General features: G+C 42.5%; 5 protein-coding genes across 12 annotated transcripts; 1 reads left to right on the top strand and 4 right to left on the bottom strand.

Moving 5' to 3' along the window:
* Positions 1-23,701: 23,701 nt before the first annotated feature.
* On the bottom strand, positions 23,702-24,646 carry LOC308357619 (olfactory receptor-like protein DTMT; the record flags this gene model as incomplete). Its single annotated transcript, XM_080827291.1, has 1 exon — positions 23,702-24,646. The coding sequence occupies one exon, from the start codon at positions 24,644-24,646 to the stop codon at positions 23,702-23,704; it is 945 nt and encodes a 314-aa protein (XP_080683417.1).
* Positions 24,647-30,063: 5,417 nt separating this feature from the next.
* SPATA22 (spermatogenesis associated 22) lies at positions 30,064-43,516 on the bottom strand (the record flags this gene model as incomplete). 3 transcript variants are annotated; one of them, XM_080827221.1, is made up of 8 exons in its annotated part: positions 30,064-30,255; positions 33,389-33,486; positions 33,942-34,071; positions 36,260-36,593; positions 39,468-39,563; positions 39,695-39,755; positions 41,603-41,731; positions 43,474-43,516. In XM_080827221.1, the coding sequence occupies 8 exons, from the start codon at positions 43,514-43,516 to the stop codon at positions 30,064-30,066; spliced, it is 1,083 nt and encodes a 360-aa protein (XP_080683347.1). The 3 variants fall into 3 exon arrangements, with proteins under 3 accessions (XP_080683347.1, XP_080683348.1, XP_080683349.1); XM_080827222.1 differs by having other exon boundaries at positions 41,645-41,731; XM_080827223.1 differs by lacking the exon at positions 41,603-41,731.
* Positions 43,517-49,600: 6,084 nt separating this feature from the next.
* Positions 49,601-76,114, top strand: ASPA (aspartoacylase). 3 transcript variants are annotated; one of them, XM_080827055.1, is made up of 6 exons: positions 49,601-50,006; positions 53,454-53,649; positions 55,471-55,564; positions 59,613-59,720; positions 64,485-64,594; positions 74,353-76,114. In XM_080827055.1, exons 1-6 carry the CDS (start codon positions 49,771-49,773, stop codon positions 74,548-74,550), a joined length of 942 nt encoding a protein of 313 aa, XP_080683181.1. In that variant the 5' UTR covers positions 49,601-49,770; the 3' UTR covers positions 74,551-76,114. The 3 variants fall into 3 exon arrangements, with proteins under 3 accessions (XP_080683181.1, XP_080683182.1, XP_080683183.1); XM_080827056.1 differs by having other exon boundaries at positions 49,612-50,006; positions 59,619-59,720; positions 74,353-75,847; XM_080827057.1 differs by having other exon boundaries at positions 49,612-50,006; positions 75,124-75,841.
* Positions 76,115-78,367: 2,253 nt separating this feature from the next.
* TRPV3 (transient receptor potential cation channel subfamily V member 3) lies at positions 78,368-110,162 on the bottom strand (the record flags this gene model as incomplete). 2 transcript variants are annotated; one of them, XM_080826956.1, is made up of 17 exons in its annotated part: positions 78,368-81,755; positions 82,036-82,115; positions 83,254-83,366; positions 84,421-84,695; positions 85,974-86,040; positions 87,390-87,555; positions 89,429-89,502; positions 91,500-91,601; positions 92,217-92,375; positions 93,326-93,502; positions 95,607-95,887; positions 97,534-97,674; positions 101,893-102,069; positions 102,855-103,009; positions 103,734-103,820; positions 103,969-104,073; positions 110,044-110,162. In XM_080826956.1, the coding sequence occupies 17 exons, from the start codon at positions 110,160-110,162 to the stop codon at positions 81,661-81,663; spliced, it is 2,373 nt and encodes a 790-aa protein (XP_080683082.1). The 2 variants fall into 2 exon arrangements, with proteins under 2 accessions (XP_080683082.1, XP_080683083.1); XM_080826957.1 differs by having other exon boundaries at positions 81,661-81,758.
* Positions 110,163-112,616: 2,454 nt separating this feature from the next.
* Positions 112,617-143,813, bottom strand: TRPV1 (transient receptor potential cation channel subfamily V member 1). 3 transcript variants are annotated; one of them, XM_080826562.1, is made up of 15 exons: positions 143,379-143,765; positions 142,440-142,606; positions 142,211-142,363; positions 141,590-141,730; positions 141,158-141,456; positions 140,434-140,613; positions 138,105-138,263; positions 136,653-136,748; positions 135,020-135,090; positions 130,032-130,197; positions 129,536-129,602; positions 126,503-126,825; positions 124,702-124,829; positions 124,018-124,133; positions 112,617-112,642 (listed from the first exon to the last, which is right to left on the bottom strand). In XM_080826562.1, the coding sequence occupies exons 1-15, from the start codon at positions 143,663-143,665 to the stop codon at positions 112,638-112,640; spliced, it is 2,358 nt and encodes a 785-aa protein (XP_080682688.1). In that variant the 5' UTR covers positions 143,666-143,765; the 3' UTR covers positions 112,617-112,637. The 3 variants fall into 3 exon arrangements, with proteins under 3 accessions (XP_080682688.1, XP_080682687.1, XP_080682689.1); XM_080826561.1 differs by lacking the exon at positions 112,617-112,642 and adding an exon at positions 116,756-117,652 and having other exon boundaries at positions 143,379-143,813; XM_080826563.1 differs by lacking the exon at positions 112,617-112,642 and adding an exon at positions 116,756-117,652 and having other exon boundaries at positions 142,440-142,602; positions 143,379-143,489.
* Positions 143,814-144,179: the final 366 nt, after the last annotated feature.

Raw genomic sequence — 144,179 nt, 5'->3', positions numbered from 1 at the left:
CAACATCCTTTCTCACATCTCCTGTTCTATACATGCCTGGGCCTAAGAGGCCCTGGATCCCAAAGGAGTCTAGATCTTAAAGGAACTCATTAAAGACAGAGAAACCCAGGACTCTTAGCACAAATGCTCTGAGTCCTGGAGCAGTGACTGATTACATCACTGATCATAACTGACTATGCTTTGGGGGAATGTGGGGAAGGAGAGAAGTTCATAATATGGATGCTTAATCACTCCCTGTTTAGGAAATGAACAGTAGTCCTGTGGGGCTCGAGCTGACATTTTGGAAGGTGAAGGAGGATGCTTAGAGAAGCCATAGAAAGGGACAGGGTCCAGGCTATGAATATTCTAAAATATTTTACAGTGTAAAAGGCTTTATCTTGTGGGCAAGAAGAAGTCATCAGTGGTCTTTGAACAAAGTACCATGAAAGACACATATTTTGGAAAGATTCCCAGGGTGGCATAATCTCTCACTACAACCCAGTTTCTCATAAACATACTCAAGGGGAGAGATAAACCTGCAGCTAATAAAGATTAGATCTCTATGACCCAATCATATGCAGATGCATAGAAAGTACTGGAATAAAAGACAGCTCTCCCAGATTATTTTCAATTCTTCTTCACGCAGAGATAGAAAATGAAACTCAGATTTGAAACTCACTGAGGTACTTCTACACCATTACCTCTCTTGGAAAACCTTTATAGAACTCGGTGACCACCATCGTTTCTACTTCTTCCCAAGTGTCAGATTACCCATTTTTTCGGTTGTTCCTTGTACTGTAATTGATCACAAGGCTATAGTTGACATTTATAACTCCTTCTTTCACTACACATTCTATGTTCTCATTGGCCATCATCTCAGCTGTATGGGGCTCTTTCCATAGTATAATGGGAACATTCATTCCTAGGGAGTATGCAACCTTTTTGGTCCTGTCTTTATTAGGTTATTAGACTTTCCATTAAGATTTATTATTAAGTAGATAAAATACTAAGTGACACCCAAGTGTTCTCCAGGATTTCAGACATGGTCCTATCTGTCCCAATTGTATAGAGCAACCTAGACTCCCCTTGGTAATCAATATCACCACCTCAGGAAGAATGGCAGCCCTACTCTTTATATATCAGTTCACATAAGAACAGCAAAATGTCCAGATGGAAGTTCATTGAATTGAACTTTCAATTCAGTGAAAACATTGCTATATGAAACCATCCCCTGATAGTAATAAGAATTATGTGGGACAGTTCTCATGCTCTATATTCATTCTTCAGTTTCATCTCTTGTTTTAGCCACAGCTACAGTAACTGCACTGACTTCAACTAGCACCTGAATTCTGCTGCGCATGCTCCTTGTTTCCCGCTCTGGGACTTCTCTAACACTACAAAACAGGATGTCAGCGGGGGGTGGAGGGACTTTCTTAATACCCATACAAATATTTAGGTGTATGATCCATTTTGTGTGAATTGTAGAGAGTGTGAGGTATTGATGATGATGATGATGATGATTATTATTATTATTATTATTTTGCATATGGAAATAAAGTTTTTCCAGCAGCTGATTGAAAACATTATTTTCCACAAATTGTCTTTGCATCTTTATCAATAATCAGGTGGGCAGTACTTTAGTGGATCTATTTCTGGACTCTATATACTATTCTATACTCTTGTACTGATCCATATTTCTATATTTTCTCCAATACCACACTTTTCTGACTGTTTTAATTAACAGTAAGTCTGGAAACGAGGTAGTATGAGCCCTTTAACTTTGTTTTCTTTTCCAAAATCAGTTTCTTTTTGTTGTTGTTGTTTCTTTGCTTTACATCTAAATTTTATAATCAGATGGTCACTTTGTACCAAAGAAGTCCTGAAGGAATTTTGATTGAAATGGTGTTTAATTTCTAGATCAGTTTTGGTAGAGTTGACATCTTAACAATGGTGAGTCTTTCATCCATGCATGATTTATATCTACCCATTTTGTTCTTTGATTTCTGTAATCAGTGTTTACAGTTTTCAAGATGTGGATCATGCATATATTGTGTAAGATTTATACATAAGCATTAAGTGGTTTGGTGCTAGTGTAAATAGTTATTTATTTATCTATCAATTTATTTAAGAGATAGTATGAACAGGGCGAGGGGCAGGAGGACAGGGAGAGAGAGGGAATCTCCAGCAGACCACCCGCAGAGCTTGGAGCTGACACGGGGCTCCATCTCATGATCCTGATATTAAGACCTGAACCAAAATCAAGAATTGGATGTTTAACTGACTGAGCCACCTGGGAGCCCCTAAAATAGTACTCTAAAGAGTTTTTCCACTTTACATATGTTTATTGTCAGTTGATATAAATTTCATTTTAACATATTAGCATTATTTTATATTTACACACAGAAATAAACTTCTTAATACATTGACTTTATATCCTATGGTAATACTAAATTCATTACTTCTGGAATGACTTTTTATGTTCTTTGGGATTTTCTAAATAGACAATCCAGTTGTCTATGAACAGAGATGGTTTAATACTTCCCACTCTATATAACTTTTATTTATTTTCCTTGTCATTTCTCACTGCTTAGGATTTCAAATATAATGTTGAATAACAGTGGTAGGATCAAACATTTTTACTTTGTCTCTGAACTTAGGGAGAAAGCATTCAATCTTTCACCATTTAGTATGATATTACCTAAAACTTACTTTCACCACCTTTTTATTTAAATTCCAATTGGTTAACATACAGTGTAATATTAGTTTCAGGTGTATAATTTAGTGATTCATCATTTACATACAACACCCAGTGTTCATGGCAACGAATGCTCTCCTTAATACCCAATTTAACCCATTCTCCCCGCTTCTCCCATTCATCCACCACCCGTTCAGTAACCATCAGCTTGTTCTCTATAGTTAAGAGTGTTTTTCCTGGCTTGCCTCTTTTTTCTCCCTCCATGTTCATTGGTTTTGTTTCTTAAATTACGCGTATGAGTGAAATGATATGGTATTTGTCTTTGACTGACTTATTTTGTTTAGCACAATACTCTCTAGCTCATCCATGTCATTACAAATGGCAAGATTTCACTCTTTTTTTAATGGTTGAACAATATTCCTTTGTAGATATATGTCACATCTTCTTTATCCACTCCATGGACATTTGGGTTCTTTCCATGATATGGCTATTGTTGATAATACTGCTGTAAACATCAGGGTGTACTGGGGTGCCTGGGTGGTTCAGTGGGTTAAGCCTCTGCCTTCGGCTTAGGTCATAATCCCAGGGTCCTGGGATGGAGCCCCTCATCAGGCTCTCTGCTCAGTGGGGAGCCTGCTTCCCCCCATCCCCCGCCCATCTCTCTCTGCCTGCCTCTCTGCCTACTTGTGATCTCTGTCAAATAAATAAATAAAATCTTTAAAAAAAAAAAACCATCAAGGTGCATGTATCCTTTGAATCAGTATTTTTTGTATCCTTTTCATAAATATCTAGTAGTGAAATTATTAGAATCATTTAAAATTAGGGTAGTTTTTTTTTTTTTTTGAGAAAACTCTGTACTGTTTTCCAGAGTGGCTACACCAGTTTGCATTCCCACCAACACTGCACCAGTTTGCATTCCCATTTCTCCTCATCTTCATCAACAATTGTTGTTTCCTGGGTTGTTAATTTTAGCTATTCTGACTGGCATGAGGTCATATCTCTGTAGTTTTGATTTGTATTTCCTTGATGATGAGTGATGTGGAGCATTTTTCATGCGTCTATTGGCCATCTGTATATCTTCTTTGGAAAAATGTCTATTCATGTCTTCTGCCCGTATTTTTGGTGTTGAGTTTTACAAGTTCTTTATAGACTTTGGATACTAACCCTTTATTGGATGTGTCATTTGAAAATGTCTTTTCCCATTCTTTAGGTTGCCTTTCAGTTTTGTTCACTGTTTTCTTTGCTGTGCAGAAGCTTTTTATTTTGATGAAGTCCTGGAAGTTCATTTTGCCTCAGGAGACATATCTAGTAAGAAGTTGTTACAGCTAATGTGAAAGAGGTTACTGCCTGTGTTCTCCTCTAGGATTTTGATGGTTTCCTGTCTCACATTTAGGTCTTTCATCCATTTTGAATTTATATTTGTGTATGGTTTAAGAAAATGGTTAAGTTTCATTCTTCTTCATCTTGCTGTCCAGTTTTCTGAACATCATTTCAGGAAAAGACTGTCTTTTTCACATTGGATATGCCTTCCTGCTTTGTCAAAGACCAGTTGACCATGTCGTATGGGTACCTTTTGGGGTTTTCTATTCTGTTCCATTCATCTGTGTGACTATTTCTGTGCCAGTGCCATACTGTCTTTATCACTACAGTTCTGTAAGAGAACTTGAAGTCCAGAATTGTGATGCCTCCAGCTTTGCATTTCTTTTTCAAGATTGCTTTGTCTAGTTTAAGGTGGCATTTCAATGTGGTTTTAATTTGAATCTCCCTGATGGCTAGTGATGATGAACATCTTTTCATGTGTCTGATAGCCATTTGTATGTCTTCATTGGAGAAGTGTCTGTTCATATCTTCTGCCCATTTTTTTATTTTTTTTTATTTTTTTTTTAAATATTTTGTTTATTTATTTGACAGACAGATCACAAGTAGGCAGAGAGGCAGGCAGAGAGAGAGAGAGGAGGAAGCAGGCTCCCTGCCCAGCAGAGAGCCCGACGCGGGGCTCGATCCCAGGTCCCTGGGATCATGACCTGAGCCGAAGGCAGAGGCTTTTAACCCACTGAGCCACCCAGGCGCCCCTCTTCTGCCCATTTTTTAATATGATTGTCTGTTTTGTGTGTGTTGAGTTTGAGGAGTTCTTTGTAGATCCTGGATATCAACCTTTTGTCTGTACTGCCATTTGCAAATATCTTCTCCCATTCCATGGGTTGCCTCTTTGTTTTGTTGACTGTTTCCTTCGCTGTGCAGAAGCTTTTGATCTTGATGAAGTCCCAAAAGTTCATTTTCACTTTTGTTTCCATTGCCTTTGGAGACATATCTTGAAAGAAGTTGCTGTGGCTGATGTCAAAGAGGTTACTGCCTATGTTCTCCTCTAGGATTCTGATGGATTCCTGTCTCACGTTGAGGTCTTTTATCCATTTTGAGTTTATCTTTGTGTATGGTGTAAGAGAATGGTCGAGTTTCATTCTTCACCAGTTAGAATGGCCAAAATTAGCAAGACAGGAAACAACGTGTGTTGGAGAGGATGTGGAGAAAGGGGAACCCTCTTACACTGTTGGTGGGAATGCAAGTTGGTGCAGCCACTTTGGAGAACAGTGTGGAGATTCCTCAAGAAATTAAAAATAGAGCTTCCCTATGACCCTGCAATTGCACTACTGGGTATTTACCCCAAAGATACAGATGTAGTGAAAAGAAGGGCCATCTGTACCCCAATGTTTATAGCAGCAATGGCCACAGTCACCAAACTGTGGAAAGAACCAAGATGCCCTTCAACGGATGAATGGATAAGGAAGATGTGGTCCATATATACTATGGAGTATTATGCCTCCATCAGAAAGGACGAATACCCAACTTTTGTAGCAACATGGATGGGACTGGAAGAGATTATGCTGAGTGAAATAAGTCAAGCAGAGAGAGTCAAGTATCATATGGTTTCACTTATTTGTGGAGCATAACAAATAATATGGGGGACAAGGGTAGATGGAGAGGAGAAGGGAGTTGAGGGAAATTGGAAGGGGAGGTGAACCATGAGAGACTATGGACTCTGAAGAACAACCTGAGGGTTTTGAAGTGGCGGGGGATGGGAGGTTGGGGGAACCAGGTGGTGGGTATTAGGGAGGGCATGGATTGCATGGAGCACTGGGTGTGGTGAAAAAACAATGAATACTGTTACGCTGAAAAGAAATTAAAAAAATAAATAAATAAAAATTTAAAAAATTAAAAATAAAAAATAAAGATTGCTTGGTCTATTTGGGGTCTTTTGTAGTTCCATACAAATTTTGGGATGGTTTCTTCTAGCTCTGTAAAAAATGTTGGTATTTTTTAAATTCAAAATCAATTAATTAACATACAGCTTACTATTAGTTTCAGAGGTAGAGTTTAATGAGTGATTCAACAGTTGTTCATTACATTAAGTGCCCTCCTTAAGGCCCATCATGACCCAGTTACCCCATCCCCCCACACACCTCCACTCCAGCAACGCTCAACTTGTTACTTGTAATTAAGAGTCTCTTATGGTTTGTCTCCCTTTCTGATTCTGTCTTGTTTTAATTTTCCCTCCCTTCCCCTATATTCATCTGTTTTGTTTCTTAAATTCTACATATAAGTGAGATCATATGATACATATGTTATATATTTCTCTTCCTCTGATGATCAAGTTCCATCCACATCATGGCAAATGGTAAGATTTCATTTTTTAAAAGATTTTATTTATTCACTTGACAGAGAGAGAGGAGTGAAAGAGAGAGAGAGAGAGTACAAGCCAGGGGGGGCAGTAGATGGAGAGGGAGAGGCAGGCTCCCCACTGAGTAGGGAGCCCCATTCAGGACTTGATCCCAGGACCCTGAGATTATGACCTGAGCTGAACCAGATGTTCAACCAACTGAACCAACCAGGAGCCCCAAGATTTCATTTTTGATGGCTGAATAATATTCCACTGCGCGCACGTGTGTGTGTGTGTGTGAGTGTGTGTGTGTGTGTTCATTCAGCTGTCAATGGACCTCTGGGCTCTTTCTATATTTTGGATACTTTGAATATTGCTGCTATAAACATTGGGGTACCGTGCCCCTTTGAATCACTATGCTTGCATCCTTTGGATAAATACCTAGTAGTGCAATTACTGGGTTATAGGGCAGGTGCATTTTTAACATTTTGAGGAACCTCTGTAGTGTTATCTGGAGTTGCTGTACCAGTTTGCATTCCCACCAAATGTGTAGGTGGGTTCCCCTTTCTCCTCATCCTCTCCAACATCTGCCATTTCCTGACTTGTTAATTTTAGTCACTCTGACTGGTGTTAGGTGGTAGCTCATTGCGGTTTTGATTTGTATTTCCATGATGTCCAGTGATGTTTGGCATTATTCATGTGTCTGTTGGCCATTTGGATGTCTTCTTTGGGGAAATATCTGTTCATGTCTTCTGCCCATTTCCTGATTGGATTGTTTCTTTTTGGGTGTTGAGTTTGATAAGTTCTATATAGATTTTGGATTCTAGCCCTTTATCTGATAAGGCATTTAGAAACATCATCTCCCATTCTGCTGGTTGTCTTTTGGTTTTGTCAACTGTTTCCTTTGCTATGCAAAAGCTTTTATCTTGATGAAATCCCAATATTTTATTTTTACCTTTGTTTCCCTTGCCTTTGGAGATGTGTTTAGAAAGAAGTTGGTCACAGAGGTTGCTGCCTGTGTTTTTCTTTAGGACTTTGATAGATTCCTGTCTCAACAATTAGGCCTGTCATCCATTTTGAGTTTATTTTTGTGCATGGTGTAAGAAAGTGGTCTAGTCTGTCTGCATGTGGCTGTGCAATTTTCCCAACACCATTTGTTGAAGAAACTGTCTTTTTCCCACTGGATAATCTTTTCTGGTTTGTCAGAGATTAGTTGTCCATAGAGTTGAGGGTCCATTTCAGGGTTCTTTATTCTGTTACATTTATCTATGTGCCAATACCATACTATCCTGATGATTACATTTGGTAATACAGCTTGAAGTCCAGAACTGTGATACCAACAGCTTTGGTTTTCTTCTTCAACATCCCTTTGACTTTTGGGGGTCTTTTTTGGTTCTATTCATGTTTTAATTTGTTCCAGCTCTGTGAAAAATGTTAATAGTATTTTGATAGGTATTGCCTTGAGTGTATAGATTGCTTTGGGTAGCATAGACTGTTTAACAATGCTGTTCTTCCAATCTATGAGCATGGAATATTTTTCCAATTCTTTGTGTATTCCTCAATTCCTTTCATAAGTGTTCTATAGTTTTCAGTGTACAGATCCTTAACCTCTTTGATTAGGTTTATTCCTAGGTATCTTGTGTTTTTTGGTGAAATTGTAAATGGAATCTTGATTTCTCTTTCTTCTGTCTCATTGTTAGTGTATAGAAATGCAACTGACTTCTGTGCATTGATTTTCTATCCTGCCACATTGCTGAATTCCTGTATGAATTCCAGCAATTTGGGGGCAGGGTCTTTTGGGTTTTCCACATAAAGTATCATGTCGTCTGCAAAGAGTAAGAGTTCGGCTTCTTCTTTGCCAATTTGGATGCCTTTTATGTCTTTTTGTTGTCTGACTGTTGATGCTAGGACTTCTAGTACTATGTTGAACAACGATGGTGAGAGTGGATATCTGTCATGTTCCTGATCTGAAGGGAAAAGCTCTCAGTTTTTCTCCATTGAGAATGATATTCACTGTGGGTTTTTTTGTATATGGCTTTTATGATATTGAGGTATATTCCCTCTATCCCTATACTGCAGAGAGTTTTAATCAAGAAAGGATACTGTATTTTGTCAGCTGCTTTTTCTACCTCTATTGAGAGGATCATATGATTCTTGTCCTTTCTTCTATTAATTTGGTGTGTCATATTGATTGACTTGTGGATTTGAACCACTCTTGCAGCCCAGGCATAAATCCCACTTTGTTGTCGTGAATAATCCCTTTAACGTACTGAGGATCCTATTGGCTAGTAACTTGGGAAGAATTTTGGCATACATGTTCATCAGGGATATTGGTGTGTAATTCAATTTTTTGGTGGAGTATTTGTCTGGTTTGGGTGATTAAAGTAATGCTGGCCTCATAGAATGAGTTTGGAAGTTTTCCTTCCATTTCTATTCTATTTCTAGAGTAGGCATTATTTCCCTTTTAAATGTCTGGTTGAATTCTGCTGGGAGGCCCTATGGCCCTGGACTCTAGTTTGTTGGGAGATTTTTGCTTACTGCTTCAATTTTGTTGCTCACTATGTGTCTGTTCAGGTTTTCTATTTCTTCTTGTTCAGTTTTGGCAGTATATATGTTTCCAGGAATGCATCCATTTCTTCCAGATTGCCTAATCTGTTGGCATATTGTTTTTCATAAGATTCTCTTATAATTGTTAGTATTTCATCAGTGTGGTTATGATCTCTCCTCTTTCATTTATGATTTTATTAATTTGGGTCCTTTCTCTTTTCTTTTTGATATGTCTGGCTAGAGGTTTATTGACCTCATTCTTTCAACAAACCAGCTACTAGTTTCATTGATCTCTTCTACTGTTCTTTTGGTGTCTATGTCATTGATTTCTGCTCTGATCTTTATTATTTCTCTTCTGCTCGATTTGGGTTTTATTTACTATTCTTTTTCCAGCTCCTTTAGGTGTAAGTTTAGGTTGCATATTTGAGACTTTTCTTGTTTCTTGAGAAAGGCTTATATTGTTATACACTTCTCTCTACAACTGCCTTTGCTGCATCCCAAAGGTTCTGAACTGTTGTGCTTTCATTTTCATTTGTTTCCACTAATTTTTAAAATTCTTCTTTAATTTCCTGGTTGACCCATTCATTCTTTAGTAGGATGCTCTTTAACCTCCAAGCATTTGTGTTCCAAATTTTCTCTCATGATTGAGTTTAAGTTTTAAAGCACTGTGGTCTATGGCATTTTTCAAAGAGCTGGAACAAACAATCCTAAAATTTGTATGGAACCAGAAGAGACCCCAAATTGCTAAGGAAATGTTGAAAAAGAAAAACAAAACTGGGGGCTTCATGTCACCATTTCAATCTTTACTACAAAACTGTGATCACCAAGACAGCATGGTACTGGCACAAAAACAGACACATAGACCAGTGGAAGAGAGTAGAGAGCCTAGATATGGACCCTCAACTCAATGGTCAAATAATTTTTGACAAAGCAGAAAAAAATATACATTGGAAAAAAGACAGTCTCTTCAATAAATGGTGCTGGGAAAATTGGACAGCTATGTGTAAAAGAATGAAAGTCACCCATTCTCTTATACCATACACAAAGATAAACTTGAAATGGATAAAAGATTTCAATGTGAGGTAGGAATCTATCAAAATCCTAGAGGAGAACATAGGCAGTAACCTCTTCAATATCAGCCACAGCAACTTCTTTCAAGATATGTCTCCAAAGGCAAAGGAAACAAAAGCAAAAATGAACTTTTGGAACTTCATCAAGATCAAAAGCTTCTGCACAGCAAAGGAAATAGTCGACAAAACAAAGAGGCAACCCATGGAATGGGAGAAGATATTCGCAAATGACACTACTGAAAAAGGGCTGATATCCAAGATCTATAAAGAACTCCTCAAACTCAACACACATTAAACAGATAATCATGTCAAAAAATGAGCAGTAGACATGAACAGACACTTCTCCAAAGAAGACATACAAATGGCTGACAGGCACATGAAAAAATGTTCATCATCATTAGCAATCAGGGAGATTCAAATCAAAACCACATTGAGATACCAACTTAAAACAGTTAGGATGGCCAAAGTTAACAAGACAGTAAACACCAAGTGTTGGAGAGACACTGTTGGTGGGAATGCAAGTTGGTGCAGCCACTTTGGAAAACAGTGTGGAGCTTCCTTAAGAAATTAAAAATTAAAAAAAAAAAGAAATTAAAAATAGAGCTTCCCTATTACCCTGCAATTGCACTACTGGGTATTTACCCCAAAGATACAGATGTAGTGAAAAGAAGGGCCACCTGTACCCCAATGTTCACAGCAGCAATGGCCACGGTTGCCAAACTGTGGAAAGAACCTAGATGCCCTTCAATGGACGAATGGATAAAGAAGATATGGTCTGTATGTACGATGAAGTATTATGCCTCCATCAGAAAGGATGAATATTCAACTTTTATATCAACATGGGTGGGACTGGAAGAGATTATGCTGAGTGAAATAAGTCAAGCAGAGAGAGTCAAGTATCATATGGTTTCACTTGTGGAGCATAAGGAATAACATGGAGGACATTGGGAGATGGAGAGGAGAAGTGAGATGGGGGAAATCGGAGGGGGGGGATGAACCATGAGAGGTTGTGGACTCTGAGAAACAAATTGAGGGTTTTGGTGGGGGGGGGTGGCGTGAACCTGGTGGTGGGTATTAAGGAGGGCACATATTGCATGGAGCACTGAGTGTGGTGCATAAACAATGCAAAACATAAACAAATAAATGTAAACAATTTTGGAACACTGAAAAAAAATAAAATGGAAAAAAATAAAGCACTGTGGTCTGAAAATATGTGGGGAATAATCCCAATATTTTGGTACCAGTTAAGACTTGATTTGTGACCCAGTATGTGATCTATTCTGGAAAATGTTCCATGTGCACTTGAGAAGAATGTGTATTCTGTTGCTTTAGGGTGAAACGCTCTGAATATATCTGTGAAGTCCATCTGGTCCAGTGTGTCATTCAAAGCCCTTGTTTCCTTGTTAATCTTCTGCTTAGATAACTTGTCCAATGCTGTAAGTGGGGTGTTAAATTCCCCTACTACTATTGTATTATTGTCAATGAGTTTCTTAACTTTGTTATTAATTGGTTTATATAATTGGCTGCTCCCAAGTTACGGACTTAATATTTACAGTTGTTAGGTCTTCTTGTTGGATAGACCTGTTTATTATCATATAGTGTCCTTCTACACCTCTTATTACAGTCTTTGGTTTAAAATCTAGTTTTTCTGATATAAGGATTGCTACCCCATCTTTCTCCTGACATCCATTAACATGATAAATGGTTCCCACACCCTCACTTGCAATCTTGAGGTCTCTTTGGATCTAAAATGAGTCTCCTGGGGCCACTTGGGTGGCTCAGTCAGTTGAAATGAGTCTCCTGTAGACAGTATATGGATAGGTCTTGCTTTTTCATTCAGTCTGTGTCTCTTGATTGTCTGATATAAGAATTGCTACCCCACCTTAATTTTGATGTCCATTAGCATGATAAATGATTCCCACTCCCTCCCTTGCAATCTGGAGGTCTCCTTGGGTCTAAAATGAGACTCTCATAGACAGCATACAAATGAGTCTCTCTATTTTATCCAGTCTGCCTTTTGATTGAGCATTTAGTCCATTTACATTCAGAGTAATTATAGAAAGATATGAACTTAGTGCAATTGGATTACTTGTAATGTTGCTGTTTCTGTAGATTGTCCCTGTTCCTTTGTGGTCTTTGTTACTTTTGGGCTCTCTCTCTGCTCAAAGGATCCCTTTTAATATTTCTTGCAGGGTTGTTTTAGTGATCACAAATCCCCTTAGCTTTTGTTTGTCCTGGAAACTCTTAATCTCTTCTATTCTGAATGATAGGCTTGCTGGATAAAGCATTCCTGGCTGCATATTTTTCTCATTTAGCACCTTAAATATATCATGACAGTCCTTTCTGGCCTGCCAGATCTTGTGGACAGGACTGTTGCCAGTCTTAAGTTTCTACCCTTGTAGGTTAAGAACCTCTTGTTCTGAGCTGCTTTCAGGATTTTCTCTTTATCTCTGAAATGAGCAAGTTTCACTACTATATGCAGAGGTGTTGACCTATTTTTATTGATTTTGAGGGGGGATTCTCTGTGCCTCCTGGACTTGAATGCCTGTTTCCTTCACCAGATTAGGGAAGTTCTCAGCTATAATTTGTCCAAATAAACCTTTCCTTCTCTCTCTTTATCCTCTTCTGGGACCCCTATTTTCTAATTTTATTTCACTTTATTGTATTGCCAATCTCTTGAATCCACCTTTGGTGATCCAGTAGTTGTTTTTATCTTTTTTTCTCAGCTTCCTTAATCTCCGTTTTTTGTTTTTGTTTGTTTGTTTGTTTTTTGTCTTCTGTATCACTGACTCTCTCTTCTGCCTCATTTATCCCAACAGTGAGAGCTGCATCTGAGTAATAGCCTTTTTAATTTTGGCCTGATTAGGTTTTAGTTCTTTTATAGATCCAGAAAGGGATTCTCTATGTCTTCTATGCTTTTTTAAAGCCCAACTTGTCTCTTTATAATCATTGTTTTGAATTCTAGTTCTGACATCTTACTTATACCCATATTGATTAAATCCCTGGCTGTCAGTACTGCCTCTTGTTCTTCCGTTTGTGGTGAGTTTCTCTGTCTCATTGTTATGTCCAGAAAAGAGGAGATGAAAGAGAGAGAAAAGACAAAAATATAAACAACAACACCAGAAAAATACACACCAATCAGAAGAAAAAGATGAACAAAAAAATGAGAAATAATCAAACAAAAGTAAAAGAGAACAAAACAATAAACTAGATCCTGGGTGTATTTTGGTCTGTTTGTCAGAAGAAACTAGATCCTGGAGTAGAAAAGAGAGAAAAATTTATATATATACAAAAATAAAATTGAATACAATGAAAGGAAACCAAAGATAAAAAATATATATCATGTAAATATAAAAATAAAAACTGAAGAGACAAAGAAAGAATTGATTAAAAAAAGAAAGAAAATAGCTGAGAATGAAAAAAAGTAAAAATGAAAGTCTCAAGAATAATAATTAAAAAAAAAAAACTACAAATGGTATATATTGTTTTCCCCAACAGCTGAAATTTTCAGTTCTCTATCATCAGTAAACTTGTTGTTAGAGGGATGTTCCTGCTGGTCTTCTGGAAGAGGGGCCTGTTGAGCCGATTCTCAGATGTCTTTGCCAAAACGGAATCCACCCCCCTTGCAGGGGGCCAGGGTCAGTGTAAGTGGCTCCGGATTGCACCATGTGGTGCTGTTTTGCTCCCAAAAGGCTTTCAGCACCAATGGGGGGTGATGAAAATGGCAGTGCCTCCATATCTAGCTCCAGAGCTGAAAGCTCCTGCCCCCAACTCTTCAGTGAGCCCTCACAGAAAAGCAGTCAATCACTTTTGCCTCCCTGATTTCTGTCCAAACTCAGTGTTCACCCAGCCTGTGACCAAGTGTTTTTATCTCAGGCACACAACCCCCTTTTGAGTCTCCAAACTTTATGAACTCCTGTGGTGCACACCCATGCTCCTCCCAGAGGAGGGAGTGGGGATCTTACCATGCTGCCTATTGCTGGGACGCTGCTTGGAGAGCATTCACCCAATGGTGCAGTCGTTCATGGTTTACAGAAACACCAAGCAGAAATCTAGAGCCTAGACTTGGCTGTTTGCAGCTGGCTTCCCCTCTACAACACTTGCAAACTCTGCCACACTTTGGCACCCTCATTCTTTTTGTGACCCTGGGGATCCTGAGGCCATACTATCCCACCTGGGATTCTGCTCTACTTTGCCACTTGAGCCCCTTTTAGGCAGGAATGTCCCCCTCTGGAGCAGACTTCTGAAAGTTCCAATTTTGCACTCTGCTGCTTATAATACTTTCCAATAGTCAGCTTAAGGAAGTTCTCTCCCACCACAGTTTATCTTCCAATATATTGCCTTGGACTCACATCTCCATACCTCCTACCTTGCAAAAAGTGGTCACTTTTCTATTTGTAGAATCGTAGCAATCCAACAGAACATTAAAAGAATCATTCATCATGATCAAATGGGATTTATTCTTGGGTTACAAGGGTGGTTCAATATTCACAAATCAATGTGATACACCATATTAATGAAAGAAAGGATAAGAACCATACGATTCTTTTAATAGATGGAGAAAAAACATTTGACAAAGTACAATATCCACTCATGATTAAAAAAAAAAAACCCTCAACAAGTGGGGATAGAGGGGACATACTTCAACATAATAAAGGCCATATATGAAAAACCCACAGCTAATATCATCCTCAATGGGGAAATACTGAAAAGATTTTCCTCTATGTTCAGGGATAAGACAGGGATGTCCCCTCTCACCATTGTTATTTAACAAATACTGGAAATCCTAGCCTTGGCAATCAGACAACAACAACAAAAATAAAAGACATCCAAATGAGCAAGGAAGAAGTCAAACTTTCACTATTTACAGATGACATGATACTCTATATAGAGAACATGAAAGACTTCACCAAAAAATTGTGAGAGCAGTTACCCAAATTCAGTAAAGTCACAGGATACAAAAATCAACATCCAGCAATCTGTTGCATTTCTAGACACTGGTAATGAAACCTCAAAAAGAGAAATCAAGGTGTCAACCCCATTTACAATAGTACCAAAACCCATAAGACACGTAGGAATAAACCTAACCAAAGAAGTGAAAGACCTGTATTCTCAAATGTATAAAACACTGATGAAGGAAATGGAAGAGGAAAGACATTGGAATGGAAAAACTTACCATGCCCATGGATCAGAATAACAAGCATTGTTAAATTGTCTATACTACCCAAAGCCATCTACACATTATATGCAATCCCAATCAAAATACTACTAGCATTTTTCACAGAGCTAGAACAAACAATCCTAAAATTTGTGTGGAACCACAAAAGACCCCAAACAAGGTAGGCTGGAGGCATCACATATCCAGACCTCAAGTTATATTACAATGTTGTAGTGATCGGGGCAGTATGGTACTGGGACAAATACAGACACATAGATCAATGGGACAGAATAGAAAACCCAGAAATAAACCCACAATTACATGGTCACTAACTCTTCAACAAAGCAGGAAATAATATCCAATGGAAAAGACAGTATTTTCAACAAATAGTGTTGGGAAAACTGGACAGCAACATGAAGAATGAAACTGGACCATTTTCTTACACTGTACACAAAAATGAGTTCAAAATGGATTAAAGAGTAAAATCTGAGATTGTGGAATCATTAAAATGAGCTGTGTGATGCTGTATGGGGCTCTTTCCATAGTATAATGGGACAGTTAGGACCATGTCTGAAATCCTGGGGAACATTTGGGTGCCACTTAGTATTTTATCTACTTAATAATAAATCTTAATGGAAAGTCTAATAACCTAATAAAGACAGGACCAAAAAGGGTGCATATTCCCTAGGAATGAAGGTTCCCATTATACTACAAAGAGGTCACAGGCAGTAAACTCTTTCACACTGGCCTTTACAAATTCTTACTAGATATGTCTCCTGAGTCAAGGGAAACATAATAAAAAATAAACTACTGGGACTTCATCAAAATAAAAAGCTTCTGCACAGTGAAGGAAACAATCAAGAAAACTAAAAGGCAACCTACAGAATGGAAGAAGATATCTGCAAATGACACAGCCGATAAACGGTATCCAAATATATAAAGAACCTGTCAAATTCAACACCCCAAAAACGAATAATCCAATTAAAAAATGGACAGAAGACATAAACAGACATTTCTCCAAAGAAGATATACAAGTAATCAACAGACACATGAAAATATCCTCAACATCACTTGTCATCAGGGAAATACAAGTCAAACTACATTGAGCTATCACCTCACATCTGTCAGAATGGCTAAAATCAACAATATAAGACACAACAGTTCTTGGCAAGGATGTGGTGAAAGGGGAACCCTCTTTAACTGTTGGTGGGAATGCAAGCTGGTGCTGTTTCTGTTCTGTTACCTCCATTCTGTTACCATGGGAAACAGTATGGCGGTTCCTCAAAAAGTTAAAAATATAACTACTCCTATGATCCAGCATTTTTTAAAACAGATTTACCAGAAAAATAGAAAAATGTTAATACAAAGTAATACATACACCTGATGTTTATAGCAGCATTATTTACAACACCTAAATTATGAAAACAGTCCAAATGTCCACAGACTGGTGAATGGATAAAGAAGATGTAGTGTGTGTGTGTATGTGTGTGTGTGTGTGTGTGTGTATACAAACATACAAACAATGGAATATCACTCAGCCATAAAAAGAATGAGATCTTGTCATTTGCAACAACATGGATGGAGCTAGAGAGTATTATGCTAAACAAAATAAGTTAATAGGAAAAAGACAAATACTGTATGACTTCACTCCTATGTGGAATTTAAGAAACAAAACAAAGAAACAAATGGAGAGAAGGAGGGAAAGAAAGAGAGAGAGAGAAAAGATAGAGAGAGAGAGACCTCTATAGTAAACAAACTGATGGTAACCAGATGGGATGTGGGTGTGGGGATGGGCGAAATAGTTGGTGCAGAATAAGGAGTACACTTGTCAGGCAATGGGTGTTGTATGGAATTGTTGAAACACTATATTGTACAATTCAAACTAACACAACACTGTATGTTAACTATATTGAAATTTTAAAAAGAGAATATCCCCTAGAAAGGGGCCTCATTACATAGTGACATATTGTCTACCAGTAGGTCAAAGGCAGCCACTTTTTTCCCCCATTCTTTAAACAGCTAGTAACTTTAAATACTTTAACTTTAAAGTAATTTTAAATACTATTTTAAAACTTTAAATAGTTTTTTAGTACAGTACCAATGAAATACATGCCTGTATCTGGAATCCTGTTGTACAAAGGGGGAAAAAATGTATCTCTATACACTAAACTCTTACATGGCATGTGAGGTACTCATAATTCATTCATTCATGCATGCATGCATACATGCATGCATGAATTTTTGTCTCTTTCTGCTCCCTGTTGCTTTCTGAACATCTATGATCACATTTATATGAGCTAAAATTAAGGTGAATATATATACCAGTTTGTCCTGTACAGTCCCATTATTAGACTCCTTTTACTCACAAGGTATATTCCAGTTTGATCTATGAAGATATAATACAATAGATATCCTCATGATGAGGAGACTGTTCTAGAGTTCTTTTGTTGGTGTTATATATATCCATGTGGGTAACAGAGTATCATAAATTATACACAAAGAAATGGTAGTAATAATAATAATAATTATTATTAATGGTAATAATAATAATTCCAGTTCATTGTGATGTGTTAGTCAATTTCCTGGTTTTGTTAATGTATTCTAGTTATATAAAGTGGTACCAATGGAGGAAACTGGATGAGGTATAAATTATCTTTCTGTACTATTTTTTAAATTTCTTATGAGTATATAATTATTTCAAAATAAAAATTTTATATATATATCTAAATTCCAGTTTGGACAACAAATTATATGACCTCTCAGCTAAATGTACATAGTTTTGTCACACTTAACCCCCTTTCTTGACTTTACAGTTACTTCATGCAACTTCCCTGATAGTGCAGCCACTCTGGAAAACAGCATGTAGTTTCCTCAAAAAGTTGAAAATAGAGCTACCTTATGAACCAGCAATTGCACTACTGGGTATTTACCACAAAGATACAAATGTAGTGACCCAAAGGGGCACCTGCACCCCAAATGTTCATAGCAACAATGTCCATAATAACCAAACTATGAAAATAGCCCAGATTTCTACTGACAGATGGATGGATAAAGAAGATGTGATACACACACACACACACACACACCACTGACAGATGGATGGATAAAGAAGATGTGATACACACACACACACACACACACACACACACATACACATATCCATACACTGGAATATTATGCAGCCATTAAAAATGAAATCTTGCCATTTGCAATGACGTGGTTGGAACTAGAGGGTATTATGCTAAGCAAAATAAGTCAATCTGAGAAAAACAATTATCATATGATCCCACTCATATGTGGAATTTAAGAAACAAGGCAGAGGATCATAGGGGAAGAGAGGAAAAAAAAAAAAAAAAGATGAAACCAGAGAGGGAAACAAACCATAAGAGACTCCTAATCATAGGAAAAAAGCTGAGGATTGCCAAAGGGGAGGGGGTGGAGGGATGAGGAAACTGGCTGATGGACATTAGGGAGGGCAGGTGTTATAATGCGCACTGGTTATTATAAAAGGCAGATGAATCACAGACCTATACCCCTGAAACAAATAATATAGTATATGTTAAATAATTGACTTTAAATTTAGAGTAAAAAGAAAAAAAAGAAATGGTTTTTAAGTTTTTGGAGTCAGGATTTAACGCAGATTGGATGGCAAAGCCAGTGTTCTTTGCCTTATGAGTGAGACTTCCCGACTACCAGCTTGGGAAACAATGGAAAGGATCCAAGAAACTATATTTAAGTTTTGAAAATTAAAGTAACTCTATTAAAAAAGGTGCACCACTTTGGAAGACATTTTGGCAATTTTTAAATAAAGGCAAATACAGGCTTGCTATACAGCACAACAATCTTGCTCCTAGCTAGTTACCCAACTGATGTGAAAATAGATCCATTTGATTCTTTTTGATGCTACATCAATCTTAAAACTTCTGCATAGCAAAGGAAACAACAGATTGAAAAGGCATCCTATTGAATGGGAGGAAATATTTGTAAATACCTAACGAAGTTACATATCCAAAGAAATAATATCAGGATCTCAAAAAGATATCTTCACTTCTGTGTTCATTGCAGCACATTATTTACAATAGTCGAGATATGGAAACAATCCAAAAGCCCATCGACAGATAAATGAATAAAGAAAATGTAATACATACATACAATGGAATATCATTCAGCCTTTAAAAAGAAAGAAACCGTGATATTCAAGACAACAGGGATGAACTAAAGGCCATTAGGCTAAGTGAAAAAACCCACTCACAGAAGGACAAATACTGCATGATTCCGTTTTAGATAGGAGGTATTTAAATAGCCATGCTAGCAGACAAGAAAAATTGAATAGTGCTTGTCAGGAGCTAGGGGGAGAAGGAAATGGAGAATTGGTTTTTTTCAATGGGTATAAGATGTTTTTGTTATATAAGATGAGTAAGTTCTAAAGATCTGATGTACAATATAGTGCCTAAAGTCAATAATATAGTATTGTACACTCTAAAATATGTAAAGAGGATAGATTTCATGTTGTGTTCTTATCAAAAAAGAAAAGAAAAGCCACAAAGGAACAGAAGGAAATCCTTGGAGATTAAGGATATATGCAATATCTTGGTTATGGTGATAGTATCATGGATATAGGGGTAAGTCTATACTCATCAAGATGTATACATTAAAAGTGTGCAATTTTTATCACTTATACTTCTGTAAAGCTAAAAAACAAATGGAGTATAAGGGCAGTGAAAGCTTGGAGAAATAGAAAGAGTTCATTTTTTTGCAGGTTGATTGAAGTTCTCATAGAGCACCAAGAGGAGATGTCTACTGTGAAGATGAAAATAAAAATTGGGAACTGGTGAAAGATCTGCAGATAGAGATGTGGAGATAAGCAGAATATATGAAAGGATTAAAATAATGGATTTAGATGCCATCAGCTAGGGGAGACAATAAGAAACAAACCATCCAAAGTTGGGATTCTAGACAATGCCATACATGGGGTTAAGACTGAAAAATCAATGGCTTTGCCCCTTATTGCTGAGGTGGGGGGAAATGAAGAAATCCTAAAATTAGACAGTCTGAGAAATTAAGCTCAATATTGACCAATTCTGGGACTTTGGCAAGTCATCAAATTCTGCATTTTCAATCTTTAAGATGGTGATAAGATTCCTTTGTGGAATCATCATAAGAGTAAAATAAGAGCATGGATGTAAAACTTGCTTAAAAATTCCAAAATACTGGGGCACCTGGGTGGCTCAGTGGTTAAAGCCTCTGCCTTCGGCTCAGGTCATGATCTCAGGGTCCTGGGATCGAGCCCCACATCGGGCTCTCTGCTCAGAGGGGAGCCTGCTTCCTCCCCCCTCTCTCTCTGCCTGCCTCTCTGCCTACTTGTGATCTCTGTCTGTCAAATAAATAAAATCTAAAAAAAAAAAAAAAAAAAAAATTCCAAAATACTAAGCAGAAGGGAGACACCCTTAAACAGTAAGGCTGTTAACCAGGCTCTGGCTTTCCCATACCTGTGGGAGTAACCTGTAAGGTCCTAGGTATACATTAGCTCCCAGGTAAAAACAAACTAAACTATTGTAGCAGATAGAAGGTCCACTTTAGGTTCAGGTCAGGTCAGAATGTAGACATGAAGATAAATCAGAGGAGAAAATGTTGAAAGACAGAATGATGTGAACCTGTGTTTGGCAAGAGGTAAGTAAAAATCTGCATTCAATGATGAAAGTCCAGTTTTTATCAGAGGTAAGCAGAGGGGCAAGATGCTTGAGTTTTAGTCAATAATAATAATAATAATACCCTGGGAGAGCAGGGTATTATTTAAAGCAGGGTATTATTTAAAGCAGAGTTGTAGTTTAAAAAAAAAAAGCACATGACATATTAGTTGTTTAACAACTGGAGACAGAAAGATCAATTAAAAGCTTAAAAATAATGCTTCTTCAGTCACCTGGGAATAACAAAGAGAAAGACCTTGTTGGCAGGTCACTGAGACCCCCTTTTGCAGTGCAACTACACAACTCCACTTCTTTTATGTATTGAACCATTATTATGTCATTCTATTTTATTTGTGTATTTTTATTATGTTTAATTAGCCAACATATAGTACATCATTCGTTTTTGATGCAGTGTTCAATGATTCATTAGTTGTGCATAACACCCAGTGCACATCACAACACATGCCCTCCTTAATATCCATCACCTGGTTACCCTTCTCCCCAACCCTCTCCCTTCTGTAACCCTCATTTGGTTCCCAGAGTCCAGAGTCTCTCATGGTTTGTTTCCCTCTATGATTTCTTCCCATTCAGAGCTCCCTCACTGCCCATATGATTCTCCATGCTATTCCTTATGTTCCACATATGAGTGAAACCATATGATAATTGTCTTTCTTTGCTTGGCTGATTTTACCCATCATAATCCTCTCCAGTTCCATCCATGTTGATGCAAATGGTAGGCATTCATCCTTTCTGGTGGCTGAGTAATATTCCATTGTATATATGAACCACATCTTCTTTATCCATTCATCTGTTGAAGGACATCTCAGTTCCTTCCACAGTTTGGATATTGTGGACATCACTGCTATGAAAAATGGGGTGCATATACCCCTTCTTTTTCACTACATCTATATCTTTGGGGTAAATACCTAGTAGGAGAATTGTTGGGTTGTAAGGTAGCTCTATTTTTAACATCTTGAGGAACCTCCATACTGCTTTGCAGAGTGGGTGTACCAGCTTGCATTACCACTGTAAGCGGGTTCCCCTTTCTTCTCCACATCCTTGCCAACATTTATTGTTTACTGTCTTGTTAATTTTTGCCATTTTAACTGGTGTAAGGTGGTATCTCATTGTGGTTTTGATTTGTATTTCTCTGATGGTGAGTGATGTTGAACATTTTTTCATGCGTCTGTTAGCCATTTGTATGTTTTCTTTGGAGAAGTGTCTGTTCATGTCTTCTGCCCCATTTCGTGACTGAATTTTTTTTCAGGTGTTGAGTTTGACAAATGACATTACAGATAAAGGGCTGGTATCCAAGATCTATAAAGAACTTATCAAACTCAACACCTGAAAAAAAAAACAACCACCACCACCACCAAATAATCCAGTTAAGAAATGGGGCAGAAGACATGAACAGACAGTTCTCTAAAGAAAACATACAAATGGCTAACAGACACACGAAAAAATGCTCAACATCACTAACCATCAGGGAAATACAAATCAAAACCACAATGATACACCACCTTACACCAGTTAAAATGGTAAAAATTAACAAGATACCAGCCCTTTATTTGTAATGTCATTTGCAAATATCTTCTCCCATTCCATAGATTGCCTTAGTTTTGTTGACTGTTTCCTTTGCTGTGCAGAAGCTTTTTATCTTGACGAAATCCCAAAAGTTCAATTTTGCTTTTGTTTCCCTTGCCTTTAAAAAGGTGTCTTGAAAGAAATTGCTGTGGCCAATGTCAAAGAGGTTACTGGCTATGTTCTCCTCTAGGATTTTGATGGATTCCATCTCACGTCAAAGTCTTTCATCCATTCTGAGTTTATCATTATGTATAGTGTAACAGAATGGTCCAGTTTCATTCTTCTGTGGCTATACAATTTTCCCAGCACCATTTATTGAAGAGACTGTCTTTTTTGCATTGGATATTCATTCCTCATATGTCAAATATTAGTTGACCATAGAGTTCAGAGTCCATTTCTGGTATCATAAAAACCATCTATGAAAAGCCCACAGTGAATATCATTCTCAATGAGGAAAATCTGAGAGATTTTCCTTCAGGTCAGGAACACCACAGGGATGCCCACTCTCACCACGTTTGTTCAACATATTACTAGAAGTCTTAGCAATCAGACAACAAAAAGAAATAAAAGGCATTAAAATTGGGAAAGAAGAAGTCAAACTCTCTCTCTTCACAGATGACATGATACTTTATGTGGAAAATCCAAAAGACTCCACCTCAAAATTACTAGAACTCATACAGCAATTCAGCAATGTGGCAGGATACAAAATCAATGCACAGAAATCAGCTGCATTTCTATATACTAACAATGTAACTGAAGAAAGAGAAATTAAAGAATCAATTCCATTTAAAATAGCACCAAAAGTGTAAGATACCTAGGAATAAACCTAGCCAAAGAGGTAAAGGATCTATACTGTAGAAACTACAGATCACTTATGAAAGAAATTGAGAAAGACACAAAGAGATGGAAAAACATTCCATGTTCATGGATTAGAAGAATAAACATTATTAAAATATCTACGCTGCCCAAAGCAATCTACACTTTCAGCGGAATCCCTATCAAAATATAATCAACATTTTTCACAGAGCTGGAACAAACAATCCTAAAATTTATATGGAAACATAAAAGACCCCAAATTGCCAGGGGAATGTTGAAAAACAAAACCAAAGCTGGGGGCATCACAGTCCCTGACTTCAAGCTATATTACAAAGCTGTGATCAAGACAGCATGGTATTGGCACAAAAACAGACACATAGATCAATGGAACAGAATAGTATGTCATTTAAACAGAAAATGTCATAGTGAAAAAAGACCTGGGTCAATATTCTGATATTAATATCAATGTATCTACTTGATAAAATAATGTAAAAGTTCCCAGCTTTACCATTATACAGGCAAGGTAATTTTCTTCTTGAAAAGAACTCTTCCCAGGGCCCCCTTCATGTCTCTGTTCCTTAGGCTGTAGATGAAGGGGTTCAGCATGGGGGTGACCACAGTGTACATCATGGCCATGACAGTCTCCTTAACAGTAGAATTATTAGTTGATGGGCACAAGTAGAGACCAATAACTGTCCCATAGAAGAGAGACACCACAGAGAGGTGGGAGCCACAGGTGGAGAAGGCTTTGTGAATACCCCTAGCAGAAGGGACCTTGAGTATGGAGGACACAATCCGTGCATAAGACATGATGATGAGCAGGAATGGGATGACAAGAATGAGCCCTCCCATGATAAATATCACCAACTCATTAACTCGAGTGTCAGAGCAGGCCAGCTTCAACAGAGCAGACATATCACAGAAAAAGTGGGGGACTTTGTTGTCTGCACAAAACCACAATCTGGCCATGAGCAGAGTGTGTAACATAGCGTGGAACATGGTCAGCACCCAGGACAGCACCACCAGGGAGAGACAGAGCTTGGGGCTCATAAGGCTGGTGTAGTGCAGAGGGAAGCAGATGGCCACATAGCGGTCATAGGCCATGGCCACCAGGAGGAAGCTCTCTAGATCTGCAAAAAACAGGAAGAAGTACATCTGGGTCAGGCAGCCAGCATAGGGAATGGAGGAGACTTGGCTCTGCATGGTTTGCAACAACTTGGGAATGGTCACAGAAGAGAAGCAGATATCAGAGAAAGACAAATTGCTGAGAAACAAATACATGGGCGTGTGGAGGTGGGAGTCCAAGCGAATGAGGATGATGATGATAAGATTCCCTAGGACAGTGGTAACATACATGGCCAGGAACAGGGCATAGAACAGGTCTCGCTGATCTGGATCAATGGGCAGGCCCAGGAGGACAAATTCTGAGATGACAGTTTGATTCTTTCTTGTCATGCTCTGTGTCCAGTATTTTTTGTCCATTATAAACCTGAATAAAAATGAACAATTTCTATGATACACGGTAAGTTGTTCTGCAATAATTTATTTCACTCTCATTATCCAGAACAACATTCTGTAACCACAATATAACAAATCATTAAATCCAATCACTTTCAGACTTGTTTTTTTCATTTCTCACTCATTCCTATTTAACAATGGTTGTTAAAATGTTAAATGGTTGACTCTTCCCTCTCTTCTGAAACACTCTTATCTCTTATCTTCTGTGTGATAATCCTGGTTCTCAGCCCTTCATTCTCAGTAACTGTGATTGGTGTCTTCTATAACGGTATCTTATGTATTGGTGTTTTCTTGGGCTTTTCCCTAAATACTGTTCTCTTATAACACCACATACGCAGCCCTAAAAGAATGGCTTATTCCCATGGCATAAATTACCATCTAAATCTCATTGATAAACCTCTATCACCTCAGAAACTATATCATCAATTGCGTAGTGATTATCTCTTCATATACAATTACAAGCATCTTTGGTGCAACAGATCACAAATAAAACTCATGATCTCACCCTGCCCCCCTCCCAACCTGTGCCTCTACATCTCTCACATCTCAGTAAAAGAAATCCAGGCACAAGGCATACACCTAAGAGTTTTCTTTCCTTCCATCCTCTCTCATCCTCAATATCCAATCTGTCAACACATCCTAAAGATTCAGCCACATTAAACCTCTTTCTCATTCATCCATTCCTTATCTCAACCTTCACTATCCTGACTGGGCTGACATCATGTCTTGTCTGTACTATTGGAACAGCCTCTTTTCTCTTCACTTTTCTCCCTGCTTCCACACTTGAACATTTTCTCCTTCTGGCTCTGTCCATTAAGCATCTGCCTTTAGCTCAAGTCATAATCCCGGAGTCCCAGGATTGAGTCCCACATCAGGCTCCCCACTCAGTGGGGTATCTGCTTCTCCTTCTGACCTCCCCCACTCATGCCCTCTCTCTTTCACTCTCACAAATAAATCTTTAAAAAAACAAACAACAACAAAAAAAACTTCTCTCCTTCAATATCCTTCATTCATACTGTGGCATTCTAAGATGGAAATCTGAATCATCATTCTCCCTAACGTCTTCATGGAATTCTCATTGCTCTTAAGATAAAAGTCAAGGGATGCTGATCTCTGTCAAATAAATAAATAAAATCTTTAAAAAAAAAAAAAAGTCAAGGGATGCCTGGATGGCTCAGTCAGTTAAGCATCTACCTTTGGCCTGGGTCATTATCCCAGAGCCCTGGGATTGAGTACTGCATCAGGCTCCTTGCTCTGCAGAGAGCTCTGCCTCTCCCACCTACTCATTCTCTTTCTCATACTCTCTCTCAAATAAATAGATAAAATCTCATTTTAAAAAGATAAAAAGCAAAATTCCTCTCAAAGGAATTGCACAAAAGGGGCTTCAAGACCTGACCATGGCTGACTTCCACAGCTTCACCTGGCCCCATAGTGACACTCACATTCACCTCTCCAGAAATGCTGGGCTTGAAAGGCACAATTTCTTGCCACTAATCTTTTCTACTTGCTGTTCCCTCTGCCTAGCATCTTCCTCTCTCTGCTCCCTCTTCACCTGGTTTGTTCCTACTTAGCCTTCAGCCATATTACATGTCATTTACTCAGCTGTATCTCTCCTGGCCCCCTTCCCCAGACCAAGTAAGAACCTGCTACTATGTTTTCCAGGCATCCCATACTTGTCCCTCAAGCACTGAATACCCAGGAGATTGGTTACAGCTGTTCTCTCTATTGGATTGTAAACATGCAGGAAAGGCCACGTCTGCCTTCATGACTGCAGAAGTGTCAGCACCTGGCACAGTGCCTCGTTATAGCCATGTTTCGTAAATATTCATTGGCTGAGACATGCATTCCTTCAACTTTAGAGACAGCAAACTTCTATTAGAATATTTACTTCTACTAAATCATCTTAGAACAAAAATTAATAACTTTCAGCACTTTATTATAGAATTGCCTGACATAACCTTGTTACTCATGGAAAATTTGAACTTCAACTATGCTGCTCTTTAACCTAAATAGCCGACCCAGTATACATCCACACCATCACTATTTCCTTTTCCTGTATCCACAAGATTCAGTGATATTGCTGTAAAAAAAAAAAAATGAAACTGATGGATCTTGAGATTTAGTAATTTGGGGATAAAAGGAAGAAATAAAGGTAATTTCTGGATTTGAGATCTTATATAGCAATATTTATGAATATTATTTTTAAAAAAGACATAATGGGGGCGCCTGGGTGGCTCAGTGGGTTAAAGCCTCTGCCTTCAGCTCGGGTCATGATCTCAGGGTCCTGGGATCGAGCCCCGCATCGGGCTCTCTGCTCAGCGGGGAGCCTGCTTCCCTTCCTCTCTCTCTCTGCCTCCCTCTCTGCCTACTTGTGATCTCTGTCAAATAAATAAAATCTTAAAAAAAAAAAAGACAAAATGTAACTGGTGAACTGATGTAACTGGTGTAACTGATGGTGAACATCAGTCAAAATATTTCTAGAATGTAGGGAAGTCTCAGGAGGCAGGGAGATGAAGAAGAGGAGGATTATCATACCTGAAGAACCTATCCTGCAGAATGTCACACAACCTGGGAAAACAAGACTCTTGGGTTAGAAGGATCCTAATGGACCAGCTCATTCACCCTTTGCCCAACCTACCCAGTATGCCTGAGGGTGGTACCAGCACACTAACTTAAGGTCCTGTTTCCCTTTATTTACTAAGACATGTGAAGTGCCAGCTTTTGTAGTCATCACCTGTGTCTGCAACATCCCTTCTCAAATCTCCCATTCTATACATCCCTGGGCCTAAGGGGCCCTGGATCCCAGAGGAGTCTAGATCCTAAAGGAACTCATTAAAGACACAGAAATTACCCAGGACCTTGGGACAAATGCTCTGAGTCCTGGATCAGTGACTGATTACATCACTGATCATACTTTGGGGGAAGGTGGGGAAGGAGAGAAGTTCATAATATGGATGCTTAATCACTCCCTGTTTAGGGAATGGACAGTAGTCCCATGGGGCTGGAGCCTTCCTTTTGGGAGGTCAAAGAGGATGCTTGGAGAAGCCATAGAAAGGAATAGGGACAAGGCTATGAATTCCTAATATATCTTACAGGGTAAAAGGCTTTATCTTGCGGGCAAGAAGTCATCATCAGTGGTCTTAGAACAAAGTGCCATGAAAGACGTATTTTGGAAAAATTCCCAGGGTGGCATCACCTCTCACTACAACCCAGTTTCTCATAAACATACTCAAGGGGAGAGATAAACCTGCAGCTAATAAAGATTAGATCCCTATGACCCAATCATATGCAGATGCATAGGAAGTACGGGAATAAAAGGTAACTCTCCCAGATAATTTCAATTTTTCCTCATGCAGTGATGGAAAAGAAACCCAGATTTTCATTCCACTAAGGTATGTTTAGCTTCTTACATCTATAGGAAACCTTAATAGCATCTTGCCACCACTATCCACATGTGTCAGATTACCTCCTAGTTTCCAGTTGTTTCTTACTCTGTATTGGTCATAAGGCCATAGCTAATATGTATAACTCCTTCTTCCATATTTCCTCTATGTGTATCACTGTAGCTACATGGTTTCTTTACACTCAACTTTCATTCCTTGCGAGTCCAAATCCTCAGTGTTGATGTCTTTATTGGGTCACTATGGTTTTCCATTATCTTTTACTAAGTAGTACTCCAAAGAACCTCCTGGATACCAGGCATGGTCTTTCCTCATTGTGTAGAGAAATCCAATTTTCTATTGTTAATTTAGATTTAATTACTCCAGACAGTATCATAGCTCCTTTCTTTGCCTGTTGGTTCAGTAACACAAAAAACCTAAAATGGCCAAGTGGCAGTCTCAGCTTCCCATAGAATAGAACCATTAAAGCAATCCTGGTAGAAACATTCCTTAGGAGCTGTACCAGAAACTTCTTGTGCAGCACTTCAGATTCTCTCAGACATCTTTTATTCCAGCTACAGCTGCAGTTACCAGTTCTGCAGACTTTAACCAGCTTCACAGAGATATAATCTAACTATATTACCTTAGGCCTGCTCCACCTGCTTATTGCATCCTGTCATAGGGTTTTTCTGCTTCCACGGAGTAGAATATCACAGGTAGCCAGTTTAATACCGATGCGTACACACCTGAAAATGTAAGGGAGTTCAGGACCCATGTGCCAACCCTTAAAAAAAACAAGTGGTGAGAGCTAAGGAATATATGCTTCCCATTTTCACTAAGGTGGACAGTTCAATGATGCATTTCAACAAGCCTTATTCACCAGTAGTGGTCAACTTAATAAGCCACCCCAGTTATTGGTTGTCCTTTCTTCATTATTTATACCCTTCTGTCTCTTCCTGTGAGATAACAGTACCAAAAAAATACCAGCAAATATTAAGATTTTTGTTTGCATTTTGAACAACCCAGACTATAACAGAAAGTAAAATCGCTAAACCAGAAGCCTAAAATTGTCGGAGTGGGAAGCAAAAATTTTGTGAGGTCATCATTTGGTGCAATAATGACAAAAGTCAGTCCTGCTACCACCTCTTGATTCCCAGACCCATATATCATGGCTATGGGAGAAGTAGCACCATGTATGGGTTCCTCGTTCATAATCTATAGAAGTATACATCAATCTTTTGGGATGTGATCTCCCAACTGGCATCACAACTTTGGTATAAGGCAGTAACTGCGAAGCCAGAAAAGAACTTGCTCTCATCCTCTGCATCCTCCTTCCATGTACCTTCCAAGGGATTTCTCCATCTTAATTGATTGCTTTTGAAGCTGGAGATTATTACTCCCCTCTACTTATTTGTTTTATAGAGCGGTGAGCAATTGAGATCTTAAAAATGAGGGCAGGGAGAGGTAGGAAGGAAAGACCAGAGTGCAGATGCATTTTAGAAGGACAGATATAGGAAAATAGAGAATTAAGTGTAAATTATATATAAATATATATTACATATGCACACTAAATATTTGAAATAATTAAATAAACTGCATAGACTAGCAGTTCTTGTGTAATTCTTAGTAACAGTACCGATAGTGGGCACCCTTGTCTTATTCCCGATTTTAGTGGGAATGTCCCTATATTTTCCCATTAAGCATGATGTTGTCTTTTGGGCTGACTCAAATATATTATTACATCACGTTAAATAAGCATCTATTCCTACTATTTTGAGGATTTTTATCTAGGAATGGTTGTTTAATTTTAGCAAATGTACCATTTTCATTAAAAAAACTCCACATTTAAAAGGATTGAAATATTTTAATTCAACAAATGAACTACAAAAAACAGCAGCTATAAGCACAGAGATGATCATTTAAACAATAGGAAAATGCTTTAAATTATAATATTTAAACTTCCCTTGTTACTATTTAAATTTCATTCATTGTATCAGTATAATACTTCATCTCAGCATCTACAATTTTAACAAATGCTTGGAAAGTTTTTTGTTCAGAAACAGATGCTGGTCTAACAGAAACACATTTGAAAATATTCTTTTTCTGGTCATAGTTTCCAACACACCTATGAACTCGGCCTCTAATCAGTCTTGGAAGTTCACGATCCTGTTTTTAAAAAAATAAATATCAAAGAAGTTATTATTTACTTCATCTGAATTTCAGTTTTTTTAAAACTAATCATATGACCAACTAAATATGAATCATCCCAAAAAGCTGTAATTCCCTCAACCTGATTTAGGGCCCCACTGCCTGTAAGACCAAGATAGCCAGGCATATATGGGTGTCCTGCCACAGAAGAAAGACATTCACTTGGGTAGGGATTCTTACAAGCTGGTAAGCTATTGGTCTTAAAAGACTGAATAACTCCCAGTGTAATGGCACATGAATTATTCACTTTATTAGACTGCTAGAGTTCCACTTCCAGTAGACAGCAGACCAGGTAGTTCAGACCAACTCTCTAGCTAAGAACAACTCAATAGGTGGATGAAATATTTTTAAATCTCCTCATAGACATTAGAGAGATACCAATGCAGTGAGGGAGTAGAGAGACTCCCATCTGGGAAAAGACAGAAGTCCAAAGTGGGTCTTGACATTTAGGAATGTTTCCCCTTGAGATTATCTGTCAAGAACAGTCAAGGCAGTTGAGAGTCTAAGAAACTGAGCAGAGGTTTTGACAGGCTCCTAGGACTGGGAGATAAAAAACAGAATCAGAGGCTCCCAAGGAAAAGAGATTCTGGTCACCACTCTCACTCTCGGCTTAGGGTTGGTACCCAAAAGGGCTACACCTTTCATGGGATTAGTAAGATGGAAAAAGACCAGCCAACATCAAATCTTCTGAATCATTAATTAAAGGTGAATATTCTGGAATTCCCTTCACCAAATGGTCATAAAAAACACTAGGTATAAAAGGTAGCATTGATAATTGCTAAAAAGGCTATATTAAAAAGCAGAATTTCTGTTCCTCAACAGCCATCACTAAGACTAAAAAAGCAGGGCCCCATGTGGCTCAGTTATTAAGCGTCTGCCTTCAGCTTGGGTCATGATCAAGCCTGGCATCGAGCCCCGCATTGGGCTCCCTACTTGGTGGGAAGCCTACTTCTCCCTCTCTCACTGTGTCTCTGTCAAATAAATAAATACATCTTTAAAAAAAATAAAAGACTAAAAAAGCACACTATGATGTATGAGAAAAAATTTGCAATACAAATAATGGACAAATAACTTGTACCCAAAATAGTCACACACAAAAAACCTCCGATAAATCAGTAACGATAAAACAATAACTCAATAGAAAAGAGCAAGAGGCCTGAAAAGACTTTACAGAAGAAGGTGTCTAAGTGGCCGGTAAACATACAAGGTGTTCAACCTCATTAGGTACCAGGGAACTGCAGAAAAGTAAGGTAGCACTAAAAACCTACATAGCTGAAATAAAAAAGACTGACAGTACTAAGTGTTGATAAGAATACAGAAAAACTGTTAATTCGTCTACACTGATTGTGAGAGTGTAAATAAGTACAAACCTTTGGAAAATTCTTTGGTAAATTACTACTATATTGGAACATACACATGAACTATGATGCAGTGATTTTACTTCTAGGTATATGCTCAACAGAAATGTGTGTATATGCACAAGAGATATATACAAGACTATTCATAGAATATTATTCATAACAGCAAAAAATCTGGAAACTTGGATATCACCAACAGTAGAATAGAAAGCTAAATTGTTTTACAACAGAATATTTTACATGGAAATATAAATAAATAGACTACAGCACACGAAATAACAGAAGAATCTTACAAACATTGTGTTGAGGGAAAGATTTTAAAGACATACCATATAATACTATTTATATAGGGTTCAAAACTAAACAGATTTATTTTGTGATATTAAAAATCAGCATAGTAGTTGCTTTTAGGTAGGAGAGAGGAGGTAGAGAATGGGAGGAGACACAGGATGCATGGAGTGACAGCAATGTTCTTTTTCTTAGCCTTGGTAATGTCCACTTTGTGATATGTCATAGGTACATCACAGAACTGTACAATTATGATTTGTATACTTTTAGGTATATGTTATACTTCAATAAAAGATTTTTTTAAAGATTCTATTCATCTATTCATGAGAAACAGAGTGAGCAGAGGAGGCAAAGGGAGAAGCAGGCTCCCCGCTTGAGCAGGAAGCCTGATGCAGAACTCAATCCCAGGACTCTGGGACCATGACCTAGGCCGAAGGCATACGCCCAACCAACTGCGCCACCCAGGTGCCCTCAATAAAAGATTTTTAAACTTAACAGACTAGAGAAAAATAAGCATTAAAGATATTACAGAAATTAGTAATATAATTACTTTTTTTCATCTACTATGTGTCAGAAGATGTACATTCATACATTTTATTATCTAATCTCCAAAACAATCTTTCGGTAGGAATTAGTCTTCCCATTTTACAGATTAAAAAAACTCAGGGAATTTAAGCAGCTTACTCAAGGTCATAAAGCTAGTAAATAGTGGGGTAAAAATTGGAATCCAAGTCTGATTTCAGAATTAATACCAAACTCTTCTACAAAGTATGTAAGTTTTACAAAGTCTCCAGCCTCCTTTGTCACCTGCAGCCTTATTCGTCACCAAGAATCTTTCCTAAATCCCAGCCCACTCCCTGCCTTCCTCCAACTTCAGAACCACTGTCCTTCCACACACTGTTGATTATAAACTATGTGCAGTTTCCTCTACAATCCACGCTCTCAGCTTCATGTCCTTGCATATGCTGCCCTCTCACCTAAGAATTCATTCCTCCCATCTCTCCCCTCCCCCAACACACTTTGGCTTCATTTATTACTCTTTAAACATGTTAAGATAAGTTACTACATTCTTGAAAAGTCTTTCTCTGATCTGCCCCATCCTGTCTACTTTTATAGCACACTGTACGTACCTCTACCTACCACTTATCATACCACAATGTAACATTTCTGTACCTCTTTCTGAGACTACAATAAACTCTGAGAGAAAGAGCTGTTTAGCACTTGTATTCTACTTTGTATCCCTTGCATCTAGCATAGCACCTGGCACACAGTAGGTTATCTCTATTAGCTGAACAAATAAACTTTAAAGTCAGAATTAAAACCAAACAAAATGTTGAAAGTAATACCAAACTGTTAACAGAATTTCTACTATGATGGAATTATAGCCAGCCTTTGTATGTTTGGTTGGCACAAGCTTTGCAAAGAATATTTAAACAAATACTCACTATTTCATAAAATACACAAGGCAGAGTGTTTTTCCCATCTCTCATAAGGAAGGTCTTTGAATAATATGGACCAGGTGTAACAGCTGAATCGAGAACAGCTAAGCAACATTAAAATAGGGGAGAAAATCAGTGCTGGTAAAATGCAAATAAAATTTATCAGTGGGGACTAATATTTAAATAACTATTCCGACACAAAGCTCTTCTAGTTTTATTTATACAATAATAAAGACTACATCTTAAGCGGGAACAATATCTCTGAAACTGTTATATACTAAGGAAAACAAAATTTCTGGCCCTATTCAACTCAGGAGTTAAGACAGAGCCCCTGTAACAATCTTTCCCATTTTAACATTATGAATCAAAATACTACCAAAAATAACTAAATACGTCTTAAGTCACACAAATCAATAACAAATCTAAAAAAATGAAGAAAATCCTAATAAACCATAATCTTTTGCAAATTTTATTTTTAAGATCCCCTAGGTATTCCTATAGACATTCAAAACTATTGTCCAAATAGTATTACTGAGGTTTTCCAAAGTACTATACCTACCCAATATTTCAAAAAGAAGTACAGTTTTCTGTGCATGTTCACGCCAGTACTTCATGCTTTCAATAACTGCAGATATAATTCTTAAAGAATTATCTTTTTCCTTAAGCTTTAACTGATAAAATGAGCTTTCCTTTTGAAAAATAAAAACATAGCATTAGAAAAACCTTTCTTTTTTTTTTTTTTTACACTTGATCTTAGCCAAAAGGCCGAGAAGCGATTCATTTTTTTTTCCTTGTCATACTCTTTCACTTTCCATGTAAAGATTCTAGGTCCTTAGGTATAGAATATATAAGAAAATATTGAAAATTTTAGTAGTTATTCCCTTAAAGACATCATTAGCAGTGTATAAGAGGAGAAACTAGATATACTTGAAGACAATAAACCAAGAAGAAAATTATTTGTATGGACATTCACGCACTCATTTGTTTATTCACTGAATATTTTTAGAGCATTGTGTGCCAATCCTCTGATAAACACAGGTGCATAAAACACAGTTCCTTTCCCTAATGTGTTCACACTCTAACAGGGGAGCCAAACACACTCACTCGTTCATTCCAAAAGTACTTACTGGCATTTACTATGTGCGAAACACAGCTAATGAGGAACCACCACTGAACAAAACAGACAAGATACCTCACCGATATTGCCCTCTAATGGAGTATTCAGAAAATAAACAAATAAATACATAATAGAATGTTAGGAATTAATATATCTTATGAATTAAAGAAAAACAGAGTAAAAGGATAAAGAGAAATAGGAATTATTATTTTAAATAGGTTGTTAAGTGAGGGTTGAGGGAACAGCAAAATATAAAGGCCCTAAGATGAGAATGTGTTTGGCATTTTTAAAGATCAACTAAGAATACAGTACGTCAAGTACTAATTTCAGGAGGGAAGAGGGTACTTTCCCTTGTGAGGGTGGCAGCACATCAAAGAACACTTGATGGGACTTTTTTTTCTAACTATAGTTACCTTCCCTCCTCCTCCCCTTCCTAACCAAGATATGAAAACCTCCCATTGAGAACTACTGCCATAATGAACAATTGTTACTAAGGTAACTATCATTCTTTTGTACAAGGAAACATAAGGTTGAAAGCCACTATGATATATGCTACATTAGTCAAATTTCTAGCAAAAAAAAAAAAAAAATTAGCCCAAATGGCTTGTTGAAAAGACTTCTTAACAGGTATATGGGCAAAACAAACAGGGTACTTAAGCCCTGGAGACTAACAGCAGTAAGAGACTTCTATTATTCCTAGGCTGAAAGGACAAGGGAAAGAAATAAAATTACCACACCTGTGAAAGCTGGACTCATGGAAGAGCTGTATCATTTGGGGACAGCTACCGCCCACAATACAACATTTAAACAGGGAGAAAATAGGAAAACCCAACCTCACTCCCTCCCCTCTGATTTTCTGCCAGTAACTCCCATTGGCTGACCCCTAACAAGAACTAGCCTGGGGACCTCAGGAGGCTGCACTACGTAGGACAACTCAGCCTTCCAGAGCACAGAGAATGGAGAGTAAAGAGTCTCTTGGGCCAGGGTACAAGGGAAGGAAGGTAGTGAACAACGAGCACACAAAATATATAAAAGATATTTACAAAGAACAATTAGAGCAAAGAGTGGTGAGAGGAGGAAGTAAGGCTGATGTATAGATATAGGGAAAAAAATAAACCAAAGCAGAGTCATATTAGAGTGCATATCATGTTCAGAGAATTGTGAAAGGTCTGAAATGGCTAGTATATAAGAGAATTTGTAGATTATGGAATATGAAGCTGGAAAAGTAAAATAAACTCTGGCTTGCAGTCCAAATCTGACCTGTTGTCTGTTTTTGTAAACTTTTATTGGAACACAGCCAAGTCTATTATTTATGTATTGTCTACGGTTGCTTTCAAACTACAATGGTAGAGCTGAGTGATATACTTAAGAGAGACAATATGACTCATAAAGTAAAAAAATATTTACTATCTGGCCCTTTAAAAAAAGAGTTTGCTGACCCCCGTTACAAAAAATTAGACTGACACATAAAGAACTGGGAGAAATTTCTGTAAGTAATGGATAAACTCTCATCATCTCAATAATCAGTCAACAGTGAGATTCAGAACCCAGTAGGACACTCTAAGGCAAGTATGAAAAGGAGCAGTCATTCATAATCACAAAGAAAATATTTTGAAACATTCATCTACACCAGGGACCAGGCATTTGTGTTAATCATGTAATGCATGCCATGAGATTGATTTTTAAATGCTCTTATCTCTGTAATTTAAGTATTTATCTCATATTTTTAAATGTAAATGATCCATATTTATAAAGTTTACCTTAAGACTACTTTTTTCTGGAATATCATCCAAAATTTTCTTCTTAAATAGACTTTGTTGAAAACTAGGCTTAAATGCCTGTAAAGCACTGCTTTTGTCTAGACCTCTCATTGTGGAGCCAGGTATTTCTGACAAATGTGTTTGTCTGAGTACTTTGTCTTCTCTTTGGTGAGATAAGGTAGGAGGTTCTGATATTCTTAATTGTTTCCCTTGCTGAGTTCCCCAACAGGAATTTATTCCATCATTTGCCACCAGGTTTGTTCTTTTGCACTGAGGCCTAATGTCATTTCTGTCCGATGTTTTCCAGCTGGTATTTTTGCTGCCATCCCCGTAGCTGTAATAGATTTTGTTTAAATTAATATTAGTTTTTTTGTTTCTTTATACTTCTTCTTTTAAAAAATTAATAGTGAAAAATTATGATTTATAAAGTACTTTGTAACTACTGACTAGTTGGAACTTCCAAATACATTATCACAACAACTCTACAATAGATCATACCTCTCTTTTTAGGTGATGAAACCGAGAAAGTAACTTGCCTGAAGTTATACAGCAAGTTATTGTCAATCTGGAACACAGAGAATCCTAGTCTCCCAACTCAGAGTCTAGTGTTATAAAGTATATTTTTTAAACTATAGGCTTTCATATGACAGTGGTTGTCTCTGAGTAGTAAGATTCTGAGGATATTTGCCTGCTACTTTATGCATTTATTTTTTATATTTTCTACAATAAAATTTTAACAAGTTAAGTTATGGCTTATACGTGATTTTAAATCACAAGGAGAATAAATACAGGCAGTAGATACCTTTGATTAGAAATTTTATGCTTTTACTACATAGCTTAAAAGTCCAATTAATGAATCTGTTGCAACATTTTAGTAACTACATTAATCTAAGTGAATTATATTAGCTGATGAGAAGATGATGTTAATGAGGCCAAAATCCAAAGTATAATTTCTAAGCAGACCAGTTAAGAGTTCAACAGAGAGAAACTAATCCAGGTCACAAATTCTTATTTCTGAGTAATTTTCCTGAAAATATCACTGGTATTACAAGGGGGCAAATAATACCACTCATCCCTTGTTAGAGAAAATAATATAGGTTCCCTAGTGACCAGGCACAAGTCCAGACTGTATGGGGCCTGAAGCTTGTTAATGTGGGCAGCCTTCTTAAGTAAATTAGGTACAAAATTAGGTATGAAAATAAGGACAGAAGAAATCATGAATAATTTCAAACCTTTAAAAGTTGATAAATCTCACAAACTGCAAAATATCCAGGAAAAAAATTACTTATATTTTTATTAATTAACTGTCTGATACACCTCTTTAAAATTTTTCCTACATTCACCACCTCTTCATATGACAGCAATTTTATTTTCAGTAGAGAAAACAGAAACCAAACTTCGCCTTTCTCCTCTCATGGCTATAAAAATTATGTTTATTATTCAATTTAGAAAAGTCTCTTTGTTTCACAACTCCTTATTTTTTTTTAAGATTTTATTTATTTATTTGACAGACAAGTAGGCAGAGAGGCAGGCAGAGAGAGAGGAGGAAGCAGGCTCCCTGCTGAGCAGAGAGCCCGATATGGAGCTTGATCCCAGGATCCGAGCCAAGGGCAGAGGCTTTAACCCACTGAGCCACCCAAGCACCCCTCACAGTTCCTTACTGATAATGCATTTTAACTTCTTCCCACATTTTTGTCTAGGAGGCGCTCCTAGCCTGGGGACAAGCCCTGGAAGAACCACAGTCCTTTGACCTTCCTGAGTGAGCCCACACAAGGAGGCTGCTTCAGCAGCGAATCTAGCTCAGCCACATCCTCAAATCCCAACCCCACCATGCAAGGCACTAAAGCTATAGTGGCTTCTGAGAAGGGAAGGGTAGTGTCTGCTTTGCATCCTTCTCTTTGGATCTAGGTGTCCAATGAGATCCCAAGAACAAGCTCTTAACGGGAGCTACATGGATGTGAAGATAAAGCAGAGATTCTAAACCTAAGCAGAGAACCAGTTAAAAGAGCTTCAGCAGATTACCAGCCACCTACCTGGGTTTTCAAATGGTTTTTGCTCCTGGATTTTCTGTTGTTATAGTCCAACTGTCTGATAGATTATCTATGATTTCAAATTGGAATATCTAATACTGACTGCCTGTCCATATTACAATGTTACCTAATTCTCAAATTCTCAAATGCCAGTCAGAAGGCATTTTCTTACAGCATCTGCAGCTGAAACTGTGCCTCTGAGGACGATCTCAAACCACTGAATGGCCTAGGTAATAAGCCCTGGTTCTAAAGAAAGTAACTAACTGGTTCTGAGGAAACCAGCATGATCAAAACTAATTTTAAAATATATATATTGTTTTGATGTACTTATTAAGTATTTTATTAATGTTTCTCCCCTTTAAAAATATGGTATCTCTAATAAAAGTGAAGGTAATGTTAACTTTACAGGATTGCTATAAGGATTATTAAAATAATGTATCACAGCACTAAACAAGACTGATACAAGATATATGTTTGATGTTGTTTCTCTAATATTTTGTTCCCAAAATTATTTCCTTCGGTAGTTACTAGTTACTCAAGAATACTAAAATCCAACCTAACAAATAATCCATGTCCTTTCCCTAACTATTTATTTTTTCATCATATTTAGGGATTAAACTTATAGCAATAATCCAGGAGCATTCTCGCCATCTTCCTTGACGGTCATCTTCATTTCCTGAGAACCTACCACTGTTTATGTAAACGCATTTTGGTCATCATCTTTCTTCTTACTCTGTTCTGTTTATGGAGCTCTCTTACTAGGGTGAGATTCACCATTCTATTTGGTTGGCAATTCCTAAATATATCCAACACTAAAATACAGTTATTCCTGACTCTTTACCTACTGTCAATTAGATTATTAATGATCTGTAGCATGATGACAAATATAGGCAGAAATTTTGATATAACGTGAAGAATGCTTTGGAAACATATTCACTGACAAATTTGCCCATTTTTTAAAAAATTTGCCTATTTTTAAAGTCTTATATAGCATTTTTAAACTTCTTTTATAAAACGTAGCTAATACTTCTATGGGGTTAGTTACTATTTAGCATAAAAATTTCCTAAATGTAATTTTGCCTGAGAAAAGAAGAAGAGATGAAGGAAGAGGGAATGGAGGAGAGACAAAGAGGGGAAAGAGAAGGGATAGAAAAAAGAAAAATCTTAAGGAAACTCACCTCCAGTGACTCTTGCTTCTTTCAGTATTTAATTGAATAGACTTAGACATGGAATCTTGACTTCTCAGAGGATGAGAAACTGAATGTGGTATTTGCCTTTCAAAGAAATAGGTCTTATTAAATATTAATAGTTTGTTTCCAAACTAAGAAATGTAAAATATACAATGAAGAATAACATCAGTCAGTAACAGACACATATAGTCAGTGGTATATATTTTTCCACCTACCCTGTGTTCATTGTTTTCATTAAAGGAGGAAACTCTGGATTCACAGCTTCCCAAGCCCAATCTCAAAAGATACAAATAGCATAGACAAAAGTAAGATACATATCATTTTTTAAAAATAATCACTTCATATTTATTTAATAGGTGGAAAACTAAAAGCCTGGAGAAGAAAAGGACTTGGAAGGTACAGGTATGTTCTTCAAACAGCACTTTATTGTGGAATTTGTCACAGCCTGCCTTATTAATTTTCATAGATGTCTTCCTTTCTCATTATATTTTAAACAAAGGTAGTAGTTTAATCTGTATCTTTTCCATGATCAGTTCTAGTGTAGTACCTTGTACTTTGTAGCATGAATTTAGTGTAATCAATGTTTCTTCCATTTTTTTGAACCCAACCCACAGCAAAAAGTACATCATAGCCCAGAATATATGTGCGCGCGCACACACATATACACAAGCATGGTGTACATGAGAGAGAGAGAGACAGACAAAGGAGAGAGAACATAACAAAACTGCAATATCAGTTTGTATCCTTACCATGTGTGATGCACCCTGACATTTTCTATTCTACTCTATTCTCTTCTATTTCCTTCTTTAAAGATTGTTTCCCATCCAAACTAATGGATCAAGACGAAAATTTGAAAAACACTGATCTAGCCCTATCTCTTACCCAATATAAGAATCATATTACATCTCTGACAGATTTTAATCCTGCTCAGAGCTTGGACAGTTCAGTATTTCAGGAGGATGAACATTTCCCTATGGAGGACAACATTCACGCTATTTATAAAAATACTTTAAATGTCAAAGAATTTTTTTAGATGGCAGAGGATGATCAGATAAATGCCAATTTATGCACATCCATATGGATTTTTTCTTTTGTCAATAAAAATGAAAATAACATAAAATTCCTACTTTGAATTCCTCAAATGTGGAAGAAAAGAAAATAATTATAGATTTACAAGCAGACTAAGGCCTGGAGGGGTGCGGGAGAGAGAGGAAGGGAGAGAAATTTTAAAATTCTAGTTGCAAAAGATCTTATTAAAGATTTTTAAGGTATCCTCAAAAATATATAAATGTATACAATCAGCATATACCAAGTATATTTCAGAATGCCTGTCTGTCCGTGCCTTTTCTGAAGAGAAATAAAAAGTCAGTAAACATTAAGACCTCTCAGCACCCACCACCACAGCTAACTGTTGCAGAGATGAGAGGCCTAATCATAAAGCTAAACCAGAATTTTATTGACCTTACTTAAAAAGATGTGCTGAACCAAAGGCTGTCTTTAGAATTTAATTAAAAGATACAGAAGGCAGTCAACAGTGGACTCTGAGAACTAGAAGTAAAAGGCTATGTTAACTTCCAGCAAGGACAATTTAGTTCACAGGCTAGTTGAAGTTATAAGGAAGCCAACTGGATGAGAGAAATAAAGTAACAAATGAAGAAAAGCAAAAATGCTCAGAAAAGAAAAAAGCCAAGCAGTAGAAATTTTAGGCTTCTATCCTTTCTAAGGTCTAAATTTTCTCCCATTTTTCCTGTGTTCATGTGTACACATATCCCAATTCCTGAGGCAACTTGAGTTTCTCCACTCTTTATCACCACATGCCTAAGTCACAATATCCATATATCTTGAAAAAGAAAAAAACAAATCTTTACAATGTGGGTTACAACTTCATTAGAACAAAGGTTTCAGATCTAAGATACTCCATTTAAATGCTAAGCCACCCTTGTAGACAAGGAAACTCAAACTACTGTACTGGAATGTTCAGAAAGAGCCAAGTAATCCCTATATTTGGATAGGGGAAAGAAGAAAAAAAATAAACTTTCTATTTCCATTGTAATAAAATTAAAATGTTAATTTTCTATAATCTTAATTCCTATTTTTTGAAAATTTTCACCATATTTCCTTACCTGGTGGTAAAGGAGGAAAATCATAACTGTCAGAAGCAGTACTGCTCCTTGGATCATTTGTAAGTGGATTGGATGTTAATGGCTGTCTATTCCTCTTCTTCTGATTGAACAATGGTACAGGCAAACAGCCTAAATTGAATGTACCAATAAATTAGTACATAATAGACAAATAGATCTAGTTATAGAATAATTGTGTATAATAACAACTTTGATTTGTCTACTTCAATATGTTAATTTTATATTTATTACAGATATATTTCTGTATCTTTGGATTGATTTTTACATTCTTTTTAGGGTCCCAAATAACCTCATTTGTCTCTATTAAAAACTCCTTTCCTGTTCTACATTAACACTGACTTAATTTCACTTGTTTGGAAGTAATTCCCATCTCCTTCCTCACCCTCCAACCCTTTCCAAATCCACTTTTTGTTTTCCTTATTTCCTTTCTGTGCTTCTTATTACCATGTCAACTGGAGGGGGGCACTTCAAATACAATAGAGGTGAGGGAGAACCAAACTCTGACCCATGCTTTCCAAAACCCTAACCACTCTTTGGACTGTGACAGCACACCCTTTAGGGCCATGGTTCTCCAACTTTAGTCTGACTAAGATTTACATGGAATTTTCATTAACACGCCAGTTCCTAGACCCCACTCTCATGGATTTTATTTCAACAGATTTAGTTTGGAATCCAAAACTACAATTTTAACATGCACTCCAGGTGTCTATAATGCATATTTTCTGGGGATCATTTTCTGAATGCTTAAAGTGATAATATTCAATCCACATGAGGATAAATAAATATTACGTCCAAGCCCTCCAGATGGGAGGCCTGGGATCTCAAGTCAAGCCAAAAGTCAGAATTTATAAACACTAAAACTAGAAGGGATCTCAAACAAAAAGGGGTCTGAAAAGCTTGCACAGTACCTAGATAGGACCCAAGCTTCCTAAATCTCAGTTCAGATTATCTTGCCACTAGATCATACCCTAGCTGATCTATCAACACGTATACTATGGGGAAAATGTAGACTCTGTGATAACTGTATGATAAAAGGCTGGGAAAATTATGTGAGCTCTAAAATCAGACTGCCTGAGTTTGAATCACAACTTCAAAGTACAAATTTGGGCAATTTCCTTAACTCATTCTGCTATTATGACATACACAGAGAAGGAGGGAAATATAGTAATTAAGAGCATGAACACTAGAGCCAGATTCCTAGGTCCAAATGCTGGCTCTGCCACTTCATAAATTACTTATTTAACCTCTCTGTGCCTAAGTTTCTCATCTGGAAAACAGGAATGATAATTATAATGCCTATCCCAGAGGGCTGGTGTAAGGATTAAATAAATTAATACATATAATTAAATGGCTAGAATACAGTACAGCTATCATAAATAGCTACTACTGTCTTCACTGTGCATTATCACTAGACTCCTGGTTCTCTTCATCCTTATCCTCTATCCTTTTACTAACTAATAAATTGGGAAAGCAGAAATGGTAGGGGAAGTTGTTAGGGAGATAGAAATATTTTAAATAAGAAGGTCACAAATACAAATAGAAATAAATCTATTTCTATGTTTTCAGCTTAAAAGTGAACAACTCAAGCACATAAAGTTTGTAGAAAGAATGCTAGGGTAAATCCAGGAATGTTTCATTTTACTCCTACCTCTGCCACTAAATGTTTTGACTAAGTTATTTTATTTCCTTGGACCTAAAAAGTAAAGAGGCTAGACTATATGTTCAATCTTTTTTAAAAAGTTCATTCCAAAATGTTCCATCTATAAACTTCACAAGGTTTACATGATATATAAAAATATACAAAATTTAAAATAAAAATTTAATAAATAAAATTGAATATAATTGTTCAATACCTGCTGTACTTCGAGTTGAATTTTCACTTAGGTTTCTCTTCATTTTTTTCAATATCAAAGTCTGTAACTTTTCTTTAGCATTCCAAATTTACAAATGAAGTTGTTTGACTAAATCTTCAAAGAAAGAAATTTGCAACTCAAATTGTATCAACAAAAAAATCAAATTCTCAGCCTAGTAATTACTGAAATTATGATTTAACACTATGGTTTCAAACCTGATAAGGGAATCACTTTACAGCATCTTTTCTTCCTGCATAAGAATTTGTAACAATCTACTTTTCCAGCTCTGTTCGAAATTGGTTAGGACTAAGGTGGCTATACCTCTCTTCCTAAACATGCACGGATTTTCACACAATCTACCTAATGTATTCTAGGGCCAAGGACCCACAATAGCAACAGTTCTGAAACAAATTTATAAAGAGGGAAATGGACTACAACACTGGCAAACTGGTATGCTTACAAGGCAGCCAACGAAACAAAAACAACTGAACTAACCGCATGAGAACAAGCTCTATCTCACTTTAAAACACTGTGCAGATCACTTGCTTTGGCCATTAATTTGAGACCCCTGTATTATATAATATCAAAGACTAAAGCCACAAAATCCAGAATAATTGTAACAATAAGTTTCTATTCAGTGTCTACATAACTCCAACAAGTGAAAGAAGTTTTTTTGTTTTTTCTTCTACAACAAAGTATGTTGTAATTTTTTCCATGTTCAGCGTCCTAATATATTTCAATCCCAATTTAATTCAACAAACACTTACCTATTACATGAAAAGGCAAAACACAAATGTAAACAAGGTAATTTCTGTTCCTAAACTCACTATCCAATGAGGAAAACAGACATGAATACAACAACATAAATCGTACTGAGATAAACATTAATGTCCAAATACCACTTATAGAAATAAAACTTGGGAAACATAAGTGCAGAGACTATTTCTGCTTTGTTTCCACATCCTGGGCTTGAAGCCGGATATAGCAGGCCCTTTAGAAAATATTCTTGATGTCATTCTAGGAAGAAAAAGAGAGGTTGTGCGACTTTTTCTCATCACAGAATTACCTATGTAACTCACCCATTGAACCTAGAGAGGGGCTTACAAGGGTTACTACATTTCCGAATACCACGCAAACAAAATAAGCATCCTCCCCCAGACCATGGAGTCAGGGACCCTGAGTTGCCCGACCCCAACTTCTAACTGGACCCCGATGACAGTAATGCGGTTGACAGCGTCGATGAGCAAAAAGTATGTCCAATGTACACACGCGCGCACACACACACCCCCTCCCCCAGTTCCCCCCGCCAAAGCCCACTGTCTCAAATGGCGACCAGGAGGGCCTATTATGGCTCCTCCTGGGCGGCCCAGTCAGGGGTAAGTTCTCTTCCAACGACCTCTACTGATCTCGGGACGGGGGAAGTTTGGTAACTAGGGATAATACAGTCTTTCCCTTCTTGACCCTCCAGCCAACACGACACGCAACTTCAACCTTCAGGTTCCTACGCCTCCAAAAACCGTCGTCTTCGGCCTGCTGCCTCCCGCGGACACACTCCAGTCAGCTGCGGCCCACTTCCCGGCCTCCGAAAAAGCGCGAGAAGTCGAGCTTTACGCAGACGCGCCGCCACCCGCGCCTCCAATTGCGCAGGCGCAGAGGTCAGTTGCGTTTGGGTCATTGGTGCAAATGGTGTCGTCTGGCCCGTGGGCGATGAGAAGGACACATGCTCGCTATCTTAGGAAGGAGAACGTTAACACACCTCCTACTCACAACTGTGAGGTACGTAGCACAGGAATGGCTGTAAGGACAAACCTGTTTCTGTTCACTGCTGAGGTGTACCCAGGACTGGTGGCCCAACACACCCTCACCACGCACACGTATATTTTAGGTTCTAGACATCAATTTGTAAGATGCTGGGAGTTCACTTAGAAGAGAGTAACTCAAAGGCCACAGGCCTCAAAACCAGGTCATAGGGTTTGTTTCAACTCCCTTGGTCATAGCTGGGAACTAAAGTCGCTTGGCAGCCAGTGTGAGAGCTGAGGCTGGGTTAAGAAGAGGGTCCTTCAAATCCAAGTAGAGTCAGTAAGGCTGGGCCTGTGCTGTGCAAGCTCGGTGGAGAACAAGCACTTGAGACCGGGGAGAGGAAACGGAATGGTGCAGTGACTGGGGCTCTGACCCTCACGCGATAGACGGTCACTGCCTGGCCCCCTGGTCTTGGGCAAGTTATTGACCTCCCCTAAACCTACATTTCGCTTCCCAATATAACTATTTAATTAACCATCCTCAAAGTATTAAAATAGAGAATGAACAGTCCTGGCACACAGTAAATGCTCAATAAATGTTAGCCTTTATTTAGTAGCAGTAGCTATTTACTGAATGTTTACTAGAGGCCAGAAATAGTAATCTTAGCTCCTCCTGGAGTCCAAGACGTGTTTTGTTGTTACTATAACTTCTGACCATTTGAAGACGGATGGGTGAACAGAAATGTGCAGAGGTCTAGAGATGGAGAGAAGGTTATTGGTACAGGCCTAGGACTATGAAACCATGGGACATGTATAGTTGACCCTTGAACAGCACAGGTTTGAACCGTGCAGGTCTAGTTACACATGGATTTTTTTAAAAAAGATTTTACTTATTTATTTGACAGAGAGACAGCAAGAGAGGGAACACAAGCAGAGGGAGTGGGAGAGAGAGAAGCAGGCTTCCCACGAGCCTGGGATCATGACCTGAGCTGAAGGGAGACACCCAAGGACTGAGCTACACAGGAGCCCCTATATATGGATTTTTTTAGAGTATGACACTGTACATGTATTTTTCTGCCATGATTTTCTTAATAACATTTTCTTTTCTCGAGCTTGCTTTATTGTAAGGATACAGTATATAATACATACACAAAATACGTGTTAATTGTCTCTTGGTAAGGCTTCTAGTCAGCAGTAGTCTATTAGTAATTTAAATTGTTGGGGAATCAGAAGTTATACAAGGATTTTCAACTGCTTGGAGGTCAACACACCTAACCCCTGTGTTGTTGGAGGGTCAACTCATAAGATTAAGTCAGGAGAAGAATGAGGGGCGCCTGGATGGCTCAGTCGATTAAGGCACGGACTCTTGATTTCGGATCTTGTCGTGATCTCAGGGTTGTGAGATAGAGCCCTACATCAGGCTCCCCACTAGGTGTGGAGCCTGCATATGAGTCTCTCTCTCCTTCTCTCTGTCCCCTCCCTCCTTAAAAAGAGTACGTATGAATGCCAAACTAAGGAATAACTTTGAAGGAATATTGTCTTCATTTAATCTGAAAAAGAGATTTCACACAATAAAATGTCTGAAAAGATTTGTGAGTTGTCGTGGTTCCAAAAAAGAGACCTTTAAAAATGACTAAAAGCTTTGGGGAAACCGATTTTTACCTTACACACACACACACACACACACACACCCCACACACAACCCAAAAATGAATTTCTCATTAAAAACAAATACTTTAAACCCACTATGAGCAACATGTGTGTTACGCCTGTCAGGACTACAGACATGATCAATGTGGAATCTTTACTAGCAGTGTATAAACTTACCTATTTTATACTGATCTTATTTTGGCTACATTGATTTGTTTTCATCTGGAAAGTTCGTCAGAATGGGTGACAGCAAGAGGGCCACAAAGGAAGGAAAAAATTTAAATAGTGAGAGTAGTTTGATTACATGACTGCTGGACAACTGCATTATGAATAAGATACCTTCCTTATATGTAATATTGGAGAGAAGACCCTCCTTATCCTCCAGTCATATTATTTTGTAAACAACAACTTAAATGTATCTCCTACAAAAATTTTTGCATGCATTTATTGGATGACCAAGACTATGAAAAATTTATTCTCCCTTTGTTTTATACTACATTATTTTACTAATAAATCAGGCACCATCACCCCTACAAAACATTTGTAGTGCTGGAAATTACTAGGCTTACCCTTTTAAATACTTCCGAACATTAAATATTCAACCTAATAGTGAGATGGTGATAACTAGAAAGGGTTCCACTTTGTATATCATCAGTTCTTTGAATTTTCAAAAAAGAATTAGACTAATAAAAATTTTTAGATATTGTAGAGCTCAAAAATTTGGTGTGCTTTGGGAAACAAGGAGTTAAAAATCTTTCGGAAGTTAACTTGGTATAAGAGTATGAAAAGCCTCTGTTGCTCTAGTTCTAAGGAAATGCTCTCCTTTTTTTCTAATAAAGCTTTCCGCAGAAGACGAACTGTACACAATAAACAAGGTAAGTATAGGACAGAATTGCTGTAATTTTTTAACTCTCAAAAAAGTTATTCATTTTGACATGTAAAGGAAACTTTATTTGTGAATGTTAAATGTGCTTCAAAGTGTTGATCTGTTAAAATTCCATAAAACAAGCCTCGAAATGCCAGTCATTTGTGCCAGCTACGAGTAAATAACCAAGGCAGCATTTCCAGAGAGACTAGGGCAAAGGACAGAACTAACCACAGTCAGCAGAAAAGAAATAAAACATAATCAAGTGTTAATAATTCACCACAGTTACAACTCTTAAAACAAAAGTAAACAATACAACTATCATTTGTTTACATTTAGGCTTGTTTTCAGAATCTCTACACTGAAGTGTTCTGTGTAAGTTGATGTAGATAGAAAATTAAAGGCTACAGAGGCATTTTCTTAGGTTAGAATGGTAATTTTAATGTATAAATTTGGATTTCATTATTTTGCTTTCTCTAGCTCTGTATTACAATTTTTAAAGGAAGAACATAGGTATTAGTTTATTAAATTTTATGAAACAGTCACATTTTATATTCTCCAACATGTGTTTTGTTTATATGCTTGTTGTTTCCTGAGCACACTGTAGTAACTGCTCATGTGAATTCCAAAAGAACAAAATTAGAACTTTGGGAAAGTCCAAAAATAACAGGAAGCACCCTGTTCTGTAAAAAACACTGGGCTTACAATCAGAAAACTTGGGTTCCAGCTCGATTTTCTCCTGGTAGCTGATGGACTTTTCCTTTAACACTGCAATGGGAATGTCAATACCTAACCCACCCTATCTTAAAAAGTGAATATATGAATAAACTGAGATAACATGTGGAAAATTTAATTATAAATCAAACTTTTCTTTGGTTGTCATGAATTTCTCTTGTTGTACCCCTATCAAACAATGTGGCATTACTAGTACATAATATTTCCAGTACTTGAATGTATTTGCCTTTCTGGATGATTGAACATGAAATCAAATCTGATTTGGTTCAGAGTCATTTTTCCAAAGGAATGTAATCATCTTAGTATTCTGGATAGTTTCCCCTAATAAGACGGCCTATTGAGTAACACATTCCAATGAAAAGTCTGTGCTGCCAGTAAGTTAGACTGTGTATTACAATAAACTCTTAATTTAGTTAGTATATATAGCATGCCCCAAGACATTTTCAAGCATTACAAAGACTTGAAAATTACCCCCAGTTGCTTTTCCTTTAGAATTAAGGCAAAAAATGAGGATGATTCCTAAAGAAATTGATGGAATTATCAAAAGCTCAATCAGAAAGAAATTAAAGTATACTTCAAAGTAGCTTTTTAAGTCCTAGGGATCATTTATTTGGTTTTTGTGTCTCTGACCATGAAAAAGCTATTGAAAGAAACAATGCTGTTTCTTTCTGTAGAGAAGTAGAGAAGAAGGTCTCTTGGGATCTATCTGTCTTTGGCTGTTTTTGGAAGTGAGATTCAAATGTCCTCTGATGATGAAACGGATTTGAACTCATTTCAGAGTAGAAATGTTTTCAAATGTGAGTATATAAATATCAAATAATAGCATGCATATTATGAGCCACTTCTTTTTTATATATATTTTTAAATTCTTTATATTTTTAAGGATTAGAAAAATATAAACTATATTTACTATCACAAGTAGTTGTAGAAGCACCAATAGGTGACCTTCTAGCTGAAAGAAAAACAGAATTTTTGTATTAGTATGAGATGCTAATTTATTATTGCATTTAGATCGACTGACCATGTGAGGGAGTAAGAAGTTAAACAGTTGTCTCTAGTTCATCTCTGCATATTTTAATCCAAATATGGTAAAGGGCAGGGCTAAAGAAGGGAGTGTCCCTATAATAAACAGGGCTCTGAACTTGTAACAGAATATTAAATTATACTCCACTCACGAGAACTCTGCACTTTGCACTTTGGTTAAAGTTTCGTTTAAATTTAAATTTCTAAACTTTTCTTAAGAAATTTAGCTTTATTTGATCTCCTCTTTTCTGAATTGCAGAAATCAGATAAAACTACTTGATAAAAATGACTTCTTGTCATGTTACTAAAGATCCTATAAAAAAGGTTGCTATCTTTGGAGGAACTCATGGGAATGAGTTAACAGGAGTATTTCTAGCTAAGCACTGGCTGGAGAATGGCACTGAGATTCAGAGAACAGGGCTGGAAGTAAAACCATTTATTACCAACCCAAGAGCAGTGAAGAAGTGTACCAGATATATTGACTGTGACCTGAATCGAGTTTTTGACCCTGAAAATCTTGGGTAAGACTATATTTTGTGTTGTATGTATGGGTGTGTGTGAAAAGTGGTACGTGTGAAAGAATATATATATGTAGCACATGATATATAAATCCATACATATAATTGCTGTTATGAATAAGATCACTTTCACTTTTAATCATACTATACTATGAATTTCTCAGTGACCTAAACTGGGCATTCACATGCTCTCATAAACTTTTGAAAGCATCAGACTGTTCTAAATTGATTTTCTTTTTAAATGCATTTGGTAAAGACTGAGACAAAAAATAACAATGGTTTTTATTTTTAAGCCATATCTTTAAAGAAACAGATTTAATGGTCTTATAATTTATTAGTGTTTGGCCACTACACTTGCATTCATATTTGTTAGTTTTCTAGGTGGTTCGCCACTATGTGTTTATACAACTATGTTTATGATAGTACATAAAGTTCTAGTCAGGAATATTGTAATATTTCAATTAATATTTAATGAAAAATGTGAATAAATGCCCACCATGTTCTGAATTTAAATTGCAACTGGCTTATAATACATTGCACACAATATGCAATAATAATACTCTAGGTGTTAATTATGATACATAATATAAATAATAAGTATTTTGCCTTTGTTTACATCTTTGTACTCCTAGTGTAGATATGTAAGCCTCTTAGTACTATTTGCTTCTTATCACTTTCTTTTATTTACCTAAAAATATTGTTAAACACCTACTCTTTATGGGGCACTGTGCCAGGTACCGTGGGAGTACAAAGCTGTGTGCAAAATGGTTTTTGCTGGCAACAAGTGGGAAGACTACTAAGATAGAAGACATGCAAAGGAACGACAAATACAGCACTGATTTATGTACTCATTTTCTAATAAAGACTAAATTCAGTTTAGAGTTTCTTAAATTTAATCTCACAGCCAATCAAAAGATGGTTATGACTTTTAGTACAAGTATGCCTCACTTTATGAAATAGATATTTTCTTTTTTTTTTAAAGGTTTTTTTAAAATTTATTTGACAAAGAGATAGCACAAGTAGGCAGAGCAGCAGGTAGAGGGAGAGGGAGAAGCAGGCTCTCTGCTGAGCAGGGAGCCCAATGTGGGGCTTGAGCCCAGAACCCCGGGATCATGACCTGAGCCAAAGGCAGCTGCTTAACCAACTGAGCCACCCAGGAGCCCCAAGAAATAGATATTTTCTAGGGAAAATTATAATTAGTTATGTTCTGTGAATCAAATAATATTTTTTACTGGCATATATTTTAATTTCAGGAATACTTTATCTTCATGACTGAGCTTATGTTGATACAATTAAGGTTTATCTAGTCACCTGAAATAGCTTTTAACTAACTCTTATAGGAATTTGTTGAAGAATAACTCTTTTAGGCAACTTCTCAAATGTTAACTTCTCAAATAACTCTGAAATGAACAGGGGTGAGTCTTCTTATTATGACCACTCGATAGTGTACATTTTCAATGAGAGCAGTCTTTTAAATTAAATTTTCTAGTTCTTATACTTGAATACTCTTCAGAGGCTAGACAGTTCTCTGTCAGGGTGGTTATAAAACATACAGATAAGCTAATTACATTCTCCAGTCTTCCCTCTCCCAAATCTGTTCCTTTTCCTGTATTTACCCTCTCAGTGATGTCACCAATACCCACCAAATCCCCTATGGAAACCAACTTGGAACCTTCCCTGTTCCTCAAGCCCCATGTCTAGTAAGTCACTAAATCTTCCCATTTATTCAAGTATTGAATATTTTGCAAATCCAATCTTCCTCTGCATTCTCACTTCCTTAGTTTATTTCTTCTGTGGACAGTTAAAGTAGCCTCCTATAGAATCTCAGCATCTAGCCCTACTCCAGTCCTTCCTGCTATTCACTCATAAGGATCATCCTGACCGGCAAATCTTATCATGTCTGTCCTCAGCTGAAAATTCTTCAAAAATCTCCTATCCAGCATAGATTTAAGTAACTTAGTATTGCTGCTGTGCCTTTTCAGAGCTTGCCCCTGCCTGTTGTTTGAGCTTCATCCCTTGGGACTCCTCCTATGAGACCTGGACCCCAGGCGTGAAAACTCAGTGTCCATTATCTTTTAAGACTCCAGTCCTTAGCTCTGAGCAACTGGACGTCTAGCGATGCCAATTATTCACCTGAGGGAGAATTAGAAGCAAATCAGTTGGGGGTAGAGGAAACTCGCAGTGTTGTTCTCTGTATTAACTTTTAAAATGCATATCTGGGTGGCTTAATTGATGGGTGACTGACTCTTGATTGAAGCTTAGGTCATGATCTCAGGGTTCTGGGATAAATCCCCACATCGGGCTCCATGCTCAGAGGAAAGTCTGCTTGAGATTCTTTTTCCCTCTTCCTCTGCTCCTCCACCCTAAAATAAATAAATAAATCTTAAAAAAAATAAAATAAAATGCTTATCTATCCATTAGGAACTGTGTTTGGTTGCATATAAAAACCTGAAAACAGTGGCTTAAATAAATGTTTTCTTTTTCACAAATAAGTGAAGAGGTTGGCAGTCCAGCAATGGTTGCAGTGGTTCAATAATATCATTAGTGTCACAGGTCTCTTCTGTCTTCCCACTGCACCATCCTTACTATGAAGCTTTTGTCCTCATAGTTTTGGTTTATGGTCAAAAATGGCTGCTTCATTTTTGACTGCTTGATTACATTTCAGGCAGAAATTACCCAGGTTCAAACTGTAGGTCCCTTGATGATACCAACAAAAATAGTCAGGGAACAGAAATAGATGAAATTATGAGAAGTGGTTGAATTAAACCATTGTTTAATGAGGAATAATAAACTTACATCATCATCCTGTACAGTAAGAAAAAAAAAGTATCCTACAGAGTAAGAGGAGATAGAGACTCATTTGAGAATTTAATAAAAACTCATCCCAGAAAAAAAAATATATATATGCATATACCTGCAAAATTTTGCATTTTCTTAGAGCTTAACAGACATTGTAAAGCTTGCCATAGACCACTAGTGGTTCCCTGATCTCCATTAGAATCCCTAATTAGATAACATTATCACCTAAGTTTGACTATTTTCATGCGCTAGAAAATCAGCGAGAGGAAGAAATTTAATGTGTGTTTGATGGTCTAGCCCCATAAGATAGCCCAGTGCACATAACTTTTTAAAAACTGTTGATTAAATTAATGAATAAATTTTGTTCAACATTGAAGTCAGATGATAAATTCTATTTGAAATGTCTTTTCTGGGATCAGCCACATAAATGAACTATTATTTGTGAGCAGGCCAATGCATCATTACATAAAATCAAATGGAGAAAAAAAGGAATTTTTTTATTCATGAAGTTTTCAAATAAGTTCCACTTCCCTTACAGATTTTTCATATTAAAGGTTTGGCAACTGTTTCCTTATACACTATGTTCTTATTAGATATTTATGTTATCTTAGCCACAGATGTTGTTAATCTTTTTCTTTCTGCTAATAACAGCAAAAAAATGTCAAAGGATTTGCCATATGAAGTGAGAAGGGCTCAAGAAATAAATCATTTGTTTGGCCCAAAAGACAATGAAGATTCCTATGACATTATTTTTGACCTTCACAACACTACTTCTAACATGGGATGCACTCTTATTCTTGAAGATTCCAGAAATGACTTTTTAATTCAGATGTTTCATTATATTAAGGTAATGTCAATGTTATTAATTTGTATGTTAGTATAATTCCTATACTTTTAAGCCAGTTATAGGTATAAGACTACCAGAAAAGGATCAGGAGAAGAGGGAGTGTCCAAGAGAGATGAGGGAATGAGAAGGACACTAGAATAGAGGCAGTGTTGACAAGCAGGACAAAAGGTGAGGAAATAAGTAAAATAATAAATACAGTGAACAAAATAATGAGACTGTTGTAGATACTTGTGTCTATAAAATTATAAATCTTTTATCCAGACAGCCACCAAGTCATAGGCTATTTGGTAAAATTAATACCAATGTTTAAATTGGTGTGGTTGAAGTAGCTCAATTCTAGTTTTAGGAAGCTCAAGAAATAGTCATTTAATGTTGACTAAAGGTCAGTGTTAAAGGGAGTGGCTCTTTTTATTTCTGCCTTTGTCTGCATTTGATTCAGATACCCCAGCATACATCTGTTCTTCTAGTACTTGATAAAGGTAATCATTTTAAGGCTCAGAAATTTACAGGATGAAAAATTCAGCAATCCAGTGCCTATAGCTAGAGAATTGCTAAACCACAGCAAAACCACAAATAATAAACTCTATGTTTATTTCTGTGTAATGGGTACTCTTCCTTCCAGAGTGCTAGTATGATCTACTGAAAGTTTGACCCACGGAGCCAGGAGAACCTAGGTTTATAAGTGTCTTTTTCTTTTTTTGACAGATAGAGATCACAAGCAGGCAGGGAGGCAGGCAGAGAGAGAAAGAGAGAAGAAAGCAGGCTCCCTGCTCAGCAGAGAGCCCGATGCGGGGCTCGATCTCAGGACCCTAGGATCATGACCGGAGCCAAAGGCAGAGGCTTTAACCCACTGAGCCACCCAGGCACCCCAGAACCTAGGTTTATAATCCTTGCTTTCTTACTCACTAACCTTGGGCAAGATAGCCCACTCCCCAAACTGTGCTTTCCTTGTTGTATAAAATTGGCATAACAGCAACACTTACCCATATGGCTGTTAAAGCCTTAAATGAGAAATATTTAAGTATTTAAAGCATTTACCCTCAAACCTAGCATACAGTAAAGAATAATTGTTATTTTCGTTTCCCTTGAGTTTTTTTTTAATTAAATTTTTTATTTATTTTCAGCGTAACGGTATTCATTGTTTTTTCGCCACACCCAGTGCTCCATGCAATCTGTGCCCTCCCCAATACCCACCACCTGGTTCCCCCACCCTTCCACCCGCCCCCCGTCCCTTGAGTTTTTGATAATAAGTAGATAGTAGTTCTGGTTGGAGATCATAATGAAGCAATTCTTTGTTGCTTATTGAAGGGAGAGTCGAATGCTCTGGTTGCCAGGTGTAGAAGCAGCATGGCTGACATTGTCATCAAAACCTGGAGGAATTTCTTGAGTTCTCACTCAGATAAGTGGAGGTGGGGGAAGTCACCCAACATCTACACAGACCTGGACTGTAGGGGTGGAAACGGAATTCATTATGTGATCAATACAAAGCTAAATAGTAACTGTAACCAGCAGTGAAAACAAAAATAACCAAATCCATCCAGAAGGAAAAATTATTTCCTGTGCTTCGATCATGGTCCTTGAGAATTGTTTAATGTACCTTCTACCCAGAAAGCTATGCAGGATTCAATTTTATATGTAATTCATTGGTGTGTTTTCAAGTTATAATAATAACACTGAATCTTAGAGTATTTCATAAAGCTGTCTTGCTAATCTTGGCTGATGTGGTAAAACATATTGAAGGCATTATTGACTCTCCAGTGGAAAAGAGAACAAAGCAAATGGTCTTTACGTAATAAGAAAGATGTTTTAAATTCTTTTCAGACGTCTTTGGCTCCATTACCCTGCTATGTTTATCTTATTGAACATCCTTCCCTCAAATATGCAACCACTCGTTCTATAGCCAAGTATCCTGTTGGTAAGTCATATTTTCCATTGTCACAACTGCACAAAATATATCCTAGGTGAAACTCTGAGAAAATTATTTTTTAAGAATATTTATAGCTATCTTGCTAATTATTATGGCGTATAACTATCAGTTAATAAGCAAACTAACTCCAGGCAGGCTCTAATTATATCAAATTTCTTCAATTTCATTGAGCAGCTTTCTGCATTCCAGGAGAGAAACAGTGAGCTGAAGGAACTTCAGTCTTTTATAATGAGCAATAAACATGCCTACCTTTTGTCCCTAGAAAGAGATCATCCCCATTTTCCAGGACTGTTCACTATACAAACATTCTTAAAAAATAATCTGGAACCAGGACAGTCAGTGTCTTGCTGGGAAGACATGCAGAAACACAAAAGACCCATGAAAAATCTTGTGTCAACATTCTTCTTAGCACCTGCTTTGCATTCATGTCTCCCATAAACTGTTTGCTATCCATTCATTTGTTGCCCTGAATGTTACTTGGCTGTGAATTCATCTTTGCCTTCTAGCAACTTCCAACATGGAGGTTTGCATACTCAGTCTCTTTTTTCTGTATTCCACTCTCTTCCTGAGTGACCTAACATAGTTGTTTGCAGATATACTACAATCATTAAAATTGCTATCACAACTTAAAATCCTTCTTTGTTAGATCTCAGATGGTTTTAACCAAGAGTAATTTAATTTAAAAACAAGTTGTCAAACAATCTAAGCAAATTTAAAGTCATCCTCGTTATTCAGTTGTTGATAATTTGGTGTAAAATCAGGGATCTCCTGGGACAGGCTAAATATCCAAGTATAGGTAATTATTTGGAACAAACCAAATGCTTAACAATAAAGGATAGAGAGCCTATTTCTCTGGGACACCAAATAAATCAAAAGATTTCCACACTTTAAAAAAGCAGTCTTAGTTTGTGATATTTGTGGGGCAGTGCTGCTCTTAGCTAGAACAAATATCTACCAGTATGTTTGGTCCTAAAAAATAAAGCCAAATCTTTCAAACATTTTAATATGACAGAGTATTAAGATCATCATAAATAGTTGGAAATACTGTATGTTCTCCCTGCAATTTTGCTATTTGGAATATTTTGATACCATCCACTCATTGTGGAAAAAAACACTTAAGGTCAGAGGAAAAACTATCTGCAACTCAACATTTTATTTTATTTTATTTTTTTAAGATTTTATTTATTTATTTATTTATTTGGGGAAGATCGCAAGCAAGGGGAGAGAGAGAAGGAGAGGAGAAGCAGACTCCCCGCTGAGCTGGGAGCCAGATATGGGGGCTTGATCCCAGGACCCTGGGTTCATGACTTGAGCTGAAGGCAGCCCCTTAACTTACTGAGCCACCCAGGTACCCCTCAACATTTTATAATACACCTATAACTTTTGCTCATAGAAACTTGCTCTAGCTTCTATTGACCTTCTACAAGGACTCCTTTTGCATTCTTTTGCCAAGGCACCTAAAATGTGGCAGGATCATTCCAGATAAACTTTATTCCAGAAAGAAGCTGTTTGCTTCAGCCAGCCTTAAGATCATTCCTAGAATCTTCCTTCATTTTCTGTCTGTATCTCTGTCTGTCATGTGTACGTGGGCATGCGCGCACGCGTGCACATACACGGAAGAGAGACTAAACAGAATTTTCTCCTAACTGTCCCAGGTGGACCATGGCCTCATTAGAGACTCAGAAGATTTAATTTTATGACCATTACTTCTTCAGCTCCACTCAGGACTATGCCATGGCCGTTTTCTACAAATCTAAACATTCTTCTCTGACACAGGATCTTGTGTCAAGGTTAATTGCTGGTTTAGAAAATAAGGCCGCCCTATTATCTTCCACTCACAATCAGAAAGGGAAAAAACTGTCAATAACTGACTTCTGGGTCAAATACCCACTCCTAACCATCATAACTTCTCTCCACATAGGACTGCCCCACACCACACCTTCCATCTCCCCCCATCTCCCCCCAGAACAAGGAAGTGTAGAATATTTTTTGGCTGCAAGAAGCTCAAATGGCTTAAGCAATAAGATAAATTTATTATTTTATGTAACAGCTCAACAGCATCATGAGGGGCTAGGTTCTTCTAGACTAGAAAGTCTACCATTGTTAGCATTTTTTTAGCAGCCCCATGGCCACAAGATGTCCACTGTAATTTTAAGCATCATATGCCAACAAGATGATATCTAGTGAGTGAAAGAAAATTCTTAGGAACTCCCCTGCAGACCTATTATAACCACTTGGTTAGAACTGGGTCACATATCCATTCTTAAATCAATTACTAGGGTAATGGGAGTACTCTAATGACTTATATTATTCCACATTTACACCTGTGCTGGAGAAAAGTTCCCTTACCTGGAAGATTGGACACCCAACCAAAATCAGGACTCTGTTAACGGAAGAAGGTAGAATGGCTTTTGGATGGGCAGCCAACAATGTCTTCAACAGCACAGATGTAGACATGTCCTTGAACATGTTTTCACACATCTGTACAAATCATTTATACTCAAGATGCTTACCTCTGCCACACTTATACCACATACTTAAATATATGTCCAAATGTGTGTACAAGGAAGCTAAGCACAGGGGCACCTGGGTGGCTCAGTGGGTTAAGCCTCTGCCTTCGACTCAGGTCATGATCTCAGAGTCCTGGGATAGAGCTCCACATCTGGGTCTCTGCTCAGTGGGGAGCTTGCTTCCCCCTCTCTCTCTGCCTGCCTCTCTGCCTAATTGTGATCTCTCTTTCTCTGTCAAATAAATAAATAAAATCTTAAAAAAAAAAAAAGAAAGAAAGAAAGCTAAGCACAACAAATAAAAAATGTTGATCGGGGCACCTGCATGGCTCAGTGGGTTAAGCCTCGGCCTTCAGCTCTGGTCATGATCCCAGGGTCCTGGGATCAAGTCCCACATGGGGGTGATGGAGGGGGGCGTCCTTGCTCGGCAGGGAGCCTTCTTCTCCCTCTCAAACAAATAAAATTCTTTAAAAAATGCAGATCAAATACAGAAAGATTGTGTGAATCAAGAAATGAGAGAAGTGAGTGAAAATAGAATGGGTGAAAAAGAATGTATATAAATACATATGAATTGTCTGGAAGAGAATGGATGATATTATACTTGGTAAATGGTTTAAAAGTGGAGGAGGTAAGAATTGGAGGAATAACTGTGTTGGAGGGATAACTGTAGGGATTGGAGGGAACAGGAGGGAAGTGACTAGGTATTTGGTATAAGATTGGTTTGGCACTCGGGGCACCTGGGTGGCTCAGTGGGTTAAGCCTCTGCCTTTGACTCAGGTCATGATCTCAGGGTCCTGGGGTCAAGCCCCGCATCGGGCTCTCTGCTCAGCACGGAGCCTGTTTCCCCTTCTCTCTCTGCCTGCTGCTCTGCCTATTTCTGATCTCTCTCTGTCAAATAAATAAGATCTTTAAAAAAAAAAAAAGATTGGATTGGCTAGGAGTGAAAAATAAATACAAATTTATTCTAAGGAAAACTAAAACTGTCACACTATCATGTCAGGATGGGTTGTTATGGTAAGGGTAAGTAAGAATGTTGCTCTAGGATCACATAGTCTGTCATGTTGACTTAAATCCATGGCTCTAGATTTCTGTGACTTAAATGGATGACTTTCCTCAAGTCAAAACTAAATATTAGGTCTATGACAGTTTCTCTTTGTGGCCACTTACTATTTTGTCAATATAAATTTGTCTACTCTGTTTATTAGGTTATGATATTTAAGCATTTTGACAATATTGAAGGAAATTTGAAGAAAAATGACCCCAGGATTTTACTATTCTAATATAACTCTGATATTTTTCCATGTTTTTTCCCAGTCTTGATTCATTATGCTTATAGTATGTACATGCAGATGTTCTGCTTTTATTTTTTGCCTAACATTGTCTCAAATATTTTCCATGATGCTACATGGTCTACCTTTTTAATAATTGTAATGATGGGATTATAGATCTTTATACATTAAAATGATCAATTTTATAATGTGTTGTAATACTCGTTGTATAAATACGACTATTTCCCCTTTTGTACCGAGGTATAGAAGTTGGTCCCCAGCCTCAAGGGGTTCTGAGAGCTGATATTTTGGATCAAATGAGAAAAATGATTAAACATGCTCTTGATTTTATACATAATTTCAATGAAGGTAAGCAAGAGGTAGGAACTGTTTCCTTGTTAGTGTATGTGTGTGTGTGTAAAGAAATCAGAAAAGGGAGCTGAAATGAGCACACAGTGACTTAACCACTGAACACTGAAATAGCAATTGTCAAATTTACCATGCCCATGGTAGATGGCAGATGATTTTTAAAAATGTTATTCACTTCAGCCATTCTTCAGTGACCAGAGTAGACAGTTAAGAAAAGCAGCTACTAAATAAAGCTCTCCAAATAAAATCCTCATTTTCTAATTTCCAGTTTAAAATGCAAATACTAAGAAATTAAAATGTCCAGTAAACGTATAAAAAGATGTCCGATATTACTAGTTATCAGAAAAATGCAAATTAAAATGAAAAACCATTTTCTCCCATTAGAGTGAAAAAAATATTAAAATCTGATAATATTAACTGTTGGTAAGTGTATATGAAAAGAGGATGCTGTCATCCCTGCTGGTTTAAATTGGTAAGGGCAGGGGTGCCTGGGTGGCTCAGTGGGTTAAAGCTTCTGCCTTCGGCTCAGGTCATGATCCCAGAGTCCTGGGATTGAGCCCCGCATCAGGCTCTCTGCTCAGCAGGGAGCCTGCTTCCCCCTCTCTCTCTGCCTACTTGTGATCTCTATCTGATAAAAAAAAAAAAAAATGGTAAGGGCACTTTAATTTTTTTTTTTTAATTTGACAGAAAGAGAGATCACAAGTAGGCAGAGAGAGAGGGGGAAGCAGGCTCCCTGCTGAGCAGAGAGCCTGATGCGGGGCTTGATCCCAGGATCCTGAGATCATGACCTGAGCCGAAGGCAGAGGCTTTAACCCACCGAGCCACCCAGGAGCCCCGGTAAGGGCACTTTAGAGATAATTTTTACAGTATCCACTTTTTAAAATACACAAATCCTGTGATCCAGCCTTTCCATATCTTAAAGAAACACAAACACATGCACACCCAAAACGACATACACAAGGGTGGGTATCAGTGTCATAGTAACAGCAAAACATAGAAATGACCTGAATGTCGATCTATTGGTGAACAATTAAATAAACTAATGTGGTAAGATCTTCAAAATATATTGTTAATTATAGAAAAGAAACTACAGACCAAAACATGCAGTATACCAATTTGCTTAGAATAATAATAATAATAATAGTAATAAATGCTTGCTAGAATACATCTACACATATATCTTAATACACAGGAAAAGTTCTAGAGGAAAATACACCAAACTGATAACCATGATTATTGGGGAGGGGAGTAAAAAAACAGATTAATTTTGTTTCTATTGTTTTCAAGGTGAATGATACATTCATTTATTATTTGTGTTATTAAAAAATAATTAAATGGGGCTGGTAGGGTGATATATGGAACTCTACTATCTGCTTACTTATTTGGTAAATCTAAAACTGCAGCAAAAAAAGTCTTATTAGTTACTAAAAAATGAATTTTTTTCTTTCAAAAGAATATTTTTTTAATTTAAGTTCAATTAGCAAACATATAGTACATCATTAGTTTTTGATGTAGTGTTCAGTGATTCATTAGTTGTGTACAACACCCAGGGTTCATCACATCAATGCCCATCACCCAGTTATCCCATCCCTTCACCCTCTTCCCTTCTGCAACCCTAGGTTTGTTTCCTGGAGGGAGTCAGGAATCTCTCATGGTTTGTCTCCCTCTCTGATTGTCCTTAAAATTTAAAAATAAAGTATAATTAAAATCAAAGAGACCTGAAACTAATATAACACTGTATATTAATTATCCTGGAATTAAATTTTTAAAAACTTAATAAAATTTTAAAAACTTTTGGGGCACCTGGGTGGCTCAGTGGGTTAAAGCCTCTGCCTTCGGCTCAGGTCATGATCCCAGGGTCCTGGGATCAAGCCCCGCATCAGGCTCTCTGCTTGGCAGGGAGCCTGCTTCCCCCTCCCTCTCTCTCTCTGCTGCCTCTCTGCCTACTTGTGATCTCTGTCAAAAAAATAAATAAAATCTTTTAAAATTTTTTTTAAACTTTTAAATATTCCTAAAAGAAAGAGAGAGAGAGAAAATCCTATGGAAATAATTATTCCAGAAGGCTGAATCGAAATTGTTGTGGAGTTGGTCATTATAGTGACAAGGCTGGAGAACAGTTCAGCGTCGTGGGGGATATAATTCCTTAATGTCAGATTGTGCACCCTACTTCAATCACAGGAATTTCTTTTCTGCTTAGGAATCCTTTGACTCCAAAGTCATAAAGACTGAAAATCAAATTTTTACCACCTTTGTCTGAGGACAGGGTCGATAGCATTGAATGGACCAGGTATTGGGAAGGTCACCACTAATTTACAAGAAACCCTTCCAATAATAAGTGTGGGACTACAGTACATTAAGAAATGATGTACCAGGTAGAAGGCCACAAACCTGAGTGGAGAAACATGGTTTCCAAATCGGAGTCCACAGAATCCTACTCCAGGGGTGGGGGTCTCCTAGCTGCCCAGTCGCTCTGGGACAGTTCAAGGACAGTTGCTCCAGAGCAGTTCTACTGTTTTATTGCTCTTCCATGTAATATTTCACTTAAGCAAAAGATTCTACAGTTCAGAAATGTTAAACCACTATAACTTTTTAGTTTGGTGGCTTTTTAACTAACATGGAAAGAGCACAATTACCCAAAGAATGCTGACAAAGAGATAACCACCTAGAGAAAAATCTCTAGAAATGTGCAGAAGAGCTCTGTCCTTGACTCCGTGCTACTCAAAATTGTCAGTAAGTTGTATAAAGATATATGTGACATGCTTATATATAAATGAAAGGTGGCTGGAAGCTTGCAGGAAAATATTCGGGGTCAGGAGGTGGATCCAAAAAGTCCTGACAGTCTTTAACAATTGTCTGAAGCAAATGCTTTAAGTTAAATACATTACAGGTACAAAGTTTGCTTTTATGTTTAAAAAAAAAAATCCAGGAGGTGATGGTCTCTCTCCTGCATTGAATAAACACTACTTGGGGAACTGTGAATAAAGTCTGAGTCCATATTAGTGGTTAGCCAAGGAGTAAATTAAGAATGCTAAAAGGTTTGAAAACCAAAATAAGAGTAATCCCTAAGACACACACAGAACTTGAGTTTACAAAGTACCTTCACATAGAACCTCATGAATGTGACCACGTAGGAGTAGTGAATAAGAATATTTAGCTCAGCAAAAGAAGACTTTATATTGGAGTTTTAGAAGTGTTATATTGGAAAGCAGTTAGACTTGTTTTCTGTGACTGAGGGCAGAGTAGAATCAGTGGGGTAGAGTTACCTACAGACATAAATTTCTAATTAACAACACTGACCACACTTTGTGAAGCTGTCCGAGCTAGAGTAAGATGACCACCAGTGGGCCAGAAAGAGATGGAGAATACTCAAGCACTGATGAAGTTAAGCATTTGAGGCTCCTTCAGACTCTGAGATTCAAAGTAGCAAAAACATGCTACTTTATTTTCTACCACTTTTTCCTTTACTCCCAATGGACCTTCTGCTTTAAAGAGAGGACACCTGATAAGTTTCCATCTTCCCCTGAAAGGTGGGGTAGATTGTAAAAATGGCCACAAATTCTTTCTTTCTCTGCGTCCATGTTCTTACAATGTGCTGTTTTAGATCCTTCTACCAAGAAATGGAGTCTATTTCCCTACCTCCTGAATCTTACATGTTTTGTGCCACAGAAGAAATTTGAAAAGGACTTGCCTTCTGGGGGTTGCTCTCTTGCTCCCCTTGCCAGTATGTGGATCAGCCTGGCCTAGCCTCTTAAATAATGGGGGGTTATGAATCAGAGGACTCAGACACCCTAGCTCTAGACAATAGGCCTGTCAGATGCCAGACATGAGAGTAAGACCATCTTAGATCATCCAGCCCCCAGCTGACCTGCCAGTTTACCACAAACACATGAGCAAGCCAGACTAAACCAGAAAAACTTCTCAAACAACCCACAGAGTCATGACTAAATTGAAGGTCCTTGTATGACACCATTGTGTTTGGGGGAGTGTGTTAAGCAGCAAAAACTAACTGATACAGAAGCGATCACAGGTTACCACATTCCAACCCTGGCTGCACTTTCTGCTCTAAAGACAAAAGAAGATTTTTCTTTGAGTTGCAACCATAGTGCACTACGAGCCCTATGTTGGATGAAACTTCATCCTGTTTACTCAAGGTTGCCTGGTATACATGTACACTACTTCTTTTCCAAGTTTCTGGGCTGTTTGATGTTGCTGCATCTTTGGAAGGAGGACCCCACTGTTGGCAGGTTGCCTGTTTCCCTGTGTCTCACAATACTATGTTAAAAGAAGGGGCACAATGCTGAAGCCATCTAACCTGCTGGAAGTCCTCCTGAGGTTGTGTGATCATAGAATGTCAAAGCTGGAAGGAACCTCCAATATAAGATAAGATAAGATAATTCAAAATCTTCATTTGACAGGTGAAGAAAGTGAGCCTCAAGAAGTTAAGCATCTTGCTCAAGATTACACAGCTGGATTAAAGCCTGGGTATCTTGACTTCCATCCTAGCCTCTTTTTCTCCCACACTGGCTTCTCAAGTCCTGTTATCTACTTCTATCCATTAGTGTATTTGTGGACAATGTACCAATAGGAGTAGTTTGAGAACTTCTTTTGGCCCGATGTTGTTTATGAATATCCTTAACTAAAATGGTATGTTCTTGTAACTGTCTTCATTTTTTGGTTGTTGTTGTTTTTACCTTAAAGTGTCAACTTCCTTTTTTTTCAAGAGGCATTTTTAGTCACCAAATATACATATTGTTTTCACCATAGGGAAAGAATTTCCTCCATGTGCTATTGAAGTCTATAAAATAATGGAGAAAGTTGATTATCCCAGGAATGAAAATGGAGATATTGCTGCTATTATCCACCCTAATCTGCAGGTAACATTTGCTGTTTCTTTAAAGTATTCAAAATAATGATGCTCCACCTTCCAATAGAACTTTATAGTTTATAAACCATTTTACATACATTAGCTCATTTGTGTTCTCAAAAACCCTACAGTATAGGTAGGGTATTTAAACATTCATTCAGTAAATATTTACTGAGTAGATCCGTGCTGGCTCTGGGGGTACACAAATACTTTTGTGGTATTTACAAAGCAGATATACTAAATGCTAAACCGTGGTTTAGAAATCAAGATAACCAGATGCTATAACAGAATAATGATGTAGGGAGGAAGGGGTCAGGCAAGGCCTCTCAGGGAAGGTGAAATTCCTGCCCAAGTGCAATGGGCAGGAATCAGTGTATCTATTTTAACTTAAGGAAACTGAGGTTCACACAGGCTTCCACTTATGGAATGGATAAGTCACAGTGTAAAAGGCAGAACACAGGGAATATGGTCAATGCTATTGTAATAGTGTTGTACTCTGACAGTAGCTACGCTTGGGGTGAGCATAGTATAAAGTATAAACTGTGCTGTACACCTAAAACTAGTGTAACACTGTGTGTCAACTACATTCAAAAAAAAAATTTTTTTAAAGAAAACAGAGGCTCAGAAGTTAGATCTTCCCCATAGTCCTGTAGCTATCCATGGCAGATCTAGAACTAATGTTCTTTGCAGTTTGATCACATTGCTGCCACCTCCCTGCTCTCCATACTGAATAAGTTAGAGCAAAGCATTCAAATTTCTTCCTTTGCAATGTTTTCAGCCACATTCTTCACTCTCCTCAGAACCCTAGTATCTGTTCCTTGTCTGGCTTGATCAATTATGGCATAGTTAAGGGAGAAGAAAAGGCTCTTGGAAGAGTTTAAAGCTGGGAAAGGCAACGGTAGAAAAAAGGAGGAACAAAGATTCCAAAAAGCTAAAACATCCATTCCCATTGTGAGTACCCTACTCACCCTTAGACATCAGAGATGGAGGAGACCTGGTGGATTATCTAATCTGGGGCTTTAAGCTCTGGCTACACATTGCCTAAGAGAGCCTTTGAAAGATAATGATGCCAGGATCCCACTCAGATAATCCGATCTTATTGGCCTGAGTAATCAAGGTGGAGAACCACTGATCCAGTTCAGATTCCTATTTAATGACCCTAATACTAGTCATCCAGACTTACAACTTAAAAAAGTAGCCTGCCCGGGGGGAGGAGTCAAGATGGTGGAGAAGTGGCAGGCTGAGACGACATCGGGTAGCAGGAGATCAGCTAGATACCTTATCTAACCATTGTGAACACCTACAAATCCAATGGGAAATCGAAGAGAAGAAGAGCAACAATTCTAGAAACAGAAAATCGATCACTTTCTGAAAGGTAGGACCTGCGGAGAAGTGAATCCAAAGCGATGGGAAGATAGACCCCGGGGGGAGGGGCCGGCTCCCGGCAAGCGGCGGAGCAACGGAGCACAAAATCGGGACTTTTAAAAGTCGGCTCCACTGGGAGACATTGCTCCAGAGGCTAAACTGGGGGGAAACCCAGGCGGGGTCAGCATAACCCCAGGTCCCGTGGGGTCACAGAAGGACCGGGGGTGTCTGAGTGCCACAGAGCTCGCAGGTATTAGAGCGGGGAAGCTGGCTACAGCGACAAAGCCGAGGAGTGAGCTCTCAGCCCGGGGTTACCTTGTGCCGGTCGCAGGCTGGGTGGGCTCAGAGCGCAGCGGGAGGCCACGGAGACGGAAGCGACTGGACGCTTTTCTCCAGGTTCCAGCAATTGATTGCTTTCCTCAAGGCACGACCGCAGGCCAGGGAGGCGGGGCGGTTGGGTGCTTTTCTCTGAGGGCGCACTGAGGAGCGGAACCCCAAGCTCTCGGCTCCTCTGGGCGGAGAGATTGGGAGGCCGCCATCTTCATTCCCGTCCTCCGGAACTCTACGGAAAGCGCTCAGGGAACAAAAGCTCCCGAAAGCAAACCCGAGCGGATTACTTAGCCCGGCCCCTGGCAAGGGCGGTGCAATTCCGCCTGCGGCAAAGACACTTGAGAATCACCAGAACAGGCCCCTCCCCCAGAAGATCAACAAGAAACCCATCCAAAACCAACTTCACTCACCAAGAACAGCGGAATTTCACAGCAGGAGAAAGCAAATCTTATCTGGACAAAATGACAAGGCAGAAAAACTCACCTCAAAAAAAAACAAGAGGCTGTACCGAAGGCTGGAGACCTAATCAATACGGACATTGGTAACATGACAGATCTAGAGTTCAGAATGACAATTCTCAAGGTTCTAGTCAGGCTCGAAAAAGGCATAGAAGATATTAGAGAAACCCTCTCCAGAGAGATAAAAGCCCTTTCTGGAGAAATAAAAGAACTAAAATCTAACCAAGTTGAAATCAAAAAAGCTATTAATGAGGTGCAATCAAAAATGGAAGCTCTCACTGCTAGGATAAATGAGGCAGAAGAAAGAATTAGTGACATAGAAGACCAAATGACAGAGAATAAAGAAGCTGAGCAAAAGAGAGACAAACAAATACTGGACCACGAGGAGAGAATTCGAGAGATAAGCAACACCATAAGACGACACAACATTAGAATAATTGGGATTCCAGAAGAAGAAGAAAGAGGAGCAGAAAGTATATTGGAGACAATTATTGGAGAGAATTTCCCTAATATGGCAAAGGGAACAAACATCAAAATCCAGGAGATGCTAAGAACGCCCCTCAAAATCAATAAAAATAGGTCCACACCTCGTCACCTGATAGTAAAATTTACAAGTCTTAGCAACAAAGAGAAAATCCTGAAAGCAGCCCAGGAAAAGAAGTCTGTAACATACAAGGGTAAAAACATTAGATTGGCAGCGGACCTATCCACAGAGACCTGGCAGGCCAGAAAGAACTGGCATGATATATTCAGAGCACTAAATGAGAAAAACATGCAGCCAAGAATACTATATCCGGCTAGGCTATCATTGAAAATAGAAGGAGAGATAAAGAGCTTCCAGGACAAACAAAAGCTGAAAGAATTTGCAAACACCAAACCAGCTCTACAGGAAACATTGAAAGGAGTCCTCTAAGCAAAGAGAGACCCTAAAAGTAGTAGATCAGAAAGAAACAGAGACAATATACAGTAACAGTCACTTTACAGGCAATACAATGGCACTAAATTCATATCTCTCAATAGTTACCCTGAATGTTAATGGGCTCAATGCCCCAATCAAAAGACACAGGGTATCAGAATGGATAAAGAAACAAAACCCATGAATATGCTGCCTACAAGAAACTCATTTTAGACCCGAAGACATCTCCAGATTTAAAGTGAGGGGGTGGAAAACAATGTACCATGCTAATGGACATCAGAGGAAAGCTGGGGTGGCAATCCTTATATCAGATCAATTAGATTTTAAGCCAAAGACTATAATAAGAGATGAGGAAGGACACTATATCATACTCAAAGGGTCTGTCCAACAAGAAGACCTAACAATCTTAAATATCTATGCCCCTAACATGGGAGCAGCCAACTATATAAACCAATTAATAACAAAATCAAAGAAATACATCAACAGTAATACAATAATAGTACGGGACTTTAACACTCCCCTCACTGAAATGGACAGATCATCTAAGCAAAAGATCAACAAGGAAATAAAGGCCTTAAATGACACACTGGACCAGATGGACATCACAGATATATTCAGAACATTCCATCCCAAAGCAAGAGAATATACATTCTTCTCTAGTGCACATGGAACATTCTCCAGAATAGACCACATCCTGGGTCATAAATCAGGTCTCAATCGGTACCAAAAGATTGAGATCATTCCCTGCATATTTTCAGACCACAATGCTCTGAAGCTAGAACTCAATCACAAGAGGAAATTTGGAAAGAACGCAAATACATGGAGACTAAACAGCATCCTTCTAAAAAATGAATGGGTCAACCAGGAAATTAAAGAAGAATTGAAAAAATTCATGGAAATAAATGATAATGAAAACACAACAGTTCAAAATCTGTGGGACACAACAAAGGCAGTCCTGAGAGGAAAATATATAGCGGTGCAAGCCTTTCTCAGGAAACAAGAAAGGTCTCAAATACACAACCTAACCCTACACCTAAAGGAGCTGGAGAGAGAACAACAAAGAAAGCCTAAACTCAGCAGGAGAAGAGAAATCATAAAGATCAGAGCAGAAAGCAATGAAATAGAAACTAAAAAAACAATAGAACAAATCAACAAAACTAGGAGCTGGTTCTTTGTAAGAATCAATAAGATTGACAAACCCCTGGCCAGACTTATCAAAAAGAAAAGAGAAAGGACCCAAATAAATAAAATCATGAATGAAAGAGGAGAGATCACAACCAACACCAAAGAAATACAAACAATTATAAGAACATACTACGAGCAACTCTACGCCAACAAATTTGGCAATCTGGAAGAAATGGATACATTTCTAGAGACATGTAAACTACCACAACTGAACCAGGAAGAAATAGATAACCTGAACAGACCCATAACCAGTAAGGAGATTGAAACAGTCATCAAAAATCTCCAAACAAACAAAAGTCCAGGACCAGATGGCTTCCCAGGGGAATTCTACCAAACATTTAAAGAAGAATTAATTCCTATTCTCCTGAAACTGTTCCAAAAAATAGAAATGGAAGGAAAACTTCCAAACTCATTCTATGAGGCCAGCATCACCTTGATCCCAAAACCAGACAAGGATCCCACCAAAAAAGAGAATTACAGACCCATATCCTTGATGAACACAGATGTGAAAATTCTCACCAAAATACTGGCCAATAGGATCCAACAGTACATTAAAAGGATTATTCACCACGACCAAGTGGGATTTATTCCAGTGCTGCAAGGTTGGTTCAACATCCGCAAATCCATCAATGTGATACAATACATTAATAAAAGAAAGAGTAAGAACCATATGATACTCTCAATAGATGCTGAAAAAGCATTTGACAAAGTGCAGCATCCCTTCCTGATTAAAACTCTTCAAAGTGTAGGGATAGAAGGCACATACCTCAATATTATCAAAGCCATCTATGAAAAACCCACTGCAAATATCATTCTCAATGGAGAAAAACTGAAAGCTTTTCCGCTAAGGTCAGGAACACGGCAGGGATGTCTGTTATCACCACTGCTGTTCAACATAGTACTAGAAGTCCTAGCCTCAGCAATCAGACAACAAAAAGAAATTAAAGGCATCTGAATCAGCAAAGAGGAAATCAAACTCTCACTCTTTGCAGGTGATATGATACTTTATGTGGAAAACCCAAAAGAATCCACTCCAAATCTGCTAGAACTCACACAGGAATTCAGTAAAGTGTCAGGATATAAAGTCAATGCACAGAAATCAGTCGCATTTCTTTACACTAACAACAAGACAGAAGGAAGAGAAATTGAGGAGTCAGTCCCATTTACAATCGCACCCAAAACCATAAGATACCTAGGAATAAATCTAACCAAAGAGGCAAAGAATCTATACTCAGAAAACTATAAAGTACTCATGAAAGAAATTGAGGAAGACACAAAGAAATGGAAAAATATTCCATGCTCATGGATTGGAAGAACAAATATTGTGAAAATGTCTATCCTATCTAAAGCAATCTACACATTTAATGCAATCCCTATCAAAATCCCATCCATTTTTTTAAAAGAAATAGAACAAATAATCCTAAAATTTATATGGAACCAGAAAAGACCTCGAATAGCCAAAGGAATATTGAAAAAGAAAGCCAAAGTCGGTGGCATCACAATTCCAGACTTCAAGCTCTATTACAAAGCTGTCATCATCAAGACAGTATGGTACTGGCACAAAAACAGACATATAGACCAATGGAACAGAATAGAGAGCCCAGAAATAGACCCTCAACTCTATGGTCAACTAATCTTCGACAAAGCAGGAAAGAATATCCAATGGAAAAAAGACAGCCTCTTCAACAAATGGTGCTGGGAAAATTGGACAGCCACGTGCAGAAAAATGAAATTGGACTATTTCCTTACACCACACACGAAAATAGACTCAAAATGGATGAAGGACCTCAATGTGAGAAAGGAATCTATCAAAATCCTTGAGGAGAATGCAGGCAGCAACCTCTTTGACCTCAACCGCAGCAACTTCTTCCTAGGAACATCGCCAAAGGCAACAGAAGCAAGCGCAAAAATGAACTATTGGGATTTCATCAAGATCAAAAGCTTTTGCACAGCAAAGGAAACAGTTAACAAAACCAAAAGACAACTGACAGAATGGGAGAAGATATTTGCAAATGACATATCAGATAAAGGGCTAGAATAAATAATCCAGTCAAGAAATGGGCAGAGGACATGAACAGACATTTCTGCAAAGAAGGCATCCAGATGGCCAACAGACACATGAAAATATGCTCCACATCACTCGGCATCAGGGAAATACAAATCAAAACCACATGAGATACCACCTCACACCAGCCAGAATGGCTAAAATTAACAATCAAGAAATGACAGATGCTGGCAAGGATGCGGAGAGAGGGGAACCCTCCTACACTGCTGGTGGGAATGCAAGTTTGTGCAACCACTCTGGAAAACACTGTGGAGGTTCCTCAAAAAGTTGAAAATAGAGCTACCCTATGACCAGCAATTGCACTACTGGGTATATATCCTAAAGATACAAACATGGTGCTCCGAAGGGACACGTGCACCCGAATGTTTATAGCAGCAGTGTCCACAATAGCCAAACTGTGGAAAGAGCCTAGATGTCCATCAACAGATGAATGGATAAAGAAGATGTGGTATATATACATAATGGAATACTATGCAGCCATCAAAAGACATGAAATCTTGCCATTTGCAACGACGTGGATGGAACTAGAGGGTATCATGCTTAGCGAAATAAGTCAATCGGAGAAAGACAACTATCATATGATCTCTTTGATATGAGGAAGTGGAGATGCAATGCGGGGGGGTTGGGGGGAGGTAGGAAAAGAAAAAATGAAAAGATGGGATTGGAAGGGAGACAAACCATAAAAGACTCAATCTCAAAAAACAGACTGAGTGTTGCTGGGGGGAGGGGGGACGGGAGAGGGTGGTGGGGAAATGGACATTGGGGAGGGTATGTGCTATGATGAGTGCTGTGAAATGTGTAAACCTGGCGATTCACAGACCTGTACCCCCGGGGATAAAAATAAATTATATGTTTATTAAAATAAAAAAAAATGTAGCCTGCCCAAAAATACAGATAATTGGAACAAATTGTGCTTGGTGCCTTTGTGGGATCCAGGTAGACACCAGAAGGAACCTTGGGCAGTGATTTAAAGGAAAGAAAGATAAAGATTGAGGGAGAAAGAGGAAGTCCTACAGATAACAAAAATAGCAAGTCCAGAAACAGAGGCCAAGATGTTGATGTCCTAATTGACTACAACACAGGATTTTTAAAAGAATTTGTATTCCTCGGGGATCCTTGAATAGTACAAAAATCATCTTGGGGAGGCTGAGAAGTGAGGCAGAGAACAGTTAACAAACAGGGTTAGTGGTAGGTGTTGAAAGGAAGGTTAGTGTTGTTCTGATGGCTCTGTATTCTACAAGGAAAAGTGATTCATTAGTTATTGCAAAAATATATTTGAATGACTAAGCCTATTCTAGGCCCTGAGATTCAAGATAGACAAAGTCCCTCATGGAGCTTCCATACCAATCAGGGGAGAACACACCATGAGTGAGTAAACAATACATAAACCAGTTCATTTCAAATTGTAATGAGTACTATAAAAGAAATAAACAGAATAATGGAGGCTAGCAGATGGTTGCTATTAGATGAAATGGTCTGAAAGAGCCATCTCTGAGATGATGGCATTGAAGCTGGATCCTGGCCCACGAGAAGTCAACCATGTGGAAAACAAGTCCAGAGACCCTGGGGCTGGGAAAAACTTGGAGTGTTTGAGGACCAGCAAGACCAGTGTCAGTGTAGAGTAGGGGGTGAACAGAGAGGATAGTAGGCCCTGGAGCTAGAGACACAGTCCAGGTTTTATGCTAAGAGTGATGGTTCTTAATCAGGATGGTCACTGGAGTGACCTCAAGGATGTCCCCCCAAATGCTGGGAGCCCATTACAAAAGCACCAACACAGTACTTCTCAAACTTAGACCACAGGAGGGGTGCCTGAGTGGCCTAGTCAGTCGAGCATCTCTGCCTTCGGCTCAGGTCATGATCTCAGACTTCTGGAATCGAGTCCCATGTTAGGCTCCCTGCTCAGCTGGGAGTCTGCTTCTCCCTCTGCCTGCTGCTCCCCCAGTGCTTTCTCTCTCTGTCAAATAAATAAATAAAATCTTAAACAAAACAAAACTTAGGCCACAGTAGAATCACCTGAGGAGCTTTGAAAAATCTTGATTCCCAGGTCCCATCCCCGGAGATTCTGATTAAATTCATCAAGGTGGGCACCGGATATCAGTTAGGCTCACCAGGTGATTTTCCCATGGCTCCAGTCTGGGTAGCCCGCCTGACCTTGGCATCACTGCAGGTGTGGTAAAGCAGCTGTGTCACTTGTTCCAGAGGCACATCTCTGGCTGCAAATCACTGGTCCAGAGCAGCTTTTCACACACTGTCCTACAGAGTCACCTGGGGCTTTGAAAAACAAAACCAGCCAACAGGGAACTATAAATAGTGAAGCGAGGGAGGTGTGTGATGGAATCATGCACCTTTGTTCCATATTCTGTGCTTACCCGACTCTCTACTGTGCATATCCCAACTCATAGAACAGTGCATAAAAATGAATAAAGTTTACTCTATGTAAATTTTGAAATAAATGTTTTAAAATTAATGGTGCCTTAGCCCCACCCTTGAGATTCTAGTTTCATGTATCTGTGGTGCAGGCAGCCCTTCTACTCATCTATATTTTTTAAACACCCCAGGTGATTATAATGTGCAATCGTGGTTGAGAAAATTGCCATAATGCAGTCCTCCCCAAACTTTAATGTTGTGCATGTAAATATCTGGAGATTTGTTAACACGAAGATTTTGATTTAGCAAGTTTGCAGTGGGGAATGAAATTGTGCTTTTCTAATAAACTCCCATGTGCTCCTGGGAAATGTTAGAAATGCAGACTCATGGGCTCTGCCCCAAACCCATAGAATCCAAATCTGCATTTTAACAAAATCCATACACCACATGCAAACATGTCAAAGTTTGGGAAGAACTGGTTTAGGGTTCCTGTGGTGTGACAGCATTTGGGTTTGAGGGCTCAGAGGTCCAGATCCCTGGTGTGGGACATTTCAGATAACTCCGTTTTTACCACGGAATACACTCACCTTATCCTAGATTTGCCCCAGCCCACCCCCACTGTCTATGCTTGAAGCCCATCCAAGTAGAATCCCTTTGCAGGCAGGCACAGTGGTACCATTTTCACATCCCCAGCAGGATAATGCCCAGCACACTGAAGGGTCTTAATGGTATTTCCTAAATTTTGCTGAGCAGGTAGAATATACACTTACAGAGACACGTGTTATTTTTGTCCTTTCATACTCTAAATCTCCTTGGCAACATTCAAGACAAACTTGGTATTGAGGCAAACTCTAATTACATGTATCAGTTATAAAAATTAAATGCGAACTCTTAAAACTGCAGCCCAAAGTAATGGTTCGGCCTCAGTTTAGTGAGATCATGGTGTGCTTCCTAACACTGTCCGGTATCTCCTTATTTATACAGTGCTACAATCTGTTAGTTGTCTAGAACCCGGCTTAAAACTTTAAAAACAAGGAAAAAAAACAAATGTAACTTACGTTATTTTAATTGTTTCCTGAGAGGATCAAGACTGGAAACCGCTGCACCCTGGGGATCCTGTGTTTTTAACTCTTGACGGACAGATAATTCCATTGGGCGGAGACGATACTGTGTACCCAGTGTTTGTAAATGAGGCTGCGTATTATGAAAAGAGAGAAGCTTTTGCAAAGACAACCAAACTAACACTCAGTGCAAAGAGTATTCGCTGCTCTTTACATTAGGAATCACTTCTAACCCCCTGTGTACAGTATTTCTACTAGTTTGTAAGCTCTTGAAGGGCAGGATTGTGCCTTCTTCAGCTTCATACCCGTAGCACCTAGTCCAGTGCCTTGCACACAGTGGGCATTGAGGCAAATTTTCTGAATGAATGAATAAATGAATTAATGAGTATCTTTAAAAGTATCATATTGGATTGGTAGCTTATTCAAAGAGGTACATTTCTTATTTCTGTATAGCTCCTTATATATTATACTTTGATAGTTTAAGATTCTGAATAAAACCACCTTTAAATTCACATTTCAAAATTGAAATGGATATTATCTAAAGAAGTTATTAATTTGAGCATAGAATTAAATGCGTTTTCAAGTAATGTATAAATGCTACTAGAAACTAATGATGCAGACTTGGCAATTTTTAAATTTTTCACATTTGAATTAATGATAATATATTAAGTATCCCATCTGTAAACTTTACCAATAGTTGTGATATCCATAGGAGGTTTTTAATTGCTCTTTTGAAGATGAAATGTGAACAAGAAATGGCTGATTAGAAACTGAATAGACCTCTGTCCACAGAAAGACAGTAACCCACACACAGCATCGCTGCTCTCACATGGTTGCTTGTTCCGCGCTGACCTCCGGGAGCAGGGAGCCTCCTCCAGACATCTCACAAGCGCCTTGGGAAGCTAACATCCCTTCCCAACTTGGGAAAATCTGGAAGAGGCATAGTCCTCCAACTGTCGCTTCTCAGTTTGAAGGAATGCACTTGACTTTGTCCCCAGCCAACACGTGAGGAAGTCTTTGGACTCCTACAGCATATGTGGTGAAGACAGAAATAAATAGCAGACGGCAGTGGACACTAGTGGAAATGTGACCCAAACTCATGCCTCTGATCAAATGCATTCTTTCAAGAAAGTGCCCATGATTGAAGTGCCCAAATCCCTCTCCTCTCTTGTTTTTTCTCCTCAAAGTTCTCCCTCTCCCTCCAGCGCCTACAGGAACCGTGCCTGTCTCCTCTCTTAGGCCCCCACGGCCAAGTTAAAGAGAGTTTTTATCCTATGATTTGGACCCAAATGAACCCATGTTTATGGTTTCAAATATATGTACCAAAATCATACTAATATTTATTGGAAACAAAGATATCTCATTCTTCCAGAGCAAATCCAATTTCATTAAGCCAATTTCATTTTCATATTTAGTGTTTTATAAAGTCCAAGTAAACTGTTTCTAAATTTATCAGCACCAATATTTTTGTACTTTGCCAAAATGATTTTTATTGGAATAAACTCTCTTCCTTCTGAATTCTGAAGTAAAAATTCAATTTATCAATGAGCTTTCATACATAACAAGTTTTACCAATCTTCCTTCCCCCACTGTGAAAATGCCTTCTGTTTTATGTCCAAGTCCAATTTTTCTGGGTCAGTTTTTTCCAGATGTAAATATTGACCAGAGTCCTTTTACTCTTCCATCAAATTTTAGTTACCTATAAAATTTTACCAATGCAGTCTTATTTATTCTGACTCAGTATTTACTGAATTCAGAGTTTCTAAATTAAATGTGATTTTTTAAAAATCTAGAGCATAGTGCTGTTTGGTTTTAGCCACTTTCAGTTTTATTCTATTTTGATTATTTCTAACAGTCTGCACACTCAGTTTTTGCATTTATAAAATGGGGGTGATCATAATAGTGTCCCTCTCTTGGAATTATTATAGAGAATAAGTGGGCTGTTACAGACAAGTACTTAGCACAGTGCCCGACACAGAATAACAAGTTATTCAAGTTCAAATTCCTAATACAAGAGGCCTTTTATGATTTACGATTCTCTCCCCCACAACCTCTCTAGATGCTTTGCCTTTCAGGTCCTCTCTGTTCTAGCCCGTTTCACATTGTTTCATTCCTATACGCCTTCACACAGACTGGTCCTTCCACTCAGAATTCTCTCCCTCCTTCCTCTACCCCTCACCCCCATTCGGCCCTCGCTCTAGCTAATTCCTCCTCTTCCTTCAAAATGCTCCTTAACTCTCCTTTCATCTTAAAGACTTTTTGGCCTGCCTCTTTGCCCCTCTCTGCTTTCATCCCATCTTGAAGACATTACCGATATCTTTTCCAGTGTCTGCAATCTATAAGTGCCCAGTAAAGTTTAATCGACTGAGTGTGCGTAAAAATCCCTTCTCTACTGAAGTGTCTTCATATTCCACCAATGTCCTTGCCTTCTTTCCTTCTCTCCCAGCCACTCCCTGAGTATGCCCATCACTCTCAATTGAAATTCACTTCATTGTACACTCTTCAAACATTACTGTGTCCCAAAGGATGGCAGGGGGGAACATATACCCTTTTAAGCCTGCAACCCCATTGCAAAAACAGGGGAATGTTCAGATTTAATCATTCCTCTCTGTAAAGCCTTTTAGTAGCTTCCTCTAAACTTGATATGAAAGCTGAACATGTCCTATGTGCTCTGGCCTCTGCCTACCTCTCCAGCCCTATTTCATGTGACTTGTCCCTTTGTTCCCAGCAGTTTGGCCACACAGATTCCTCCATCCTCAGCTGCATCAAGCTCCCTAGTACCTTAAGGTCTTTGCCCACATTGTTCCCTCTTCTTGAAGCCCTATCCCACCCCCACACTCCCTTTACCTGGATGAGACGTATTCTCAAATGTTATTCAGGCTAGGCTAGCACGACTGACTAGCACTAACTAGTAAACCTCAGAGAACCTGGACCCATGGCCCAGAAAAAAACATTGTGACCTTTACGTATCATTCCATGTCTCTCCAAGTCTCAGTTTCTCCACTTGTTAAATGGGGATATAATACTCATCAAACCTATAACACTGTGTTATTAAGATAACCAGTGTGACAGGAAAAGCTTTATAAATAGGAAACATATCATCTTAAAGGCTTAAGTTGCAAAATACCTTTTGGAAGGTAACTTTTTACAATATTGAGAGCCATAAAACTGTTCATATCCATTGACCTAGACATCCCACTCCCAGAATATATCCTATTAAGAGGGGTTTCCACCCTTTTTCTATCAGTCCACCCAGAATGTTCCCATGGATAGCACATTCCTAGATTAGAAGCTGAAGCTTATTTGAGTTAGGATGTAGATTATGTACAATTCCCATTTCTTTGCCATTCAAGAAGACACATCCCAGTGAAGGATGCTGCTCTAGGTGTTGTTTGGATTAAGTAAATAATTCACCAAATGCAGCAGATCACTGATTAATAAATTGTTTGCAAGTTTTGCAACCCATCAAGACACAGCAGTGTCTTGGCATTCAAGTTAAAAACTGCCATCCTTATGAAATAACAAGAGAATTTTACAAATGACTAAACATATGAGTTGGCCAGTAATGATAGTAATATCACTGCCTCTTCACAAAGGTCCTGTGAAGTGGACAGAAGGGATTTATACTTTCTGATCTCTACGTGGAGCCATGGTTTTATAGCCACACTAAATTGATGGGCAGCAGGACATGGTAGACAGAGCACTGCTTGGGGATCATGTAAGACTGAGCCACTGACATTTTCTGGCTGTGACACTTTGGGCATGTCATTTCAACTCCCTTAGTCCCTCTTTACTCAGACTCGTTCTAGAGTTGTTGCATGGTTCAGCTAGGGTATTGGATATCGATACATTGTGAGATGTAAACACTGTTCAAAGGTGACCTGTCTCACAGTGTGCTGACTCTGTCCCTGAGTTGGGACCAATATTTCAGGTCCAAAAAGTGGGCTTTCCTTTAGCCTTAGATTAAGCAACACTCTAGGATTCCTAGTTGGTCTTCATAGTAGCATACATAAGATAAAGGATAAACCACAATCATAGCAAGGCAAAATAAATATTTATTAGAAATCATGAAAGCATTTCTTCAATGGCACTAAAATGTTCTTACTCTATTTATGACTTCTTAATTAAACACAGAGTTTCACACGCACACACACTAAGAACAAGTATGTGAATTAAAATTGACAAGGATCAGGCACATTCAATGAGAACAAGCTGATAATTCTATGTTTGGAACCAAGATCACAGTATAAACATGTAAATCAATGTAAAACTCAAGTATGGCTTACAGGCCAGGAGACGGCCCATCCACCTGGGCCCCGCCCAGAGCAAAAGGACACAGTTAAACCAGGCCTTGAGGAAGGAAAGGAACTTCAATAATACCGGGCTCTCTCAGGCAGGAGCCTTCTGAGAGCTTAATTACTTCACAGTACAATCTCGTACACCTTCTGCTACATCCCAGAGAGGAAGGTAAGCAGCATTTTTATTCCAGGTGCAGACATCACATAATGTCTAGAATAATAGATTCCTCCTGAGGCAGTTTAGCCAAAGGAAAGCTCCCAGCCAAAACCATTATCCGAGCATGGGGGATTCCATCCCTGGAAAAATGCCTATCCCTTAAATTACTGAAATGTAAATCCTGAAGTTTTAAGAAGTCCTGATATGCCGGTGGATTCGGTGTGATGTGGTGTGTGTATGTGTGCGTGTGTGTGTGGTTTGTGCACACCTATGTGCACACTTGAGTTTTAAACCTGTCCTAGGGAACACTGGGACAATGTAGACTGTCAACATGAATCATCTGAGCAAAATCCCTTTGCCCCATGATGTAATATATGTGGCAACCACAAAGGCAGGCTCAAATTTACTGAATAACTATGTTGAAACTGCTGGGAGAAACTTGTGGCCCAGGAGTCAGAGCACTCTGGCTCCAGCGGTCCTGATGTGACTTCCCGCATGGCTGTATGGCTTTAAGCAAGTCCACTTTCTTTTCTGGTCTTTAGTTTCCAGGTATAAAATAAGGGAACTGATTCTTTCAAACCAATGATCTTTGACTCATTGCTTCCTTTCGCCTTGGTAAACCTACCCAGGCTCAGATGACCTTGGCTGAAAGTCTTTCAGGGGTGAATATGGTACAGAAAATGCCCCTGCCAACAAATTCCATCCAGATTCACAGATAACAGCTCTTTCAGATGAGTGAGAGGACCAAGATCCCATTATTGATTTCCATTCACCTCACCCCGCAGCCTTTGTTCAAGTGGGAAATGGAGAGCTGTGCAACTTCATCCATTCCTATCCAAATCAAAACAATCCTGGAATTCCCAGATCATGGCACCATGGATCCCAGTGGCTGCCCTTCAGACCAGGACATCTGCTGTGGATATACACAAGTAGGGAACTCCAGACACAGGATGCTGACCTCCAGGCTAAAAGGACCTCACAGTCCATCTGACTGTGATCCTTAACAACATGCCTAATGAGTTCTGCTTAAACATCTTCAATATCTGGAGCATTTGCTAGACTGGAGGGAAATCTTTGTCCTTGAAATTTCCTTTGGCACTGTTTCTGCCCATCTGGAACACAGGTGCTCCTCCTGCCTCCAGGACAACCCTTCTCCCTCAATCATCTGTTGCCAGAGAACATACCTCATCCCTGCTACCCCTGCTCACACCAGAGCTTGATCTGAGCACCACAGCTTAGAGCCCTGGTCAGCTTCAGCTGGGAGTACAGGGGCTGCAGCGAAGTGTGCAGGTCTCGGGCTCGTCCTAGACCCACCCCACCTCTCCCAGTCCCAGCTCGTCAGGGACACAAAGGCCAAGTGTCCACTCACCCAGGGAAGCTGGCACACAGAGCAGCCCAGAGTGGAGAAAAGGGCCCAGAGTGGCCCAGAGTGCTTGGCTCACACTCCTCAGTTTGCCTCAAGTCAGTTTCACTAGCCAATTGCCAAGTTGTCTAAAAGGCCAAATTTATTTTTATGCCCTTTAAAATTCAAACTCGTGGTTAATACCTTGATAATCCCACCTCCAGAAACTCTCACATGAATCCTTTGACCGGATTCCTAAGGCAGAGCAGATTTTATGGTTGTTTAAGTTCCAGTAATCCGGAAGAAGTCTCCCATCCCCACTTCACCTCTGCCTCAGACTGACTCTGCGTAATTTCAGGGGGAGAAAAATTAGAGGATGAGGCTCTAAAAAGAAGCCCTATGTTTTGGCAAACACTCCTTTCTCACACTCCCTCTCTTCAGCCTCAAAATTCACAGTTAACAAAAACATTTAATACCAGAGCATTCTGGGTATTTTGTTAAATTCCTCCAATGAGAAGTACTGATATAGAATAGTAACCTCTGAGATTTAAGACCATGGAAACAGAGCAGCTGCTATTTCTATATCGGAAGAAGCCCCGCTCCCAACTGGGAGGCATGCATGATGGCAGGGCCAGAATGAGGACAAGAGCCAAGCTCTTCCACCCAGGTCACAGCAGCCCACACAGGCCCTGCTTGGCACGTCTCATGTGGACTTTTGTGTGTGTAAAGAAAAGCCTTTTGTCCCTGCTCTGGCCACGTGGAGGCCAAGTATATAATACTTATATCCAGCCCCAAATCCCCAAATCTGTTTCTCAGCTTTTAAAATCACATACTTCATCTGAAGTAACTTTCATTCAAAACTGAAATGTTTTTTCTCTATTGAAAATAAAAACCCTGTGTTAATTACTCTACTAAAAATGCCTCTTAGTTTGAGACAGTTCGAGCGTTGGGGTACCAAGGCACTCATTCCAAGGGTAGTTTCCTGTTCCCTGAAGGGTCCAGAAGGGCATTTCCATAGCTCAGTCCCTTCGACCCTCAGGACGTCCGACTTAGTTCAGTCCTGTTTGTTCTGGGATGGGATGGGATCAAGAATCGCTTAAATTCAGGAGACCCAGTCACAGTAAGGGAGACAGTGGAAAGTGAGGGCTGGGGCTGGGGGCTGTCAAGGAGATGTTGGCAGGAAGGAAGTTCTGCTCCTCAGGCCTCTGCCCCTTCCCCGCCACCCCTTTCTCCCAGCCAAGCTGTCCTGCAGTTGGTGAGCCCAGACCTTCGCCCTGGACTTCAAGGACTCCTAGCCATGGGTTTACACAAACCCTTTGCTGAGTAAAAAAAAATAAATAATCCAGGGTGTTTCCCATTCAAGCAGACTGACAGCTGCCTCTTAGCTCAGCAACCACTTGGCATGAGGTTGCTTTCCACTTCTGGGCATGCAGTGCAAGGCCACATTCTGCTGTAGGCCCTTAGCACCGGAGTCCAGGACCCAGACTGCAGCGTCAGACAGCCCAGGCTCACACCAGCTCTGGATTTTGCTTCTACACCGAAGTTTCCGGAAACTCATCTATTTCATCAAACGCGTTGAGGGTGGTTTTGCTGTTGCTTCTGGAAGAATCTTGGATTTTGCTGAAATCTGCTTTCAAAACAAAACAAAACACCAAAACCACTATTTTAGAAAGGTGGTGCTCTGTAATGTGGGATTCCATGTCTAGCACACCACCTCATTCTTTTATCCCCACCTGATTATTAAAAGTTATTCCTACCAGGGATATAAAATGTCACAGCTGAAAGGGACCTGAGAACCCATTTAATTCAACCTCCTATTTTGCAGATGGGGAAAATCAGGGCCCTCAGACACAGTTTGCCCATGGTCAGACAGGCATGGTCAGCACACTTTGAGACAGCAACAGTACCTGTCCGCCTCACAGGCCCCGGGTCTTCATTGAGAAAGGAGACATGTGTTTTCCATTCAGTCCACTTCACCTCATTGATCCTGCAAGTGTGATAATCATTCTCACTACTTCTCAACTGCACCTCATTTAAATGCAAACAACTAGCATGACATTTGGAGTGTTCTAAACAGCTCCCCTTCTTTCCATCCCAGGGATCTAGGACTCCCACCTCACATGGTCATTCAGCAGTTTTGGGGTTTAAAACTCCCCATCTTCCCAGACCTCAGGGATCAGTCCCCTCCCAGTGTGTGGGGCCCAGAAACTCAGAGAGGTGTCAAGGGGACATTTTCAGACAGCAACGGCTGTGCCTTACTGCTGAGAGGCAGTCCATGGGGAAGGAGGGGAAGAGGGCCGAGGCTGAGATGTGACAGTGTGAGGATTAAACTTGTAGAAGTTTAGAAGCTTAAGGTTAAACTAGAGTTAAGGTTGTACTAGGAGAATGCAGTTAGGGTTCAGACCCCAATAAGAGTGGGCAGAGTCTAAGGTGCTAGATTGCAACTGAGGCAATGGTTTGGCTGAAGTTCACATTCAGGGAGCAGCTCTAGAATGAGGGTGTGAACATTAGAGATATTCGTCAGGGTAAGCGTTATAGAGCTGGAAACGGTGGTTTTCACAGCGTGGGACTTTCAGTCAGAGAAGCTGGGCACGGTGAGGTATACATGGAAGGCATCCATAAGGTCAGGCAGTCAGCCAGAGGATAAAGTAGACTCATCATCAGAAAAGTTGGTCATGGCACGTGCAGGTACTTTTTAAAAACCAAAAAGCTTGATATCTGTCCCAAGTAGCTGTCTCACTCTCCAGTCACCCATGACAAACATGGCTCAGGTCCCCTGGTGTTCCATGAACCCACACAGGCTAGAGAAAAGGACAAGAGACTGCTGGGTTGGCAAATCTTTCCTAAATAAGAGAGTGGACCGGGAGAGGCCACAGAGGCAGCTGCACGGGCAGAGAAGGGAACGGCCACCAGCAGTCTCCTTCCCTCTCCCTGCAGAAACTGGAGAAGCTTTGTCCCAGCGCTAGCAACCACATAGGAGCAAATTCCATGTTCTAAGGAGGCCAGAACCGACTGCAGGTGTGGTTTGGGAAACAAAGGACAGCACCATTTCTCTAACATTCACTGACTCCTCTCTCTTCAGCCCCCCAAAGACACCCACCAAGGGGCCCCTTTCCCTTTGTTACCGCAAACACAGCCGGAAATCTTCCTCTGCTACTTTACATAGCTCTCCCATCCGGAATCTGCTCCTCAGCCATTCTGGTAACATCTTCTCAAACTCCAAAATCGTCCTGGCTCTCTGGGGACATACATGAGCCTAAGCACATCAATGAGAAGCCGGCCCAGGAACACAGCTCTGTATGAGTGTGCAGACACCCCCCCACACACACATGCACACACACACATACACACACACACCACCAAACAGACAGCTTCATCTCCAAGTGGAAGCTTAATGCACAGATCCGAAGGGTCCAGCTAATCTACAGAATTCAAAAATGAAAAACCAGTAAGTTAGGAAAAAGTATTCAAATTACTTTAAACACAACATAAACACTGTTTCTGGAAGTCCAGGAGCTTCCTAACTGAAAATGTTAGGATCCTGGGATCCCACGGGGAAGAGAGGTGCTGACATCATGTAATCTTACCTGCATGCCAGGCTTGGAATCCCCTCACCGTTTAACTATCAATAATTTGTCAGATCTCTCCCGAATGGAATCAACAATCCAATTAAGAAGGCCCTAATAATTAGAAACTTCCTCATGACAAAGCAAAGCTTTTCTCCCTGTCATTGCCCATATACCTCAGTTCTGCCATCTGGGGCCACAAAAGGAAGCTGTCCCTTCACAAGTAGCTCCTCAGATACCTGAAGAAACTCTTACCTTTTTCAGCCCTAGTCCCAATACCATTTCTTGTGAGGCACAGTTTCCAAGTCCTCTCCTAAGCCTGGTAACCCGCTCTGGACCATCCTGTGGGTCACTGTCCTCAGTGTGTAAGACCACCAGCATGTAAGGAATGTTGCAGCCAGGATGGAGGAGTGCAGAATTGTCACCTCCATTGTCCTATGCCGTATACTCCTCTTAATGCAATCAAAGGTCATATTTCAACATCCACACATCACACCAGACTCTGAGCAGATCATGCCTGTAAGCCTGAGTTTTTCTCAGCTGTGCTGCTGTCCAGTCATACTGCCCGGACCCTAGACTAAGATCTCCCCAAACCTGGCCAACCACAGGGAGCTGATGCAGATTCCCAGGCCCCACTCCAGGTCTCTGGTACAGACAGCTATCCATACAACGTGCTGAATGGAGTCCCCAGGAAGACCCTCATAGCAGGGGCCCCGCCAGGCTCACCTGTAGACGCCAGATGCGCTCACTCTCCTTGGAGACATTCTCCACGGTTTCTCCCATCAGGGCGATGAGCATGTTGAGGAGGAGGACGAAGGTGAGGATGACATAAGTGATAAGCAGGAACAGAAAGAGGATGGGGTACTTGGAGTTCTGCTGTATGTTCAGGTCACCCAGACCAATGGTGAGCTTGAAGAGTTCCAGAACGGCATCACTGAAGCTGCCGTAGGAGCTGCAGTCCTTATTGTCACTGGGACACTTCTCAATCAGCGAGGCCAGGGCTGGGAGGACAGAAGAGGGTGTTCTCCTCTGGTGCTCTGGCTGCTTAATTACCCAACAAGCTCCTGCACACTTGCATGTACACACACGCCCCTCCCCCACACACCCTGCAGGCCTACAGCCTCAGCCTCTCTGCTTATTTAAATTTCACCTCCCGCCTCACTCAGCTCCTAGAAGCTTCCTCAGGCTGCTTCTCTTGCCATGACCTCCTGTTAAAAACTCTTCCTGCCTAACAAAGCCCACACTCTTCTCTCCTTCCTCTACTCTGCCATTCAGCCCTTGATCACTCCCAGCCTTGCAGAGTTGCAATCTATAATTTCTGTGTGTCCCGCTTTGGGCTCCCAGCTTCCTGTAGCCTGGGTCATCTCCTCCAAGACTGTAAGGTCCTGAGTCTCTTCCTCACGCTCTGTAGGGAGATCCCCTGGCCAAGAAGACTGGGGTCTCTTTCCTCTCTTCTTTCCAACACACCATAGCAGTGGCTTATTGCTAAATGGATAGACAGGTGGATGGATGGATGGATGGTCAAATTAATGAGTGAGTAAATGCATGGATGAATAAACAGGCAAGTGAAGGAGCAAATAAATAAACACACTGTGGCCCAGCAAAGGTACCAGAAGATGTGAATGTCTGCCTAATTTCAAATGCCAATGATCATGGCTGGGGATGAGGGGTGGGGTAGAGGGATGGGGAGATGAGAAAATTCAATGATACCTCTCTATGCAGAAGCTAGAAATAAAATCAGGTTGTACAAATGAAGAGACTTGAAGAGGGGGCTCCCCATCCCCAGTCCCCAGGAGAGCAGAGGCCCTCACAGATATACCTGAACCAAACCGCAAGTAACATGATGTGGGGAGCCAAAGGAGCTTACCTCAATGCATTAATTTACTCCTATTTTTCAAAGACCATCAGTCACATTGCTGCAGACTCTACCTTCCCTGTCTGTAAAATGGGGCCAACACCACCTACCAATCCTCTCTCAGGTTGCGGGGGCCACGTACGATGCTGGATGTGAATGCGGGAGGCACACCCCACAGTGTGGATGGACAAGAGTGACAGGTCTGATTCTAAGCCTCAGTTACCTTACGACCAGGGAAGATGACTCCCCCTTGGTCAAGATATTGAGAGAAATAAAAAGACTATGCCTGGAAAATGCTAAGCACGGCATGTGCTCCGCTGGTAGGTGACATGACTTGCTGAGGCTGCTGGGGACGCTGTCATTTTGACATCTGTATAAAGTGCCTTACGAATGTGGCAGTTCCTATTATCTATAAATAAATTACCTACTCCAAATCCAAGTAAGAACACGATATATACAAACAAGAACTTCAGAACATCATGCAAAATGACCTATAAAGGGAGAAACATGATTTAAGGGTAAGATTTGAGTACATATTCACTAGACCCTGATCTCCTTACTGCTTCCCACCCTCCTCCAACCCCCGCCCTGACCACGCCTTCCCCCAGACCATCCTCCCTTCCCCTAGCAAACCCTTCTGATGCCCCAAGGCTCCGCTCTGGGTCCCATCTCCTCCAAGAAGCCTTCCCTTCCGTTCCTGCTCTCCTCCCTCCCCCTTCCGGCACACAGTCTGTGCCTGTCCCTGGTGATTCACTCTGTACGTGAGCACCTCTTTTCATAGTGTCTCGTGTCAGAAACCCTCACGCTTCCTGGGGGCAGTGGTGTGCTGGGGCCTGACGTCAGCTCATTAGAGCTGACGGTTACATTCTTATCAATTTTGGCTGTTAAACAGAACCATTATGAAAAATTAAATCAAGTAAACTTATAATTAAAGTAAATTATAGTAAAAACAAAGATAATACATATTCAAAACTCATCACTCACTTTACAATTATCTACATGACTAAGATTATTTACGTCACTGGCAGCCATACTGTGTAACTACTATATCTTGCATTACTGAGCATCTCTTCCTGACTCTGTGTTTAACTCCATCATCCTGGCAGCTGGAAATCAGCCGTGCTAGGATTTACACTATGGGAATCGGTGAATGGGACAAATCACAGACTCATGATTTTGCTAGACCTAGATTTGTCTAGATCTAGATTTAAGATGGCAATAGAGATGATGGTAAGGCAGATTAAAATTTAAAATGTGTCCTATCTGTAGCTGTTGTATCATGAATAAAACAGTAACATTCATGAAGTAGTCTTCCAATATTTGAGAACTATTATTCAAGTCAGCGAGTAAGTAGTTCACACCATTGACAAGCAAGGGAAGTTCTCATAAGGCTGCGCTGTTTCACTTTCATCTTACTCCTTGAAGAAAACATCAACCGATATTGACATATCTGTCACTTGCAACCATAAATGGGCAGCAGATACAGGAGTCCAAGAAAAATCAACAAATGCTTCTGGCTATGTGGAATTTAAATAAAGGCCGTTATATAGTTTATTATTTGTAAGTATCCTTTGGGCGATAAACTTGTTAAAGACTTACCAGCACACCACAGCCTGGGGGTGAGATTCCTTCCCAGGGCCCAACAAGCCCGGGTGTTTCAAGGTCTAGACTCTTAAAGCCTGGCCACAAGCAAAGGGAGACAGTGGCGTTTGGGAGGGAGAGAAGCAGGCTTCTCTCCCAACCTGCTTCCCCATTGGAAAAATGGACATTCTCTAAGGACTCCCCATCTCCCCAACACAGATGCCTGTGTATCTGTGATGCTCACGATCCCCCAACGCACCTTCTGGATCATGACGCTGTACATGCCCATGGACTGGAATCCCCGCGTGTAGTAGAGCATGTTTGCCCAGCCCAAGGCCATGGCCAGCACGAGGCAGGCGAGGTACTCTTTGTAGGCAAACAAGTACAAGAAGACAGACAGTATCACAAGCACAGCTTGGACAAAACTGTTCAGGAGACACAGGAGACAAGGGCCTTACTTACTTCTCAGCATCCAGGGAGACATTCCAACCCCAATCTCCCTTCCACCCCCGAACTGGCACCCTGAAGGGTAATGCGGAAGAGACAGGTAAGGTTGCCCCAGACCCTCTCGACTCGAACATCCAGCCTTGCAGATGGCATCAGCAGACATGTGTCAGAGCCAACAGCAGGTGGACTGCAGCCGGCAGGGACTTTTTAAAAATACAGATCCTGAGGACTCAAGGAGATTCTGGTTCAGAAGCCCATATATCTTAACTGACACATGTGATTTCTGATGCCCACATAGATCAGGGAACCGCTGGAGTAGACTAAGGGAGGTAAGTGAGTGATTGCATTTTTAACAAAAATGATGAAAGCTAGCAACGTCTATACTTAAAAGCCAATCATTACAAAAGTCTTTTAACAACTATAATATGTGCTAAATGATAGCTCTGTTGAACATATTGGTTGCAGAACAATATGAATGTACTTAACACCATTGAACTGTACGCTTAAAATGGTTAAGATGGCAACTTTTAGGTTATATATATTTTACCACCATTATAATTTTTAAAGTACAACATATAAAAAACACACAGGACCAGCATCAACTCCTAAACATCACTACATCATCAGTGATGCAGACATCTAGATAAAAAGCTCCATTGCTTAGAACATCAGACAGTCTCCATGATTATAAAATATCCAATGAGTTAAAGTTAGGACACAGGCAACCTTGCTTTTCATGTGCAGTGAAAAGCAAATGATTGGGTGATCGATGCATTCTAGACTGAAGTGAGGAAGCACGATGTATCCCTCGTTAACAAAACACCTAAGAAGCTGAAAAGCAGGGCAATGCATTGGTGCCTTTTGTCTGCACTAAAGCCAGTGGCTGGATAAACAAATGCTTCGCTGGAATTCTCATATTTTCTCAAAGGTGGAAGACTCCCATGAGGGAGATATCATGGGGTCCATCTACTCACTGCAGTATCTGGGCACCCCACTTGCCCACAGGAATGAAGAATTCCATTTATGCCTCTAGAAGGCAGGTGCATACATAATAAACACCTAGGTATTTGGAAACATTGGGCCAACATTTAAGGTCCTATAGACCCAGCTTCCCAAATACTCTGAGGTAGGACTTTGGTGGGATCTGCAGAGCTGAAGACCCCAACGTACTTCGTTCCACACTGCAAGTCCTATTTCCTTTGAATGGCAGCAATGTTGAATCAGCCTCTGTTCCTTGAGAGACAGGTGTCCCATAAGCCTCTGATGTCAACTCGTGACCTCATTCAGAGAGGCTGCTGAGCTGGGCTTCCTGGCCCCATGGTAGCCACCCCTGCTCTAGCATAAGGTGAAGATGATGGGGTGGCTGGGGCTGGCTTTGCCACCACCGAGGCTTGGTGTGACCTTGAGTAACTCATTTCCCTGCTCTGGGCTTTGGTTTTTGTGCCTATGGATGAGACTTGATGATTTCTCTAGTGCTTTCCAGCCCCGATCTGCCAGAGTCCAAGATGGCAACCTCTAGACCCCACAAAACTAGGAGGAACTGGCCCATCTCTTCCTAAAGAAGTAAACCACTACGAAGCCTCCTCCTGCCTTCTCTGCCACACCTGCCAGGGTGGAGACAGTCATCACTGCAACCTGATGGTGGGCACTGTGTAGGCTCTTCTGGTCCTCTCCATGGGTGTCCATGGGATTCTCTCACTAGAAGGGAGAGGAGGTGCCTGGCCACGAGAGTATGGCCAAATGACTGGGACATGGTGACATGGGAGGGTGGTTCCAGAGGACACAGCAGCCACCATACAGGACTTCGGCCCTGCCTGTGCAGTGGTGACCAAATGGGACAGACCTACTTACAAGACAAAGTGAAACCAGGCATCAGAGAGAATGGACTGCAGATCTGAGGGTCTCAGCAGGAAGATCGCGATGCCCTGAGGCCAAAAAGGAAAGAAAAGCTGCACCCTCTGCATGCCTCTCACTGGAGGATCTGAGGAAGGCAGTGTTTCCTCAGGACTGAGACTCGGTGAAGGGGAGGGCATGAAGGCCAAGCCAGAGCCCAGGTGAGAAATACAGAAGGGGACATATGCCCAGGAGCAGAGGCATCCCAGGGTAGGAGTGGCTGCACCCCCAAATCCTCTCACATCTCTCACTCCCCCCGCCTTATCCTCACCCAGACCCTGCAAAGCAGCACAGTCACACAATTCCCTGCCATTCCCCAGACACAGCCTAGCTTCTAAAGCCAAAAACAAGAAACAACAGGTGTTGGTGAGGATGTGGGGAAAAAGGAACCCTCTTGCACTGTTGGTGGGAGTGCAAACTGGCGCAGCCACTGTGGAAAACAGTGTGGAGTTTCCTCAAAAAGTTAAAAACAGAAATATCATATGATCCAGTAATCGCACTACTGGGTATCTACCCAAACAATACAAAAACACAAAATCAAAAAAAGATACATGCACCCTTATATTTATTGCAGCATTATTTATAATAGCCAAACTACGGAAGCAGCCCAAGTGTCCCCTGATAGATGAACGAATAAGGAAGATGGGACATATATACGATGTAATATTACTCAGCCATAAAAAAGAATGAAATTTTGCCATTTTCAGTGACATGGGTGGGGCTAAAGAGCATTATGCTAAGTGATATAAGTTAGAGAAAAACAAATGCCATATGATTTCACTTACATGTGAAATTTAAGAAACGAAACAAATGAGCAAAGTGAAAAAATAGAGTCAAAGCAAGAAACAGACTCTTAACTATGGAGAACAAACTGATGGTGGCCAGAGGGGAGGAGGGTAGGGTCTGGGGGAAACTAGGTAAAGGGGATTATGAGTACACTTGTGATGAGTACTGAGTCTTGTACAGAACTGCTGAATCACTATATTGTACAAAGGAAACTAATATAACACTGTAAGTTAACTACACTAGAATTAAAATTAAAATTTTAATTAAAAGAAAAGACAAAAAAAGTTATGGATTAGCTCTCCTGCCTCTGAGCCTTTTAATGCTGTTCCCCCTGCCCACTCTGTAATGACCTGCTCTCCAATGCCCTCATGCCAAATCCCGCCCTTGCAGACTAAATACCACCTCTGCTTCCATGCCTTCCCTCCCTGTCCTGTCCCCAGATAAAAGACATCTCTCAGGGCGCCTGGGTGGCTCAGTGGGTTAAGCCTCTGCCTTCGGCTCGGGTCATGATCTCAGGATCCTGGGATCGAGCCCCACATCGGGCTCTCTGCTCTTCGGGGAGCCTGCTTCCTCCTTTCTCTCTACCTGCCTCTCTGCCTACTTGTGATCTCTGTCTGTCAAATAAATAAATAAAATCTTAAAAAAAAAAAGTTAAAAAAAAAAAGTCATCTCTCTTCCTCTGAGTGCTGGTCTGAACCCCACATAGGGCCCTTTACATCATCCATTTTAGGATCCAGATGTTTGTGCCTATCTGAAATCCCCCACAAGACTGTGAGTTTAAAGAGGACAAACTCCCTCTCTCCTTCTCACCTCCCCCAGGGCTCCACATATAGAAGGTGTTCAAAATATACCTGTTGATTCATCGGTTGGATGGTTGACAAAGGACTGATTGATAAATCCAGATGAAGGGCTGGGTCAGTGAGAGAAGTGACTGAATTTGTGGATGGACGGACAGGAGGATGGGTCACTGAGTGGCTGGGAGGGTAGATGGCTGATAGAGGGATAGAGGGGTGGATAGATAAAGTAGGTGGGACAGGCCTGCCTAAGAAACTAATTTTGGATCTACAAAATCTAGTGCTCGCTTCAGCAGCACATATACTAAAATTGGATCTACAAAATCTAAAGCTTAGAAAGGAAGTACTCCCCAGAACCCCCCTCCCCATAGTCAGGCAGAGCAGGGTGGATCAAAGCCAGGCCTGTGGTCACTCTGCCTGCCTTGCAAAGGGCTTAGTGGGCCACTCACCTCTTTCACAGAAATGCACATGGCCCAGATGAGCACGAACATCCTTCCTAACAGCTGCAGCCACCCCATCTTGTGCGTCAGGGCCAAGGGGTGTGGGAGGGCCTGGGAAGAAGGGAAGGAATGGATGGGTGCAAGGCGGGGAGTGAGGAAGGCCCCTCTGGGTGTAGGGTTCACACACACATGCCAAGACCACTAGTTGAGCTGGAGGCCAACACGAAGCCCAAGCTCGGTACAATGAGAGAGAAAGAATGGCAGCTCTGTGCCCCTGTCCCCACCCACAGTGGGACCCAGAACTCTATAGTCCAATCCATGCTAATGACCCCTCACACCTCATGGCATTTGTTCTTTCCAGAACCCATTCATATCCAGACACTTAGAGGACACTCAAAGCTAAAACTCTGCCCCGTGTAATGAATGGGAAATTGAGGCCCAGAGTGGGGGAATTCCCCCCCCATTTCTGTGACCCTCATGTCAGAAACACCCAATTAGCTCTAGATTTAGGTGGAGCCTGGGTCTTCCAACCCTCCAGATTTCCCCACAATCGCTGAGGACCAGAGACATATTCAATTCCCTAGAAGCTGTGAAGGATGACAACTGGGGAACGCCATGCAAATGTCTTGGTCATTCTGGGCCTCAGTTTCCTCATCTGCACATGGGACTCTCCAAGCTCTTGGAGCTCTGACCACCCCACCCGCCTCCCTCCAGGGGCCCACGTACCTCCTCTTCCCGGGGGCGGTAATAGGAGACTAGAGTCAGGGTGATGTTGTAGAAGAAATAAAAGCAGAATGACAAGAAGAACATGTACTTGGCAAACTTCTTCCACTTCATATGCAGCAGTGTGTGCAAGGGCTCCAGGGTCAGCATCTCATGCCGGTTCTGGGGGTAGAACACCACCCCCACTTTCAAAGGGCCCTCGTTCCAAAGGGAGCTCTGAGTCAGCACCACCCCTGGCAGAAGGGGCCAATCATTCTGTCCCATGGGCCGGTTTGGCTGGAAATGTGGGGAGAGTCATTTCTGGCTCCTCCAGCTCCTTCCCAGTGCCCCCAGGCAGCAGCCAAACCCCACAGGAGCTGGGCTTCCAGTGGGAGGACCCACTGCTCAGTGGGGAGCAAGAGGCACAAGGGGGAAGGGCCGTGACTGGAACCAACTTGGCCCCTTCACTGTGTAACCTTAGGAAAACCCCCAACACTCCCAGGGCCTCGATTTCCTCATCCATAAAACTGAAATCAACTAAACTGCCCTACCAACCAGCAGGCTGTGAGGGTTCAGGGAGACCCCAGACAAGGCAGGTTCCAGTAAGCATGGCTCTTGGTAACATGGGGATGATGAAGGTCTAATCTGCTGCCTCAATCCCGCTCCCCACCCCCAAAGCTGAAAACCACTCACTGCTGATCCTCTCACTTCCCCTCCAGCTTCAGTGATCTCCGCCCCAGCCCTTGCCTCCTCCAGGAAGGCCTCCCTGACTGCTGCAGCTGTGCCTTCTCTGTGGGTAGGGGGGATTATAGAACCATTAGGGAAGAGAAGGAGAAACAAGATGGAGAAGATCAACACCAATCATCCCACCCGCCATCTCACACTGCCCAGGATTCTGTGGCCAGGAGACACCCACCACAGAAGTTTATAAAGCAAGGTTAGCTAGGAACAAGTAAACACAGCACCAGCCCTAGCCCTGCCCTTTCTGTGTTGACTCTCCCCACTGAGGTAAAGAACTGGAGGACTACAGACACGTCCAGCTAGTGCCCTAGGTCTTCCCATTGTGGCCTGAGGCCCAGCCCCTCGTCCCCAGCCCTCCCCCAGCCCTCCCCCAGCCCTCCTGAGAGACCCACATCAAGGTTGGTGTTGTAGACAATGATTTCCAGCACTGAGTTGTCTGTCGTAGTGTCCACGTTGGTGAGGTCGTAGAGTGAGGATGACACAGGCCCGTATGCCCAGTCCGTGAACTTCCTGGACAGACTCCGGAGTGGCTTTTCCTTGATCTCACGACTGAGGATATACTTCAAGATCTGGGGACAGAAAGAGGAACAGCCATTGAACAGGGCTGGGAAGATGTTCCCACCTGGATGGATTGAGTCCCCCCTCTGCACCTGCCACCATAAGCCCTGAGCTCGGCTTCCACTGCAGAATCCGTGTGAACCTCACTGCTCTGCCTAGCTCACCAGGTACTGAGAATACAAGGGACAAAAGATGCGGAGGCCCTTTGCAGGGTGCAGAAAGCTGCACAGTAAGATCGTAAAACCTTGTACCAGTTGGGGACTCCATTCAGTGAAGCATCTGAGAACTGACAATTTGAGAAATAATTTCTATTTGACCTGGATGGGAGAAGAAACTAGAAGTTTTTCCAGCTTCCCTAGCCTACCCTCAGTCAAGACCATTCCAGCTGAGGTTCACTGTGGGCCATACAAGATGCCAGCCTGGCAGATAGGCCTGAGAAATCCACTCTCCAGGTGACCCTCAAACTCTGGTGCACAGTAGAGTCACTTAGGGACACTCGACAATCCCACACCACTGACAAATTCAGTCCAAAGCTCTGCAGGTGGGACCCAGATATCTATGTTTTGTAAAGCTCCATAGGCAGTTCCAAAGTGCAGGCAAAGTGGAGAACCACTGCTCTCCAGCTCACTCCTTTCCAAAACTGGGGCTGGAGCTTCCTGGGGCACCAAATGAAGACCAAGGAAGAGGGTTCTGTTGGGGAGAAGAGTGTCAGAGCCCTGGTTTCACACCACCCAGTGGGTTTCTCATCTCATCTCCTATGGGAGCCTTGTCCTCACAATCCAGGCAGAGAGCCTCCAGACACATGGCCAGTCTCCCTATCCTGGGCCCCAGCCTCAAAGAGCCCCAAGGAACAGGGTCTGTGTCTAAGCATCTCTGCACCCTCCACTTCCAGCATAGTGGCCAACTTGGGCAGCATCCAGAAAGGTTTTCCAAAGAACACTGAATGAAGAAGAGAGAGGGCCAGGAACGGGGGAGTCACCTCCTCAGGACTGGCCACGGGGGAGCACATTATCCTCTAGAGAGTCAAAAGGTCATGGGGCCACGCTCCAAGCACCACAGCACATGCCACGGCAGCTATCAGGAAGCTCCACTTGCAACCCTAATCTGACTGTCTTCAAAGTCCCCCACAAACTGTGTTCCTGGGGGAGGGTAGGAGACGGTAGGGAGGGTGGGAAGGCACACAATTTCTCCTTTGTCAAAGCCAATCTCCAACCCTTCCTGCCCCCACAAGAGAATGAAAAGGTCCCTTGTGGGCCCCAGCCCTGACCACTGACACTGGGCCCAAGGCCCTCAAGGCCCCCGCCTCCCCTGTCAGCTGCCCTGAGGCGGGCACAGCTGTGATTATTCAATAGCCCCCTGTACCCACCCAGTCCTCTCACAGCCTCCCAGGAGCCTCAGTCCACTCCTAGGGCTTGGACACATGGATGCTGAAGAGCAAGCTACTCCGGGCCTTGCCCTCAGGCCCACCTGAGTCCTGACCTTGATCTCAGACTGAGCTGTGACTCCAGGCACCCACAGCGATGGGAGCCCGCCTCAACCCAAGTCTTCACCAAGGTTAAGCCTTGAGCTCCTCAGCCACTCCACACAGGGCACAAAGGGCCACAAACAACCACACTTTCTGCTGGGGACCTGGCTCAGAGTTTCACCATGACAGACAGAGATTGGTCTCTCCAGACTCAGGCAGCTCACTGGCTCTGGATGCAGAGCCGGCATTCTGGGACTCCTAGCCTCCTGAAATAGGCTGAAGGCCCTGAGGGTCTTCAGACATAGCCTCGGCTTGTGTGCCTGCCTCACCACACAGGAATCCTCAGCCGCAAAGCCTTTGAGGTCCCACGTCACCACAGCCTTCAAGTTCCTCCACTCTGACCCCAGATGGGAGTCCCAGAGCAGGGCATAGAAACACAGAGTGTCAGGGACTAAAATCCAGAGGGGGCCCCCATGTGCCATATTTCTGTGTGGTCACTCAGAACAAACCCACCCCAGGCCACAAATGTACTTCCTAGACTTCAGGCTGACCTTTCCCAGGCCAAGGTACAATTTCTGGGGTCCCCAGAAAGGCCAAAGCCCTGGCCAGGAGCCTCCCTGCCCTCCTTCCTGCCCCCCTCAAGGCCCCACCTCGGCTTTGCCCATCTTGGCAGCCAGCTGCAGTGGCGTGAGCCCGTCCTTGTTGTGCATGGTCTCCAGCTCCCACGTGCCGCTCCTTAGCAGGATCATGTCGTACATGCGCTTCACAAAGTCGTTCTGTGTCTTGAAGTCCTCAGCCACGGTCACCAACGCGTGTAGGATGTTGTTTCCCCGTGAGTCCTGCGAGGTGATGTCAGTCTGCTCATTCTCCATCAGGAGCTGCACAATCTCAGGCTGGTTGGTACACGCCGCCAGAGCCAGTGGGGTCTCGCCTGGGGCAGTAGGGAGCATTGGACCTCAGTTTTCTCCTAGACCTGCCCAGTTTCCCCAAGCCCTAGGACCAAGGCCCACATCCTCAGTAGGACTGACACCCGAGCTTCCCTGTAATTCCCCCCACCTTCTGCCTTGTATGGGGAGAGTGGGGAGACCAAAGCTGGATCACTACCATTACCTCCTAACTGATCTCCCTACTTCCATCCCAGGCCTCCACCACTATACTCAGCATAGCAGCCAGACTGATCCTAGTGACACAAAAGACTTACCTCACCCATAAAAAAAGCCCGGGTTCCAGCAAAAGCCCACGGGCCCTGCATGTTCAGACATCACCTCCTCTCTTACCCCCACTCACTCTTCTCTGGCCACAGTGGCCTTCTTCCTTTTCCTAGAACGTGCCAAGGCATTTTTCCTACCTCGGGGCCTTTGCACAGGCTGTCCCCCTCACTTGTAGTACTGTTTCTCAGCATCTGCCTTGGGCATCTCCACACCTCTACCAAGTCTTCGCTCAAACATCACCTTTTTAATGAGTCACCCTAACTGCACTATTTAAAATTGAAATCCACTTCCCTGCCCTGGAACTCCTGACCCCCTTTCCCTGCCTTGTTTTTAATATTTTCATAGCACTTATCATTTTCTAACATACTACATAGTGTTATTTATTGTGTTTATTATTGATCATTTTCCTCCAGTCTAGAACATAAGTTCCATGAGGATAGAAATCTTTGTTTCGTTCACTGATACATTTCAAACACCTAGAATGGTGCCCGGTGTGTGTAGTAAGTGATCAATAAATGTTTTTTAAGAAAAGAGAAGGCAGGTGACTCATACGTGGTCACACAGCAAGCCTGGGATGGAACTAGGACTGGCCAAGAGGTCTCCAACTGTTTCCCTTTCAATCTACCTCCTGTTCCCTCTCTTCATCCCACCTGACAGACATTTCCCAACACTGGTTCCAACAGGGTCTAATGTTGGACAATGGACTGGACAAGACCCTGTCCTCATGGCTGCTCAGACCCAGCTAGTCCTACAGATAAAAACCAACCAACCAAACAAAAAACCACCCAGAAGAGAAAACAGGTCAGTGGTTGCAGCCAAGGGCTGGAGTGGGAAAAGGGGTTGACAAATTTGTGGGGGCAAAGTTTCTGGTGTGAAGGGACTATTTATACCCTGCCCTCATGGTGGTGGATAGTCAACTGTATACATTTGTGGGGCTGAAAAGAACTATCCACTAAAACGGGTGAATTTCTAAATTATATATCTAAATTATGCATTACAATCTTTTTTTCTACCCAGAGTATCCTAACCCCAATTCCTTTTGAACTCCCTAATTTGTCATTCAGGGAATCTTCCTCTCTGACTCTTGACTGCGTGTTTGCAGTCCTGGAAAGCACTGGGTGCAGGGGCAGAGGCAAAGTTGAGTCTGCCTACGTGGATGCCCACTCGCGCCCCCTCCCCCAGTTCAGAAGGCTCTATCCCAGCGGCCTCCCCGGCACTGTCCCTCTGGGCCTGGGGCGGGTCCACATGTCCACGTGCTGAGCGGCCAGGAACCGGCAGTGGGGGCTCCAGGCCAGCCCGCTAGCGCCTACTGGGACGGGGCGGGGGAGGGTCGGGAAGGCCAGGCGGGGAGGGGGGCAGCACCCACCAAAGTAGAAGCCCTCGTGCAGGTACTTGGGGTTGAAGAAGACCCCCCTGGCGTGGGCGTTGACGTCGGCGCCCGCCGCAATGAGCAGCGCGGTGATGTCTCCTTGCCGCCGCTCGATGGCGATGTTCAGTGCCGTCTGCCCTGCGAACGGAGCAGGGAGGAAGGGAGAGGGGCGCTCAGCGGCTGGGCCCTGGGGGACAGACCCTCCCTGGCTCCCGAACTCCCCGCCGAGCCACAGCAAAATACTAGCTGCTTTCCTGCTCCATGCTCCGGTGAGACTTCAGTGCTACCATACTGGGAGTCGCAAGGGCTGGGGGACCTGGGGCGGGGCGGGGCGAATCGAGACTGCTTAAGCCAGGTTAGAACTTTATCCTAAGTGCGGTGGGGAGTCACAAGTCATTGAAGCAGGCAAGGGACACGACCAGAGTTTTGAGTTTTGCGCACGTGTATTTTCGGATCACTCTGGATGCAAAATTGGAGAATGCATTAGAAGGAGCCCAGACTTGGCAGGAACTGCCACTTCAGTGGAGAAAGAGATGATGAGGGCCCGAGACCCACAGGAGAAAGAATCCTCAGAATGGCCTGTCGGGGCTGGGAAAGAAGGGATGACTGGCCTAGGAGCTGGGAGAGTGGCGCCACAATGACTGAGCAACAGAACAGGAGAAAGCGGCAGGAAGGGGCTGGAGGGACATTAACCCAGCTGGTGGAGTCTGTGGACTCTCCAGATGGAAGGCTGGGGGAGGGGATAGGTTTAGGAATGTCCCACCAGAAATAGCATTTTCCAAAGAGCTGCCACCATTCCATATACAAAAATAAATTCCTGGTGGATTAAAGAAGTAGGCGTTTAAAAAAAACAAAAATTCATTGATAACTAATCTTTTCATAAGGAAGAACTTCTTAAGCAAAATCCAAAAATGCAGAAACAACCACAAAGAAAAAACTAACATGTCGGCTCACAAAGAAAAAAATTTAAGGTTTCTGTAATTCAAAAGACATCGTAAAGAAAGTTGAAAGGCAAGTGATAGGCTAGGGAAAATATCTGAGACATAAATAAAGAGACAGTAGGTTTTTTAAAGTTCCTAATATATTAAGACCACTTACAAATCAACAGACAAACAGCTTAAAAGAAAACTGAGAAAAAATTAACAAACACCTCACAGAGAAGAAAATACACATGGCCAATAACAAAAGTGAAACATGATTGGAATCACTGATAATTGAGAAAATGAAGTTAGAATCTAGCAAGTTAACACTTTTCTACTTTTCACTGACTAGATTGGCAAAACAAAACAAAACAAAACAAAAAACAAAGCAGAACCAAACAAACAAAAAAGATAATTTCCAGTATTAGTGAAAGGTAAGAGAATGAGGGAATGAATACTTTGTATTTCAAGGAGAATAAACTAGTATCTTTTGGAAGCAAATCTGACAATTATCATTACAAATTTTAACGTGCATTCCTTTGAACACAGAAAATCCAATTCAAAGTATTTTCCTAAAACGTGTGCACTGAGCATGGGGTCATAGGCAGAATATGTACTATGATATTTTCATAGTGAAAAATTGAAGAATGAATATATATATATCAATGGGGGAATACAGAAATTAGCCACAAGATAGCCACACTCAGACTAGGCAGGTAAAAAGGAGGCAGACTTGCATATTCTGGGATGAGAAGATGTCTAAGGCATAGAGTTAAAAAAAAAATGCAAGGTGTAGAACAATGCAAACAGTACACTATTGTTCTATGTTAAATAGGTACATGAATAAACAAACATGTTTCTATGTTCACATACACACATGTGTAAAAAGCCTAGGAAAGTCCTCAAGGTCTACACAACATAATTATTTCTAGAGAGGAGAGTGGAAAAACGGGCAAAGGCTTTTTTTTTTTTTTAACTTAATTAAATACTTGAATTTTTTTTATGTTCTAAGGGTATTTATTTATTTTTAAATTTTAAAAAAGATTTTATTTATCTATTTATTTATTTATTTAGAGTGTGTGCAGGGGGAGGGGCAGAGGGAGAGAGAGACTCTCCAGCAGACTCCCTGCTGAGCACAGAGCCCAATGTGGGACTTGATCTCATGACCCTGAGGTCAAGACCTGAGCAGACATCAGTTGCTTAACTGACTGAGCCACCTAGGAGTGCCTCAATGGGATTTTAAAATCTGGAAATGTAGGTCCTTCAGGTCTGGAAAATTTTTTTGTATTACTCTTTTGACCATGGACTCCCTTCCATTTTCTCTATTCTGTATTTCTTCTTTTGGGCTTCGTAGGTAGATCTTTTGCTTTCCTTATTTTTTTTTTTCTCTCCTCTTTTGCATACCTTTATTTATTTATTTATTGCCTTTCTCAAAGGTTTCCTTGACTATATCTTCCAAACCCTCCTGTTGGCTACTTTATTTCTGCTGCCATATTTTCTTTCTTTTTATTTGAATGTTTTACAATGAAACTCTATTTGTGTGTTATTTATGTAATTAAAAATAATTATGAATTGCAATGATGGATATAAAATCATTCATTATATTAATCTCAAATGCATGTTTAAAATTTTTAATAATAATTTTTAGTTGAACACATTGCTTTAAAAAAGGCAAATTTCTGAAGGCCTTTAACAAAATGTTAAAAATAATATTTTAAATAAGTTGCTTTTGGATCCTCTTAGCAGGATCCAAATAAGTTGCTTTTGGATCCTCTTAGCAGCATAGGAAGGAAATATTAGCCCCTGACAGATGAAGGAACAAGACTCAGAAAGGCAAAGTAACGTGCCCAAAGTGAGGAAAAATGACTCCCACTCCCCATGGTGCTGTAGCCCCTCAGCCCCCAGTGGCGGGGAGCACCCACCCAGACACTGGAGGGAAGGTACGAGCAAATACCATCAGAGGGAAGAATGGGGAGCCGGTTTCTGAGAAGACAGAAATAAATGGCTCCTCCTACCATGCAGAGAGAGTGCTCACAGCCCCCAACAAGGCCACCAGCAAAAGACAAAGTCATGAAAGAAGGAAGTGATAAAGGAAGGCTAAGAAAGAAATAAGGAATTGCAGCCAGGACAGCAACGCCTTAATAGTAACCTTCATTTATTCACTCATTCTAAAAACATTTATTAAGGACCTCTTATATGAGACCCCAAGGGGCCCAGGGAATTCACTATGGGCAAGACAGACTCCATCCCTGGCCTCAAGGGGAACATGCTTCTAGAAAGAGTTATAAGTGTCTATATACTGACAAGAAGAAAGAAGGGGAGAGAGAGGGACTGAAAAGGGGGAAGAATCAAGACAGGCAAGTTTGAGACACTGACCTAAAACTCCTTGGCTAAGGACTAGTATCAGCTCCCTAGTGACAGGCTGAGAACATTATACACAGCTCATCTAGTTTCTCTCTTTGCTTTGGCTACCAGGGAGCTCGGTGTGCAGTTCAGCACTCAGCTGTAGCCGTCTTCCCTGGATTCCCTCTCTTCCAATGAACAGTGTTAGTTTTCACAATCCTTTACTTTTTCTTGAATATAGAAAAAATGCTTGTGAAAGTCTGGAGTATAAATAAATAAATTTACATTTAAAAATGACCTTTTTCCCATGAGAAAAGTTGAGGGCCCAAGCTAGACCATCCCCTGCAAAGAGCAATGTTCAGCTCCCCTTGGCATGTCAGCAATATAGCATCTGGTCATTCCTGAGCTCATCATGTTTGCACCTTATTAGAGATGAACAGGATGTTTACTGAGTCCAAAAACTCCAGTGAGTGCATACCTTACTGATTATTCACAACAGATTTGCTGGGCAGGGAAACATTATCCCAGATTTGGTCCTCTGCCCCTTTCTAGTCCACTTAACAGAGAAGCCACAAAATTGAGACCCAAATGGGGCAGTAGTGATAATGATGATGGTGAGACTGACAGTGACCATGTATGGGCCTCGCCCAGCTATCTGACAGCATCTCTGGCCTGCTTCCCATTGCCCTGATAGGCCAAACTCGTTCCCATCTCGGGCTTCAGCCCTTGCCATGCTCCCAGTCTTCCTCATCATGCCAGCCTCAGGTCAAATGTTCCCTCCCTGCTGACCCACTCTAAAGTTGCCCATACCCAGTCACTTCAGATCATTTTCCTAGTGTTTTCCATCTAAAATTACTTTATTTAAAGCAGTAGCCTACATCTGTCTTGTTCATCACTGCACCCAGTGCTGAAAACAAGGCCTGCCTGGCATGTGGTGAGCACTCGAACCTCTCTACAGAATCAAGGATGGAGGCGGGGAGGGCCTGCTATGTGGTACTGAAGCACGCTTCGTGCTTTGGGTCCACAGTGACAGTGGGGGACTCCGCATGGCTTGCACCCCCTGTCCACATGGCACCTCCTACAGGTAACATACCCTCGTAGGCCTCCTCTGTGTATGCAGCATTGATGAACCTGTCCAGGATGTCATTCTCCTCCGTGAAAGCCAGCAGGATCCGCACAATCTCCTTGGTGTTGGGGTTGATGTTTAACAAGGCCTTCATCAGGCAGGTCTTCCCCGTGTCAGAGGCCGTCAGCTTGTGCATGAGGAAGTCTGCAGGCAGGGTCATGGGGTGAACTGCGGGAGGGGCCCCGGCTGCCCCTATGCCTCCCAGCCCTGAGCACGGGAGGCCAGGGTGTGGGGGCTGCAGTCTCAGATCTTGAGACACCCATGCCGTGGCCTCCACTGGCCTCCTGGAGCCGGTGCTACCTGCTCCCCTCCTCCCTCTCCAACTTTTCCCCCCTTGAGGCCCCCGAAAGCCTTATGTGAGGCCTTTTGCTCTCTACCTTCTGCACCTGCTACCTTGGAGGGGGCAATCTCACCCACTGCATGCCTTCCCACTGTCCTCCTCAGTGCTGACACCCGAAATCTCCAGCCTGCCACCTCCTGGCAGCCTACAAATAAAGCTTTTCACCTCCCTCTAACAAGCTATTCCCCAGTCCCCCAGACAAAGTGGGCCCCACCAGCCAGCAAGTCACCAAAGGCACTACCCGGGACTCCTCCCTTTCTCTCACTCCCTTTGTCCTTGGTTCCAGATGGTTCCCCTGCTGAGGAGCTGGTCACCTTCCCCCAGGCCTGCTGCTGTGATCCCAGCATTGCCTGAATAGTGCCCTTCTCCAGTTTTACACCTGCCCTCCATGCAGTAGCCAGGCATGACCTTCACCTGTCTAAGTCCTTCTGTGGCTCCCCATTGCCCTCAGAGTCAGGTTCAAAGTCCCCAGCCCAACCTTCTGGGCTCCTCACATGCCCCCCTCATGGGTTGTTGTGGGGAAAGGTGGACAGCAGGAGCCAAGCTGGACCCCAGCCCCACACTCTCTCTGCTAGAGCCAGGCACTGACCAGCCACGTCCAGGCCACGACGCCGTTTGCAAAGTTCCTGCAGCTCCCCCAGCAGCTCCAGTAGCTCCTCCACACAGCCCTCTGACACGGCTGCAAAGATGCGCTGCTTCAGCCGCTTCTTCCTCCGCCTCTGCTCTTCCTTAGCCAAGTTTGCACTGAGGCCAGAAAGTATCTCCAATTCACCACATAGGTGCCACCAACCTACTCTCCACCTCCTCCTGCCAGGGCTGCTGTGCCTGCGCAGAGCTGCACCACAGCCAGTCACTAGGACCCAGACGTCTTCCATCAGCGCCCCGGGCCCCTGGCATCCGTGTTGCCCCATGCAGGCTTCCCTCCAAATCCAAATGCAAGCACAGTTTTTCAAACTATATATTTGGATACACATAGCAAAGATGACTAGAAAGGACAATTAATAGTGATTATCTTAAAAAGTATGAGATGAAAGGAAGGAAAATCCCACTTCCATCTTTGGCAGTGTTTGAATTTTTAAACTCTGTCTCTCCCTGCCCCCACACTCCAAAGAGACAGCCATGGCAATACGTATTTTTGTGTTTGTATGTATTCTTGCAAAATGCACATGGTATTTCATGGTTTAGGTGCATGTATTTTTAGTTTACTTGTATGGGATTGTGTTACAGTTCTCGCTCTGCTGCAGACTGTTGTATGAATATTTTATAATGAATGGGTAATACTTCTTATAGTTTATGAAATGTAATACTCCCCCCACAAAAGAAAATTCCTACATGTCACAGCCATGGGCCCAGACATTTGTCCCAGCCCCAGGAATGGAGGCTTCTTTCTTTTCCCTGGGTTGTGATGCCCGTGCCTCCGTCACCCACCTGGTGGACACAGTGGGCGGAAGGGAATGGTCAGGCTTACCTGGGGCTGTTGGGATTGGATGGGGTCTCTGTCACATCGTCCTGAGGAGACTGTGGTGAGTCCATGTCATCACAGTTGCCAGAGAGGCTGTGGGGGAATGGGGAAGGAAGAGAGAGAGACAAGTTTAAAAGAGAGAGACAACCAGGCCTGGCCATTTGGCCCCGGGTGAGTCACTGCCCATCCTAGAGTGGAGGGCTGGACTGGAATAGGGGCTGGCAAGTGGCCCAGTACTCACCACTGCCGGATGTTGGAGTCCATAGGCTTGGAGAAGACGGGGGGAGAGGTCTTGGAGACAGTGGGGTTGGGATCGAACCCTTCTATCTCTAGGAAGAAGTGTGCACTGCGGGGACACCCAAGCAAGGCCATTAGAGCAGGACAGGGACTGTCCACCCACAGGCCCTCCACCCTGAGAGTGACCTGCCTCACAGCACACTCGCTCTTGGCTGGCTCCACACTAGGCTCCATCCCTCATGGCTTTGCTCAAGCCCCGCAGCTGCCCTCTCAGATGGGTACCATCCCAACCATCCACACTTGACAGGTGGGCATGTGGAGGCTCTGAGGTCAAGCTACTTGCCCAAGCTCACACAGCAAGCAGGTGACAGAGCTTGGATTCGAAGTTGGGTCTGGGTGACTCTTGTCACTAAAAATACTGGGAGATGAGCCCAGGGGTCTCTGCTGGGGTGGCCTAGCATCTGAGGGGGACTTTCTTGTCTGCAGCTTCCTCCAGGTGTGAGGACTCACCAGAGATGGCGGACATGATAACAAGAGCTACAATTCCCCATCATCTCCCGCAATAGCCCCTCTGGCCTCAGGTCTGAAGAAGAGCCCTTCCAGGGGGCAGTCCCTAGATGCTGACACCGACAAAGGCCTTTCCTGGCTGCCAGGGCATATTCAACCCCCTTTGATCATCTCTTGTACAGTTGTGTCGGCACAGAAAACAGACCTAGAGCTAAGAGAGCATGTAAAAGTTCAGGGGACAAGACTAAGAATCCTCGTCAAGAAGGAAAACTCAGGAGACCACTTTGGACAGCGGACATGAGGAGAAGTCGAGGGGCAAGTGAAGGGCACACTTTCTCCCAGGGCTGGAAGAGAGATGTGGGCCCAGGGCCTGTGACCTGACTAAGCCCCAGGGAAGGGGACAGACTCACTGGCCGCTCAGAGGCTAGACACACATCCAAGATATGACTCCCAATCCAGACACCCACAAACAGAGACACATATGCTCATAGAACCCACAATCACACACTCAGGGATAAGCCTTCCCATGACAACCAGGATGATGAGCACCAGGACAAGGGTCGGTTGCTGCGATACCCCCACCCCGTGGCTGCTGCCACGTACCTGCTGGCTCTGTGACCTGGCCTGGGAGAGTGGCCTCCTGACCAGCTGCTCTTTCTCCTAAGTGCCTTTGCTGCCTGTTTCCTTCCCACGCCCAGGAGGATCGACATGCCCCCTCCCTTTCTCATAAGACCACAGAAGAGCGCCCAAAGTACAGCTCCAGCCATGTCAAGTTCAGAAGGGTAGCAGGGAAAGGATTGTGGCCCCATTCTATATATGGGGGAACTAAGGCCCAGGATGGAGCAGCAGATCACCATGGATATCCTTTTACCCCAAGGATAGAAGCCACGTTGGTCAGAGAACTGACTCGTGATTCCAGGCTCATAGTTTATACCATTATCCGTGCTGCTCTCCTCTCAGCCCTCTGGATCTTCTTCCAGCCAAACTGGTTCTAGGGATTAGCTGAATGTGGACACTGCCCAACATAGCCACTTCTCCAGATGGACAGGCATGAGCGAGTCCTGGGTATTCCAGGGTCTTCTAGGGTCTTCTGGGACTTTCCCAGGCAAGACCCAGGGCTCTCTCTCCTGTCCTCCAGAAACAGACAGACTGGAAGGCTCAGAACCAATCCAGAACTGGGGCATAAATGGGGTGGGGAGGCAGCACTGACTGGCACATTGGCCCTCACCCTGCTGTCTTCTGCCCATCAAGAGGAACTTTCTGACCTGAACTAAAAGCAAATCCTTCTTCCAAAAGAGAAGTACACCCCTGACTGGGAGCCCAAAACCTGGGTTCTAGTCTGGCTTGGCCTCTGCCTCTGCCTCCTGTGTGACCCGAGGATGGAGAGTGGTTGGGCCAGATGATCCTGGACTCTGCAGCCAGGACTGCTCTAAATCATCCACAAATGAACTGTGTAGCTTAAGTGGGCATCAGAGGTCATCCAGTCAGATCACCACTCCCAGCACCCCTGAAGTGCCCCAGAAATGCCACCCTAAAGCTATTCTTACTTGTCTAGTCTCCTTGGTAGTACATCTACTCAACAAATATTTATTGAGCACCTACTGTGTGCCCAGCACTGTTCTAGGAGATGGGGATTAGATGGTACACAAATGAGCAAAAATCCATATGAAGAGCTATTGTTCCAGTGAACTGGTCAGAACTGGTCCCAAGGATTGGACCAGGGACCAGGGCATAGCACAATGAGGTCATCGTTTTCCCTGCTCCAGACAACACACCGGCCTTCAACTGTAAGATCCTCAATGGGAGGAAATACACTTGCAGTGTCCTTAACTCTCCAGAACCCAATACTTGTTCTGACACCTGGAAGACTTAACTGAACAGGGGAGCAGAATATGGATAGACAATGTGTGAAAGGAAGGGAAAATGGCTCATCAGATAGATGGACAGATAAGTTGGATGGATGAATAAGATGGTTAGAAGGCTGGATGGATGCATGCATGGATGGATGGAAGGATGGATGAATGGATGCATGAACAGCTGAGGAATGAGTAGTTGGGTGGGCAGATTGGCGGATAGATACAGAGATGTGTGGAAAGAACCAATAAACTGACAGACCAGTATAAACCTCAGGTGACTCCTATTGGGCTCTCTGTTACCCAAAGCTCTCATCTTTTTCTCAGTCTTTCCCAAGAAGTTGAGGAAGGGTCCTTTGCCTTTCCTCCAACTCCTCTCCTTCTCAAGGTCTCCTCCCAGAGTCCAGAGGGGGCCCCCAGGGTGGACCAAAAATCAAATCATGGCAGCATCTATCTATTCCAGGCCTGGAAACCAAAGGGACAGAGGGAGTGGAGGAAATGTATCCACATCTCACCATGAAGTGTCCTCATTTGTGCGGAGGGACTATGCTGAGCCCTCAGGACACTTACTCATCAGCTCACCCACTCTGTCTCTCATTGTCTCACCAGCTCTTGCACCGACCCACCTACTTACTCAAAAGCTACTAATATGCTCCGTATAGGAAATGTGGGAAACAGGGAAGGAAGAGATGACTCTTCCAGGAACCTTGTCCTCAGAGACAAGGGAAAATCCCCAGAAGCAGGGAGAGCAGATAGAAGAAAAGCTTCTATGGCAGAAGGTGAGGACTATGTTAGAGGAAGTCTTCAGTGGCTAGGAAGGAGAGTGGTGAAAGTCAGACTGGAAAGATCCCTGAGTGTGAACAAGGACCCAATCCCTGGGACAAGAAGCTGTAGACCATGACAGTCCATCCCACACATGCCCTAATTGCCACTGCACATGCCACATCTCACCTGCCACGGTGATGTCTTGGCCATGTGACAGCCTGGCTTCTAACCTGCAGCATATGCTGTTTGTTCATTCCTACCTTTGATCCAGACCAAAGGACACCTCATGGGTGTTGTTAACTCAGATGAGCACATTAGCTCTCCATCATCTCTCCTTCATTTCTGTCCCTTTGACAGAAATTTCTGTCCCTTTGACAGAGCACATTAGCTTTCCATCATCTCTCCTTCATTTCTGTCCCTTTGAAGACGGTGAACTATTCCTGAGCATCCCCGGGGCTGGGAAGGAGGCTGTGTGACCAACTACTTTGTACCAAAAATTGTCCAAGTGCTCTGATCTCCAAAAGGCCAGCTCCTCCATAACCTTCATCAGCCCATGTCTACCTCAGGGCATTTGCCTTGCTGAGGATTCAGGAAAGAGGCCACAGTGGTAGCTGCTCATGAGAAATAGCATGATGGCTCAGGAAAAGCTCCGGGTCCAAAAATCTCTCCCTACTTAGACTTCTTGGTATCTTCAATCCCGCCATTAGTACAGATTTCCTTACTGGTCAGACTGGCCTTCTTTATTTACATTGAATTTTTTCTTTTCTTTCTTTTCCTATCTAGGCTGAGTCCTATACTCAGTTTTGAGGGAGATGCTCAAACATTCAGGGAGAAGTAGACACTTGAGGGCCCACAAGGAGCCCTTGGGTAGAAGGTGCTACTGCTTCGTGAGATGAAGTTCACATCTCACACCCAGGCCATTGGCTGCGTGAGGCCATAGGTAGAACTGAGTATGAGGCTAAGTTCATGAACAGGGATAGGCTCAGAAAAGGCAACTTGACTGTGGGAAGATCCTGGGATTCTCCTGAAGCCATGTTCACCATCTTTCCCTGAGGTCCAAACCTCCCCTAGGAATGGGAGAAGGCAGGGAAAGGGAAAGAGAGGCAGGAGAGTGGTGTTTGGAGGCTTGGATCTGGAATCTCTGCCCTTACCTAGACAACTAAGGCTGCCCCCATAGCCCCAGGTCTGCCCAGTTTTCTCTCTTGCACTCCAGGATGGAGCCTCCACCTGAACGTCCCTCAGGCACTTCTCAGACAACATTCACACCTGAACTTGGCTTGTCTCTCCTCATCTTGCTCCTTCTCCTCTGATGTGCTCATGTCAGAGATGGCCTCATCAACCCTCCCATCAAATGAAGGGGATGTCTCTTGGTTTGCCTTGTCCCTCCCTTATCATAGTTGATCCTGCCTACCCCATGATCCTGATAAATTTCTGACCTGACCCCCTCTTCCCCATCCCTGATCACCCAGGTTCAGACTTTACCAGCTGTCACTCAAGCTTCCCAAGAGCCTCCTTGTCATCTTCCTGCTCCTAGTCTCCCTTCTAATCCATCATCCTTCTAAACCATCATCCACATAGATCACCCAGATTATCCTTTCCAAAATGCAAATCTCACCATGCCCTCTATCTCACATAAAATCCCTCCTTACTTACTGAGGGCTCCTTACTGCCCTCAGGTTTGTCCAAACTCCTTAACCAACCCCCAAGACCCAGCCCCCATGGGACTCATGTTCTCCAAGATTCCACCACCCACCCAGCACTTATACATTTCTTCACTGGTCCCTGCCCCAAGCCTCCATCTGGGGATGCCATTGCCTTTCCTCTCCATCTGCCATCACCCATGTTAAACCAACTCATCCAGGAAGTGCCCTGAGATGGCCCACAGTCTTCTCAGATCCCTTCTCAGATCCTTCTCAGATCCCATCTCAGAAGTTGGGACACATCTCACATTCTTCTGGGTACCCTTCTCACCAGACTGTGAGCAGGGATGGGTATTCTTTCTCTCTGTGTCTCAGTCTCCCCAGCCTGGGCCCTGGTGCACAGAAAACTTCAGTAATTATTACTCAAAACAACAGACAGAAGGGAAATCACCATTCTCACCTCTGGCCCAAGCAGGGGCTGGGGCTGGGGCCAGAGGAGGCAGGGCAAACAAGCTAAATCACATCTGGAGCCCACCAGGGTCCAGTGAAGACACAGCTCGTGGTGAGGAGGGGCATTTGGGCTGAAAGAGGTTGGGCAACTGCCATGGGAGCAGCTCAGGCACCAGGGATGACCCTGGAGAAACACTCCCATGCTTTGCTTCCTCCACATCCCCAGCTGGGAAGTAGACGTAACCACCCCAGTCCTATTCAGTTCCCAGGGGCCCCTTGGAGTGACAATAACAATGACAGTGATGAAGATGAAGCTCCAAGTAACAAAAACACCATCAACACGTGTGTGCAGGATGCCAACTGCCTGCCGACAACCCCAGCAAACCATCACCCTATGAGGTGATGCCTTTGCTTCTTGCCCATTACACAGGTGGTGTTTAAGAGCTTGAACACCCTGCCTGGGCACCCAATGGATGGGAAAGCAGTTGGTGTATGTGAAAAAAGCATTCATTTGGGGATCCAGGTTGCCTGGAATGTCCATGCCTCTTTCGGCTCCTTGTCTCAAGGATGGCTCCAGGGATCCCTTGCCTCCCCGAGAAGCCCTCCTGAATATTACTGCCTCAGCACCTCTGATCCCTTCAAGGAGGTCTCCTTGATTATTCCCATTGTACTGGCTTCCCTAGCTCAGCCCCTGAACATGTAGGGCTGTTTCCCCACCCTCCCCCCATTTATACCTAGCTGGATACCAGGTCAACCCAGATGAGACAGAGTCTTGTGTTGACCCCAGGCAAGGGCTGCCTGAGGGTGGGCATCAGAATCCCTCTTGTGTCCCCACAACACAGTGCCCAAGCCTGCACATCCTACCTCTTCTTGGTGGGGGTGATCTCTGCTGGCCTCTTCTCCTGCAGGACGGCAGGGTTCCCACTGGGGACAGCAGCTCTTCTGCCCATGAGGGGCACCATCTCCTTGGGGTGGGCATTCATGGCTGGAGCAAAATCGTAGCACAGATGCTTAGGTTGAGTGGGCATGAGGGAGTTTTAGGGGGCTTCAGACGCCCATGTGGCACCAGGTGGTCCCTATTCATACCCCCAGGACAAGGAGCTCATTCTCTACCCTCCAAGCCTGCCAACTTCCCTGCAATTCCTCCTGTTCCCTGCTCTAGCACCTCTGCCCTTGTGCATCCTAGGAGAGCCCAACAGAGCTTCTAGGCAGTGACCACCATGCCCTTAGCTTCTCTCAAGACATCATCTCCACCCACAATCTTCAGGTGGACTCTTAAGAATTAGCTCTGCTTTTTCCATTTCCCCATCAGATGTTGTGTTCAGTGATATCCTCAACAGAACAGGACTACCTTCTCCTTTGTCCTAGACACTCTAGCTTCAGGCCTCTTTGGTGCTTTGGGTTTCTTACTACCCTGGTGGTCTCTGCAGATGACACACTCATTATCTTTGTCTCATCCCCAAGAGCTGAGTGCCACCAGCCTTGTGGCTATCTGTCCGTTAGATTCCCTTCTCACCTGAAGTGAGCAGCTGAGCTCCCTCCCCAGAGGCAGGCAAGGCAGCCCCTCAGAGGTGCTCAGTACAGGCTGGACCCCATGCTGGGCTCAGAGGGATGTGCTGGGGAGAGGGACTGACATGTTTTTTGAGAACTCTGTGTAAAGGAAGGACAATCTGGGCAGAGGGGACAGCCTGAGCAAAGACCACGGGTCAAGAAAGATAGCAAGTGGCAAGGAGCTGGTGTGGCTGCAGAGCCTGGGGAGTTCTGGGGACCACTGGCATGAGAGGCTCCAAAAGCAGGTGGGGCCATGTTATGAGGGCCTGAAACACCAGTGAGGAGTTGTAGCTGGTCCCAAGGGTAGAGGGCATGGGAGGGTTTACACAGGAGACAGACATGTTAGAGATAGCAGACTACGAAGGATGAAGGAGACTAGCACATGGAGCTAGGTGCAAGCTAGCTAGCAGAAGGCTACTGTGGGGGCAGTATATGGCAGCACCCATGGAGAAGGGTGGGCTGGCCATATAGGATAAGATGGACAGGACAAAGGGTTCATGGATAAGAGGTGACTCTGCAGTCAACAGGCGGCCATTCTCAGCTTGAGCAGCCCTCAGAGAACACCCTCATGGAGATAGGAGCAAGGGACAGATTTCCTCTAAGAAGAGCCTAGCTAGGTTGGGTTGAGCTGGGGCCACTGGTAATCCTGGCCCAGATAGGAAAACTTCCTGGAAAAAGTATCCAGAGCCGTTCGTTATCAGATGGCAGTGAGGTTTGGAAATGGGACAGCTGCCCTCCCCAAAGTAAGCAGCCCTGGGAGAGGAGGAGTTATCCAGGGGAAGGCTTTGGCCTTGGAGTGCAGGGAACTTGAGGCCAGAGAGATGAAGTATACTACCAAGAAAGAATCATGAGCATGTAGGTCCCTGACTGTATCCATAGTCACAGGATGAGGATGGGTGGGCTTTAACTCCTTCCTCAGCCAGGAGTGGTCTATGGACAGATAGGGCTAAAAGGCTGAGCTAAACCAAGACGAGGCAGGGGGTTGGGGAGGGGGTGGAGGGCATGTCTCTTACCCTGGGCTTCTGTTTCCCTTTCTGATGAATGAGCTGAAAGGACCCCAAGGACCCTAGAGCGCTCACCCATGACAGCCAGCTGCTCCATTCTCCCAGCACTGGGCCCGTGAGTTGGGGCAGCCCTGGGAAGCTGGGGCAGGAGAGGGTCAAGAAAACTCTGGGCTGGAGCTATAATTAGCGGCGATAATTAGCTCCCTGAGTCACCCCATAAACTCTGGATTCTCACCTGTGGGACTCTCTCACTGCCTTGCCCTCCCTCCCTGGGTTTGGCCTTCCTCACTGGAAAAGTGCTCCCAAGCCGTGATACTGACTAAATGACTTTTCCTGGGAGACAGGCCAGGCCTGGGGCCCACAGGGAGCCCCTGCAGCTGCGGGCTCAGCCCCTGTGAGGTGACTGGGCCTTGTCTCTCTCATGCTCTGGGCTACTTCATCTCATCCTGAACGCCCCCCTCACTTTCCTGCACTGGAGAGGCACATCCCAGGGCCCACTAGTGGTGACAAGAGCCTCGCCTTTGCCCTTAGGTGGTTGCGAGCCCTTCCCCCTCCCAAGATTTCCAAACCTCAGGGAAGTTTCTTGGGTCCATCAGAACCTGGGCTCTGCACTTACTCCCCAGGCCAAGAGCTCACACCTCACTTTGTTTCTCCTGCTAGAGATCCAAGCTTCTTCCCAACCCCTCCCCCAAGGCCTATCAGCAAAGGGCAGATGTGACCTAAAAGACCCCTTGGGTTCTCACTCCAGGGTCCCCTAGGACCTTGGAGAGTGCTGGCTGCCATGTGTGATGAGGACTCACCTGGTGAGGTCTGGGTGGTGGTGGCTGCCTTTGCTCTGAGATCACCGCATGTCCTGGGCCCGGGGACCCCCGGAGGGACTGTGGCTGAGGCGGCGGGAGGCTCTCATCCTAGGCAGAGAGAGGGTTGAAATGAGGCGTCAGAGGCAGAACTGGCTGGGCCACCTGCCCTAGGCGTCAGGCAGGCCACACCCACCAGCCATAGCTGCAGCGCCTGCCCACCCACATGCCCTGCCTGAGTCACCCCACACCCACACAGCAGCCCAGCCTAGGAGAAGGCAGGGGAGGCAACAGGTGCCAAGGCCAAAGTTTTGGTCCCAACTCTTTTCTCTCTTGTAGTTGATGCTTCCCATCACGGGCCTCAGTTTCCCCAACTGGGAAATGGGAATTACAACTACTTTCCAAGGATGCTGTGAAGAGTCAAAGAGATCATGCTGGTGGGAGAGCCTAATGAATGGTCAAGTGCTCTGCCCTGAGCCCTGGGAGGAAAGGCCACAGCTGAGCACTGGCTTGGTCGATCCCAGGGTAGCCAGTACCAAAACTTGGTATCTGTCCTTCAAAGTCTGGGATCGGATCCTTTTAGAGACAAAGGAAGTCCCCATTCAAAGACTACCACCAGGGGCACCTGGGTGGCTCAGTTGGTTAAGCGTCTGCCTTCGACTCAGGACATGATCCTGGAGTCCCAGGATCAAGTCCCACGTCAGGCTCTCTGCTGAGCAGGAAGTCTGCTTCTCCCTCTGGCCCTACCCGCCCCCCACCCCCCACCCCATGTTCTCTCACTCTCTCCCTCTTTCATTCACTCTATCTCTCAAATAAGTAAAATCTTTAAAAACAAAACAAAACACAACTTAACACCAGAAATTATTCATTTCAGACCTTGGTGTCAGACAACCTCACCTCTCTCTGGCTCTATGATCTTGAGCAAGTCATTTCTCCCATTTCCTGTCTGTGAAATGTGCATAATAAATCCACTTTGTAGGGACACCTTGGTGGCTCAGTCAGTGAAGCATCTGCCTTTGGCTCAGGTCATGATCCCAGCATCCTGGGATTAAGTCCCACATCAGGGTCCCTGCTCAGTGAAGAGCCTCCTCCCTCTGCCTGCCGCTCCCCCCACTTGTACTCTCTCTCTCTCCCTGACAAATAAATAAAAATCTTAAAAAAAAAAAACCCTTAAATAAATAAATCTGCCTTGCAGAATTACTTGAGAAAACACACAGAAAGGACTTCAACAAGACCCAGAGGACAGAAAGAACGCAATAAACAGCAACAGTCATTAATTCTGACTGGTTTTGTCATCCTGGTCCCTTCCCCCAGCAACCACCTGGGCCACCTGCCTCCAGGTCAGATGTTGGGGAAGATTCTACACCCTCCCTTCTCAAGCAGGGCAAGGCTGTAAAGGGGGCGGAGCGAGGCTGGGGCAGCCCTGTCTCTTGTCACTCAGGAATCCCACACCTGTCCCCTTGGGCAGACAGGATTGGGAGGGAGCAGGAAGTCTTGCTGACAGGGAGGGCGCCCATGACTGATGCAGCAGGGATTTCCCCAGCTGCCCTCCGGGGCCAGTCCCTCCATCCCTTATCACCACAACCTTCCAGCCTGGGCAGAGGCAGGCGGCAGACTCAGTCTTCTGACCATAGGGCAGCAGGACCTATGGCCTGTAAGGGACAGGAAACCTGGCTTCAGGACCAAAAAATGTGGGCTGCTTTGATGGTTTTACATCAAGTGGTCCTGATGTTCCCACAAACATTGCCTGAAACTCCATCATGATAGCTTGACCTTGGATCAATCATAGCCTTCCTTCTAATACTCAATTAATTTCCCCTTCTGAATCAGCCCCTTGTCCCTCTTAGCTTTACTTCTTGTGGCCTCAGAACCCTAGGGACGCGGCTGTTGTCAAATTTCAGCATTTACATTTTGCCTGGTGTTGGCACTTTTTCTCAAAGGCCAGGCTGGAACCTCTCTAAAAGACCCCTGTTCCCACCCAAAGTCCCACACTGTGCCCGGCAGGGAGTTTGCTGTTTGTGGGATCAGGGGCCAGATCGCAGCAGTCAGAGCCACTACCCACCCCCAACCCTGCTCCTACCCCAAATACAAGGAAACAGCATCTCCTGCCCCTTGAGCTGGCCTACATTCAATCCCATTTAATGCAACACATGGTGAGATCCAACAGTAAGGCAGGCAAGCAAGGACCAGCATAGGATTCAGTACTGGAGAAAGTGGTCTCCACCCTCAAGAAACTGTGGGCCACACAGGCTCAGGCAAGAACCATAACCCCACTCAGCAAGTTGTATGGACAAAAAGGGCTTGGGTCCTTACAACCCAAGGAAGGAAACCTGGTCCATGGGGCAGTGGGGAATGGGCTCAGGGAAGGGAGAGCATTTGGGCTACACTGGGAATGAGGGAGGACCTTGTACATGGGGAGAGCAGCAGGAGCAGAACTGGGAGGCAAAAGATCCTGGCACATTCAAGGAACAATGACGAGCTTGGGTGAATGATACACAGCCTCGGTGGAGTATCAGACAGGAGCTGTGAGTTGGGCCACAAGCCACTGAGTCAGCTCTGACCCTTTCATCACAGGAGGCTGCACCCGTCCAGCTTTATGGGGTGCAGGGCCCTGTTGAAGATGCTCGTACCCATGTGGTCAGGGAGGGAAGTGCCCCAGCTCAACCGAGTGAGCACCTCAAACCAAAGGCAGCATTTTAGCCAGTGGACACCCTGCCTGCACTTGCCAGGGCTGCAGATGAGCTTGATCCCCACCCTGTGTTTGGGGCCCACATGGCACAGTGGCAGGAGTGTGGAACCAGGAGTCCGGCCTCCTCCTGCCAAGCCTGGAGCCCCATAGAAGCCAGCATTGCCCACTCAGCCCTCAGCCCTGGCCGCCACATGGGTGACTTCTAGTGCTTGGTCGCAGCTGCACCAGTGCCTGGGCAGGAGGACAGACCAACTGGCCTCCAGAGTCCAGCTCCTCTTTCCTTGGAGCAGCCATGGGCCCTACTGTGCCCACCCTTCCTCCGTGACCTCAGCTCCTTCTGTGACCGTGCAGGAAACAGGAGTTTAAATTAAAAGACAACAGTGACAGGAGGAACCATCCAAACGGGCTGTGTGTGGGAAGCAAAATGCCAAGGGCAGATGCAGCCTGGGGCCTGGAAGGGATGTGGCAGTGAGAGGGAAAGGGCAGCTTCTACACATTCCTGCCCCAAGCCTGCTTCCCAGAGGCCCAAATTTTAGGCAGCCCCTAGACATCTGCCAGCATACACTACATGGCCCCCATCTCACCAGACCATCTGCCCTGGACTATAAAACATCCCCAAAGTACGTACTAGACAGGAGTCAAGCACACCCTTACCTCCTCCCCACACCTCCCAGGCAGATATCAGACCCTGGTGGCAGGTGCACAAGCTCTCCTTTCAAGAAGGAGGAGTAAAAGAAGTGGTCTCTGTGGGATAAGTGCATGCAGGGATGGGCCAACGCCTTGACCTGCCCTAGGAAACACTCCACGTAGTGCAGTGAACAAGGAGGGAGGCCTGGGAGCCAGGCAGATCTCCATCAACACTCTCAGGCCTAAGCAGATCCCCCCAGACTGTGGTCAAGAGAGGCTGCCTGCATCCTGGCAGATCACAGCTCACCCCGGGCTAGGAGAGCTGAGCAGCCTCCCCACCTGGGATTCTGGTTTGTGGCTCCTCCTGCCTCCACGTGTTGGAGGGAGGGACATGGGGACAAAGGGAGCTAAAGAGACAGTGACAGATACAAAAGGGCAAAGAATGGGCTAATTGCATGTGTGTCCTTCTTTAAAGAACACGGGTTTACACAAAAGGTTATGCTCATTCATTTTAGAAAAGAACAACCACAAGATTCCTTCCAGCTCGGGTTAAGTTTGAAAGTTGATCTAATCTGCAGAAACTTGCAAATATCTGACATCTACATGACGTCTTCTAGGAAGGCCTCCAGGAAAAGAGAGGGGTCCCAGACCCACAACAGAAAGCAAAAAGCCCTCACGTCTCTACTCCCCAGGGAGGGACTGGAATGCCCCAGCCCATTCTATTCTCTGCCAGATAGCCTGGGGCCACAGTTAAGTTCAGGCTTTGGAGTCAGACCTGGGAAATGCTGTTTACTGACTGTGTAACCTTACTAACTGTCCCAGCCTCAATAGCAACACACACACCCACACACACATCATAGCCAACTAGCTATGGCACAAAGTTCACACTGGATGTGATATTTATTTATTTGTTTATTTCTTTATTTGATGAGTGACAGGATGCATGGAGGTGGAAGTAGGACCACTGCGGGGGAGTAGGACTACAGTTGCCACAAATGGAAGACCATGAAAAAATTCTTGCCACATGCTTTTAAGACAGGTGCTGTACTTTCATTTGGACAGCAAAAGAGTTCTGTTTTGGGGGCCATGATGTATCACACAGAACGAGGAAGTCACTCCGGTGAAACCTGATTCTGGCAGAGCTGGAAATAGGGCCAGCCTTCCCCCACCTTCTCTGAGGAATAAATGACATCCCCCCAGCCCACTGTTTCAGAGGAGGTATTAAACACAACACAGAGAACAGCTGCAGCAGTTTACATCAAAGGACATGTTTTGTTTTGTTCCAAGAGGTGTTTTCCTGGGCCTCATCTACATTAACTCCTAGTCATATAAAATAAAACAATGGCATCACATATGTCCACACAAGATTCATCATTCATGATACTTAACAAAGTCAGTAAAAACATGAGAGCAAAATAATTTCCTGGTGGAAGACTCCCTTGGGGACAGTGAGGCTGGATGACTAGATCTCCTCATGCACCCAACAATGCTTCCCGTAGCTTGTACAGAGCAGGTGAAGAAAGTGCCTGGGCAGGCACAGGCCAAGCCAGGCTGCTGAGAGGGCCCTGTTGTTCCCTCCACAGTGAGATATTCTGAGGCCGAACAGTGTTAGGAGTACCCTAAAGGGGTCCCTCTCTTTTCCCCTCAAGCAACAGGATCCTTGAAGACCTCAGCATCTTCTGGCTTGAGGGACCCTGCAAAGTGCCTCAGATGAACTTCCTCTGGCTGAGCAGGGGGCCTTTCTCTTGTACTTGCATCTCTTAAAAGGGGAACCAGGGCAAAGTTCTTCCAGTTTCTTCCTGAAACTAAAGGGTAAAACATGATTACTGCCTTGGATGCAGCACGCAGAAATAGACACTTATTTGTTGTTACCAACTTGTAGTTCTCTTAAAGGAGACCCAGACATTTTGGTCCTTCCTGAGACACAGGGATAGCTGCCATTTCCTCTTCCCTTGCCTGCTTAAGGATCCTCTTCCACTCTGGAAAATCCTAAATCCTCTTCCTTCCCCTCACCCTGACTTGCAGTGACCTCATCAGAGTCTATTGCTTGCCTTTCCCAGTCTCCATCTCCTCCCTGCCCACATGGGAGGGAGGACAGATCTCCACAGAGAAACACTGGGGCTGCCCCATGGTGGCTTCACATCAGGTCAGCTGTAGGCTGATGAACCAGCCAGAGAATCAGGATCTGGGGACCAGGGCCCACCAGAGCATAGCATATTGGGAACAATGTCAAAGAAAACATGGTGACATTAGGTCTTAAATGGGGCTCTACTGTGTGCACAGGGAGCTCCTAAAGAGAATCCAGTTGTCACTCCCTAGCCCCCTCCAGCTTCCCAGCCACCTAGGCAAACTGACAACCAAGAGGGAAAGCTGTACATGTTCCCCTCCCAATGCCAGAGTCCTGGTCAGCCAAGCCCCCTGGTTGGCCACCCTGGGTCTAATCTCTCTAGAAAACCAGCCTTGATTATACCTTCTATACCTCCTACCCTCAGGCCATAATTCAGGTTCCTCTGCTGGTGTCTAACACTGACCACATGTCAAAGGCATCAGGAATATGGGAAGCGAGGCCCATCATGACCACTCCAGCCAAATTCTCCAGGTCTTTGTGTTTACCCCAGGCCTGCAGGCTGATGTTGGCCTGCTCCCAAGCATCACCTGCTAAATAAGAATCCAGGCATTGAAGCAGGACTTCATGGGGATATAGGCCAGGTCTCACTGAGACACAATCTTCTGGCTGGTTCAGTGTTGGGAACATGCAGCCTCAGAGACTGCTTGGCCCAGCCCTAGCTCAAAAGCCCTGAAAGGAGGCACAGGGCTCTCCATGCCCACTTCCCACAGTCCTGATGCCAAGACTCTCTCAAGTGTTCTCCCCAGCTCAGCTATTAACTGCTTTCCTCCCTGGCCTTTCTCTCATGTATTCCTTTGCCCCTTCCCAATCATATACACTTTGTAGGTAGGAGAGTTCCTTGTTATCTGAATTGTATGACTATTCATTACTAAAGTGTACACTGCTACAAAGTTGTACAAAAAAGCAAAATCCTCAGGAAACATTCACTAATTAATTATAAATGTGAAATCAGCGAATCTCTAATCATCCTCTACCCCAATCCAAGTAACAAGAATGTGTATATCCCTGCTACTTCAACAATATCTTTATTAATACACAGTGAATGTGCTACGTTATATAGCCAACAATGTCATGCAAACACAATGCAAGTTAACCACAAAATACAACAGCAAATCTTTAAAAGATGGGAGGCTTCATGAAGTCAATAAGATTGATATTGGAAGACTGCTCAAATTATAGGCAAAATCATCTTTGAATGGCTCTGTGGTAAAGTTAGATCAGTAACAATTGTAGAGATAATCAATAAGTACTATGGCATGACACAGGAAGTGCTTCTAATGAAACTAGTGGGAAAATTACAGGATTGCAGAAAGCTCTTGATAAAAAAGATTTCTACTTCTAGCCCTGATGGAGTATGTAGTGCTAAGCTACCCACATTTTGTAAACAACCATAAAGCAGGAAAAAATATTTGCAGTAAATGTTTTCAGGCATAGGATACAGACTGAAAACTGCAGTTGCTGAGAAAAAGTGAGATCCACAAACTGAGTCCCATGATTGCCCTGATGGTTTGCATAGGGACAATTTCTCTGACTGTGGTGTACTGAGCTGGAGTCTAAGCAGAGCATGGCAGTACCTCTGAACTAAGGAAGAAGAGATTGGGGTTTTGGACAGCTGAAGCAGCTAGAATCTGTGATACAGGGTACAGAAGAAGAGGAGAAAGAGATATGTGATGGTGGAGGTCTAGAAGTCTCTGGGCTGGGGGCTGGAGTGTACTTGTACAATGTGAGACTGCATAAGGCCTACCAGACAGTGGCCACTATAGGGCTGACAGTGGGATAGAAACACTGGAAGCTGAGCAGTACTGAGTGGGGGGACCTCCTTAATACCTTTTTTCTACTCTGAGGATCAAGTTGAAACACAGAAATGCCCTACTTACTCTACATGCCCTAGAGTAAGGTCTACCCAAGACCCACCCTAACAAAGCCTAAAACCAAGTCCTGGCAAGAACTTCAGTGGAAACAGTTTGGAGGTTGAGTCCCACAAGTTTTATGGAATTGGAAAATACCTTGGCATTTCACAGATCTATCATTATAAAGTTTAAAACTAAGCCTACACAAGTTCAGGGTGATTTGATCAATAATTGAACTGCCAACTAAAACAAAAATTCAATCCAGGGTCTCTAAAACATATTATCCACAATGCCCAGTATACAATTAAATGTTACTAGACATGCAAAGAGACAGGGAAATGTGACTCACAGTAAGGAGGGAGAAAAAACAGTCAATGGAAACTGTCCCCAAGATGGCCCAGATGTTGGACTTAGTTGGCAGAGAATTTAAATTAACTACTATTAATATGTTAAAAAAAAAAAAGGAAAATAGGATCTTGATGACAGAACAGCTAGAGAATCTTAGGAAAGAAATGAAAACCGTAAAAAAAACCAAACAAACAGAAACTCGAAAGCCAAATAGCATAAGGCTTGAAATATAATAGTCACTGGATGAGCTTAATCATAGTTTGGAGATGGCTGAGGATAGGATCAGTGAACTTGAAGACAGAACAATAAAATTCTCAAATTTGAGAAATAGAAAAAAAAAATCAAGGAAAAATAAGGCCTCAGAAACCTGTGGGACAATATCAAATGATCTAAAATACATGTAGGGACGGGGCACCTGGGTGGCTCAGTGGGTTAAGCCTCTGCCTTCAGCTCAAGTCATAGTCTCAGGGTCCTGGGATTAAGCCCTGCATCAGGCTCTCTGCCTGCCTTTTTGCCTACTTGTGATCTCTCTCTCTGTGTCAAATAAATAAATAAAATCTTAAAAAATTAAAATACATGTAGGGGCACCTGGGTGGCTCAGACAGTTGAGCATCCAACTCTTGATTTCAGCTCATGTCATGATCTTGGGGTCCTGGGATAGAGTCCTGTGTCAGGCTCTGCACTCAGCAGGGAGTCTGCTTGAGGTTCTCTTTCTCTTGCTCCTTTTGTCCCTCCCCCTGCTCTCTCCTTCCCTCTCTCTTGCTCTCTCAAATAAATAAAGTTAAATAAAATGAATAAAGTAAAATATATGTTATTGGAGTCCCCCCCAAAGTAGATAGGGACAATGAAGCAAAATATATGTAGAAACTCTGATGTACAGATCCAAGAATTGCAGGCGAATCTTAAACAGGATAAACCAAAAAAACAAACCAAAGCACGTTTTACTCAAACTGCTGAAAACCTAAGATGAAGAGAATATTTTGAAAGCAGCCAAAAAGAAAAAGACAAATTACATACAGGAATGCAAATAATGAGCAACTTTTCATCAGAAATAATGGAGGCCAGAAGACCGTGGAGAAAAAGTTAGTGTTGGAAATTTTTTTTTAAAAAGAGAAAAAAAATCTGTTAACCCAGAATTCTGTATCCAGCGAAAGTATCCTTCAAACATGAGAATGAAATTCACATTTTCAAGTAAACAAAAGCTGATATCAAACTAATTGACAGGGATAGAAATTAGACAAGTAGTTACCTGGGATGGGTAGGTTGAAACTGATTACAAAGAGGTGTTAGGGTACTTCCTGGCATGATGGAAATGTTCTATATCTTGAGTGGAGTGGTGGTTCCCTGAGTAGATATTTCCTGAAACTTACCAAACTATACACTTAAAATGCGTGCATTTTACTGTATGTAAATTATATCTCAATAAAGTTGATTTTAAGTTTTTAAAATAAAAAAAGAGTCTCTCTATGAAGCAATATCAAATATGAAAGATGCAGTATCATTCTATCAGGCAAGTTGATCTGAAAATAGTGCCCTTTCTCCCACCCTACCAAAAAAAAAAAAAAAAAAACCCAAACAGTCAACATCTGGTTCATTCTTTGTTCAAGAATTAGTAACATCAGCAAAATGGTAAAGTAGGTAGTTCCCAAAACCTAAACCACCACAAAAACATCAAAAAACAAACAAACAAACAAAAAACAGACAGAAACTTTGGAACCAATATTGTCACAACTCCAGGAAACAGTCCAAGGTTTATAGCAAACAAGAAAATCGTGAATCAATTAAAAAAATCAACATGGAAATGGTTGGGAACTAAAACTATAGAACTCCTACAAAAAAAAAAACATAGGGAAAAATCTTCAAGACATTGGATTTGGCAATAATTTCTTACATATTACACCAAAAGAATAGGCAATAAAAGAAAAGAATAGATAAACTGGGCTTCATCAAAATAAAAACTTTTCTATCAAAGGACAACTCAGAGAATGGAAGAAAACACTGGCAGATGGTATATCTGACAAAGGATTAATATCCAGAATGTATAAAGAACTTCTATAACTCAACAACAACAAAACAAATTTTTAAATGGGCAGATTGCTTGAATAGGCATTTCTCCAAAGAGTACCTATAATGACAAATGAGCATTTGGAAAGATATTCAAAATAATTAGTCATTAGGGAAATGCAAATCAAAACCACAATAAGATACAACTGCACATCCATTAAGATGGCTACAACCACCACCACAATAAAAACCCACAAAACAGCAAGTGTTGGTGAGGATGTGGAACCCTCATGTTTTGCTGGTGGGAATGTACAGAAATGCAGCCACTTTAGAAAACATTCTGGCAGTTCCTTTAAAAAGTTAAACACAGAATTACCATAGGATCCAGAAGTTTCATTTCTATCCAAAGAACTGAAGCATCCAACCCTTGATTTCAGCTCAGGTCTTGACCTCAGAGTCATGAGACTGAGCCCCACACCCACACTGGGTGTGGAGTCTGCTTAAGATTCTCTCTCTCATACTTGTTAGGTTTAAAACTGTGGACTGGGAATCTTCATGTTCCTACATTTCAGCAATAAACTGTAAGCCATATTTTTGCACAGAATAGACTAAAAAAATTCATGAGAAGCCTGAAAAAAAAAAAAGATTTTCTCTCGTCCTCTGCCCCACACCCCCTTTCTGCCTCTCTATAATTAATTAATTAATTAATTAATAAAACACCTGAAAGCCAGCAGTCAAACAGAATTATGTCCACCAATGGTCACAGCATTATTCACAATAGCCAAAAAGTGGACACAATCCTGATGTTGGTTAAAAAGATGAATGGATAAATAAAATGTGGTATATACCTACAATGGAATATTATTGGGCTAGACACAAAAGGTGTGTTCCACTTACACCAGGTACCTACCCTAGGCAAAAGAAACAGAGACAGAGACAAAAGAGACAGAGACAGAAAGCAGAATAGAGGTTACCAGGGGGTGGGGGGGAGGAAGAAATAGGAGTAATCATTCAATAGGTACAGAGTTCCTGTTTGAAATAATGAAAATGTTCTGGAAATAGAAAGTGGTGAAGGTTTCACAACATTGTGGACACAATTAACACCAATGAATTATACACTTAAAAATGGTTAAAATGGCGACTTTTGTATTACACATATTTTACCACAATTTTCTAAAAGCTAAAAACAAAGAATTAGTGCAGAATTGTAACTCAAAATCTGTTCAGTACAAACTACGTTTGCTTCATTTTTAAATAAATGTCCTCAATTAGACCTTTAATTTAACAAGTACTATTAAATGTTTACCATTAACTGTTAAAGGACTTTTTTTTTCCTGGTAGTGACTTTCTGCGGAGCATTTCTGCTCAAGGTATATATACCCTTTAAGCTTCCCATTCTTCCTCTGCCTGCCTGGTTGTGTTCATGATAAGGTGAGTTTTTGCCTGTACCTGCTCATGTCCGTAAGAGTCACACAGCTGAACATAGACACTGGGTGTGAGGATCGAGAAGAGGAGACAGGGCAGCCCACAAGGCCAGCTGTCCCAGATGGCTGTACATGGGATCAACTGCTTCCGCTGGGGCACTTGAGGACAGATGCCTGGGGCATGGTACTGGCAGAGCTGGTGAGCATGGGCATGTGGCACAGTCAGCTGTGCAGGAATGTGTGAGAGTACAAAAGAGTGCCTGTGACAGAGTGTATGCAGGTGCTTGACCCTTGGGGCTGTTCCAGCACCCAGGCTGTGGGGTGAAGAAGGCCTGCAAGGAGCAAGGAACCCCAAGGCTTCACCTGCCCAACATCAGGCTCCCTCCATGTCACAGCATACTTCCCTCATGCCTCACCTCTGCCTGACCGCAGGGAGAAGCTCAGGGTGCGCTTGATGCCCTCACAGTTGCCCGGGTCTTCATTGATGATACCTACATTGGTGTTCCAGGTGGTCCAGTTGACCTCATCCACCCTGTAGGGCAAGGAGACAAGGGAGCTAGGAGTGGATAGCCTAAAAGCCATGCCTAGCTTCCCAGGTTGAGGGCTTAGTACCACAGGCCAATCCCAGGAAGCCCATAGACCAGGATGGGGAGACATAGCTGGTAGGTAGGAGGGCTGAGAGGGGCCTGCTTTTTGGACACCACCCCCAAAGCTCTGTTCTCTGACCACATCATGAGGCCCAGGGACTTTAAATGCTGGATTCCTGGTTCTGACCCTGATCACTGGATGACCCCTTTGGACACTTCATTTTCCTGTAGGTCACCTATGCCCAACAGTTAAGTCCCTGATGCCCACAGCTGAGCCTTGGGGTAGCCCATGTACCTACCGATAGCTGGCCTTGGAAGAGTCTCCTATGTTCATGACTGGTCCCAGGAAGCCCTGAGGCAGGTTTCTATATCCATAGCTGGCTCCAGATGAGTCCCTTATGCCCACAAAGCCCCCAAATGGCCTCTGTACCCATAGCTGGCTCTGGGTAGATCCCTGATATCTATAGCTAAGCCCCTGAGCGCCTTAAGTTTGATTTCCTGCCTGGGCATTACCTGAAACACCACCTGTAGTCATCCTTGCCATCAGGTGTGTACCCCACTTGCAACAGCTTGCCTGAGCGGAAGGCCTTCCTCATGCACTTAAGGAAGCTCTTCTCCGTGTCCAGGATGGTGATAGCTCTCTGTGAAAAGACACAGAGAGCAGAGGGGCAAAGGGCTTATCCCAGGGCTTCCCCTGGCTGTCAATGGGGCTTCCAAGATCAGCCTCTCCAGAGTTTGTCCCAGTCCCAGTGCCCCTGAGCAGGACCTCTAGTGCCTTCTAAGTCAAGCCTGTTTCTGAAGCTTGGCAGGTGCACACTCCAAGCTCAGCCCCTCCAGCCCAGACCTGCCCAGGGACTGCTGCTGCCTGCCAGGTCGGGTTGGGGCTGGGCCTCCCACAAGTGAGGTAGAGTGTCCATCCCCGGACTCTTCCCTGAAGTGCTCACAAAGGGGCAGATAGTGTAGTAGTTAAGAGCAGGGCCACACGATGGGACTGCTTGGGTCGAATACTGACTATGCTACCTATTACAGATAGTCCCCGACTTACGATGGTTCAACTTAATGATTTTCAACTTCACAATGATACAAAAGCAATACGCATTTGGCAGAAACCATACTTCAAGTTTTGAACATGGATCTTTTCCCAGGCAAGCAAAATACAGTACAATCCTTTCTCGTGAGGCTGGGAGTGCCCAGTCAGCCATGCGATCACAAGGGTCAATAACCAGCATACTGACAACCACTCTGTACCCATATAACCATTCTACTTCTCACTTTTATTATAGTAGTCAAATTTCATGAGACATCCAACACTTTATTATAAAATAGGCTTTGTGTTAGATGATTTTGCCTAACTGTAGGCTAAAGTTAAGTGCTCTAAGGACACTGAAGGTAGGCTGAGCTAAACTGTGATGTTCAGTAGGTTGGGTGCATTAAATGCATATTTAAATTATGGTAGTTTATTGGAAGGTAACCCCATTGTAAATTGAGGAAGATCTGTAGTTATCTTGGACACAGATACCCAACTTCTCTATGCCTCAGTGCCTTTATCCAAAAATGGAAACGATAATGGTAGCCACTTGATAGCATTGTTGTGAGAATTAAATGAAAGCATGTAAAACACTTAGAACAATACCTGGTATAGAGTCAATGCTACTTAATAAGAATGACAGTTTATTATTAAGCAGGAGAGTAGATATGGATCAGGTGCCTCAAAAACGCAGCTATTAGGGGCGCCTGGGTGGCTCAGTGGGTTAAGCCTCTGCCTTCGGCTCAGGTCATGATCTCAGGGTCCTGGGATCGAGCCCCATGTCGGGCTCTCTGCTTAGTGGGGAGCCTGCTTCCTCCTCTCTCTGCCTGCCTCTCTGTGTACTTGTGATCTCTCTCTCTCTCTCTCTCTCTCTCTCTCTGTCAAATAAATAAATAAAATCTTTTAAAAAAAAAGATTTCAAAAAATGCAGCTATTAGAGATCCCCCCATTCTAGCTTCTCCCCCCAAGTATGGTCTCTGGTGCCCACCCTAGACCAAGCTTCTGTGAGGTGGGCACCCCCTGGGGCTGAGCCCTCCGTCTCCTGCCCCTGGGGACTGTCTAAACACAGTGTCTGTGAACACCAGTTGGTGATGCTTGGGAGGGAAACCCAGAAGGAGGGGCCAGCAGGGAGTCGACTGGGGGAGATGCTCTTGCTTGATCCCCCAGGGCTGCCTGGGGTCTCTGCCCTTCCCCAAACCCTGCAAGGGGTCACACACCTAACTGTGCTAAGCAGCAAAGAGAGCAGCAGACATCCTCCTGCTGGGCACACCCCACCTACTGACCCACCTGTAGCTTCCAGATGTTCTTGCTCTCCTGCGCAATCTTGTTGACAGTCTCACCCATGAGGGCAATGAGCATGTTCAGCAGAAGAATATAGGTGAGAATCACGTAGGCCAGCAACAAGATGATGAAGACAGCCTTGAAGTCATAGTTCTCTGTGAACTCCAGATCACCCATACCAATGGTGAACTTGAAAAGCTCCAGACACGTGGAGTAAAGGCTGTTGTAGGAGCTGTCAGGAGGTCGGCAGCCTGGCCCTCGCCACCTGTGCAATGTGGACTCAGCCGGCACAGAGTTATTCTTCCCATCCTCAATCAGCGTCACCACCGCTACAGGGCATGAGGAGGGACAGGTGCAGCTGAATGGAAGCCAAGACAGAACCACCAACAGACACACCCCATATCCCAGGATGGGTCTGCAGCAGGAATGTTGCTTGGCCATGGAACACTTCTTTATGAATTTAAACACAGAAAAACCACCTTTTTCTTCAGAACTATCAGCAAACTGTTGTAGTATAGCTGATCCTTGAACAACATGGATTGGAACTTCCTGAGTCTACTTATACAGATTTTTTTCAATAAATACCGTATAGTACCGTTAATGTATTTTCTGTATGATTTTATTAATAACTTTTTCTTTTCTGTAGCTTACTTTATTATAAGAATACAGCATGTTATATATATATGTGTGTGTATGTATATATATATATAAAACATATGAAATATGTGTTAATCAACTGTTTATGTTATTGGTAAGACTTTCAATCGGCAGTGGGCTATTATTAAAGTTTTAGGGGAGTCAAAAGTTATTTGCAGATTTTTAACTGTGCAGGGAGTTGGTGTTCCTAATCCCCCTGTTGTTCAAGGGTCAACTGCATACTGTTTTGTTACACTAAGAGCTTTATCATCATCTTCTAGGAAAAAAAAAACTGTTAAAATAAATATGCAAATCTATTTATACAATGTGAATATAGTCACTTTTGTGCAGCACACAACCTGCCTAACTTTACATATCAGTTCTGAATCCACGCCCAGCTTCTCAATCACACCCTGTCTGCCTGTGCACCTAAGAGAGTGACCCAGAGCTAACTCATTCCAGAATGATAGGGACTAAGCAGCTCAGAGCAGAATAGCCTCTTGCAGCACACTACACCTTTCTTTGGGAAAAATAATCTGGAGTCTGACAGCTTCCATAGCCGTTGTGCCCCCATGGTTCCTGCATAGCTGGTAGCCATGAACCCACTTGGCCAAATCCCTTCCCATGGGTACCGAGAGACCAGGGCCTTCAGACTAGGTGCTGGAGCCCACACCCATTCCTATCAGTCAAAGCTCCCAGGCAAAACTGTCCATAACTCTGAGACAGAGATTCCAAAACAGGCTCTGGGGTGGGGACAGGGGACAGTGTGCATGTGAACCATGTAACTGCAGGGCTCAGATGAGGATCAAAGCAGAACCAGGTGCCCAGAAATGCTGCAGATGTGTCAAGAGCTCAGGAACCAGCTTGGAGAGGCTCCCAAAGATGATTGCTCAGACAATCTCAGCATCAAGATAGATGGTAATAGTTAAGATTATGACCCATTTAACACAGTGAGAATCCATGAAAAAGAAACAAAAAAACAGAAGAGAATCTGTGAGGCCACGATGATGTAAATAATAAATGAATGCAGGAGAATGGAAAGCTCCTCCCTACAATAGAACACCAGCTAATAAATGTAGAAGGAACGACAGAGTTAGAAAATCATCATCTGGCAACTATTAGGATTAAGTGATTCAAGTGAGAATCATCTGTTTTAAGTTTGATGAGAAACGGGATATTTACCTAGTCTCAAAGCATCTCCTCACAAATTACTTATTGACTCTTATTGATTCCAAAGGGAAAGACAATTACTTGACAGTAATCTAGCAGACCCATCAAAATCAAGTAATTAAAGTTAATATCACTAGAAATGGGCTAAAGGAACATTGTGGAACTCCTGATACAATGGACTGAGGAAGACACACATTACTTCCTTGATATTCTGATTTTAAAAAATACATACCTGAATCTAATTGTGAGGAAACATCAAACAAACCCAAACTGAGAGACATTGTAAAAACCAGCCTTTATTCATTAAAAATGCTAAGGTTACAAGACAAGGAAAGACTGAGGAATCACTCCAGATTAAAGAAACTACAGAGACTTGACAACTACATGATCTGGGATTTTCATTTCTGTAAAGGACATTATTAGGACAATTGGTGAAATCTGAATAAGGCTGGTAGATTAGCTAATAGCACTGTATCAGTGTTTTATTTCTTTATTTTGATCATTATACACTGTTTATGTAAGAAAAATATTCTTGTTTTTAGGAAATGCAGACTTTATCCAGTGGTAAAGGGCTGATCATGTCTGCAGCTTACTATTTTTTTTAGTATGGTGGTGGTGGTGTGCACGCACATGTGTGCATGCGTGTGTGTGTGTGTGTAGCAGAATGTGATTTTAAAATGTGGTAAAATTTGGGGACTCGGGGTAGTAAGTAAAGTTATTTGCATTATTACAAGTTTTCTGAAAATCTGAAATAATATCAAAATTAAAACTTAAAAAGGGGCACCTGGGTGGCTTAGTCAGTTAAGTACCAATTCCTGATTTTAGCTCAAGTCATGATCTCAGAGTTGTGAGGTCAGGGTCCGCCCTGGGGATGGAGGCTTTTTAAGATTCTCTCTCCCCAACTCCCTCTGCTCCTCTCCTGCTTTCTCTCTTTCTTTCTCTCTCTCTCTCACTGAATTAATTAATTAAATTAATTAGTTTAAAAATTAAAAGTAAAAATGTAAAAAAAAAAATCTAAGCCAAATGCAGCTATACCTCTAAAATTGCTTACAATGTTTTGTGAATTACATTTCCATGTTCTCCTGCTCATTTCTTCTGTTCTTTATTTTCCAACTCTCTCACCTATAGATACATACCCCAGTGGGCCTCTCCCCACCCTGCCCCTGCAGAGTCCTCAGGAAGCTGAGGTGAGCAGGATCTCTGCCCACCACCAGCCCTGAGCAAGCCCATTACCTGTGGAAAACCCGAACAAGAAAACAAGGTAGACAAACATGAAGCGACACAGGTCTCTCAGGATCATCTGCAGGAGAGAGCAGGCTTGTCAGAACCAAGTCCAGTCCCAGGCGAGGCCAAGGGAGGGGTCAGGACTATATCAACCTAGGAGTTACTCTTGAGCCCAAGTAGAGCTGGAGAACATGCAGGAGGGTTTGGTTTGGTGGCTTTCAGTTCTGGGGTCATGAGGAATTCATCCATAGTTCCCACCCTTGGCCTTTGTTCTGGTGGGAGATGGGGGCCTGGTATGTAGAGGGGTCCAGTTTTAGGGGAGCCCCCAAGCCTGGGTCAGGGTCAGATAGCCTGATTCTTGAGGAATACACTGGGAAAGTGGGTCCTGATCTAAACAAGCACCTCCCAGACATTACAGAGGAAGGACAGAGTTTGTAGACCATGTCCCACATACCCACGGTATAGACAGGCTCTGTGGAGAACCTACTTGGACACTGACACCCACCTTCTCAATCATAACAGCATAGATGCCCATCTGCTGGAAGCCGCGGGTGTAGTAGAGCATGTTGGTCCAGCCCATGGCCAGGGAGAACACCATGGAGGCCACGTACTCCTTGTGGTGGCAGAAGTACAGCACCACGGTCCCCAGCATGAACAGTGATTGCACAAAACTGGAGGTGGAGGGATAGCAAGTTCTGTCTGTGAGCACCCAGGAGACCTGCCACCCTCTCAGAAGCACAGAGCACAAGCTGTGGTAGGAGCTAGGGTTGGCTGTCCTGCCTCTTTTAGCCCATGATACTCAGTGTGAGCAAGAGCAACCCCAAGAGGGCAAACGTTGGTTAGGGGGGTACAAAATCTTTTTCTCTATAGAAAGTACAAACATTAATACAGTACACAGACAACTATACAGTGTATTTGTGGTACTAGATAATGGAAGGGGCAATTAGGGAAAAAACATCTAAAAAGGCAAAAAAGAAAAAGGGCTGAGAAACACTGCTTAAGCAGTGAGGAGGGGCAGGCCATGCACTCCTGAAAAATCAGAGGTGGAGTCTGCTGGTCACACCCTCAAACTCAGAAGCAGAGCCAGGGAAGACGTCCCTCAGCAACTTGGCCTGCTGGGGGCTACCCAGGTAGGATCCATGGATAAGGTAGAATAAATCTGATAATCCTATGTCAGAGTCTGTCCAGTGGTCCCTTCTTTACGTATTCATCCCAGGTCTCCTTGTTCATCATGGCCTCCTCCTGAAAGTTCCCCCAGCTACCTTTGCACAATAGACCACACTGACAACCTCATTTGTATGAGGTTGTCAAAAAATTACCATTGTGCTGATGTGAGCCTACTGTAAATTAATGTCAGTAGACTGGCTCATCAATTGGAATTCTGCTGCAAAGGAAAACTATTCCTCTGTATCTGCAGAACTTCAGCCAAAATAAGAACTGACACCAGTTGAGATAGGTAAAGAGTTGCCTTGGGTGGCAAATGGAGCCCTCACATATGAGTTTGGGAAGCGGTGGACAAATGGAAACTGACTTAGCAGATGCAACAAAACCGTATTCCAATCTGTAGTGGGGGGAGAGCTGAGAACCATTTCATTTAATTAAGGAGTCTCAAAAGGCTTAGGGATCTCTGGAGGAGAGATGAAGAGTCCCAAAATAAAGAAGAGTGGAGGTTTTGTCTCTGAAGAAGATGAAACAGAGGATCTTTGGATCCTCTTTCATCAAACAACGTGAAAGCATTGGTATTTTACCAAAAGCAGGAGACTACAGGATTTTTATATAATACAGATTACAGAAATCCCTCTTTTCCACTCAATTCTCAGAAATATGGCATCCAGACTTCTTCCCTTCAGGTAGAAGATTGAAAAGATGCAATTGACTAACTTTGGATATTCTCCAATAAATAGCTTACATAGACTAGTTTATAGTGAAGCTCAAAATTTATACGCCCTATTCATGCATTAAGAGATTCTAGGGGCACCTGGGTGGCTCAGTCAATTAAGCATCTGCCTTCAGCTCAGGTCATGATCCTGGTGTCCTGGGATCAAGCCCAGGCTCCCTGCTTAGCTAGGAGCTTGCTCCTCCCTCTCCCTTTGCTGCTTCCCCTGCTTGTGCTTTCTCTTGTTCTCTCTCCCATTCTCTGTCAAATAAATAAATATATTTTTTTAATTTTAAAAAGAGCCTCCAACCAGTTTTTCAGTCCTCCACTCTTATTCATTAGCAGATTAAAAATTTTCCAAGTATCCTCTAACATGAAAGATAGAGCAAAACAAGAAAATGGGAAACAACAACTTGGAGAAAATAAAACCTATAAACTTACCAAAAACTCTTAATAGTCTCAGAGAGACAAAAGAAGATTGTATCAATGAAACAAGAATAGAATGCTATAAAGAAGGAACAAAGAATTTTAAAGAGTATTTAGAAATTAAAAACATGATATAAAAAATAATAAACTCAATAGGAGGGTTGGAAATTAGAGTTGATTTGTACCTCCCAGAAAGAAGAGCCAAAGATAAAGAGATAAAACACAAGTGAGAAAATATAAGAACTGGTTCAGACTAGGTCAAGAAGTTCCATATACATACCACAGGGTTCCAGAAGAGAAATCAAGAAATAAAAGATACAAATTTCCAGATTGAAAGAGCCCCCTAAGTGCCCAGGACATTGGATAAAAACACATCCACATCAAGACACATCATTAAGTTTCAGAACACTAGGAACAAATAGGAGATACTACAGATTTACAAAGAGAAAAAACAAACCAGGTCTTAAAGGAGGATCCAGAGTCTGAATGGTTTTGAACTTGTTGTCTATAATACTGGAAGCAAGGAAACAATGGAGAAATATCTTCAAATTCTTAGAAGAATTGTATACCCAACCAAGCTATCAACCAAACATGAAGGTATAGTAGAATATTTTCAGACATGCCAGATTTGAAATAAATTTTATTCCCCCTTGCCTTACTATGTGTCTTCTCTCTTTGGCTAAAGGATGCCTTCTCCCCAAAAAGGGAGTGAATCAGTAAAGAGGAAGACAGAAGGTTAAGAAAATAAAGGATCCAAATCAGGAGAGAATTGAAAGGGATCTCCAAGGTGCTAGTGAAGGGATAACACATTGGATGTGTATGTGGCAGCAATGAAACTCAAGAACCAGGTATGGTGAGAGCTGTCATCACTGTGTTCTCCACCATGAGGTCATCCTTTTCACCAGATGATAATACTGAAGGATGTTCTCAAATAAAACAAGGAAGAAAACCAAGAAAGAGATAGTAAGTCTAACCCAGGAGGAAAGCAGTGAGCATCCCAAGACTGGCAGCAAAGAAGAGTCCCAGAAGGACAGCTAAGCAGCAGGCCCAGAGAGCAAAGAGCTCAGTTAGAAAGAGAGGACAGCACTCCAGGAGGAAATCCCTCCAGAAAAGAAAAAGGAGCAGGGGATTCCAATCATATAATTTAGGTGACTGAGTTTGAGAAAAATTGTAGTGAGAGGTTTCGAGATATGTGGGACAAGTTAACAGTGGATACAAAGAAAACTAAACAAATAAAAACAAGACAATTACTAACTTTAGGAGAAAGAGGAAAAAAAGACATAGAATATATTTTGAAGCTCAACTGTGAATACTACTTATAGAGACATAAGAATGTAAATTACTGGGGCACCTGGGTGGCTCAGTGGGTTAGAGCCTCTGCCTTCGGCTCAGGTCATGATCTGAGCCCGCTTCCCCCCGCCCCCGCCCACCTGCCTCTCTGCCTACTTGTGATCTGTCAAATAAATAAATAAATAAATAAATAAATAAATCTTTAAAAAAAAAGAATGTAAATTACTCAATATCCAGTAAAACAAAAATTATTATGAACCATATTAGAAGGCTAGAGAAGTGGAAGCAGAAAGGAAAGAAGTACAAAGAGGCTAAATCCTCATCTACTGGGTGAGTAAACATCAGAGGAAAGTTTTGAGAATGAAAAGTGATTGTCCCTGGGAAGGAGGAATGCGAGGAATGAGAAGGGTTAAGATGAGGAACTCATATACTGGTTATAAGCTTTTTAGTACTCATCAATGTTTCCATATGTGCATGGGTAGTTTAAAATAAAATAAAATAAAATAAATTTCTAACCTGCCTACAATGGGTCTTCCTAGAAATAGAATCAAGTTTATTGGCACAATGCTATGTAGGAAAATACTGCTTCTCTTAGTAAAGCAAACCAGCATTGCACTAACCCTACAGACCTTGGTCTTTGAAGTTAAAGTGTAAGTATCTCAGAGAAAGACAAATACCATATGATTTCACTCATATGTAAAATTTAAGAAACAAAAAAGGTGAACATAGGACCCCTAAATAAAATAAGATGAAAACTGAGAGGGAGGCAAACCATAAGGGATGCTGAACTCTAGGAAACAAACTGAGGGTGGCTGGAGGGGAGGTGAGTGGGGGGGAAAGGGTAATTAATTGGGTGTTGGGCATTAAGGAAGTCAATTGATGTAATGAGCACTGGGTGTTATATGCAACTGATGAACCACTAAATTCATCCCCTGAAACAAATAAAAAACAAAACAAAATAAAACAAAAGTGTAAACATCTCAAGATTATAGTAAAAGCGTGGGGTTTGTGAGTCCTAGGGACAAGCTAGCTACAACTGGATGAGAATCAGCTCCTTGCATTTGCCAGGAATAGAGAGAGAGGCCTCGGGAATGAGGGAAACCTGGAGATCAGAGTAAAGTCCAAGGAAGAGATCCCAGGAGAAGAATCCATTGCCATCTGAAGGCCCCCTTTGTAACCTGGGCCCTGCAAGGAAACTTCCTAAGGTTCCAGGTTATTTTGTGAAGGAAGGAGGTTCTTTGTGACATCCACATTGTTCTTGTAACTATGTTTTTGCTTATCTGTCTCCCCCTAAAGCAGTGTACCTCCCCAGGTAGGGGGCATTTGGCAATATCTAGATACATTTTTGGCTGTCAAGACTGGGGGACAGGGAGAATGCCATTGGCATCTGGAAGGTAGAGGCCAGGGATGCAGCTAAACATTCTATAATGCATAGGACAGTAACCCCCTCCCCAGCAAAGAATCATCCAGTCCAAAATGTCCACAGTGCCAAGGCTGAGAAGCCCTGCCCTAAAAACTGGAAATGCCTTGAAGATAGGAATCATATCTGTTTCATCTCAGTATCCCAGTGCCAATTCACTGAATGCCAAATGGTCAGACAAATGTATGAAAAAAATGAACAAGAGTATTCAGTCTGTAACTCAGACTGTAAGCCCCAAGAGCCCACCTCTGTCATTCCCTAGTACCTGGTGCATCTCTGACAGAATAGAGCCTCCGCATCCACTCATTCGACACACATTTCCTGAGGGCCTTCCACCATTCATTCAACATGCTTGTGAGGTCCTACTGTGTTCCAAGCCCAGCACGAGTGAAAGGGTGGGTGAGAAGGATGGCTATAATCTTAGGACTGGGCCAACAGATGCTGTCTGTTTTGGAGACGTAAGAATCAAAGTGTTACTTACAAAAGCATTTCACTGTAGCTGTCCACAAACAAGGTCTTCAGTGATGGCCTCCTCTGCAGGAAATATTGAATCTGCAGGCAAACAGAGAGAGTAAGCTCCCAGGAAAGGCTAGATGGTGAGCACTTGCAATGTTTCCTAAATGGCCTAAAATAGAACACAGGAGAGCATCAAAGCAGATTCCAATGAGGGCAGAACAGTGAGGCTAACAGGTAACTGAATCAGGAGAGATTTTTTAAAATAGAGAGTGAAATTTAACAATACCTAGAAGTAAAGGCAGTAAGGAAAATCATCAAAATATTATTAATTGCTGTATTTGAATGATGAGATGGAGAGATTTTTTTTCTTCTTCCTACTATGTGCATTTTCCATAGTTTTCTTTAATAACTGTGCATTATAGTAAAAATTCTTTAATCAGCCTCCACTGAACTAAGTCACCAGATTAGCCAGTGCTCTCCATTCCCTGAAAATATTCTGACCAATGCCCACAGTGAGTGCTGGTGGCTAGGAGATCCTCTCTCAGACACCCACACCCTCTACTCCCTCCCACTGGTTAATCCTGGTTGCTGAGAGTGCTTTTTGCCCACTGCACTTGCTACTGTGGCTTTGTATTTTATTATAATTTAAAATATGAGTACAAAATAAAGACAGCCGCTTTTGTAAAGACAGAGCCCAACAATTTGGAAAGACTCCTTAATGGTGAGTCACTAAGAAACACTGGGTGTAGCTTAGATCAAAAAGATTAAGGGGAAAAATCATAACGATCTCCAAATATTTGTAACAGTGTAACATGTAACATTGGTCCAAACTTCAAAGAAAAGATTGTTCATATGTTAGAAGTACCACCAAGTAATATGCATGTATTTTCAGGTAAAATAAAATAATGCCAGTATATGTGTACATTTCTTTCATTATTTTGAACTTTAACAGAATGTTTGGATAAAATGAACAACAGTCGTGATCCAATCTATTTCTGTAATTAAATATTACAGTTGATCCTTGAGCAGCACGGTTTTGAACTGTGAGGAACCACTCATGCAGGGGTTTGGGTGGTTCTTTTTATAAACACGAGATAGTACTGTAAATGTATTTTCTCTTCCTTATGATGTTCTTAGTAACGTTTTATTTTCTCTAGCTTACTTTATTGTAAGAATATAGCATACAATACACATATCATCCAGAATACATGTTAATTGACTGTTTATGTTATTGGTAAGTCTTCCGGTCAATAGTGGGCTATTAGTAGTTAAACTGAGGGAAGTCAAAAGTCAAAATGAGCACTGGGTGTTATATGCAACTCATGAACCACTAAATTCATCCCCTGAAATGAATAAAAAACAAAACAAAAGTGTAAGCATGTAGACTTTTGATTGTGGGGGCAGTTGGTGCACTTAATCCCTGCAGTATTCTAGGGTCCACTGTACATTCAGTCCTGACTGTCCTTGAATGTGACTATCCTGGGTCCACAGGAACCCATGGGGCAGACCCTCAACCCCCAGTCGTGAATGTCTGGAGAGCTCTCTTCTTCACTTGTGTATCTCTCCCATGAATTAAAGAGTGAGTGAGCACTGAGTGAGTCTCTTGGCTTTTTGTTTTGGTGATCATGGAGACTCACGGTGTGGGAAGGAATGCTTACCCCTCGGAAAAAGAAGTAGACTCCCCCTGACACAGAAAGAATCTCGCCAGTGACTCGGAAATAGTCCCCAATGGTGTGTTTCAGCTTATAGGGAGGCTGCAAGATGCAGAGAAGTTAATTACTCCATTCACTTATTCACTCATTCAACAAACATTTTCCAAGCCCTGTGATTAAGAGCCACCTCCTGCCCAAGAGGCTCAGCCTCTACCGAGAGAAAGGCATAGGGGCGTCTGGGTGGCTCAGTTGGTGAAACATCTGCCTTTGGCTCAGGTCATGATCCCCAGGGTCCTGGGATCAAGCCCCATGTCTGGTTCCCTGCTCAGTGGGGAGCCTGCTTCTCCCTCTCCTCCCTGTTGTGTTCTCTCTTGCTATCTCTGTCTCTGTCTCTCTCTCTCTCTCTAATAAATAAATAAAATCTTTAAAAGAGAGAAAGAGAGAGAGAGGCATAATTAAAGACAGTGCATTATTGGGGACACTTGCAAGGAGGCCCCTCTGCAGGACCTGATTCCCAAGGTGGCAGACTCTAGGTGCCAAGCAGAGTATCCTTACAGTGCTGTGCTGTCCCAGCACGGAGCTCTGCTGGGAGAAGGGTGATGGCATAGGTGGAAACACTCCTATAGACTCAATGCCATATGCTTCCTGATGCTCCCATGGCCATGGTGAACCCGTCAAGGTTTCCCATGGATGGTGGAAGGTGGGACATTCCACACACATGTGTCATCCTTGTGTCTCAGACCCTTTCCTGGGGTGGGTTTCCTTTCTGCATGCCATCAATGGTTTGTAAAATACTGATTTACTACTTGTCTCACTAGCATGTTTCTCTTCTGTCATAAAATGAAATTATTAAATGGCTTATTAAGTGGATAGAAGTCAGGTTTTACCTAACTCAGAAGTAGAATTTTTTTTTCATTTTTTAAAAAATTTTATTTATTCATTTGGGAAAAAGAGCATAAGCAGGAGGAGAGGCAGAGAGAGAGGGAGAAGCAGGCTCCCCGCTGAGCTGGGAGCCTGATGTGGGGCCCAATCCCAGGACCAGAGATCATGACCTGAGCTTCAGGGAAACACTTAACCATCTGAGCCACCCAGGTGCCCCGGAAGTGGAATTTTATATCAAATTTATAAGCAAGGTACCCTGGAAATAAAGGCAACAAATTAAGTGCTTGGGTAGCAAATGGAAAGGATTCAATTCAGTAACTCAAAGGAGTCGAAAGCTCCTGGCAGATGAAGAAGTCTGGTCTTAAGCTGATTTGAAGGATGGCCCAGGGCCTGGCACAGAAGATGTGCTCAAGGGGCACCTGGGTGGCTCAGTCAGTTAAGTGTCTGCTTTCAGCTCAGGTCATGATCCCAGGACCCTTTCATCTCTTCAGCACGCTAGGAAGGAGTCCAGGATCTTATAAGAATGCCCATTCCTCTCCCCACTTCCCTGTCGTGAGGCTGAGCCTCAGTCCCCACCAAGCCATCCACAGGCCTGTAGTAGGCTGCTGTGGTGAAGATGATCATATACAAGCAGTAGACGAAGAAGTTGAAGTAGAAGATGCGCTTGACAAATCTGTCCCATTTGTCCTGCAGAAGTCGGTTCAGCGGTTCCACCAAAAGCATGTCGTGGCGATTCTAAAGGGAGCAGAGAGAGGTAAGACTCACTCCCCAGCCAGAAACCACAGAATCTCATATCCAAGAGATCTCTTTTAAAGTTCCACTATCCCTAAGATGGATGAGCCAAAATCAGATCATCCCAACCTTTGCTGGCCATCAAGCCCAACCCCCAGCCCAAGCTTAAGCTCCCTCAACAAGGTCCCTGTTCAATGTCTTCTTCAATACCTTTGGAGATAGGAATCTCCTGGTCTCACACAACCTGGGGAGAAATGCTGTCAGGAAGATCTATCCTCTGGAGTTAAGTTGGTCTTCTCTGCTTTCTACCAGTTGTCCCAGTTCTGCACCTAGGGACTCCAGTACTGAATTTCTGCCCAAGAGAGCCTTTGGAGACATGAAAACGGCAGCCATGCCCCCATAGCCCTCTCCTCTCTAGATCTAACACCCCGGCATTTTTGGAGACATTTCCTACATGGGCCAGCCCTCTGGGATTCTGAGTCTAGGCCCTGAATCAGCATGGCAGCCCAGACAGAGGCTAATAGGGCAGAGTAAAGCAGGCTAGGCCGCTCTCTCCCCTGAACTTTGCCCCTGTAAACACAGCCTCTGTCCCGTGAGATACTGGGGCAGGCCCTCCTCACTGACAGCACAGACGCACCCCCTAGGTCTGCCTCAGAGACTGGTATCACCTTAGAAAGAATGGACAGGAGAGGTGGCCTTTCAAAGCAGTGGTGGTAGGACAGACTTTTCATTAAGTGGCCCTGGGATGCTCATTCGGAAACAAAATAATTAAGTAAGATGCCTACTTCATACCTACACAAAAGTAAATTCTAGGTAAATTAAGAAGCCAAACATAAAATATCTACAAAGGAGGGAAACAAAAGTACTGAAGGATATGTGTATAATCTTGAATGGGAAAGACCTTGCAAAGCAAGACACAGGTCACAGAAGCTATAAAGGAAAAAGACTAATTAATCTGACTCTCAAAATGAAAAACTTACAAGCAAATGATGCCTTATATGAAGTTAGAAGACAAGAGACAGACCAGAAGAAAATAAAATATTTGCTACATATGCAATAAAGAAAGGATCAACTCATTCTATAACAAGAGTACCTACAAACCAAAAGGAATGGGACCAACAGTCCAGTAGAAGAGATGGCGAAGGACAACGAATAGGAAATCTAACCAAAGAAATATGAATGGTCAGATAATTATATAAAATATTATCCACCTCACATTATCAAGAAAACGAGAATTAAGACATCAATAAGATAGCATTTTTGGCCCCAAGAACTTAAATTAGTTTTTGAGAAAAGATTGATAATCCCCAGGTTGACAAGGACATGGATAGATTTTTACCCATTAGTGGTGGGCAAATGAATTGAGGCAGTCTTTTTGAAGGACAATTTGGCAGTAGCTATTAAAATGTTAAAACATACATACTTTTTTGATTTAGCAATTCCAATTCCAGGCATCCTAGAAAAATTCCCAAACCCATGCCAAGTGGCTTGCAGCACTGTAGTAACAAAAAACTAGAAATAACTTAAATGTCCTCCAATGGACATTTACTCCATCCCTACTATGGAACACTATGCAGCTGGAGTTTTTCTGAAGGAAGCAGGCCCATATGTACTGATATAAAACTATCTACAAGACACACCTTTAAATGAAAGAACTGTTCTACATTTCATATGGTATGATCCCATTTATGTAAATAAAATGAAACCACACATTTTTATATGGTATAAAAAGAAGATTCTTGGGGCACCTGGGTGGCTCAGTGGTTTGAGCCTCTGCCTTCGGCTTGGGTCATGGTCTCGGGGTCCTGGGATCAAGACCCGCATTGGGCTCTCTGCTCGGCGGGGAGCCTGCTTCCCCTCCCCCTCTGCCTGCCTCTCTCAAGCGTGCTTGTGATCTCTGTCTGTCAAATAAATAAATAAAGTCTTCAAAAAAAAAAAGAGGATTCTTTTTGTTTATCTGAAATATTTGTGGTTTTTTTATGGGAAAATTAGCCTACATTATTTGTATGATGAAGGAAAACATTCAGTGGGAATAAATGGGGAGATGAGGCATCAGGGCCTAGGCCCCAGGCAGTGGGTTTTCCAGGCAAAGCTGGATGGGGGCTAGGACAGGGTCTGGGGCGCAGTGAGGCCAGAAGCCCACCCTGCCCAGGCCCCACCCAGGCCCACTCACAGGGGTCTCGCTGCTGCTGTAGGCGATCACCTCCAGCACTGAGTTCTTCTCACAAGTGTCAATGCAGGACAGGTCGTAGAGCGAGGAGTGCACGGGACCATACGCCCATTCCGTGAACTTCCTGGACAGATGCCTGCACTCGGGCTCCTGGATCTCCCTCTGGAGAATATAGGCCAAGACCTGCCATAGGGATGTAAGAGCTTGTGAGAGACCAGCCTGGAGCCCCCCACCAGGCACATCCCCACCATGCCCCCAGCTCTACCTCAATGATAAGTCTGCTTCCTAGCCCAACTGGAGACCAACCCAGCCCCAGGAAAGCGCTCACTTCTATCCAAGCAGCCTCCTGACCAACCTGCCCACTTACTCAGACGCCAGCTGCAGCCACATCAGACCCATGGTGGCCTGATCACACTTGGAGGATCACACCTGGTCACATCCATTTCACCCTTGGCTCAACCTACCCCCATGCCCAGGTGCCAGCACCTCACTCCTACTCCGTGTTTGGTTGGTGCTGCTCAGAGGTGGAAATCAGAAAAGGACAGGTGTGGTGCCTGACTTCTGCTTAGCATCTCACACTTCCTCTGGTTTCCTCTAATAGTCCCTAGTGCCACAGCAGCAGGGCTCTGCAAGGTGGTGATCCCAGGTATGCAGCAATGTAGGCACTTCCCTCCCACAGCACCCTCAAAAGTCATACCCCAGCTCAGCTATGAAGCCTGCCCCCTACCCCAATTTTCCCACTCCCGGCAGCCAGAGCCAGTGGTGTCAGCCCCTTTTTGTTGGTGAGCTCCTCCAGCTTCAGCGTCGGGTGGAGCTTGGCCCCCAGGATCAGAATCTCATTGTACATGCTTGTCACAAACTTGGTGTTGTCTGCTGTGTTGTCGGCCACCTCTACCAGCGCATGCAGCACTGTGTTGCCCACGGAGTCCCTGGCGCTGATGTCCGCTGGCTGCCAAGAGTTCTGCAGCAGGAACTTCACAATGCCCAGCTGGTTGGTGCATGCAGCCAAAGAGAGGGGCAGCTCACCTGTGGCCAACACAGGAATATGATGGGCCTCAGGAATACAGTAGCTTGGTCCCTGGACCACCCAGCCTCCAAATCCCTCTGTCTCCACCCCAAACCTCCCCTTAGCAATTGTCAAAAAGCCACATGTCCCTACCAAAGTAGAAGCCAGGCCGCCCTTTGGTTTTCTTAAAGAAGTCCCCGTTGGCTGCAGCCTGGACGTCTGCCCCATTCTCCACCAGGAGGGTCACTAGTGCCATGTTCCGCCTCTCGATGGCAATGTGCAGGGCCGTCTGGCCTGTGGAGATGGGTGCTGTTGGGTTTGTACTCACAGTCCTGTGCTTGGGCAGGTACAAGGGGAAGACTTGGGCAGAAAATGCCAGATGACTCCCCCGCAAAAACAGGAGAGCTGGACAGAATGCCCAAAGGGGGCCCAGGGAGTCCCCCTGGCAGAAGCAGAGACCCACAGGGGAATACCAGACTGGGAACTGTAGTAGTCAAAGCTGCCCAACATCAAGGAACAGTAGCAGAGACAGTAGTCGTGGCTTCTGGAGGCAAAGAACACCAAGTCCATAGAGGGAAGGTGGGGACTGTCAGCACCAGGAGAAATCAAGTCCAGCAGGCAGGGGAGGCAAGGACCCCCTGGGCTCAGGAGATGCCACCTCAGTGGCTGGTATAGGGAGCAAGGAGCCGAGAGGCTTGCCCAGGCACAACAACGCCTGCTGGCTCCAGGTGTGCTGGTGAACAGAGCCATGCCAGACCCCGTCCCCCTCCTCACCCTTGTAGTAGCTGTCTGTGTAGCTGGCATTGACAAACTCCTTCAGGCTGTCCGTCTGCCGGGCAATCTCCAAGAGCAGGGGGATGGTGTCATTCTGCCCCTCGTGCAGGTTGAGCATGGCTTTCAGCAGACAGGTCTTCCCGGTCTCTGGGTCTGCAAGACAAAGGGAGGATCAGAGCGGGGCACAGTGGCCGGGGCCCCTCCCAGGAAGCCGGCTCCCCAGGGCCACCTTTGAACTCGCTGTCCATCAGGTGCTTCTTGCTCCTCTGCAGGAAGAGCAGCAGGCTCTGCAACTCCTCACAGTCATTCTGAGCGATGGCTTCAAAGATCTTCCTGCGATCGTAGAGCTTGAGGCTCTTCTCAGATCCGGCAGTGACAGAATCCTGGGACAGCTGCCTGGGGGCCAGAAAACCCCTTCATTGAACTATTCTGACCAGGGAGCATGACGGAAGCCCAAGGCAAACCAAAAGGGAAAAAATACGTGATACAAAACCCATGCCTTAGTCTAGGTGACTGTCCAGGAAACTGATTAACAAGGAACCGTGGGGGTGTAAGTGCCCTCATTCCATCCCCAGCCCACCAGTAGGCACCCTCTGGAAAGTCTTTCCTGCCACCACTTCCTCCAATACCCAAGCCACTCACTTCTCCACTTGCTCAGGAGCTGGGGCTCTAGGGGCAGTGTCCTGGAGGGGGCTGGAGACGGGGGTTTGAAGGGTTTGGATGGCCACTGCCAAGTGAAAAATGTCCCTATACTGGCCTGGGGGTTAGCTAGTCTATGAGCCCTCCCTGACCTGCCTTGGTGGAGGCACTTGGTGGGCTCCTCACTAGAATGGTTCTGCCCTCTCTGTCTGAAAGCCTTCCGGCTTTGAGCTTTTCAACTTAAAGTCTAAATATTTGAGGCTGGTGAGCATTGAGGACTGGACACCTGGAAATCAGCCGGCAGCTACGATCAGCATATACACCAGCATCCATGACCATGTGTCCCAAAGCTGCTATGAGGGCAGATGTTGGACCACATGACTTCTGAAGGGTCCCCAGCTCCCTGGCTCTGTGACCCACAGCCCAGAAGCTAGAGCACCACGTGGTATCTCCATAGCTGGGGCCTCAGCCAGAGGAGCCAGCTCAGCTCCTGGTGAAGAAGGGGGTCCATGCTCCAGATACAGCTTACCTGGCACATGCGGGGCCATCCTCGTGCTTCTGGATGATGACAACAGGGTTGACTGTGATGGCTGGGCAAGAGGCTAGCTGGCCTTCTTCGTAAGAACAATCCATAGGAGAAGCCTCCTCTGAGTCACACTTCCCAAAAAGCCGGCTGCGGCTCTTAGCCGTGGGGAAGAAGTGGGGCTTGGCTGGAGCTGACCTGGAATTAGGGTCTCCATCCAGGGGGTCTGGGCAGGAGTCCTCTTGGGATGGGTCCTCAGCCTGCCCTGAATCTGAGCTCCCCCATTTCTTCATCCTTGCCAGATCCTTCGTGGCCTAAGAGGCAGCCTGCAGGCAGCCACCAAGATGAGGTTTGTTCCCAGCTCAAGGACAGCGTGATTCTAGCCCACATCTGCCCTCCTTGCAAAAGCCCCTGTGAAGCAGCACACCCCAGAGGTCCAATAGCTGCTGGCACTAGCCCGCTAGAACTGAAGCTTCCGGAGGTGCTGTACCTCCTACCCTAGGCGTGAACTGGCCTAGCAGCCCCATGAGCATGGGGCTCAGGGGTGAATGGGTCCCCCAGCTCGGAGCCATCAGGCTCTAAAGGTCTTGAATGTATTGCTCTCCTCTCTGGACCTCAGGTGCCTCTTCTGCAAAGTAGGATGTTAACCACTGCTCTGCTTCCCTCCAAGATCAAAGTAAGGGAACCAATGGGAGTGGCTGTCATTGACTGCATATTCAGGAGAGAACAAGGTGCTGAGGATGGCTCAACCCTGAAAAGCAGGGCAGGCTGTATCTTCACGAACAAGGCGAGCAGCGTGACCCTGTC

Source organism: Martes martes (assembly GCF_963455335.1).
Source record: "Martes martes genome assembly, chromosome: 16".
NCBI classification, from domain to species: Eukaryota; Metazoa; Chordata; class Mammalia; order Carnivora; family Mustelidae; genus Martes; species Martes martes.
This window is presented reverse-complemented; position numbering and strand designations above follow the sequence as displayed.

Excerpts from the sequence above, each read along its gene's own strand:
- ASPA (XM_080827055.1), top strand. The coding sequence starts at position 49,771 with ATGACTTCTTGTCATGTTACTAAAGATCCTATAAAAAAGGTTGCTATC. Across the intron at positions 55,565-59,612 it reads TATAGCCAAGTATCCTGTTG|GTATAGAAGTTGGTCCCCAG; the intron begins GTAAGTCATATT and ends TTTTGTACCGAG. Across the intron at positions 64,595-74,352 it reads TTATCCACCCTAATCTGCAG|GATCAAGACTGGAAACCGCT; the intron begins GTAACATTTGCT and ends GTTTCCTGAGAG.
- TRPV1 (XM_080826561.1), bottom strand. The coding sequence starts at position 143,665 with ATGAAGAAATGGGGGAGCTCAGATTCAGGGCAGGCTGAGGACCCATCC. Across the intron at positions 141,731-142,210 it reads CACAGACAGCTACTACAAGG|GCCAGACGGCCCTGCACATT; the intron begins GTGAGGAGGGGG and ends CCATCTCCACAG. Across the intron at positions 136,749-138,104 it reads ACAGGCCTGTGGATGGCTTG|CCTCCCTATAAGCTGAAACA; the intron begins GTGGGGACTGAG and ends TGCATCTTGCAG.